This window comes from Micromys minutus (genome assembly GCF_963924665.1).
Source record: "Micromys minutus genome assembly, chromosome: 16".
NCBI classification, from domain to species: Eukaryota; Metazoa; Chordata; class Mammalia; order Rodentia; family Muridae; genus Micromys; species Micromys minutus.
Genome location: NC_137985.1, coordinates 22,592,597 through 22,736,775, shown reverse-complemented (window position 1 = coordinate 22,736,775; position 144,179 = coordinate 22,592,597).

Below are 144,179 nucleotides of genomic sequence, written 5' to 3'. Positions count from 1 at the left end.
AATTTATTTTGTTCCACCCAGCTTGTCACCACACCAGAGCTGAGCATGTAAAAAGAGATGTGTCAAAGTGTTAGCAATATTGATAGGTCCAGGAAATCATCCACCAGTGAGCACAGTCTGCAGTCGGGGATAAAGATGGAAAGGGTAGGAGATCATGGTATAGTAAGTTACAGTTCCTTATTCTTACCACCCTTTCCTTGGTGAAAGCCTTTGGGACTGTTAGAGTTTGTATGTTTTGTATCTCAATGTGTGTGTGTGTGTGTGTGTGTGTGTGTGTGTGTGTGTGTGTGTGTATTGAATGTTCAGTCATACTTTGATGGGACCAGGCAGTGGCAAATGCTGAGAAATGGGGTCTAGTGAGAGGTCCTTAGATCTCTGGTGTCACAGTCATGTCTGTCAACTTGATTTTTATCAGGAGTCAACTCATAGACATGCCTCTAGGTGGATCTTGAAGGTATCTCTACAATTAACAGAGGAGACAAAACCCGCAAGGGAGAAGTACCTCCTGGTTTTTGATATTAGGCAAAAGGACCAGAAAACATGGTCTTCCCAAGAAGTCTCATCCTGTTAGTTAAAGGCTTAAGTAGCACAAAAAGACCAAGTAAGCAGTAACTCCTTATACCTAGAGTAAGGACATTGATCTTTTCCTGCCTTTGGACTTAAATTGGAAACTTCAGTTAATCTTGGATTTCAAGTCTGCCATCCTCATCCTAGAGCTGTATCCTTTTACCTCCAAGTATCTGCTTTTCCCATTGCAAGTCTATGGCTTTCAATTTCCAAAAGTTTATATTGTCAGTCTTTTATACCACACAAATACACACATGGAGTGTGTGTGTGTGTGTTCTTGTGCACACACCCCAAGATATAGTAGAAGACCGTGACTAGTATAACCTCTAAGTGTGTCCTGGCTGTAGCTGTGTTAGAGAATATGGCTGAAAACAATTCCACCAAACCCCCAAAAATATAAAGAAAAAAATGACCTCATGCTGTGTGATTAAGTCATAAAGGTAGTTGAAAATAACTGCAGAACTGGATGATGGTTAGATAGTGTAGTCATATGCTACATAAAGAGCAGCAATACAAGGCTATTCTGTCAGAGGTTAGGAACAGACCCAGCACTTTGGGAAAATACTAACATTGTTCCCTGGAAGGAGCCAAGCCTGCTTTCAAGTGAACTAGATGAAGCTAGGTGTGGTGGCTCGTGTATATATATGTCTAGTGTTGGGGAGGCAGAGGCAGGAAGATCCCCAGTTTGAGGTCACCATGGTCTACATCAGGATATTCTGACTCAAAAACAAGAAACAAAATTAAAAAACCAGTCCAGGAAGGAGAGCATGAGGTGAGACAGGGAGGAGAGGCACACTGTACATATAATATGGAATCTGTTGGATGAATTTGTAAAAGAAAATTGGTCTAGAATTTACCTGTGGCCATAGCCCAGCAGTTTGACTATGTTTCTCCTAAAGCCTCTCTTGCCTCTTGTGCTTACTTTTACCTCCCATTTCTTTCATTTACAAAAGCATCATAATCATTTTTCTAAATCACCAACCACTTCCATGCACTGTAATTTTTAGGTAAATGATGTCATTCTATCATACAAATACACCCAAAGTTCTTTAACAAATTTCTTATCTGGAGGTTTTTATATGTCCTCTAATCTTTTCATTGTTAAAGAACACTAAGGTGAAAGGCTTGTGTTTCAAATTAACATTTCCACATTCCCGACTGTTTCCCGGAAACACACACACACACACACACACACACACACACACAGATGCAGAATTGCTAACTCAGGGCCTCCAAACCCAGAGCTGGGTATGGTGGTGCTACCCAAGAAGCAGCAGTAGAGGGTCATGAGGTTTGCATTTAGCCTGGATGAAAGCTGAGAAAAAAAAAGACATTGACCAGTCTGAGAATGTTGAAAGCTACAGCTATGCCTCTTCAGTGAGTAGCTGCTATCCCCAAACCCTCACACTAAGGAGCTAGCCAGACTCCCACAAGCTCATTCACACCACAACACATATACTTTTCTTTGTCTGTGTATGAATTCTTAGTAAGGGGAGCATCACGGATTTCTTGTGAATGAAGTAGCAAGTGAGCTAGCCCTTGAGGAAATGGTGTACTTTCAATCAGTGCAAATGTGGACAGGAAATTTAGCACAGTAGCTTAGGGTGCAGTAGTGTTTCTTGAAGAATCCAATAATCTAGATGCAGGAAAGCATCGAGTTCCTAGGTGATATACAGGAAGGGCGGGTTAAAAAGACAGGCTAGAATAGGATCGCAGAGGGCCTTGAATGGCAACTTAAGAAGCTTATATTTTAGTCTGCAGCAATTGGAAGCCATTAGCAGTTTCTGAGCAGGGGAGCGATGTGTTTTTGTACGCTATCCTGAGGTTGCCAAGAACCTGCCAGAGGGTTGTGAAATGGCAGGAGTAGCTTCATAGTTTTGACAGTAACCAGGAGACATGTCTATTTTACCTACTCTGCTATCACTGGGGTTGCAGAACTTCACCAGGGTTTCAACATGCTTCCTATTAGGAGGACAAAACCCCATTGGAACAAATCAAAAGGGAGCAAGAAGAAGAAACGGATGCAGAGCAGGCAGCACAGAAGGCAGCCAGGCCCACAAGCAGCTTTTGATAATTCATCTTACTCCTTATCTCTCTCATCAATATTTTATGTCACTAGGAAACTCCAGCCTCATTTTCTGGTAATGAATTTATCATGAGACTAAGAGTAAGTTGCTGAAGCAGATGCCTGGGGAAGCCGGGTACGAAGGCAGCTCCCAGCTTCAGTTTACTGGCTCTGCCACCCGTAGGGCAGATGCCACAAGACCCAAGCCAGCAAAAGCAGAGAGCCTGGTCCTGCACAACAAGGGGCTTCATCTATGTGGAGCACTGAGTCCTCAGATAAACCCTCTTCAAAATTGCCTTCCCTCCCTAGGGGGCTGAATAGTACGAGGAGGGGTGTTAGTCAACACCACTGATTAATCACACACTGGGCCAAGAACCTTGTAATAGAACCAGGAAAAATTATAGTACTCTAATATAGACCCTTGTTCTCCCAGAATTAGCTGTCTTTGTCCACATCCTAATGTCTAGCAGAAAGCTCTGAGAGTGGGGTCTTGAAACTCCAGCAGCTGTCCTTTAAGGACTCTGGTGTCTAATCTCAGCTCTCTCACTCTGACTTGTGTGTAACTGGCATAAATCACTCAGAACAGCCTAGCTCCAGAAATCAAGTTTTACAAATGGGAAAATAAAACTAGTCACAGCCATGTAAATGGCACTTATTTCACGTGTTTCCAAAATATCCAGTTCATTTCAACAGCAACCCTGAGCTCTATACCATTGTTACTCGTGGTTTAAGGATTAAGGGCATTTCAAGAAGTGCTTACTGGCAGAAACCAGATATGGGTGCCTCCTCTGAGGCTCTGCCAGAGTCATACAGATACTGCTGAGGATGCTTGCAGCTAACCATCGGACTGAACATGGGGACACCAAGGAAAGACTTAGAGAAAGGACTGAAGGATCTGAATGGGTTTGCAACCTCATGGGAAGAACATTATCAACCAACCAAACCCTCCAGAACTTCCAGGGACTAAAACTCCAACCACTGAGAGCACACATGGAGAGACCCAAGGCTCCAATGTAGCAGAGGATAGCATTGTCTGGCATCATTGGGAGAAGAGGCCTTTTGGTCCAGTGAAGGCATGTTTTTCCAATGTAGGGGAACACCAAGGCACTGAGGTGGAGAGAGTGATTGGGGGGGGGAGTACTTTCATGAAAGCAAGTGAAGGGGAAGGTCCGATGAGAAGGGGCAGGGGGAAGGACATAACAATTAAAATTTAAATACGGATATATCCAATAATACAATTTTTAAAGAAAAGGATAAGGACATTTATATCTAGATACATAGAGACCTTGCTCCCAGTCTTGAGCCAGCTTTGAATCCAAGGCTCTTAGTGTGCTAATCACCATGTCCTACCATCTTTTAAACTGTAATCTCATCCCAGGAATAACGGAATTTACTGGTTCACAGAAAAGCCAAGGTATATCGCTAATTTTGAGTATGATTTGATCAAGCCCAATTTCCTTGTACTTCAGGTACCTTTCCAGTGCAGTAGAGGAGATAATCTCTCAGACAAGAATCAGCGACTGAATGACAGCAGCCCCATGAAGGGGCACTGGCACCATGGTTACCTCACTGGGCCAAGTGAGGACATTAGGAACCTCTCTGACTTACAGCTAGAGTTAAGTCACTATAGAATTACCTTATTGCATGACCCATAGATTTGGAGTAAGCATATGCAAAAATAAAACTTCAATTCCTGGTTCACTGAAGAAATAAATCTGCCTTCATTGAGAAAAATTAAAATGAGATTAGAATTTATCTGCAGCATTCACTGGTACAAACTAATTAATTACCTAAGTGGAATATTTAAAGTAAGATAATTTCAGACACTCATTAACACATGACACATAACCTCGTGGAAACACAGACAAGAGTCACTACTAAATGTATGGGGGATAATACTACTTCATTTTCCCTCCTTTAAAATTAAGTTTTAGTAACTCCCCATGTCCTTTTTCCTCATAGGGTAGCCTCTGGTATCTATTGCATGTGTAAAATTGATTATTACAAAATAGCATTACTGCCAAGATAATGCATCTTTAGAAAATTATAAATAATCTGCAAACAATCCCTGATCATTCTAGGAGCAGAAATTATACTCCCCACTTCTCATTAAATTTCTGATGAACTAATAAATGATGGACAGGCATTTTGTAACAATGTTTTGCAGAACATGCACGTGGGGATGCCGACTGCTATAACCAAGTTTAAAGACTAAATGTTGAAGATTTCTCAAAAGGTGCTGGCCAGAAGGGAGAAGGATCCAAAGGACAGCAGTAGGCACATACCACAGATCTATGTCCCCTCACTTCAAAGTCAGCCTTTTCTACCCTGCAAGGTTCAAATTTCCTCACAAGCCCTGTGGCCAGCTCATCAAAAAATCTAACCTCTCCAAAAAAGAAAGAAAAGCTGCCAGAGAGAAGGCTCTCTCTCCAACCAGGCTCTTTGCAGCCCCATGCAGAATCCATCTCATTCATCTCTTCTCTGTTTTCTTTACCCAAGACACTTGCTTAGGTACCAACAATTTGTACTAAATGTGCCCAGTTGTATGCTAACTACAAATACAATTTATTTACTTTTCTCTACCCTCAGAACAACTAGTGGGAGGAAAATAAAATTACCCCCATTTTACAGGTTAAAAACTAAAAGCCTAAATAATCAGCTATTGTTTGGCTCTGGAGTGTACTCCAAAGGCCTATGTGTTAAAGACTCAGTCCTCACCTTGATGCTCTTGGGAGATGTCAAAACCTTCAAAAGGTAAGGTCACAATAAGAAAGGTTTAATTAGTTACTTTCCTTGTTGCTGTAATAAAATGGCTGACCAAAGTAGTTTAAGGAAGGAAGGAAGGAAGGAAGGAAGGAAAAAGTTTTGAAGGCGTATAGTTCCATGGGAAATCTATCATGGTAGATAAACCATAGCAACAGGAATATGAGGATGCTGGTCACATTGACTCTGCAGTAAAGAAAGAGAAGGCAATGAACTGCCCTGGTCATCTAGCTTTCTCCTTTTACACAGTCTGGCTCTCACTCAGTTTGTGGAGTGTTGCCAACAGTTAGAGTGGGTATGTTTCCTTCACTTAACCTAACTTAGAAAACCCTTCACAGGCATACACATTTTTGTCAGCACAGTGATTCTAGATTGATCCAAGCAGAAAATTGGTGTAAAGCATCATACGTCCACCTTTGTCAACTTGACACAAAACATATCACTTTTAAGCAAAACTCTCCACCCTTCTTCCCTTACTGGCTCATGGCCATCTCATTGCAAAATGTGTTCTATCCATCTTCAAAAGCCTCCATAGTCTTTACTAGTTCCAACCTTTTAAAATCTAAAATCTTATCATCTTCCAAATCTCAAAGCAGTCTCTTAATTCTGAGTTCTTATAAAATAAAACAAGCTATAGAGTTCTAATACAAAATGGCTCCAATAAACATGACCATTCCTAGAAGCATGGCAAGGAAAGATTGAGCCAAAGCAAGACACCAAATCCTGTAGCTTCTGTCCATCAGTAGGGCTACTAATGGATTCATCTGGACTTCAAATACCTTGGGTAGTCACAGTCCCCATCTCTGTAGTTTAAGCTATTGGCATCTCTGTAGGGCCAGCTCCATTCTGTGCTAGCAGCTTTCTTTCAGCTAGATCTGCCTCATTGTTCTGGCCTCTCTAACACTCTGGAGTATCCACTGCAACTTGGGTTTTACCCTCACAGCCTCATTCACTTGCTTCTCAAAGTCTCTTTTCAGGGATGCTGAACCTGGCATATATTGTCTGGTGTCTTAGTCAGGGTTCTACGGTTGCACATAGATGCCATGACCACCCTGGCAGCTTATAAAAGAAAGCATTTCATTGGGAAGGCTTATAGTTTCAGAGGTTTAGTCCATTGTCATCACAGCAGGAAGCATGACAGTGTGCAGAAAGACAGGGTGCTGGAAGAGTAGAGAGCTCTACATCTGGATCAGCCGATCAACAGGCAGAAAGAGAACAGTGAAACACTGGACCAGGCCTCAAAGACCAGCCACAATGATGCAATAAGGCCATACTTACTCCAACTGGACCACATACTTAATCACTCAAGTAGTGCTGCTCCTTGAAGACTAAGCATTCAGATTCAAATGTATGAGCCTTCAGAGATTATTGTTATTCAAATCTGAATACTGTGGCCTCCCCCAAGTTTCTGGAATCTTGGTACAAGACTCCATGACCCCCTGACCATTTAATTTTTCATCTTCTATTTCTACAAAACCAGTACCTTATGTGGCCCCCTTAGAGATGTGTGGATGAATCAATAAAATCACTTTTCCTTGGCAGTTTTGTTTTTTGTTTGTTTGTTTGTTTTGTTTTGTTTCAAATAAAAAGCCCTTCTATAGTGTTTACAGTTCAGACTTTCTCATTTCAAACAAATACATATTTCTACAAGTGGAAACAACATCGATGGGTGGGGTCTGGCCTCAGGTCACCTATGAAGATAGCAAGATTCTCTTTAACAATTATAGATGTGGAGTCATCTGAACACTCCTTGAACACAATTTCAAACTTGTTCACACTGTTTTCTTTGCTAAACTTCCCAATTGTATATCCTTTTGTTCTCTCTCAATGTAGATCTGAAGAAGAATAATGAGAAGTAGCCATACCACAACCCAAGGAGGGGCTGTATGAAAATTTCCTACACCAAATACATTAGTCTGTTAGTTTTCAATTCCACCTGAAGGACCCCAGGGGCTTTCGCCAGCCTTACCCCCACCCGTCCTGGGTCAAGGCTTGGCCAAGTTCCATTCTTCACATTCAGTACTCTGGAGGAGCAAGAACATTTTTGATAAAAACGACAGAATGTACTGATAGTCACCTGATAGCATTCGAAAGCTTGTCATAATCTGCCCATGCTTGCTAGCCAATAGATTCAAAGGCCAATATACTTAGCCAATCAGTTTAAACTGTAACCTAGCTAACGTAACCTGTACCCCTAAAAAGTATAAAAACTGCTTGTTTTATCCATTTGAGATCGCCTTCTAGTCACCTGTCTACTTGATCATGGTGAATAATCATTTTGATGTGTTCGTAGATTCCGTTTGGGAAAATTTTATTGAGTATTTTTGCATGGATGTTCATAAGAAAAATTGATCTGAAGTTCTCTTTCTTTGTAGGGTCTTTGTGTGGTTTACATGTAAGTTTAATTGTGGCATTCAAGAACAAATTGGGTAGTGTTCTTTCTTTTCTATTTTGTGGAATTATTTGAAAAGTATTGGTATTGGGTCTTCTTTGAAAGTTTGATAAAATTCTGCACTAAACCAATCTGGTTCTTGGTTTTTTTGATTGGGAGACTTTTAATGACCACTTCTATTTCTTTAGCAGTTATGGGACTGTTTGCATGGTTTTTCTGATCCTGATTTAACTTTGGTACCTGGTATCTGTCTAGAAAATGGGCCATTTCTTCCAGATGTTCCAGTTTTGTTGAGTATAGGCTTTTATAGTAGGGTCTAATACTTTTTAAATTTACCTCAGTTTCTGATGTTACGTCTTTTTTTATTTTTGATTTTGTTAACTTGAATACTATCTCTGTGCCCTTTGGTTAATCTGGCTAAGGGTTTATCTATTTTGTTGATTTTCTCAAAGAACCAGCTCCTGGTTTTTGTTAACTCTTTGTACAGTTCTTTTTGTTTCTACTTGGTTGATTTCAGCTCTGAGTTTCATTATTTCCTGCCTTCTATTCTTCTTGGGTGTATTTCCTTTTTTTTGTTCTAGAGCTTTCAGGTGTGCCTTCAAGCTGCTGGTTTATGAGTCCTTTTTGGAAGGACTCAGCACTATGAGTTAACCTCTTAGCACTGCTTTTATTGTATCCCATAGTTTGGGTATGTTGTACCTCATTTTTATTAAATTCTAGAAAGCATTTAATTTCTTTCTTTATTTCTTCCTTTACCAAGTTGTCATTAAGTAGAATGTAGAACATTGTTTAGCTTTCATGTGTGTGGGATTTCTGTTGTTTTGGTTGTTATTGAAAACCAGCCTTAGTCCATGGTGATCTGATAAGATGCATTGGATTATTTCAATTTTCTTATATCTGTTCATACCTACTTTGTGAATAATTACATGGTCAATTTTGAAGAAGGTACGGTGAGGTGCTGTGAAGAAGGTATAGTCTTTTGTTTTAGGATGAAATTTTCTCTAGGTATCTGTTAAATCCATTTGGTTCATAACTTCCGTTAGTTTCACTGTGTGTCTGTTTAGTTTCTGTTTCCATGATCTGTCCATTGATGCCATTGATGAGAGTGTGGTGTTGAAGACTCCCACTATTATTGTGTGTGGTGCAATGTATGCTTTGAGCCTTAGTAAAGTTTCTTTTATGAATGTAGGTGCCCTTGTATTTGGAGCATAGATGTTCAGGATTGAGAGTTCATCTTAACAGATTTTTCCTTTGATGAGTATCAATCGTACTTCCTTATCTTTTTTGATAAGTTTTAGTTGGAAGTCAATTTTATTTGATATTAGAATGGCTACTCCAGCTTGTTTCTTGGGATTATTTGCTTGGAAAAGTTTTTTTTCCCAGCCTTTTACTCTGAGGTAGTGTCTGTCTTTGTCATGGAGATGAGTTTTCTGTATGCACAAAATGCTGGGTCTTGTTTACATATCCAGTCTGTTAGTCTATGTCTTTTTATTGAGGAACTGAGTCTATTGATGTTAAGAGATATTAAGAAATAGTGATTGTTGTTTCCTACTATTTTTGTTGTTATAGGTAGAATATGTTTGTGTGGCTATCTTCCTTTGCGTTTGTTGCAAGATTACTTTCTTGCTTTTCCTAAGGTATAGTTTTTTTCCTTGTGTTAGAGTTTTCCTCTATTATCATTTGTAGGGCTAGATTTGTGCAAACATATTGTGTAAAATTGTTTTTCTCGTGGAGTTTCAGTGGATTTTACCTTTACCTGTGTCAAGTAAAACAATAGCAACTAGCACAAACCACAAGAGGATCTTGGGAACAAAAAGAATACCAAGCTGGCTGGATTGTGAGCTAATTACAAAGCTTAACAAGATGATACCTTCCAATGCACTTTCTCAATGGTCCTACCAGTTAACCATCTAACCCCACCCAGTCTCCTCCACACATAGAACAGAATTGCAACCAAGGTCTTTATTCAGGATCTGAGCCATGACTCCCCCTTTTTTCTTTCAAGTAACCCCTTCCTCTCTCTACATTCATCTTCTAAGGAAGAGGAGAAACAACAAGGAAGCCTTATGTGAGTCTGTGCTATTTTATCCTCACAGTAGTTTGTGGTCTCTGGTCTCTCTTATTCTTTCTGTCCTCTAGAAGCACAAACCTAAGACTGAGAAAGGTCTAGGGACTTTCCCCATGGCACATAGTGCTGGCAGTGGCTTGATCTTCAATCTACCACAGCTACTCCAAGATTCAGCACATGGAAATGTGCAAGTTCCATACCCAAATGCTCAGGATTTTTTTTTTTCATTTAAAAATAAAAATAGCCTTGATGTAAAGTTAAAATCAGGGTGCTTTGCATGAGACCCTGAGCTCTCAATTACACCAATTACTTTATAATTACAGGTAATGCCATCTTGGGTTTTTCAAAACCTACATCTAGTCTTAAGACTCTGTCAGGAAGAAGGCCCCTTTTCAGAGAGATTTCAATTAGTATGCATGTTGTATGCAGAGAGAGAGAGAGAGAGAGAGCCTGCTGGAGTTTCAAGGAAGAACAAGGAGACAGGAACTTGAGTCACCTCCTACTCACCAAATGGGGCTGTTTCTATATGAAACCTGAACCTCTGAGAAACCCCTTAACTCTCAGCTCTGAGGAAGAGGGGCACTTCCAGGCCAACTGCCTAAATCTTTGTAAAAAAAAAAAAATTAATGCCACCTGTCTGATGTTCTGACTACCAACAAACACTTCTTGGGGGTTGTAAAGAACAGTGTAACCTTTAAATTACTATGAGCCACCTTACAAACACCAGGAAGTAACAAACAGAACAGGTGCTTCTCACATCCCTCTGGTTGCAAGGATGCTCTGCTTTCTCCTGTCCAGTGATCTCTGATGAAGATGAAACTGTCAGCAGGGATGTTGACTTATGGACTCTTAGAATAGGGATGGAGGAGTGGCTACTCACAGCCAGTAAACCCAATAGCTCTTTCTCCAGTGTCCTTGCTAAGGCACCAGCCCTAAAATATTGTCACTCATAGTAGAGCTTCCTGACAGGACCCAGGTGTATCTCTGTGCTAGCAAGGGAAGCTGAGGGAGCCGGAACATCAAAGCACCTTAGCAACTCCTGAGACTACTTCCTTATACCCTGTAAAAGCATGTCACAAGTACTTGTCCAAGCAGAGTGTTGACCTCTGAAGGCACTCTGCTGCAAAGCACACATCTCTGGCCCTCTACCCCTGTGTAAAGACATGAGTAGGCATATATCAAAGATATTTTGTTTTGTTCTGACAGGTGGATGTCATCTCTGCTCCACCTGCTGGGGCTAGCAGGTAAGATGGTGCATTGTAGTCTGTCCAAACTTGCTACTCATCTCTAAACAGCACCTTGGAAGGCTCTGTCTATCTTTCTCTCCTCCTGGAAGGAACTGCCACCTTCCTATAATTAACTAACTCCTGAAGATTTCTAGCCCATGGCAGAAACCAGTTCCTCCCACTGCTGATGTCACTGTTCCACACTGCATTTCTTTAAGAGCACACCTCCAGTTACAGTTTGCAAAGCACCTTGGTTCCTGTCAGCTCAGTCACCAGGACACAACACTGCTGAGAAAGGCTGTTTCTACTCCATGCCTCTGCCTTCTGCTCTCTCCATGTCTACTCTTCAGAAAACGGCTGAAATAAATAAAGGAAAGAAAAAAGAAAAGGGAGCGGGCCTGGGTTCTGAGAGATTGGAGCTCTCAGTGGGATTAAGCCTTGAGTGGCTCCCTTTAAGCAGAAAACAAAGTCTGTGCTTTCTTGCATTAGCTTTTTGCTTTCTCCCCTCCCCCTAAATTCCAATCAGATCTCTGAATGAAAGGCCCGTTCCCTGCCTGAATCTCCAGGAATTCGTATTTCCCTTTCTTTGCTTTCCTAGCATGTGGTGTCTCTATTTAAATAGTGTTTCTTATCAAGCTAGCTTCATAAAGGCATAGTCTGTCTCACATTTCCCATTCATTTCCTATGTAGCTCACAAGGGCCAGCCACATCATCTCTAATTCTCATCTTTCACCTCTTCTTGAACACACGAGAAGGCTCCCATAATTCTCCCCAGGTCACATGACTAGTGAGGGGCCCGGGCCAGCCTTGGGAGTGAATAGAGTGCCAGGTGGCATGGACTCAGACCTACCTCTGATCCAACAGGCTGTGTGGCCTTGGGTGTTGTTTCTTGGTCTTCTTTAACTTGCTTGTGTTTCTTTGCCTTATTCTTTAAAGGGAAGACAATAATAGTATCTACCACGTAAAGCTATTGTGAGGATAAAATGAATTAGGCATGTGCAATGGATTTTTAATGTCAAGCACATTTTAACACCTTCGGTCAGACTTTTTCTGCTCATATACAGTGACTATAAGACACCCTCAGTTGTGACTCAGACTCTGATACCCATGGGGTCTGACTCTGCTCTCTTCTGTAATCTGGTATTAACTCTACCACTAATTTAGATGGAGACTTCAGACTGGGACTCAATAGATCTAAACCTTTCTCTTCTTGTAAGACCTCCTTCCGCAAGTGTTTTCCTTTATCTTTCAGGACCCCCAGAACTTTCCCCTTCTTAAAACACACAATATCTTCCCTTCCCCTCTTCCAATGTACCCTACTTATGTCTCTCATTAAAATCCATATCATCCCTGGAGACTGGTCTCTTTGACCATTCTCTGGCAAAGAGCTCCCTTAGCCTCTTGGCTCCCCCAGAACATGTCTTCCCTGATCCATGGGATTATCTCCAAGAATCCCATAATGTCCTTTGCTTAGATATTCAATTCATCTAACTAAATACTTAGCTACTTCCCATCCTTGATCCAGTTCTGTAATATTTTTTACCTTAGAGCTTAACTCCTGACTGTTGGTAAACTGAGAATAACCCATACTCCAGAACCAGGTGCTCCTGGACCTGCCTTCACTGACTCAGTGCCAGGGGTAACATTATCACCAGCTGCCAAATGTGACACATTTCCACTGTCTCTCTCTATGGGTTGCATAGTCATATTCTCCTTATCCACATGTGCTATATACCTTTTATAAAGCCCCTTTCCATCCTCACTTAGGGGCAGCCTTTTGTATGTCCTTCCTCTAATAAATCTATCTCATGAGGTCTGCTGCATGGTGTGACTTTGCAGCATTTTTTGGCCCCGGTTAGCGTGTTTTATAAAAAATATAAGGAGAGAAGGAATATGTTTGGTAGATATGTAATCAGGTACTGGAGAAGGTGATGAGGACTCGAGCCCATGCTGAGGCATCCCTTCCCTGTGAAGGACCAGCCACATGATGGTATAGTATAGAATAGAGTTTATTCATAACATAGGTAGGGAAGTTGAGGAAGTAGAGACAGAGAAAGGCAGAGAGAGAGAGAAAGAGAGTAAAGGAGTGAGGTCAGCCATTAGCATGTGGGGATAGAGGGGTAAGGGGATGGGAGAAAGGAAGTAAAAAGCTAGAGGACAGACCTAGAGCAAGAAAGAGAAGAGGGTCATGTACCCCCTTTCATTGAGAATCAGGTACACCTGGCCATTGCCAGGTAACTGTGGGGCAGAGTCTAGACAAAATGTTAGCACCACTGATCACTGCAAAAGAAGCAAAACAAAACAAAAAACAAAAATAACCACTGATTATTTTCTCTGAAACAAGAGCTTTCCTATTTGGGTACTTTTTACATAAGTGATCATACACCAAATACCCTGACCTCAAGGAGTTGGGGATAAGGAGCAGTGGAAAAGAACTTGTCTCACATATAAAAGGTCCTGGGATAGATTCCCAGCACGGTAAGAAATTGAACATGCAGTACACTAGCTAATGTTGTTGTTGTATAAGAGTCCAGGATTCACTGGAGAATGATACCTCAGACTCAAATAGTATGTAAATGCAGGGAGTGTTTTATTTTACAGAAGTCCAGCATGTTGGGGTCTCCCATTACCAAAATAGAGAGATAACAAAGTGAGCTCTCAAGCCTGATTGAAAGCACATTGAGAGATTCTGAGATAGGTGACATTTATCTTACTCTATCTTTAGGGGCATTCCATTACTGAGGCATGGGGGCTGGAAACTGTTGTTGAGGAAGTCTGGAAACTGCTGCTGGCCCATTTTCTTTGCCTCAGGCTAGGTAATGGGGTAGCTTCTAAGGTCTGGGGTTGTCTTGCCCAGTTCTTGGAAACAAAAATTTAGAGCTTGTCTCCTGAACTATGAATTTGAAGCCTGTAATGGCATCAGTCTACCCTTCTCAATTGTTGCTGCTGTTGCTATGATGTGACAAAAGTAATGTAAGGAACAACTGGTCTTGGCTCACAGTTGAAGAACATAGTCCATCATAACAGGAACACATGGCAACAGGAGTGTGAGACAGCTGATCACATGACACCAATAGTAAGAACATAAAGATGAATGCTAATGCTGTTTTGTTGTTTGGTCTAGAAATACAGCCCATGGAACAATGCTGATGAAGACAGAGATGAAACATGTTAGGTTTACCGAATAGAAATCCAATACTGCCCTTGATCCTGTCATGACCTGAGGCCAGGGATGCTAGAAGTGAAATGACTACTTATCTGCCATCCTTTAATTTCTTCCTGGAATACATAAGAGTGTGAAAGAAACTCCATTCTAGACTGATTTCTTCCCATGAATGGCTCTGGAATGGGATCTCTGAATTTTCATGGAGGAGGTAAACTATATCTATTTTCCAGTTTCAGTCAGTCTCCTGTAGGGGTCCATGATCCACCTAAGAATGATACCCCAGACTCAAATAGTATGTAAAAGCAAAGAGTGTTTTTATTCTACAGAAGTCAAGTTTGTAGGGGTCTACCATTTCACCAGGATGAAGATGCCCAGATGAGCTCAAAAGTTCAATTTAAAGCAGAGTAAGGTGTAGCTGCTTGTATTCAAATGTTAATTGGGTTTCCCAAAGAAACTGTTTACATGAAAGAGTCTGCTTGTAGCTTCTAGAAACCTGCCCCTAGTTGGCTCTGACTGGTAAATAAAGATGCCAGCATTCCATACTTGGGAGGACTGGCAGAGGTGAGATTTTAGGATTCCCAAGCTTAGGACCAATAGGAGAAGGAGACAGAAATCTGCCAGTCTTTAAAAGACTGTGGAAAGAGAAGAGACGTAGAGGCTGCCATGGGATAGAGAAACAAGGATCCCTGGGGTCTGGGTTAAGAAAGCACAGCCCAGTGGCTGCACAAATGGGTCTGGAGTGGCCAAGATGGAACATAGAAATGATGGAACATAGCAAATAGTAAGTAATAACTCAGAATTATCAACAGGAGGTAGATTCTAGCAGCATGGAGGCTAGGCAGTGCCCAGGGAGTGTGCTGCTTAAGGCATATTAAAATATAAAGGCTGTGTGTGTCATTCATTTGCCTAAACCATTGAAATGGGGTAGCAGCCCTGTGTTGGGTATAACTAGCAATTAATACAACTTTAGGTGAATTCCAAGTAGTGGTAAGTAACCTTTATCTTGATTGTTTGGCTCATTCTCTAGGGGTATGTGTACCTTTGAGATTGATTAGGACTGGACTCTTGGGATAATCTCAAATTGTTGCTGGGGTTTGGGGTGGGTTTTGGGGTGGTGGGAGGCTGGAAATGTTGTTGACTCACTGTTCTTCCCTAGGCCAGGTGCTGGGGCAGCTTCTTATAGCAGGGCAACTTCTGAGTGACTGCCTACAGGCTGTGGTTTTTCCACTAACTGACTTGCCCAGTTCTGGGAAACAGAAACTTAGGGATAGTCTCCTTAACTGCCAGTTTAAAGCCTATTGACCAGTGAGCCTGGGTTGTTAGTCTTTTTATTCCTAAATGATTTTAAGTTCTGAGCTCTTGAGGGGGAATGTTAAAATAGTCTTGGAGATCTAGATCTTGAGGATACTGAGAAGGTTATTGAAGATGGAGTACTTGTTGAGACCCATTAATGTAATGCTGTCTCTTCCTTGTCTACATATCTGGCTCTATTTAAATCTCTATATAAAGATTTAAAATTCTGATCTGCTCCAAAGTTTGAAATGTTACAGACTGTGATCTTCTCTTTTAAGGGTTAATTCAATTGAGTCTGTCAATCACCTGGCCAAGAGACTACCCTTCAAGAAGCCTGGTTGATGAAAATCCATGCTAAGGAGATGGGAGGAATAATTATCCCCTTAATGAAATAATGTAATTATCCTTCTCAGAACCCCTGCCCTTCCCAGGAAGCTTCTAGGAGAGTTTCTGATATGTTGCCTGCAGTTTTCTAAACTACTCAGAAAATAAAAGTATCATTTTTGTCTCTCTTTTCTCTATTGCTTTTCCTAAAGCCAGAGATGGTTTCCTGAATGCTCTGGGTTTTCTCCACTTTTCTCTGAAGCCCCACTCCTTCTTTCATGAGGCTTCTTGTCTGCCATATGGTTTCTTACTTACCTCCATTACTAAGGCTGCCTGCTTGCACAGGGATGACCTGATTTCTTCCTCCTTTGAACAGCTGCCAAGAATTACCTCTTGCCTACCCTGTTATTTGTCTCTCAATCTCGGACACAAATTGTCTCTGAGCTTCTTTTTGAGTCTGTTTTAAAAATCATTTTATTAATGAGATTAAAAAACCCATGCAAGGGAATGACCCAGTTCATTGTCTCTGTAGCCTGTTCTTACCTCTTCATCCTCCTCCCATAGTTCAAACTTTTAACTTCTTCTTGCCTCATTCTCTCTACTTCTCTGTGCTCTCCTTCAGATAAGCCACACTCCAGTTTGTTCTACTGGATTATATTTATACAGTGAAAGGCATTTAAGAAAAGCCCTCAGCCATGCTGGCTTATTTTAATTCACGTCAGTCCATTCAAGGAAACCATGATGCTGTCTGGCATTTATAACTAAGTGCATTTTCACACACACTCTGAGGCTTCACTACGTGGTTAAGTTACATGTTCTCATTCATATGAAATGTCCATTCACCAATCCTTACAGCTTGTTTATATTTGATTGAAAAAAAGTGAGCGACATGAAAACAGACACTCCTTCCACCATATCTGTCTGCCTTCTAACATTTGCACCTGTAACACCTGCTTTCATCTATTTCTCTGAGTGAGTACTCCTATCTAAGGCCAGCCCTTCCACTTGTCCATTAAACCCATCCTTCCTAATCTGCTCAAGGACAGCACTGTAGCAATTTTCTCTCCTTTCTCTTACAGCACCAATTTTTCTCACTCTACTCAGCCATTTCCATCAACATATAAACACACTTTGGTTTTTCAATTAAGAAACCTTTCTCCCTCATGCCTCACAGGCAGCCATCCTCCATTCCTCTCTTTCCTAAGAACAAAGTCTCCATCTATTATCTCAAATATACCATCTCACATTCTCTCTAGAAATCTTCTACTGTGATTTTCATCCTTACAACTCTCCTCTTCATGGTCACCAATACCACACATGAGTCCAAGGTTGATGGCAGTTGTCAGTCCTTTACTTTGTGATCATCAGTATTTTACAGAGTTGATGGCTTACTTCCTGTTTCAGCACTTCCCCTAGTATGGCTTCTTAGATCCACAAACCTACTTGATTATTAGCATATTTTACCATCCCATCTTGGTTTCTTCTTGAGTGTCTGTCTTATCTTACCCCCAAACCCTAGTGTATCCTGATCATAAATATGTAACAGCCCCCTATTCCCTGAGCTTCATCATTCATTTCTTGTTTTCAATATTATCTTTATACTTCTATTAGACTCAGTATTTTGGATTTCTGGCCCAGTCTTTACTACACACCTAATTCATATATCATACTGTCTGAGAAGCCCTCATGTGATGGTTTATATATGCTCCGCTCAAGGACTGGCCCTAGTAGAAGGTATAAATCTGTTAAAGTAGGTGTGGCCTTGTTGAAGTAGGTGTGCCTTTGTGAGTGTGAGCTTTAAGATCCTAGCTACCTGGATAACAGTCTTTTACTAGCAGCCTCCATATGAAGATGTAGAACTTTCAGATTCTCCTGCACCATGCCTTCCTGGATGCCAACATGTCGCTGTCATGGTGATAATGGACGGAACCTCTGAACTTGTAAAGCCAGCTTCAATTAAATATTTTCCTTGTAAGAGTTGTTGTGGTCATGGTATCTGTTCACAGCAGTAAAAACCTAAGTCACGTCCCATCAGAATGGCTAATGGATGTCTAAACCTTACTGTGCTAAAGGTACACTCCTGCCATATAAAACCTTTCCACTTTCTTTTTCTTTCATTAATGTATTTATTCACTTCATATCCTGATCACATGCAATCCCTCCTCCTGTGGTCCTGTCCCATTCAGCCCTTACTCTTATCCTCCTCACCTTCTCCTCCAGGAAGGGGGAGACCCCACCCCTCAGGTATCACTTTGCCCTGGTACATCAAGTTACTGAAGCCAAACAAGGCAAGGCAGCTAGAGGAATGAGTTCCACAGGCAAGCCACAGATTTCAGGACAGCCCCTGCTCCAGTTGTTGGGGGACCCACATGAAGACAAACCTACACATCTGCTAAATATATGCAGGTTTCCTTGTTGGTGGTTCAGTATCTGGGAGCCCCCAAGGGTCCAGGTGAGTTGACTCTGTTGGTCTCCCAGTAGAGTTCATGTCCCCTCCAGGTCTCTAATCTTTCCCCCAACTCTTCCATAAGACTCCCCGAGAGGTCCATCTAATGTTTAGCTGTGGGTCTCTGCATCTGTTTCAGTCAGCTGCTGGGTGGACCCTCTCCAAGGACAGTTATGCTAGGGTCCTGTCTACAAGCATTATGAGTATCATTAATAGTATTAGGGATTAGTTCTTGCCCATGGGATGAGTCTCAAATTGGGCCATTTATTGGTTGGCCATTTTCCTCAGCCTCTGTGCTCTATATGTCTCTGCATTTCTTGTAGGCAGGACAAATTTTAGGTTAAAGGATTTGTGGGTGGGTTGGTATTCTTATCCCTCCACTGATGGTCCTGCTGGCTACATATAGAACCACTTTAGGTTCTATATGAGTTACTGCCAAGAATCTCAGCAAGAGTCACCCCCAAAGATTCCCAGGAGCTTCCCCATCCCATGCCTCTGGCATGTCTTAGTGATACATTCCTTACCCCCACCCACCACCCCTTCCCTGTTAGCCGCCAATTTCCATTCATTCTTTTGGCCCTCTCTCCTCTCTCCCTGTACCTGATCCTGAACACCCACCTTAATTCCCTACCCAATTTCCTCTCCCACACAGTTCCTTCCCTTCATTTACCTTCAGTGACTATTTTTATTTCTCCTTCTGGGTGCAGTTCAAGCATCCTCCTTTGGGTACTCCTTGTTATTTAATTTCCGGGTCTATGGATTATAGCATGGTTATCCTGTGCTTTATGGCTAATGTTTACTTAAAAGTGAGTACATACCATGTTTGTTCTTTTGATTCTGAGTTTCCTCACTCGGTATATTGTCTAGTCCCATCTATTTACCTGAAAATTGCCTTTGCTTTTAATAGCTGAGTAGTATGCCATTGTACAAATTAACCACATTTTCTTTATCCATTCTTTGGTTGGAGAGCATCCGGTTTGTTTCCAGCTTCTGATTATTAGGAATAAAGCTGTTATGAAGACAGTGAAGCATGTGTCTTTGTGGGATGTTGGGATATAGAAGTGTTACAGCTGGATCTTAAGGTAGAACTATTCCTAGGTTTTTGAGACACCACCAGATTGATTTCTAGAGTGGTTGTACAAGTTTACCCTCCCACCAGCAGAAGGTTTTGTGGATGAGTTGGTATCCTTCTCCTCCCCTGGGAGTCCTGCTGGCTACAGGAGGAATGTTTCCCTTGTTCCACATCTTTGCCAGCAGATTTTGATCTTCTGATGGGTGTGAGATAGAATCTCGGGAGCATTTTGTTTTGCATTTTTCTGATGACTAAAGACATTGAACATTTCCTCAAGTGTTTCTCACCCATTAAACTAACTCTGCTGAAAATTCTGTGTTTAGCTCTGTGCCCCATTTTTATTGGATTATTTGGTTTGTTGGTGTCTAACTTCTTGCGTTCTTTATGTATTTTGGATATTAGCCATCTGTTGAATGTTGAGTTGTTTAAGATCTTTTCCTACTCTGTAGGCTGCAGTTTTGTCCTATTGACAATCTCCTTTACCTTACAGAAGCTTTTCAGTTTTATGACATCCCATTTATTTAGTTGTTGATCTTAGTGCCTGAGCTATTGGTGTTCTGTTCAGGAATTTGTCTTCTATATCAATGTGTTCACAGGTATTCCTCACTTTTTCTTCTACGAGATTGAGTGTATCTGGCTTTATGTTGAGGTCTTTGATCTACTTGGATTTGAGTTTTGTGCAGGGTGATGAATGTGCATCTACTTGCATTAGTCTACATGCAGACATCCAGTTAGACCAGCACTACCTGTTGAAGAAGCTTCTTTTTGACCCACTTTCTTAAAAGTATCAGCTACTGCAAGTGCATTCCTTCAACCATAAAACTAAGCACACTGGAATGACCTATGCATTTCTCCTTTCCTTGTCCTTATATATCATTCACTAGCAACCACTATCACTATGATCACTTTAACAGTATATGAAGAATCTTACTGTGGTGGTTAGTTATCATTAAACTCTGTATTTAAACACACCTAGGAAACATATACTCTTCCAGAGTGTTTTCAGAGAAACATAATTGAGGAAATAAGACCCACTGTGAATAAGGCTGGCAATTTTACATGAGCTATGGTTCTAGACTGAGTAAAGGAAGAGAGGAAGGAATAAACAAGGAACTTAGTACTGTCTATTTATCTACTCTATCTCACTATTTCTACCTGTCTATCTCACTATCCATTTCTTTACCAACTATAGACCCAATCAAAATGACCATCTGCCTCACAGTCCTGCTACCATGCCTTTCCTGACACAATGGGTGGTACTTCAAACCATAAGCCAAAATAAATGTTTTTCTTTAGGGAAGGATTGTCATAGCAACAAGACAAGTAATGAATGCATAACACTGTTCCCAAGAATGGGGCTCGTTGCGGTGACTATTTGTGGTTTGGAAGAAGCTGGAAGAATCTGGACCTGTGGCTAGGGGAGCCCAAGAGCACCATAAGGAGAGCTTAATGAACCATTTTGAGAGGGAGCATGAAAGACCAGGATAAAAGGGTAGAAAGTAAATATTGTGCTCACAATGACCCATAGAGAAAAAGGACTCTGCTGGGCAAACTAGAGGCTGTTCATGTTTCCTTCTGGCAAACACATCTGGATGCTTTCTGCCTCTTCTGGTCATCTGAATAAGGCCAAATTGAGAGGCAGTGGCTGAAACTGCTTGGTAGGGGCAATTTTAAGATAGCATAACATTCAGACTGTGGCATGGTGATGGCTCACTGTGCTTATTGAGGTTTATAATGAGAATTCAAAGCAGGAATTTTCAAATGTTCAGCTTGGCAAGGAAATGAGTGAAAGTAGTTTAAGCTGCAAGCAAGGCAGGTGGAGAGAAAGCAGGCCTAACTTTTATACTTTGATATATTTTATATAATATATAATAATATATATTATATATATATATTAGGGGGTGGCACATGTGCCATAGCTTGCATGTGGTGTTCAAACAATAACCTCTGTCATCTGTTCTTTCCTGGGATATAGAGATCCAACTCAGGTTAGTAAGGTTAAGGACAAGCCCCTTTCTTTACCTGTTTCTATCCTGTCACCCCAACAGCAGCTATAAATCTTAAAGAGATTAGTGCCATTAAATGAAAACTTTTCAAGCTCTGCACCAAAATAATTTTTTTAAAGTGACTCTTAGGAAAAGATCCACAAAAAGAAGCTTCAAATTCATTTGCCTAAAGTTCAGCTATCAGAGCACACACAGAGGACAGCTTTGGCTAAAGGATGCATGCCAAGAATACACCTTAGGCTTACTAGATCCTAATGAACTTGAAAGACTCATTCACTGGGTGTAATGTAGGACTGACTGAAAGAGTCACAGTAGCTGGTAAGGATGATCTGGAATGCTATTAAGGCCAGGCAATGTGTGATAAGGTCTGGTTTATCTGCAAGGAGCCCATGTGAGACCATTGCATGAAGTTGAGAAAGTGAAGTTCAAGTTACAGTTGAGAGACACAAGTTTGTTGGAGATGATGATAGGACCATGGAAATCTTCTGAGAACAGCTGTATGCATGGAACAGAGCTTACCCAAGAGAGAGGCCATTTCTGCTCCAGAAATAGAGCTGGGAGAATAAGGTTTTCTGAGGTGTTTGAAGCACAGATGATGACATTATGCGCTCCAGATGTTGAATATAAAGTTGCAGTATTTTGGCAGGCACGTGCAGGCAGAACAGGCACTCAGGCTATCTGCCACCAGAAACAGCTGATATCCAGGACGCAGGCCTGGTGAGACTGCGCTGCAAGTAGCTGGGGCACAGAGGTCTGGGCCAAGTGCCCGGAAAGCACGCCCTCCCCATTGGTTCAGGGGAGCAGAAACTCTGCCTTAGGGTCTCGGTTTCCACCTGGCAGACCCATGCATGCAGAACAGGCACTCAGGTCATCTGCCACCAGGAACAGATGAGATCCAGGGACACAGGTCTGGTGAGACTGCACTGCTAGTAGCCAGGGCACAGAGAAGTCTAGGCCTAGCACCCGGAAAGCACGCCCCACCACCTGATTAGTTCAGGGGAACAGGAACTCTGCCATAGGAACTTGGTTTCCAGCCAGAAAACCCGTATGTACAGAACAAATGCTCAGGCCATTAGCCACCTGGAACAGGGGAGATCCAGAAACACAGGCCAGGTACACGGGAGAGATGGGAACCAATTGCTGACAACAAGACCACTTATAATCACAGACGACAAGATGGCAAGAGGAAAGCGAAAAAACTTACCCAAGGGAAACCAAGACAACCTGGCAACACCAGAACCTAGCTCTCCCATCACAGCAAACAGCTAAATGCCAAACACTCCAGAAAAAGAAGACACAGACCCAAAATCATACCTCAAGATGATGATAGAGATCCTTAAACAAGAACGGGAAGAAAAGCATAAAGAAATAGGAGATTTTTAAAGAGGAAACAAGAGAAACACTCAAAGAAATGAAAGAGCTAGAGGAAAACAAAATCAAAGAGATGAAGGAATTGAATAACGAATTTAAAATGGAAATGTGGAAACAATAAAGAAAACACTAAAAGAGACAACCCTGGAGGTAGAAACCCTAAAAAAGAAATCAGGAGTAACAGATGCAAGCATCTCCAACAGACTACAAGAGATGGTAGAGAGAATCTTGGGGGCCGAAGACAACATTGAGAACATAGACAAAACTGTCAGAGAAGATGCAAAAGCCAAAAAGCTCCTAACCCAAAATGTCCAGGTGATCCAGGACACAATGAGAAGACCAAACCTAAGGATAATAGAAATAGAAGAGGCTGAAGAATATCAACTAAGAGGCACAGTAAATATCTTCAACAAACTTGTAGAAGAAAACTTCCCTACCCTTAAGAATGAGATGACCATGAGCATAAAAGAAGCCTACAGAAGTCTAAATAGAGTGGACCAGAAACGAAATTCCTCCCGACACATAATAGTCAAAACGCCAAGTGCTCAAAGCAAAGAAAGAATGTGAAAAGCAGTGAGGTCATGTAACATATAAAGGAAGACCAATCAGAATCACACCTGACTTCTCAACAGAGACTATGAAAGCTAGAAGATCCTGGACAGATATCATGCAGACCCTAAGAGAACACAAGTGTCAGCCCAAGCTGCTATATCAAGCAAAACTCTTAATCACCATAGATGGAGAGACGAAGATATTCCAAGACAAAACTAAATTTGCACAATATCTGACCACAAACCCAGCACTACAACAAATTATAGGTAGAAAACCCAATATGAGGAGGGAAAATACATCCTAGTAAAAACAAGAAAATACCTAAGCAAGAAAACCAAAAGAAAAAAGACACAGGAAAAATTCTACCTCTAAAAGCAACAATAGCAGGAAACAGCAACCACTATTCCTTAATATCTGTTAACATAAATTGACTCAATGCCTCAATAAAAAGGTATAGGCTATCAGACTAGATACATAAACAGAATCCAGCATTTTGTTGCATACAAGAAACTCATCTCAGAGACAAAGACAGACACTATCTCAGAGTAAAAGGATGGGCAAAAACCTTCCAAGCAAACAGCCCCAAGAAGCAAGCTGGAGTAACCATTCTAATATTGAATAAAGTAGATTTTCAACCAAAAGTTATCAAAAAATATAAGAAAGGACACTTTTTACTCATTACAGGGAAAATTTGTCAGGAGGAACTCTCAATCCTTAACATATATGCTCCAAAATACAAGAGCACCCATATTCATAAAAAAAAAAAAAACCCTACTAAAGCTCAAAAAATACACGGTACCCCCACACAATAATAGTGGGAAATCTCAACACCCCACTCTCATCAATGAACAGATCATGGAAACAGAAACTGAACAAGGACACAGAGAAACAAGCAGAGGTTATGAACCAATTGGAATTAATAGACATCTACAGAACATATCATCCTAAAACAAAAGAATATGCCTTCTTCTCAACACCTCACGGCACCTTCTCCAACACTGACCATATAATCGGTCACAAAACAAGCCTCAATAGATATAAGAAGATTGAAATACTCCCACGCTTCCTATCAGATAACCATAGTCTCAGGCTGGTCTTTAATAACAACAAAGACAACAAAAACCCCATATACACATGGAAACTAAACAATGCTCTATTAAACGATAGCAGGGTCAAAGAAGAAATAAAGAAAGGAATTAAGGATTTTCTAGAATTTAATGAAAATGAAAACACAACATACCCAAACCTATGGAATGCAATGAAAGCAGTACTAAGAGGAAAACTCATAACATTGAGTGCTTCAAAAAAGAAACTGGAGAGAGCATATACTAGCAACTTGACTGCACAGTTGGATGCTCTAGAACAAAAGGAAGCAGATACATCAAAGAAGAGTAGAGGGCAAGAAATAATCAAACTCAGAGCAGAAATTGACCAAATAGAAACAAAAAGAACCATCCAAAGAATCAACAAAACCAAGAGCTGGTTCTTTGAGAAAATTAACAAGATTGATAAACCCTTAGCCAGACTAACTAGAGGGCAAAGAGAGAGTATCCAAATTAACAAAATCAGAAAGGAAAGTGAAGATATAACAACTGAAACTGAGGAAATTCAAGAAATCATCAGTTCCTACAACAAAAGCCTATACTCAACAAAGCTCGAAAATCTGGAAGAAATGGATGAATTCCTAGACAGAAACCAGATATGAAAGTTATACCAGAACCAGGTAAACCATCTAAAGAATTCCATAATACCTAAAGAAATAGAAGCAGTCATCAAAAGCCTCCCAACCAAGAAAAGCCCAGGTCCACATGGGTTCAGTGCAGAATTTTATCAGACATTTGTTGATGACCTAATACCATTATTCTCCAAACTATTCCACAAAATAGAGTCAGATGGAACACTACCTAACTCATTTTTCAAGGTCACATTAACCCTCATTCCTAAACCACACAAAGACCCTACAAGGAAAGAGAACTTCAGACCAAACTCACTTACGAACATTGATGCAAAAATACTCAACAAAATCCTTGCAAACCGAATCCAAGAACACATCAAAACGATCATTCACAATGATCAAGTAGGCTTCATCCCTAGGATGCAGGGATGGTTTAATATATGGAAATCCATCAATGTAATCCACCATATAAACAAACTCAAAGAAAAAGAACCACTTGGTCATCTCACTAGATGCTGAGAAAGCATTTGACAAAACTCAACACCCCTTCATGTTAAAAGTCTTGGAAAGAACAGGAATCCAATGCCCATACCTAAACATAATGAAAGCAATATACAGCAAACCAATAGCCAACATCAAACTTGACGGTGAAAAACTTGAAGCAATCCCACTAAAATCAGGGACTCGACAAGGCTGCCCACTCTCCCCCTACTTATTCAACATAGTACTGGAAGTCTTGGTCGGAGCAATTGGACAGCAAAAGAAAATCAAAGGGATACAAATTGGAAAGGAACAAGTAAAAGCATCACTGTTTGCAGATGACATGATAGTGTACTTAAGTGACCCCAAAAATTTCACCAGAGAACTTCTACAGCTAATAAACAAGTTCAGAAAAGTGGCTGGATATAAAATTAACTCAAACAAATCAGTAGCCTTCCTGTACTCAAAGGACAAACATGTAGAGAAAGAAATTAGGGAAAAAATACCCTTCACAATAGTCACAAACAATATGAAATGTCTTGGTGTAACTCTAACTAAGCAAGTAAAGGACCTGTATGACAAGAACTTCAAATCTCTAAAGAAGAAATCGAGGAAGATCTCAAAAAATGTAAAGCTCCCCCATGCTCATGGATTGGAAGGATCAACATTGTAAAAATGGCCATCCTACCAAAAGCAATCTACAGATTAAATGCAATCCTCATCAAAATTACAACCCAGTTCTTCATAGAGTTTGAAAGACCAATGTACAATTTCATCTGGAATACCAAAAGACCTAGAATATCGAAATTCATCCTCAACAATAAGAAAACATCTGTGGGAATCACTATCACTGACCTCAAGCTATATTATAAGACAATTGTGCTAAAAACTGCATGGTACAGGTACAGAGATGGGCACGTGGATCAATGGAATAGAATGGAAGATCCAGAAATGAGTCCTCACGTATATGGTCACTTGAGTTTTGACAAAGGAGCTGTAAATATTCAATGAAAAAAGGACAGCCTCTTCAGCAAATGGTGTTGGTCCAACTGGCACTCAGCATGTAGAAAAATGAAAATAGACCCTTTCTTATCTCCTTGTACAAAGCTCAAGTGCAAGTGGATCAAAGAGCTCTACATTAAACCAGGTACACTGAAATTATTAGAAGAAAAAGTAGGGAAAACCTTAGAACACATAGGCACAGGAGAAAATTTCCTGAACAGAACACCAATGGCTCATGCTCTTAGGTCAAAATATGGACAAATGGGACTTAATGAGATTGCAAAGTTTCTGTAAGGCTAAGGATACTGCTAAGCAAACAAAACAGCAGCCAAGAGATTGGGAAAAGATCTTTACCAACTCCACATCTGATAGAGGCCTAATATCCAAGGTATACAAAGAACTCAAGAAGTTAGACACCAGAGAATAAAACAACCCTATTAAAAATGGGGTACAGAGCTAAACAAAAAGTTTTCAATTTAGGAATATCGAATGGCTGAGAAGCATCTAAGGAAGTGCTAGACATCATTAGCCATCAGGAAAATGCAAATCAAAACAACCCTGAGATTCCACCTCACACCAACCAGAATGGCTAAGATCAAAAATTCAGATGACAACAGATACTGGTGAGGATGCGGAGAAAGAGGAACACTTCTCCACTGTTGGTGGGGTTGTAAACTGGTACTACCATTCTGGAAATCAGCCTGGTGGTTGGACATAATATTGGACATAATACTACCTGAAGACCCAGTTATTCCACTTCTGGGCATATACCCCAGAGAAGCTCCAACATACAACAAAGACACATGCACCACAATGTTCATAGCAGCCCTATCTATAATAGCCAGAAGCTAGGAAGAACCCAGATGTCCTTCAGAAGATGAATGGATACAAAAATTGTGGTATATTTACACAATGGAGTACTACTCAGCTATCAGAAACAATGACCTTATGAAACTCTTAAGAAAATGAATGCATCTAGAGAATATCATCCTGAGTGAGATAACCCAGTCACAAAAGAACAGACATAATATGCAGTCACTGATAATTGGATACTAACCCCAGAAAGCTCTGAACACCCCAGAAACAACTCACACACTATATGAAGTTCAAGAAAAAACAAAAGCCAAAAAAAAAAAAAAAAGAAAATGAAAAACCATTATGCTTAATCTTTACATACCAAGAAAACTTTGACTATTTCCAGGTTACATCTGGTTTTACATGTACTTTATGCTCATTGTAACTAGTAAGATTTTAATGCATACTATCAAACCTTTTTAAAAAACCAAGTACTGACAAAAATGTATTTGTATACTTTTATGCATAAATGCTTAAAATGTGTACATTTATCTTTGTTTTTTAAAATAAAGTTGTGATAAAAGGAATTAAGGCATATAATGATCACATGCTGTATATATTTTTGATTTAAGCAAAATTTAATACTAAAATACCTAAATACATTAATAATTCATATTTTTTAAAGTTGCAGTATTTACAGTTGCCCTGCAGAGTACTAGTCCTCTTTAGCCCAATGTTTCCTTCCTTTGCCCCCATTTTTTTCCTTTGGAGTGAGAATGTTTCTTCTATCCCATTGTATCTTGAAATATGTAGCTCTTTTTTTTTTTTTAAATATGGACTCACAGTTAAGAAATTGTCTTGACATCAAGTACTTCAGACACAGAACCTAGAATATCCAAGTTGGATCTGACCCAAACCCTCCTCTCTGAGAACTTTCATAGTCCCAGAAGGTGATATGTCAGCTACCAAGGAGAGGCTACCAATTGTCCTACCTAGCTGAAATCCTACGAACAACATGGAAAAATATTTCTAAAGGTGTAATAGTGGCAACCATATTTTGGTAAGGCCTGATCAAGAGAAGGGAAATCATGTCTGATACTGAAAACCTAGCCACAACCAACCAGTCCTGGTAATGTCATGGTTCCTAGAAAAGAACCCACAACCAACACTTCATGCAACTATCATAATTTTTAATTATATTCTAAAACTTATACTTATGCCTACCATAGCTCTCAACTTTCACTGAAGAGGCTTGTTTATACAGTAAAAGAGATCTATCACAGAAATCCACAACTGATCACAATGCAGAGATCAACTGAAAGTGGAGTGCCCAGTCCCAACTGGTACATCTACAACACAATTCCTGCACCCAGTTCTCAGAAAGAAAAAAATTATGGAAGAGAAGATGAAAAGATTGTAAGAGTGAGAAGACCAGAAAATCTGTTGTGAGATTGTGTCTCCTAGAAATACAAGGGAGTCTTCATTTCTGATACCTCAACAATATGATTCCCTAAACAAGCCCAAAACAATAGCCATGCTAACATAGAAGGGTCACTTTTTTTTAAAACTACACAGCGCTTTGCCCTAAGATAAAGAATCTATAGGCAACTAAGAGATAATAATAGGGGTACAAGTAGTCTTTCCCTGGGAATGAGCTAATCGGTTATCAAATAAAAAGTGGTCATCCCTGAAATCATATACACACTACATACAAGCAACACTAGACCAACTCAGTATATATATATATATATATATATATATATATATATATATATATATATGTGTGTGTGTGTGTGTGTGTGTGTGTGTGTGTGTGTGTGTGTGTGTGTGTATGTGTGTGTGTATGTGTGTGTGTGTGTGTGTGGTATATATCATGTACATATGCATATACATCATATACATGTGCATATATACATACTTATATAATACATTCTTGTTTCTCCTGCCAGAAGGCATGCCTTCAAATCCCACTTACATCCTCCAAGCATTAGCCTAAATCTCGCCATATAGTGAAGTATCCCTTAAATACTCTATCTAATACTTCTAGACTCCGTTTGGGTTCCCTATTGTCAGTGATTCTGCTGTCCTCCAGGGAATTCCACACATCTATTCACCTTGGGTTGGCTATCTTTTAGACTTCATGATTTAGAACATTTTTGCCTGCTGTGGTTCTTGCTGTTCCTACAGAATTCAGATAAGTGTGATGAGTGCACATGTCATGATGTTGTAGCAGAAGCCTGAGGCCTCAAACCAGACCAATGGCTCATTGCAATGAACATTCTCAAGTAGAGATGTTTGGTCAAATACTGTACCACACACCGCATTTTCCACTGCCAGTACGGTGAATGAATATGTGATAGGGAGGTGAGAAAACAGAGGAGAAGAATAGCACATGCTCAGCAGAACTGGAGCCTGGAGAGCTGTAATGGGTGTGAGAGAAGGCTGTGGTTGGTAGGGAGAGATTGTTGCTTAGAGGTGTAACCAAGATTTTTTTTTAATATTTAGTTTTTATTTTCTTTGGGGAAGATGTTACACAGGTTGAGGGTAGATATGGAAGGGCTGGAAAATAAGTGAGTTTGGGGGTGCACGGTGTAAAATTCCCAAAGAATCATAAAAAAATTATGTTAAGAGAAGAGGACAGGGAATAAAGGAAAAAATAAGTACACATGTAGTAAGTGCATAATGAGCTAAGGATGAAACTGATAGCCATTGTCACCTGTTTGACAACAATTACATTCTCTTTAGAACTCTTAATTTATATGCTTTTCTGGCCCATCACACACACACACACACACACACACACTCACACACACACATATGCACATGCACGCACGCACACACACACGTGGCACATGTGCTAACACACTCTCCTGTTCTCCAGTTGGTTGTTTCTGGTATTTCTTCCTTTCCTTCCTTCCCGAGTTCCTTCCCCTTCTTCTTGCCCCTCCCCCCACCAACCATGAACTTTCCCACTCCACCATCAGTCCTTCCATGACTCCAGCTCCCAAATCAGTCTCCAGTCTCTTTAGCAATCCCACCTCCAAACCAGTGCATAGTGCAGTCTGGAGATTTGAACCTGGTCCTAGCTGACTCTCCTCAAGCTTCACCTAGTATTCACTCATCTCTCTTCGTTTCCCCAGATATGTCTCTGAAACCTCTGCCATAGTGGCCATGCACCCTTTCCTGGTCCCTAACCTGCTTGGCTTTTCCTCCTTCAGGTCTCCCCTCATCTCAAATGAATTGCCTTCCCCGAACACCCTACCTAAAGCAGGCACCTTGTCAGCTCTGCTTTCTCCTCCACCGTTGCTATTACTAGTTTATTTTCCTGCAAGCAACTATCAAGCTGCAATGACCTCATTTATTTATGTAAATGTTTTGTCTATGTCCCCATTGAAACTGTGACATCAGACAAAAAATTAGCATGCAGTAAGTAAACTGTTTGTAGGACTACAAATGCATCCAAGGAGGGCTGAAAGGGAACACAGAATTGCTACCATCTCTACAGCCATCAGATGTCCCCATCTGCCCTGGGAACATCTGTCCTATAGAAGCAGCAATGAAGACATAGCAACTTGCTAGAACATCTGACTGCCACAACCAAGTGTCCTTGCTTTCCATGTTTCTCTGCCCATTCCTGGTCTTTGCCTGGGGCAGTTTCTCCCTATCAGGTTCATGGAAGTGGAGACAGCCTTCTTCATTAAGCTGTACCATCTGAGACAATATGTGAAAGGGATTAAGAAGCAAGAAATAACTCATCCCAAAATAACCTCTCTTTGGCTTCCAGCTGCTCTGAACAGCTGGACGCATTTTCCAAGCTAGAGATACTTCTGACTTTATACTAATAACATGGGGGAAACCAAACACATTGAGACATGCTAAACAGGGTCATTGTTGCTAATTCCCTTAGGAGGATAAATGCCATCAGCTCTCTCCGTGAACATTTCTCAGCATAAAGTTTCAGACTCGGAGCTCAGCACTGGCTTGGGTAGCATCAAAGATTCATGAAGCATCCACCCATATGAAATTTATAAACTGGATGTGCTGAGACAAATAATAGCACAGGATAGATAACTGGAAACTATTGTAATGGAAGATAATGAAGCAGTAAGCAGTACCCTTCAGGTTGGAGAGGACCAAAGCCTGGAGCAACTGAGGAAGGCTTCTGGAAGGAGTTATACATTACACTTCAACAGAACTAGAAAGGTGAAAAAAAGGTGAGGACAGTCTGGATAAAGTTACTTGTATGTATATTTCAATAGCTGACCATTTCGTATTAGATAGCCAACTCTTGTGTATTTCCCAGGAAAAAACTATTTCTGCTGCTCTTGGCATTCCTTAATTGCCTGTAGTTCTTTGTGTAAGGCTGAAATCTCCGGGGCTTTCCCCTGTCCACGTTAGCATGTCTATTGGCATATGTGTGTGTGTGCCACACACACACATATATATGTAACAATGATTAGTGAAAAAGAGGCCTTAAATTTTAAAAAGAGCAAGAAGGTCTAGAGGGAAGGAGGAGGAGGAGGAGGAAATGATTAAATTATATTTAGAATCTCAAAATACAAAGGCAATATTTTTAAAGGTAGACAGAAAGAATGAAAGTCATGAAGTTCTAGAACCAGGAACAAACTGGAATGAGGTGATTAGCCATCCAACAGCCTAGGAGGAAGGTAAACACAGTGAAAGAATGTGGTGTGAATCTCAAACCTACCACTTACACAAAATCACTTAACTTGCCTGGGCTCTTTTCTCCACCTACCAAGTAAAAGTATAGCCTGCATTACCCCCCTAGCTCTCTGCACAGCCCACATGGGAATCTAAGGATGTGGAGAATCACTGCACACAAAACACTAGTCTTGTTCCCTTTCCTTGGGAAGCATTTGCTAATGGTGGGTAGAGTAAGCCTGCTGAGGCTTGAAGGGCAGGAAGGCTTGGAGGCTCCTGTCTTGGAGAAGCAGTGAAGACTTCACAGCTCAGAAGTGCATGCTTTGGGGAAACATGTTTCTCTTCCACACTGACAAAAGGAGGGCTGGGAAGCCATGGCCACATGCTATCAGGCAACAACAGCTTCTTGCTTAAAGAGTAGAAGATTTTTATAAAGGGCACTGCCCCAGGACTGGGAAATCTGGTGTTCCTTTAGGGAGGCTATGATATGCTATGCTTAGACTCTCTTGCCCTGCTCTGGGACTTTTTTACAGTGCTGTCTTTAGAAATAAGGCTTTGGCAACTTCCTGTGGCAGGACTTTCTTCCCTTATAAATACCACCATCTGTATTTAGTGTATGAGAAACCCACCAGTTTGTCTGGCATTTTGCTAGCCTCCAAGTAGGAATGCACAACCTTCCAGGAAGAAGGGAGCTGCAGTCTGGAGCAGGTGGGGTTAACAGAGGGGAGAGACAGCAGGCAGGGAGCCACAGAAATTACTCCAACTCTCACACAAAAGATTTTTGCCCTAGTATTGTAGAGCTGTGTGGTCTGGGGTTCCCATTAGCTCATTTCTTAGCATTTCTGTGTAGACAGAGGGTGCAGAACTGGGGCTAAGAAATTCTGAGCTCATCCATTCATTTGCCTTAAACCAGACCCTGTGTATCCACTGTATGATTTGAATCTGCAACGTCCCCACCAGTTCTTGTGTTCAGTGATCAGTTACTAGTGTGTATCAGCATTTTGAAGGCATCATTAGGAATGGGGCCTCAGTGGCAATAAATGAATGTATGAATGAATGAATGAAGCCAATTCCTGCAGGAAGGCTTTGGAATGTTGCATCTACCTCTGATTCTTGCCAATGTCTTCAGCTTCATGGGCCGTTACTCTATGAACAGTCTCTACCATAAAGAGGGCTATCCCTTCTCCCACATGGTTCACTAAAATTCCACTGAAGCCATGAGCCAACATAAGCCTTTTCTCCCCTTTAATAATTGGTCAGGTGTTTTATTACAGCGAGTGGAGTGATGTACCCTGTGGTGGTTCAGTTGTTGTTGTTTCCTCTGTAAAGGTGGAGTCAAGACTCCCTCAGTTGTGTCTCAGGTATAAATACTACCTGCACCAGCTAGAAAGCCTGTCTGTACTTCCCCATTCCCACTTTTTAGATGTTCCCATTGGGTCAGTCTTTAGTACAGGACCACCACTGGAACCTTGGCATGGACTTAGTTAAGCTGCATTGATTTGAAGGTTAAAGGTGCCTGATCTCCAGAGACCAATTCTACATTAGTCATTTCATGTTATCGTAGCTAAGTACCTGGCAAGCAGGTTAAGGGAGAACACCGCCTTAATTTTACTTCCGATAAACGTTGAAGGAAAGATGGTCCAACATGGGGGCAGGTGGCACATGATGCCAAATACCTCCATGGTGGTAGAACAATACATCTGAGCCTGGTTACATCATGTGTTGTCTGAATAGAAAATGGAGCTAGCCCAGGCTATTCCCCAATGACCTACTTTCTCAGGAAGGCTCTACCTCCTAATGGTTCCATAGCATTCCAAAGCACTACCAGCAGCAGGAAACAAGGTGTTCAAGCACATAAACCTATGAGGGTCGATTCACATTCAAACCACAGGACCTCCCAGCCCCGTATTTTCTACTGTCTGACTAGTAGGACTGAGACACCCATTCATGTAAGAAACTGGATTCCTGAAGAGACCTCTTTAGACATCCTGCCCAGTCAGACAGAACTGAAAGAACTGTGTGCTCAGATGTCCTGTGGTGTCTGTGTCCCCCAAAAGCAGTGAACAGAGGTGTCTGATTCAGGACTCTTCTGCAGCATCTGTCACAGGGTCCGGGTGTAGAGGGCACATGGCTGGACTGTGATTTGGTGACGCTCCTTGTCTTGTAGTTCTGTATTCTTCCATTTCCTTTTGTGGCTGGAGTGGCACTCATATTAGGATTGGAGTTGGCCAGGCACATTGCTGCATGTGCACACTTGGGTATCTGTCTGAGTCACCAAATACAGAACAGCCATGAGAGAGTGCGCTGCTCTCTGAATCATCTTTGGCCCTAGCCCAACAGGGACTATCAACACAGGGGAGGTTAATAGTCTTAGGTTCTGAGGTACAGCCTAGACTAGACACAAATTAGCCACTCCACACACTCCATCTATCTACTGCCCTCTACAGCCTTGCTTATCTTTCTGAGCTCAGCCTAATGCCTCCCAAGCCAATGCCCCCAGAGAGAAAACTGTGTTTAAGATGCCCTGCACAGGGCCCGAACAGGCCGCCGTCCCAAGTATCTTGCTGCAGAGTGAACTAATCCTACCTGGTAAATTCTCCCTCTCACTTCAGTCCATCTTATTAGATCTGGCAGGCACCCCCATAATACCTCATTACCTGTGCCACGTGAAGGTAAGACTTTCTTTAATGAATGGAAGGATGTGGGAAGCCCCCTGCCAAGCACCCCCAGAAAATGCATCTGCCCTGAAAGGGAGGAAACCCTAACTGCCTCGATTATCCAGAAACCATAACTACCTTGCTTATCCGCAAGCCAAACTGCTAAGAAACAAACAGGAAAGAGTAAGCAGGCCAGAATTGACAGCAGGAGTAAGAGGTCCCGCCTCCTGCTTGTTGCCACTCCGGATGTACTTGTCAAGAGTACGGAAAATGTTTAGTCTCACACAGAGGCCCCAAGATTGGAAAGATCCAGCCCTTTGTCCACTTAATGCAACGATAGCCTCAGGCATCACACCTTATTTTCTAGCAGAGAAACAAAGCTACAGAAGGTCCCATTTCCAGTGCTCTAGAATACACTCCAAGAAGCAGACAGAGGCTTGTGAAAAAAATGGAAGAGAAAAGCTACACAGGACTTTTGTGGCTGTGAAGTGCCCAGGTACCTGGAACTGGGCCTGCAAGTGGCTGAGGTATGGCACACGGGACAGGAAGAGCCAACCCTGTGGACAGTGGACATCTTTGTCCTTACACAGCTTGGCTCTCCTCACTGAGCAGGCACACTGTATGAAAAATTTTCTCCTAAATTAACCAGTCCTCCCTTCTTCCCCCTACCATTAGAGAGGGCTCCCGCCAGAGGATAAAGTGCTAGAGCAGCTAAAAGAGGACAGTCAACTTGGCGTGGCCGACTGGGACAAGGCAGAGGGCCATCGGAGGTCTTAATTACATCTCCGGCAAACCATGCCTCTTTTCCCAGAAACCTCAGCTGCCAAGCACACTCCCCCACTCCCTGGCTTTGCTCTGTTTGATCTGTGTTTTCTCCCCTTCCTCTCTCAACTCCCAGCCCCTTCCCTTACTGGGTGGCATTTAATTTGTTCCATTCCATGCGCTTTTCATGGGTTTGTGTCTGCACATGGTCGTGTCTTTCACAACGTTCCTCAATTGCTGTTGCCCAAAGGGAAGAGGAAAGAAAGAGAGACCAGGGCTAATGTCAGAGTGAACACATGTGTGAGCCCCACGGGTAGAGGCAGCTCTCAGATGAAAGGGCCTTTGCATGCCTTGCGTGGAGGAGAAACCCTGAGAGGGAGTGGAGGGGAAAAAATAGCTTGCGGAATGCACTACACAGTTTTCAGCATAAAAGGGTCTCCGACAGAATAGCCCCTGTTGTGAAGCTCCATTCTCTGGGAATCCGAAAACAACTTTCCGGAAAGAAACAAAAGTTTAAAAAAAAAAAAAAAAAAAAAACTACTAAAAGACAAATCCAAATGGGCCGTGGGTGCCTGGCGGAAAAGCAAAATGAATAATGATACCTGAGTCCCATTTGCCAAGTCTGCTCATCCCTGTGTCCCACACGACCACAGCCTCCTAAAAGAATCTCATTGCGCCCTGACTATAGCTCGAGATACCTGTCTATGGTCAGCTCTGTAGTACTGTCATGAAATAGCTGACACGTTTGTTTACGACACAGAGAGGTTTATTTAACTCACAGTGTGGAAGTTCAGGTCCTAGATAGATGGCTACACTTCTCTGGATACCTGGTAAAGGTGTTACATCATGGTAGGATTATTAATAAGAAGAAACCTCTCTCATCACCAGCCAGGAACAGAGACAGTCAAGGAGACACTCTAATGCTTTCCCACTGGGTCTCACCTTTCAAAGGTCCCTTCATCTCCCATGCTGTCACTCTGGGGAACCAAACTCTAACAAAGGGGAGATTCATCCAAACCAGTGCAGTGCTGAAGCGCTTACCCAAATCCAGTCCATTACTGAACAGCAAGTCATATGGCTTCTGAGTGCTCCAGTTTCTCCTCCAATAGTGTCCTATCTTTTTAAATTATTTTATTATGATTTTGTATATGAGCTTTTTGCCTGCACATAAGGCATACCATGTGCGTACCTGGTGCATGTGAAGGCCGGAAGGAAGGGCTTCAGTCCTCTGATACTGGAGTTACAGACAGTTATGAGCCACCATGTGGGTGCTGGGAATTAAACCCAGGTCCTCTGGATGAGCAGCCAGTGCTCTTATCTGCCGAGCCATGTCTCCAGCGCTAGGTTCTTATCTTCTACTCGGGGAGTTGGAAGGCTTGAGCAACAGTTGCCGTTCCCTCAAAGTCCCATTTCTCTGAAGAGCGTCAATAGAATGTGCTGCCTTTGGAAAAAGCGAGGGTGAGATAAACTATTCCCACTCACAGGCTTCGAGCGGGCTCTGCTTTCTCCATAGAGAGGGATGGCGGGCATCCCCCAGCAATCCATCATCTGTCCATGATTTCCTCCTCAGCCCTTCCAGCCCCTCCATTCTCCTCAGCCTGCTACCTCCTGCGCTTGTCTGCCTCTGGCCCCTGGCATGTTACAGCCGATATCAGCCCCTCCGCACCCCTCCTTTCGATTGCTCCCCTGGCCACCCTTTCCAGGCATCTGCTGTGAAAGGGGTGATTAATGAAAAGGCCACCTGGGCATTGCATTACGAGATTAAATTCTATAAAGAGCAGCACCTGTGAGGTTGAAGAATCCTAAATCAGCATCCAGGTCATACATGGGCCACTGCAGGATTTCTGCTGGCGTGAGAAATGGCCCAGGCAGAGGGCAAAGTACAGTTCCTTAAGTCATCAAATCACAGAAGGCCCGAGCTACGTAAGATAGCAGAGGCCATTTCCCTAGTTGACTCAATCCTCAGAACATTAGATTAAGTGTTCGAATAGACTGCTCCGGGAACTCCTCCAACATAGGAAACTTCCCTTCACTGCAAGGGATCTAATCCAAAGTAAAAAAGGAATCTCAAGTCTGCCTCACTTTCACTGTTCTTTCTATCAGCTGCCTTTACACACTCATTCATTCATTCATTCATTCAATCATTCATTCACAGATGTGTGCAGATCATCCCATGCAGTTCTGTTCATCACTGGAAAATAGGCCAACCTAGCCTAATGCTGCAACAGGAGAGGCCCTGGGTCCTATGGGAATTCGTTGAAGACACTTGAGCTTTTCAGGAAAAGCTTACGGGAACAGGTCAGAAAAGGCATTCTGAGAGGAACAATACTAAGAGAGAAAGCTGATCATAAAGTTAGTCAAATAGATAGCAAGCGTGGGAACCAGGCTGGATCATTAGACCTGTGGTACGGTCAGACAACCCACGAGGGAGCTTGATAGATGAACAAGGTGGTTCCAGTGCAGAGGGCTGGGTTGAGAAAGGGAGTGTGCTCAGGATAGTTCATGAGCCGTTCGTTTCACATGGCCATCCTGGGACTCGATGTGCTCAGATTGGTAGAATAGAGCACCATAGGCCGAATGGCTTATCCACAGCAGAAAATAACCACTCACAATTCTAGGAGGGTGGAGCCAGGGGCGTGGCACTGGCAGAGATGATGCCTGGTGAGGGCCCTCCTTCTGCTTCACAGATAGCTCCTTGCCACCTCCCAAATGGTGAAAATTGGAGGACTCCGGCATCCTCAACCCTTGGAAGAGTATCGGTTCCACTCATTAGGTACCACCTTCATGATTCAGTCACCTCCTAAGACTGCTCCTATGCATCCAGGGTTGGACTCCTAGGGAACACATATTCAGTCTGTTTCTTGTCCACCATGATCCTAGTGACCTCACCAACATTCCTGATCTCTCTACTCCCAGGACAGCTCCAGCCAGTCCCAGGGCCTCACACATGGTCTGACCACAGGGATGCCCTAGCTCTTCGTTATGATAGTCGCCTGATGTCACTTGTTCTGCTCAAAAGCAGCCACATTAGGGCCAATCTAAGAGGCCACATACCACCACATTTTCTCAAGTCCATCAGGAACGGGCCAGAGCTCAGCTCCTTCTGGTCCCTGGTCCACAACAAGAACTTAGGAGAGCAGAGCTCCCGGAGGGACAAAGAAGGAATCTGCTCATCCTCAATTTACAAATCCCTACTCATCTCCAGCTTCAATTCCTCCATTCCCCAGTGTGATGACAAGACCCTGCATGAGATCTTAGAACAGAAAATACCTTTCATATAAGAAGAATAGCCGCACGGCCATACAATGAGGTAACACTTAGCGAAAACAAAGAAACCAAGCATCACCTACACTGTGACATGGATGAGCCTCAGCATGATGTTCTGGAGACAAGCTATGTGGCTATGCAGAAGGATTTCCAGAAGAGCAAAATTCACAGACACAGAAAGCATACTCGAGGTTCCCAGGGACTAGAAATACAGGGAAGGGGAGTAGCTGCCAATGCCTAGAGACTTCTGTGGGTGATAAAAATCTTCCGAAACTAGTTTGTGGTGGCAGCTACACAGCAGTGTGCTGTGCAGGATGCCAGTGAGCTACGTACTTTCATATGACTACAGTGGTGACCATGCATCATATATGTTACCATGCTACACGTATGTTTCCATGCTCCGTGTATGTTACCATGCTGCATGTATGTTTCCATGCTCCATGTATGCTACCATCTACATGTGTATTACCAGAATAAGAAAAGACCTTTTACAGCATTCTGTGCCATATGCAGCATGTTCCTGAGGTTTGCACTGCAGCATTCCATTCTCATTCTTTCCCACCACACTCTTCTCATGTAACATGAAGAACTAAGGCCCACCCTGGCCAGAACAAAAGGCCCAGTGCTCAGGCTCACACCATCTTCTGGACATCTGACCCAGAGTCTCTGTTCCAGACTGATGAGTCCAGGGTTCAGACTCATAGAGACTGATCAGCCTTCAGTGCGGTCTGCTAGGGAATTTCACTTGCCCACTCATCAACAAGGAAATGAAACGTCTTAGTTGACAAACTAGGGACCAGCCAGCTAGAAGCAGGTGAGGGAACACAGGAGAGAGAACTGGAAGAGAGATGGCAAGACTGGCTGCAGAATGGAGAGGGGGGCCTACACTTGCCCTCTGACACCCCTACCACTCAGTCTCCTGGGTCTGCCAGGGAACACAGGGAAGCCAAACCCACGTGACTGTAGAAGCAGAATCTTGTGGGATTTGTCTGATTTGCTTGGGCTTTTGTTGTTGTTTGTTTGTGTTTATTTGACAGTTTCTAGCCAAGGCTGACCTTCAAGTCTCTAGAACTGAAAACGATTCTGAACTCTGATCGTCCTGCCTTCTTCACCTCTCACCTGCTAGAATTGCAGGTGTGAGCCACAATGTCCTGTTTACATTCATAGAAATGCATGCCAGAAGCTGGGACTTAAAAGTATGTAAGACACTTGAGACCACAGTAGGAAGTACAGGTTGAAATCCTGTTCTAGTCACTTCTGTTCCCTGCATTTGAATTCCTGTCTCTGGGTATAGGTCCAGGTATATAAGGCAAATTGGACTTCCTAACCTGAATGTGAGTGTGGAGCTGAAGGCACGAGGGGAAAACACATGTGCAGAGCAGGAAATGGAAGCAGAAGTTTTGCTCACTACTTGGTAGGGACAAACCAATTGGGCCTCTAAGCCCATCCAGAGCTAGCCCTCAGAGTAGCACTGGTATCAGGCCCACCATGCCCTGACTTGCTTTCCATTGCTCTAGTAAGACAACTAGGCCAAAGAGCAACTTGAGGAGAAATGTGTTTCTGTGCCCTATAGATCCACTGAGAAAAGACAGCACAGGAACTCAAAGCAGGAAGCTGGGGGCAGGGACTGAGCAGAGACCACAGAGAAAGGATGCTGCAGGCCTGCTGGGTTACTTGCTTTCCATTCTTTAGTTACCTTTCATCTACAGTCTAGGATCCCCTGCATCAGAATGGCACTGCCCACTGTGGCCTGGACCCTCCTACACTAACTAGAAACCAATGGCCCCAGAGATATGCCCGAAAGCCGATCTGATAGGAGCAATTCCTACACTGAGGTTTCTTCTCTTCCAGGTGTATCAAGTTCCATATCAAATTTAACCACCACAGCCTTGAATCTGGCAGACTGTTGACCAGCCTGAGATGATAACCCTGTCCAGTAAGGAGTATGTTCCCCATAACTTTACTCTAACCCCAATCTAAAGACATTTGGACCCCATATGGAAAGAGTTAACTAGCCAAATAATTAATTAATTATGCTAAAAATAACATGCAAGGAGATACCCAGCAAGAATCACTCATGTATTTTTCTAATTATTCCAAATTTCAAGTCTGTGACCCTTTGGGATTGAGTGACCTTTTCACAGGAATCTCATATCAGATACCCTGCATATCAGATATTTCTATTATGTTTCATAACCCTAGCAGCAGTACAGTTATGAAGCAGCAACAAAAGTAATTTTGTGTTTGGAGATCACCACAACTGTATTAAAAGGGCTCAGCACTAGGAAGCTTGAGAAGCACTGACCTAGACACATCAAGGAAGATGTTTGTTTAGCAAAGCCGAGTCACACTTGTCCTGCCTGAGACAAACCCCTTCTATGCTAGCCAATGGCCAAAGGTCCTTTCGCCCCCCAGCTAACCGAGCTGACTTTCCCACCAGCAGACTGTACACTTAACGTCCCAATTGTCCATATCCCTTATCCTTCATTTGTTATAGGACCATCATTTTGGCTTCTTCCCAGGGCTTATGGAGCTGGTCTTGGGCCTTGGGTTGGACCCACTCATACAATTCAATAATCTGGCTATTGCAGGCTGCCTCTAGGCTTGCAAGGGATTCTTCTAGTCACAGACGCTTGTTAGAAATGCTTGCCATTTACAAAAAGAATACTGTTAGTCTGTGGGTGTCTGGGGCCACCCTAGAAAATAACTTGGATAAGTGTGAAGCCAGCACAGAGGAAAACATAGCCATGGGCAGATGGGAGACAGAGAGAGGAAGGGGAAAGAGGTGGCATCCCAATGATGTTACCAGTCCCAGAGTCAGCTGTGCTGGAAGACATCCTAACTCCCTCACTTACTCTTTATGTGAAGGAGTTAACTTGAATTTTTTGACACTAAAACAGAAGTGATGTCTCTAAAATAGGCTTTCTGGGAGGCTTGGTTGAGATAATAAAGGCAGAGCACTTAGGCCAGTGCTTGGCACATAGTAATCCCTCAATAAATAATGATGGCTATTATGGGAAGCAAATGAGATGATGGATTTAAAAACACTCAGAAAGGCGTAAAACATTATAGAAAAGTGAGGTGCCTGTTATGGGCTTTCCTGATCTACACCTCATCTTGTAGCTTTACTGCCACTCTCTCCTTCACTAAATATTTCATGTACCCAATTAGACTGGGAGAACCTCACGGTAGGGACAGTGGTTTATAGGCAGTTTTAGCCATCGCAGAACATAACTTGGTGGTCAAGTACACCACAACACAGCAGGGCGATCCAGAGCTCAGGCTTCTGACACTGGCCTCACCTCTTACCAGCTTGTAACCACTGGGGTGATGCTTTTGCTCCTGTGAGGCCTAGCTTTCTACAAAAAAAGTGGGACTAAGCTGATAACTGCCACGTTTAATCAATTAGGAGGATTATGTTAGATTCATTTTGCTTTCTATGTGGTTTTATTTGTTGTTTGTTTGTTTTGTTTTTATTTTGAATTAGGGTTTCGTACTGTTGCGCCGGCTTCCTTTGAACTCACTATATAGCCTAGGCTGGCTTTGAACTGATGATAATCCCACCCTCCTGACTCAGCTATCTAAGTATTCGGTGACACGCATGTGCTACCACTTGCAGCTTAAAATTAGTTTATTTACTCATTCAGTAAATTAGTTACAAAGATGAGTGTAACTGTACAGATGTATAACCACACTTGGCGCATAGTCATTTCTGTGACAGTAGGTGGTAAGACCCACTAATTAGATTATTATTAGAAATAAAAACATCTGCTAACTATGTAAGGGACATACAACCCTCTCCCTAAAGCTGTGGTGAGCACAACAAGTCCCTGCCCGTAGGATTACGGCAGCTCTCACCTCCTAACTCTATCTTATCTTCCTTCCTGTGGAACCCTGACGCCCACCTTCAGAATCAGAAGGAAGCAAAGGAGATGTGTGGGTTTGCGGATGAGAAAAGGGAGATTTGGAAAGGCTACACAGTTTACCCAAGGTGCACAGCTTGCTATAAGCAGCATGTGGGAAAAGCCAGGGCATGTGACTCCAGACTCCTCATGGTTTCCCCACTCTGCTTCACTGCCTAAGGAGATGGTACACAAGCATATGGCCGAAATGTATAAACACAAACAACTGCAGCTGCAGATTCCTCCCTTCCTTTAACAAATATTTATTTAGCGCTGAAATATGTACAACTGCCAAGAAATTAGGGAAATGGACTAGAATGGAGTAGAACCACTCTCCGCCCTGTTGTTCTTAGGAAACAGGTGGCCAGGCTACCTCTCACAAATTCTCTTGGCAAATGCTGAGGCACTTAAGGTTGGCCAAATACACAGGACAGATATGGGGTTGAGAAAGCTTACAATTTGAATTTGAGCATATCCTAAGTCTTCAATACTGAACCAAGGAATGAATTATCAATAGTACCAATGAACCAATGGATGGATGGATGGATGGATGGATGGATGGATGGATGGATGGATGGATGGATGGATGGATGGATGGATGAATGGATGGATGGATGGATGGATGGATAGATAGATTGACCGATCAAAGAATTGATGGCTCAATGTATCAATAGATGGATGGATCAAGAGATGGGTGGATGGGTAGATCAAGCAAATAAAGAGATAGATGGATACGTTTTTCTAGAGGCAAATGTGTCTTTGAGTCATGAGAATAGACAATTGAGCAAACATCCTTTCTTGATTTTTTTTCTCCTCAAGCATTTGATACATAATATGAGAGAATGAGTTATTCATTTAAGAGACGAAAAGAACTCCAAAAATTCAGTACCCTAGCCTTACAAATAAGGAAATAGTAACTAGAATTAGGGGTCATATATGAACGGCTATGGCCTTTGCAAGCATAAGCATCTAGACCATGGGTTGCTCCTATTTCTCAAATGGGATCACATCTTATGTAAGTTAAGATGCATCTCGAGCTCTTCCTTGACCCAAAGAAGCTATGCTCACTGAAGGCTCCCCTCCCCCAAGGAAAAAATGCTTTAGGAGGACAGCTATCTGGCCTTTGTTCTATTGAGGTATTCTATCCTTTTGTTCATTGTAATCCCATTTGTCCCATCCCTCATCCAGCTCAGCCATGGCTGGGCTGGTGCACAGTGATGCAAAGAGAGGTACCTGCAATTCTGCCTGCCTTTTCTCTACAATCTTAGCCTGTCCTTCTGTCTGCTCCCTCTCAGACATCCTCTCTGTTACTTCTGGGTCTTTCAGACCCATGGTTCAGGAAGCCTTTATTCTCTTCCAAAAGCTCTGGGCCTTCTCTCCTTAACTCCTTGACTATATGAAAGTTTAATACCTTGGTTTCCCTGCCAAGATGACATACCACAAAAGCACACCATGTTTTCAAAACAGAATCAGTCTTCTTGGTATTCAATGAGGTACCATCCTGGCCTCAAAACATTGCAAGCTGAGACAAACAGGTAATGATGTTAACCACAAGAAGTTATCAGACAGTAGGTGAATGGCTATCTCTGAAATTCTATTGCCAATGCTAGCACAGAATTCCAGATGCACTTTAACTGCTGGAAGGCAGTGAGATTCCTCAAGACTCCAGAGGACTCAAAACATCAAATGACATGGGTTAAGAAATGCAAACCAAGCCACCTGCCGTGCTCTTCAAATCTTTCCAACGATTTTTTTGATGCTTTGAACTGATTCAACCTAAAGTGTATTTGGACCCTAAATAGTTATTCCTTTGATTTTTAAACTGGGTATAATTTAATTCAGAGTCCCAGCTCTCCACCGATCCTCAGTACGAGGCTGGAAGCACAAAGCCTCTGAGGCCAGTGTTGCTTTTCTCCTTAGGACAAAAGAATGACAGTTCACTTCTGTCTAAAGAGCACAACCAAGTCAGGAAGGGAAAGAACAGCACAGAAAAAGGACAGAACAGCAGAACCACTGCAAGAGGAAAGGCTAACCTGAGCCTGAAAAAGTCAGGTGTGAGCTGTGGATGGATTACCTTCCGAATAGATTTTTTTTTTTCTATTCTGGATCCTTCTTCAAGATACTCTTATTTCCCAACAGCAGAAGAAAGAGTAGGGCACAGAAAGGTAAGAAATACAGGGGACCATTAACCAAGCCATTAAGAATCAGCCCACTCTCTTGCCCATTGTCTGAACCCAAAGCTGTACATCACTACCAGATGGATGTGTCTCAAGAAGCAGCCAACCATAAGAAGCATCTCTGTTCAGGCAGGAAGGGTAACTGAGGATGAGGAGGCCACACCTGAATCTGAAGCAGCTACCTTCTGGTGTGATTCCCATTCTCCTACCTGTTGGGCTTGCTCTAAAGAACTGGTATGTTTGTCCTCTATACAGGAAGAGCCCTATTGCCACGTTCAGAACCATTTGCAAAGCCTGTGCCCTTAAACGTTCACAGTATTTTTATCAGACATTAGGAAAGCCCTTGGTAATTTGCAGCAATTTGGTATGCTTGCTTTGCTTTTAGAAAATCCACAGCAATTCAATAAACACCCAGTCACTGTGGCTGTTAACACAGACACACACAATATCTCTCCAGCTGCCTACCAGATGTCATTCCAGGAAAGAGAGCCATCAGAGCCTTTCCACGACCTCCTCATCTCTTTGACCCCCACACCTTTCTCTCTCCTACTAACATGAACATCCCCAAGAAGACCACATTCCCCACTACACACACACACACACACACACGCACACACACACACACACACACACACACACACACACACATGCACACACAGCTTCCACTCTACCCTTCTCCTGGGCACTGGGAAATGAGTATACAGCCAAGTGGGTAAGCCCTTTGTGTGTCCCAAGTTGTCCTCATCTGGCTGTAAGGTACCATCTGTTGCCTTTCCAGGGATGAGCAAGACCCAAAAAGAAGGATCCACCTCTCCATCTGCTCACTTCAGCACAAGCTGCCTTGGACTTGCTAAGCCTGGTTGCAAACACACCAGTACAAAGGCAATAGTCTTAACTCCACCCCAAAAGCTGCTGCTCTTCCTATGCCCTCAGAGCCATAACTAGTTTTAAATTCTTAGTTTCTCTCCCCACTTGTTTAGATGGACTCTCTCTTAGAAAGTGTTCTCTTAGCCACCACCTTCAGAAATATGTGCTGGCACAGAAAACCCACTAGGGTCCCTGGATAAAGTTTGAGTTCTCCTAGCTATCTACTGCTTCTAGAGTCTGAGGCCACATCTCTCCTGGTTTTCCACCAATTAAGCAGAGAGCTTGATATAGAATAAATACCTAAGAAGTATGCACTGACTTTACTGAATGAAACAACTTTTTATCGGATGCCATTTTTGTATGACTTATACAGTGGGACATAAAAGCACTACATAACCTTTTTGTCTTGTCATTTCAGTGAGTCCAAACCAACCCCTTCTTAGAAATCCATAACCTTCAGCCACACTCAGTGCTCTTTCCAAAGAGGAAAACCAAAACCAAACCCAAAACAAAAAAGAAACCAGCAACAACAACAAATAAAACCCTAGATACTCTCAAGATTAAAAAGGACCATGTCTAAATGCTGCTATATTATTGCCTGAGCCACAGAGACTAGAGGTGGATATTTGGCAAAAAATCAGTTACAGAGATGTCTCCTCAAAGCAGCTTCTACCTATTGTGAGCCAACATGTCTGACAAATAAGGCTTGTGAAAACCCAGCCACCAACTACCTTTCTCTAGTACCCAGAAGCAACTGATCCCCTTCAAAGGTAGGATTCACCCTGCACTAATTGCCCTTGAGAAACAATATCACATACTACTTTTAATTCAGCCATTACCTCCCTCATGGAAAGTGCTCACTGTAATAGGTTGGCCTGATGTTGCTTGTATTTTAATGCTAATCTGGGACCCCCCAAACTAGTAACCCTAAAGAGAAAAAGAGAGTTTGAAGGTAAGACATTGAGTGACCCTGCCCCCAGTTAATTGTGAATGGTAAATATAGAAGCCAACAGCCAGTAGTTGGATAGAAGAGACATAGGTGGCATTGAGGTTTTGAGGGCTTGAGGAGAGAGGACCACGAGTAGGGAAGGAGAAGGAAGAACGTTGCCATGGAAGAAGAAGAACATATAGAAGGGAAAAGGTGAGCCACCATGACCTAAAGGCCAAGAAAAGGTGGCCTGAAGAGCTACCCAATTGGAGTTCAGAGCAGTCTAGATAGAACACAGTAAATACTGATAACCTGGGGTTGTCGACAGGAAAGTAGATTCTAACAGCATGGAGGGTAGGCAGCTGCCCAGCTACTGTGCTGCTTAAGACATATTAAGAATATAAAGGCTTCATGTATCTTTCATCTGGGAGCATAAATAGTCAATGGCAGGGAAGAAGCCCCTACCCACGATTTCTAATGATTTTTACAACAGCTCACCACATAAGCTGCCCTAGAAGGCACTGGCCCCCAGCCTTTCTATGCTTTCTAGGCTTCCTGCTAACCACAAGGAGACAGCCCAATGCTTTCCAAACCATACAAATACACACCACAGTGGGTGTCTTTGTATGCCATTGGCCCAGGTGGCCCCCACTCTAGCACTGTCCTCCAAAGAACGCACAGCCTCCCCAATGGCTGTATGTTATTACTGACTCCAAGGAGCCTCGTGCCAAGCAGGGCCAGAACAAGAATTTTAAATGGCACTCCCTGCATCCATAGCCTGGATCAAAAATGCCTAAAAACAAAAATTCTTCCAAAAATCACAAGCAACCAAAAGTCGGATGAGAACAGCCCTTCACAGACATAGGGGTAGATTGAATATTTAAAGTTGCTCTGTAGAGCTGAAGAGCCAGGTTATTTATTTTGCAGGGTTGATCAATCATTTGTTTCCCCAAAGAATGCCAAGCCTTTAACTACTCATCTGATTATGTCTGCAGCAACCACACTTCTGCTGCCTTATACTTAATATTTCGTCCACGTGGCTCCCAGCACACCAGTGGCTGCAGGAGGTTGACTCTCCACAGTGATGCCTGTTTGCTCCAAGGAATCATTCTACCCACCCCCGTTTCATTCACCTCTCCCCCCACCCCCAGCCCCCGGATTAAAAGGTAAAGGACAGAAATGGCATAATAACTGCTTATTTCTTTTCCTTCTCACTTCAAACAGGAGATTTACTTTCAAAAACCCCATTAAGGGTTTGATATGTTTGCTGAAAAATTGCTACTGACTTAAAAAGCACCAGCAAATTGCATTGGCCTGCAGCTCCCGGTGGCTGTAAGGCCTCAAGATAAGGCAAGGTTCTTGTCTCAGCAGCAGGGCTGTGGTCTGCATTGATACCAGCCCAATTGTAGATCACCTTTCCATGTGTGAGGTAGGCTAGAGAGATCCTGTTATTTGTCAGTTTCAATGATAACGACAAATAGGTATTAAGTACCTACAGGTGAGACAGACGTGGCACCAGATACAGGGAAGAAAGGGCACTTCCCTCACGTTGCTTCAGTCTGGAACAGAGATGACATCAATCTGTCACTCTGGGGAAGGCAAGTCTCATGGTTGAATTGGCCTTCTACCTGCCACCCAAGTGATTTCCTACAACATCACTTTTGTTTCATGCTGCTGCTGATTTGGTCTAGAGAGCCAGCCTTTCCACTGAAGGAAAACGGGGGGGGGGGGGGGGAACGGGTGCTGGTCAAATGCATTGTACAAATGAGATAGTATCACTAACTGTAAGGGGGTGAGCTGCCTGGTTTTAATATTGAATAGTGGGACTGAGAAAATGGATTGTTAGGGGCACTGGCTGCCCTTCAGAGGACCAGGTTGACCACCCAGTACCCCACTGTTGTTCATAATCACCCATAACTCCAGATATAAGAATCAATGCCCTCTTCTGACCTCCACAGGTACTAGGCTCACGTGTTGTTATATACATGCAGACAAAGCACTTGTGCACATAGTACAAGAAATTTAAATCTTAAGCAGAGGGCACTTTATTATCTTGGATCATTTAGGCTTCTGTGACAAAATACTCAAGCACCCTAAAGCGGCTTATGAAGAGCTCCATTCTGGGGCTGCTGAGTCTAAATAAAATGCTAGGCACTGAAAGACACCATCATGCCTGGTGAAGACCACTTTCTCTTTTTCAGATGTCCTCACCATGATGGAAGGAACACTTTGAATCTTGTAGTCCTGGACCGTTTCTTGTGTTAAAGAACACTGGTGTTGAAACTAGGAAGGAGTCCATGAAAGGGGATAGCTCAGATCTTAAGTTAGCTAATAAACAGAGGTCAAGAGAATTTGCACGAGAAGAAATCGGGGACTCAGGAAGGAAGGGAACCACCTGGAATGGGGCAGGGGGCAAAGGGTAGTGGGGGATGTGGACAAAGGAGAACAAAGCCAAACACTATATACAGAGCCACCATGATGAAATTCCTTACTTTGTATGCTAATCTAACTTTAATTTTTTTTAACTATAGCTGAACCTTAAACAACAACAACAAAATTGTTTCTGTGTCCAATCACCCCAACTCTGTCCCGATGGCTCTGCCTTTTCTCCCTTTATACCACACAGATCTCCATCATCTCACACAGTTGGCTGTGTCCTCTCTGCTTCCCTGCATTTCTGGGAAACAAAGGCCAGCAGGGAGCTAGCACATGCATAGTTAGAGAGGCTGAGTTCAGATCTCTCAAGAAGAGGAAAAGCCATGAAGAGAGGGACGGCATTAGCAGTGTCAGGGATTGGTTCTTGCCCGTGAGATGGGTCTCAGTTTGGGCAGGTCATTGGTTGGCCTTATCTGGCCTCAATGAGAGAAGATGTGTACACCTAGTCCTGAATTGACTTGATGTGCTGTGAGGGAGAAGGGGGATGCTAGAGGTGGGGACAGGAAGAAGAGGGGAAGATGATATTGGGATGTGCAAGTGAATAAATAATTAAGTTAATGGAAAAAAGAGGGAGAGGGTGAGGACAGCAGCGTTTAGCTTACACTACAAGATGAGTGCTTCCAGTTTACTCTGTCTTACCAAGAACTTCTGATGCCTCCCAGGAGACATGATCAGCAGCAGTCCACTGCAAGGAACTGTTTACAGCATCTGACTCTCCTGACCCTTGTGACCAGGCTCAGTTAGGAAAGAACCTCTGGCCCACAGCCCAGAGGCTCAAGGCTTCCAGGCAAAATGTGCTCCTCCAGCTGCCTGGCATGTCCCTGAAGTACATTTCTCCAGCTGCAGTGAAGGCCCACAAGAGAGAAGGACCCTTGGTTAGGAATGAAGCAAGTATCCAGAGAGCTCACTAGATGAACCGGTGATGACATGTCACAAATAATTGTCCACAAAACCAGGCAGTTCAGCCCAGCTTTCCTCTTCAGTCAGGTTAATTTGGAGAGATTTGCAGTAAGTGGGTTCTCTCATCCTCTGAGTAAATCCCAGAATAATCAGAGTGATTTCCAACTCGTTGACTGCTGTGCTTTGTGCCTCCAGTTGACAAAGCTTTGCAGGGACTTTGAAATAATGGAAGTAAAAGTGAGACAGACAATAGAAAGATACAGGAAACAATAAAGCCTGAGATGATTGGTCAGTAGAAATGTGGATTAAAAGGACCCATCCAGTTGCTAAATGTCTGTATTCCTAGTTGCCAAGGCAAACCCTTTGACCTAAAGAAATCAACCTGGGGCTGGAAAGATGACTTAGAGGTTAAAGGAATTGGCTGTTCTTCCAGAGAACCTGGGTTCAATTCCCAACAACCACATGGTTGCTCACAACCATCTATAATGAGAGACGACTCACTCTTCTGGAACACATGCAGATAGAGCACTCACACATTAAATAAATGAATCTTCTTAAGAGAGGAAGGAAGACAGGAAAGAAGGAAGGAAAGAAGGAAAGAAAGAAAGTTCACTTTAAAAAAAAAACTTAACCAGGTCCCTTGTTCCCACAGCTGAAGGGGCCCTGGTCTAGTCACCTGACCTTGCCGTGTGCTCTGACCCTGACCACTGTTAGTAAAGTATCACTGCCTATACTTCTCTTCCCACCCAGGATGACATAAAATACAATCAAGGCTTCCCTATTTTCTCGTTCATCTTTCCACTCTGAATCCCTCATTTTCAAGCCCGTTGTCTTTTGGGTATTTTTGGAAGCTCCAGTGCTTTGCTGCTGACAGGCAGCTCAGCAAAAAGCACTCAATGATTTCATCTGATATGTTTGTCTCTCTTAATAGCAAGGCTGACTCTTCTTGCCAAAGATTTAGGCCTAGCCTTTTCTTCTGAACCTTGTAGACAGGATTGTTTTCGGGGGACAACTCTCTTCCCTCATCTTTCTAGCTATTCGCTTACCGTAATGCACTGTGAAACTACACCGTGTTTTCCCGCGGACTCACCCCGCCTGGGGTATCTAGGCTTTAGATGGAAACTCTCAATATGACAAAGACATCCGGGGCTGCAGAGCAGTGGAGCAAAGCCTTCTCAGGCAGCTCTCACACTGAAGCTGCTCAGAGTCCTTGTTAAGGACAGTGAGTCCCAGCTTAATTGCACATCTGTGGCCCTGCTAACTAGGCCCAAGGTCTGAGACAGGACTCGGGGCAATCTTGAAATCATGTAATTTTTCGCCTCAATGAGCATGCAAATGTATTAGGGAGAAGCAAAGGAGAAAGGGATCTTAATTCAAAGACTTCTGAAAAACGGCAGTGAATGATAAAGAGGTTTAGATCATAGACCAGAGAGGTGGGAGGTAGCGCTGTCTCCCAACTCTTCCCCACCTAAAACCTTGATGAGGGAAAGACCTATGTGGGCATCTTTCACCTGGGCTGGGCAAGACCTGAATGCCTGGGGATTCCGGGCTTAGTAGCACCATGCCAAGCACAGCCACTGATTCCCACCCACCATCACAAAGCACTGGGATAATGAAATGTTTCTGGCATGACAAAGGAGAGACAGAAGGCCATAGACAGCCTACCTGTCCTGAAAGAAACGTGACAGACAGAAAGTGAGACATACAATGAAGAAGAAGACATGCAGAACTGAGCCACAGAGAGGAACACCACCACCACGCCATCTCAAGGGCACAAACAGACAATATCTCTACTCTAGAGTTGTTCAACCATGTCCTAATTATACAGCTGGAAAAATGGGTGGTTTTCAAATCACTGGTCTAAACTGGAAAGGAGAAATGTTTAAGGAATTCCTGGAGATGTTGAGTCAAAAAAGACAACCTTCAGATGAGTTTCCTAATGTTCTGAAACATATCGGTTAGATTTGCAGATTGATAAGAGATAGTCCACAGTTCCTACCAGCATCTGCCCCAGTCATTACATCCCTGTGTAGCCAGAGATTACTTCTATAGACACAGGAAGAGCAGGCAATAGTCTCCTGATAAAGTTCAAGTCAACAGACTACTGGCTATACAGGGAGACTCCACAGTAACCCCTTTCTCACTTCCTACAAACCAGTCTATGCAGAAATGAGGAAGGCAGAGTGAGATCTCTAGGTGTCACCTTAGACACCACTGAGGTAAATCAATAGCCATAGCACCTGTGAGCCAAGTACCAAATGTCCACCCTCCCAAATCCCAGGGAAGTAGATGCCCTGGACTCCAACTTGAGAAAATACTGCCAGGAGGATTGATGGTAAATGTGATGAGAATCCCCTTAGCTATGCTTGCTGAAAATTTTGAGCTCACTGTTCTACACAAGTTAAGGGTTTGCTAGCAACATACTCATCAAGAATTTATAGACAAGAGAAAGCAGCATATCGCAAAAAAGTACATGCATCTCTTCCTTCCTATGTTCTTTAATTCCAAAGTAATCCCATTTTAATTATATTTATAAATATAAAGTGGTTAATATTGTGCCATGGAAGACACCCACACCCACCTTACAACCACACTTTAATTCCCATCTGGATTGCAAGTGTAAATTTAAAAACTGAACCCTGGGCAGATTCGAACAATTTCGCAGCCTCCCTCACATGAGCCACTTTGAAAACCACACGTTTGCTTTACTTCCTTCAATTGCATGTATAAATTTTTTAAAAGTTAATGCCAGGCTGTAGAGAAGAGCTTTAATTGAGTGTTAACGAGCTGCCAGATCAGCTTCCAGCCAGCCCTGCTTTTCAGCAGGGAGACTGGGAGGCCCCAAGATACCGAAATGAGAGAGAGAGAGAGAGAGAGAGAGAGAGAGAGAGAGAGAGAGAGAGAGAGAGAGAGCATGTAAATAAGCCATGTGCCCCAGACACCTTTTCCCAGACTCACATCCAACACACTTGGTACACTTCCTGTAATCCAAGTGGATAGGTATACACACAGAGGACCAGAGCCCAGGGGAAAACTGTGTGGGATTTCTGGGAACCAAGGTCGTTACATATAAAACTATGCACTTCAAGGTTCTAGAACAAATGGCCTAGAAACATCCTAACCTGTCTCTAAACATAGGCAGCCTTGTTTTGTAAATGAAGAAGCACAAATATTACCTTTAGAAGAGGGTGAAAGACCAGGTGATCAAGGTTGTCATGAATGAACAGTCAAAATCAGAACTCTCAAATCTCTTTTCAGTTTATTAAGTCCATCTCCACAGAGATCCTTTTAAATTTGGGATTTTAGCTTAACAGAAATAGCATGCACACGTTGCTTAAAAAGACACCAAGGGCCAGGGATACAACTTAATGATGGGATGTCTAGTATGTAGAAGACCCTGGTTTCATCCCTAGCTCAGCAGAAGAAGAAAAAAGAAGAAAAGACAATCAACCAAAACAAAATAACAACAACAAAACCCAAATCAAACAGCCTCGTTCCCACCCTCCAGGTCCGGTGGTTGTGTTGTTCTGTTTGCCCACTTTTCTTCTGGGAATTCGTTTCAGTTCTATCTTGTACTTGCCTCCCTGTATCCAATGTCAGATCTAGACCTATTCTAGCTTTTTGTGGGGAGGAGGTTGTTTGTGGCACTAGCTAGCCCTAAGTGGCTTGGAATTCTTACATAGACCAGGCTGACCATGAATTTACAAAGATCTGCTCACCTCTGTGTGCTAAGTGTTGGACACAGGTGTAGACTGCCACACCAGAGTTTGTAACTGTGTCCTCTCCCCCTTGGTCCCAAGCTGAAGACTAGTGTTGTTCCCACTGAGCCAAATCTGGTAGTTGTTCAGTTGCTATTGATGAGACCAATACCAATGTAACCTCAAATATTTATCCATCACATATGACACAATGTGGGAGAGGGGATGGCATATGTGGAGGTCTGGTTCAATCCTCAGTGAATACAACAGAAATGAGGGATAATGATGAGGCCTCATAGAGAATATGAAGGTCTGGAGGTGGGAATACCAAAAAGTAGCCAATAGCAAGGGTGTTTTCATGGTTGGAAGAGGGAGTTGCTTTTCTGATTCAAATACTAGTGAAGACAAATGACCCAGCCTACAAGAAAAAAATAAATAAACATTAAGGGATTACCATTCTAATAATAAAAATCCTGACTAAATGAAATATCAACTTTTAAAATAATCTGTGGAGATATGAAGATCAAGGGTCAGCCTGGGCTACATAGCAAGTTTGAGGCTAGCCTGGGCTATATGAGTCTATCTGGAGGACACGCACGCACACACACACACACACACACTGCCTTCAAAAGTCTTTTCAAATGGGAAAAAGGGAGGGGTATATGGTTCTCTACCATGGCCTCATCAAGTCTTCCAGTATACTTATAATTAAATTGAGAGAGAACAAAAACATGCTTAATTTTTTTCTGCAAGAGAACTGTATGTAGTTATTAGCACAAAAAAACAGACAAGAATCACATAAAGAGCATAAATAATACAGTAGCTGTAGTTTTGAAAGATTTATATGGTCAGCAGAACTATGGCTCTGCAGAACTTAGAACAAGTGCTGAGCACATCCTCAGGATGCAGAAGTTGGCATTGTGCCAAGGAAGGGAGCTTCCTCAGTACCTGCCTCTCAGGGAATATAGTTCCCTACCTGAGACCAGGACCTGGGAGAGAACCTGAACACAGCTGCCCTGTGGAGTCACCACTTGCCACCATGTGCCTTTCTTCTTCTTTGTTCCCTTCTGATATATTGGAGTCATCCTGTCTCTGTTCTATGACTATGTATTCGTGTGCTTATTTCCTAGTTCACCATATGGCTAGAAGTCATGTATGATCTGAATATACGTCTTGAGCATATCCTTTTGCCAAGAGATGCTTTATATGCTAACTCCCAGGGGTTGCATTTGATGCCTCTGCTGGATGAAACAGTACAGAGCTGTACTTGGGGAGAAATAAGCGTACCTCTTGCATGGGGAAGAGAGTATATGCAATATTTGGTGCCAGACAGGAAGTCTGTTGCATAAGTTGTTCATATTATCCTCCTTCTATTTCTAGGCTATAGTAAAATGTCACTTCCTTGCCAATTTTTTTGTGTGGCCATATGATTTGCTTTGACCAATGAAAAGTGTGCTAGAATGTGTCACTTCATTGGGAAACTTTTAAGAATAAAATGCAGACACTGTTGATGCGGATGTAAATTAGTACAGCCATTATGGAAAGCAGTAAGGAGGTTCCTCAGAAGATAAAAATAGAAGACCATATGATCTAGCAGTTCTACTTCTGGGTAGATATGCAAAGGAAATTAAATCAGTATGCTGGAGAGATGGCTGCTTCCCACTCTCACTATAGTATTGCCCATAAGAGCCACATGACTAATCTGCCTGGAAACACATAAATGGATAAAGAGGGGATAGATAAAAGATTGATGGCAGATAGGTAGGTAGGTAGGTAGGTAGGTAGGTAGGTAGGTAGGTAGGTAGGTAGGTAGATAGATAGATAGATAGATAGATAGATAGATAGATAGATAGATAGATAGATAGATAGATAGATAGATGAGTGGATGGATGGATGGGTGGATGGGTGGATGGATGAATGGATGGATGGACAAACAGACAAATAGACAAGAGTATAAGACTTTTTAGACTTTAAAAACAAGAGGATAACATGGATGAACATGAGCAAAATTATATTCAAGGAACTAATCCAAACACACTAAGACACATATCATATAATCTCACTAATATGGGGAATCTAAAGCAGTAAAGAGTTATAATCACAAGGACCCAGGACAGGAAGGAGAGGATTGGAAAGTTGTTGCTATGAGAATACAAAACTCCAATTAGAAAGAATAATTAATTCAAAAGATTTATTTCAAAATGTGTTGACTATAACTCACAGAGATCTATAGCATGCTTGAAAATTGCAGAGAGTTGATCATGGTGCTCACAAGAAAATGAGAGTACTTGGTAATGAGCTTAATTTCAGCTTTCTAGAGAGCAAGCATATGAAAACATCATATTGTTCTGATAAACATACATGTTTTATTTGCTGATGATTTAAATAATTAAAAAATCTACCATAACAATTATTTACAAAACCATTCAACATTTCAGCAAAAGATCCACCTCACACTATTTCCTCTGCCATGGTGATGCTAAATTAGCATGAGCCCCAGTGAGGATAGCCTGGAGCAGAAGCCCCAGCCAATCGAGGATAGCATGCAGTTCCTTCAAAAATGAACGTCCACTGGTACAAAACAGCAAGATTAATGCTGGTTTGTTCTTGGGTGGTAAAACTTAGTCTATGCTGCAGGCTAAGCTGATTAATGGAGAGTTTCTCTGCAGACTGGGAACATGGTGAGTGTACTGGCTGGTTCTGTGTCAACTTGACACAAGCTGCAGTTATCACAAAGGAGCCTCAGTTGGGGAAATGCCTCCATGAAATCCAGCTGTACGGAATTTTCTCAACTAGTGTTCAAGCGGGGAGGGCCTAGCCCATTGTGGGTGGTGCCATCTCTGGGCTGGTAGACCTGGGTTCTATAAGAAAGCAGGCTGAGCAAACCAGGGGAAGCAAGTCAGTAAGTGACATCCCTCCATGGCCTCTGTATCAGCTCCTGCTTTGTGAACTGCTTGAGTTCCAGTCCTAACTTCCTTTGGTGATGAACAGCAATACAGAGTGTAAGCTGAATAAGCCCTTTCCTCCCCAACTTGCATCTTGGTCATGATGTTTTGTTCAGGAATAGAAGCCCTGACTAAGACAGCGAGCTAAACTTCGTCTGGGCTCTTCTCGGGATCCGAAGCTCTTTTTTTAATATCAATTTTCTTGAGGAGGAATCATCTGCTGCTTTTGTAGAATGGTGGGTTTCCTGGATCGGGGAGTGAAATAAGAGAGGACCACAGGTCTCCCCAAACTTTCCCTTGGTCCTTCTTTACTTTCAGATCAAGTCCATGGCTCTCCACAAGTTTCCCAGTTTCTGCTAGGGAGGAGCAGAGCAAGCACACAGCTTCACACAGGGTAGAAGGGAAGCCTGGCCTCCAGTGTATTTTAGCAAGCAAAGCTTCTTAGCCTCAAGGATATCTACATCCAAGGCCTGGCACTTTTTAGTTTGTTTTTCATTTGTTTACTGTCCCTCAAACACATGCACACACACACACATATACCACACACAATACACATATAACCTCAACACATACACACACACGTAATCCCACACATACACACATATATATGCACACACATACACAACGTATACCATGCACAATATACATATAACCCCATACACGCATACATATATACATACACACGCACCGCAGATAAATATACTATAAAGTTCTACCAGTCTTTCATCTTCTTTGTGCTCACTAGCTATTAATCCTGATGTTCACCTCTTACATGCTGTCTCTCTTTCCTTGATATATTTGATTATTACTAATACTCCTTCCTTTAAAAAATTCCATAGCATCATTACAGTAACAAAAACATATGTTCGTGACTCCGAGTTTTACCAAAATTCTTCTACTAGATACTAATTCCACTTGAAATTCATAACCACGCTCATTGCCATGAGGGAACTGGGCTTATTTATCAGTCAATTCATAAGTATTTACTGCAAAATTCACATGCCATATGGAAGACGGTGTCACAAGAACAAGAAAAAGTGTTTCTTTCTCACTCCTCTCCAACCCCCAAGTTCCTCGAGTACAGAAGTCATAACCTCCGTTATTCATCTCAGGCCAGAATCAGCTGAGTAACGATTATCTCATCATCGGTGAGTGTTTGAAATGCATAGCATATCCAGCCCTCAAGAACCATGGCGGATCCTTCTGAAGGATGGCTAATGTTTTAGACAAGTAAACAATGCAGGTTATATCCAAGGGGTATATAGTAATGAACTCAAGCTGATTTCATTTGAACAGTAGAAGTTTTTTTAAAACAAAGCACCAAGGCTCAGGGAGATTAAACAAAAAGTCAAATACCGTGAAGCCTGCGGTATTACTTCAGCACAAAATGGATTGACGCAGCCCTTGATATGTTACTATGTCCTTGCTTAGTAACACCCACACTTGATCTAAGAAGGGTTTCAGTAGTCGAGACCCCTGATTAGCTACTGGCACAAACAGGGCACATAACATGCATGCCTATCCCTTTATCCATATACAGCAGCTCATGAACCTTGTGGTCGGCACTGGCTTTCAGCCATGGAGTTCTGTGGAAGAGGTGGGATGTCCGTATGATGTGCTGCCTCCATCATTTACGAGGTAGTGCTCTCAGTCTCAGGAACCCCAGGACAGAGGCCTCACTGCTCCATGGGAGTCATTTGAGCCACCAAGCCTGCCATGCCTGGTGTGAGTTCTAAAAGAAAATCGGAGACTGAGCCATTTACAAGGAAGAGAAACTCATGTCCTCAGAACATTAGAAGCTATGGATTCAAGTACAAGCTACTAGATACTTCACCTGTATCACAACACAGACTTGCTCTCCAATGCAGTAGCCATCAGGGACTGGGGATCTGACTCAGAGGCAGAAAGCCTGCCAAGGGTGCACAAGGCCCTGAGTTTCATTCCTAGCACTTGAGAAAGCCGGTTATAAGAATCAGCCATGAGAGCTCTGTCCTCAAGGAAGGCCCTGTACCCTGTCATAGGTCTGTTGAGGAGATTAAATCAGCACCCCTCTCTCTCCCACACTCTTTTCCAACACACCAAGATGTCCTTATCAGATAGGACCCCTTGATCTGGGACTCAGCCACCAGGTGTAGGTACCAAATACATTTCTGTTCAATATAAAACACCTAGCCTATGGTATCAAGTTACTCTGGCCCACGATGGATGAGTTCAACATCTTTCCTTCCGGATCTCTCCTTCTACATTCCCAAATACAGGGTGAGGAGCAGGAAGCCCAAATGATTAAGTCTGAGATACAAGTGACATCTATTTGGGTGTCCCCTCCCACACTCTAAGTCACACTGTCCAAACCTGATAGAGCTCTTCCCAACAAATGACAGCTTGGGACTAGCTCAGATTTAAGTGCCACAAGGCCAGCCCTGAGATCTGATCCCTGTCACCACCTCACTATATATGTACAGCTCCCATAGACAGCATTTTAAATTATACTACACACTCCCTGTAGTGTCTGTTTCTCCTTTCATCACTTCTGTCCTTCTTACTAGCAAGTCTCTAGAAGCAATAACATAGCCCAAATAAAAGCAGGCAGTGGGTTGGGGGAGGCAGAAGATGTACAGTCACCAACCCGATGAGATGTGAACATCAGCCTAAAAGAGCTAGAAAACTCCAGTCAACCAATATGGCATCCCCAGGAATGATGATTCTGGAAACAGCAGAAGATGGTGTATTAACCAGGCAACCTTGAATATGAAGGAAAGAACTTGAAGGTCACAACAGAACACTATGCAGATGCAGGCAGATGAGAGAGTAGGAGGCACTCGAGGTGACAGACGTTGAAAGGGGTTGTGTGGCACTCCTGTGCTTTGCAGGGGAATGTGGCTATGCTGGGTTTGCTCACATGGTTCCCTCCGGTACTTCCGAAGGTTTGCACTGAGGCAAATGGTCCCCCCATCTTCCATATGGTTCCAGCTTAGAGGACAGGAAGCAGCCTTCCAACCTGCCTGAACTTGCAGATGGGAGTGGGAGGGTGAGTCAGAAGCAGGCACGGAGCTGGAGTGCAGAGAAATGATGGAGTCTTCAAATCAGATTTTAAACCTCCACTCCAGAGGTCTGATTACCAGGTCTGTGATGGTTCATCTACTAACTTACAAAGTCTGATGAGTTTCAGGTTTCCACTTCTAATCCTGGTTGGAATTAACTATCAGAAGCAGATGTTTCCTTCCACCAGGAAGGGAAATCACAGTAAATGTGCATTTTAAAGTGGGTGAAGGGATACCGTTGCCTCTGCCTCTCCAATTAGGTTCAGAATGTTTTGGAAAGTCCCCAAGCCAATGACTACTTATAAAAATGGTAAATCTCAGGTGTCAGGTTGTAAGATGAATACCGAGGAAAGCTATGAAGATAATTTTAGTGCCTCACTGGGGAAGGCAGGTGTGTGTGAGCTGAGTGGAGAGATTTGGACTCTCTATGGAAGAGTACCATCTAATCAGTAGGAATAAAGCAAATATAGAATGCAAACTGATCTGTAAGAGCTGGGTAGATCTTTCTCTGCTGCCTTGGGCAGCAGGACTTCAGGCAGCTTGGTTCTCTTAACTATATCAGTGGCTTCCCATCCCAAGCCGTTGCTCTTCATTTTTGACAACAAGCATTATACTGGCTAGTTTTTGTGACCTTGACACAAACTAAAGTCATCTGGGGAAAGGGAACCAAATTAGACAATTGCCTCAACCAATTGGCCTATAGCATATCCAGGGGGAGCATTGTCTTAATTGCTAATTAACACAGAAGGTTCCAAGCCACTGCAGGCAGTGATATTCCTAGGGAGGTGTACCTGGGCTTTGTACAAATCAGAGCTGACCCCATGGAAAGCAAGCCAGTAAGTAAGAGCAATCCATGGTCTCTGCTTCAGCTCCTGCCTCCCTTGGTGATGACCTGTAACCTGTAAGACAATAAAGCCCTTGATTTCCCCAATTTGGTTTTGCTCAGTGTATTATTCTTACGCCTTTGGTTTTCTGAGCTAGGCTTCCAGCATCCTAAGGTCTCTAGCTTGCAGAAATCCTGTCATGGGACTCAGCCACCATAATCATGTGAGCCACATCCCTTAATAAATCACCTCTCATATATCTATAAACATATATCATCAACCTGTCCCTCTGCGGAGTCCTAATTGATAAACTGGTGGTCATCGTTAAAGTCATGAATACTCTGGTTCCTTTCAATCAATGGAAAGGTCAGACAGGTTCAACCAACGTGAGAGAGGACTGAAGGTAGAGGCGGGGAGACCAACAGGGAAGAAGCAAAGGTTCTTCTGAGACAGGAGTTCTCTAACTGAAGACTTTATTCCAGGCAGCAGTTCAACCACTTCATAGAAGTTGACCTACTTAGTTCCCATGGGGACAGCTGGGAAGGGATTCACAGACAAGAAATGCTGAGTGGGGGCTCAGAGTGCTGGAGTGGTTAACAAAGCAACCAAGCCATTGCAGTGAACTGACCTGAGCTCAAGTCTCTGTGAAACTCCAAGTTTGGAAACCCCAAACCATTTTTATGGCAAACAGATGGCCTCACTGTCCCTCTTGGTTAGAGTACAACCTATTAGAAAATGCCCTAAAATATAGATTTACAGAGCCACTAAGATGCCACTCTAAGTCAACTCTTCCTGCCATTATCGAAAAGTTAAAATAGAATGGGCAAAAGTTTGGAGTGGATTCTCTCTCCTCCCTCCCTCCCTCCCTCCTTCTCTCTCTCTCTCTCTCTCTCTCTCTCTCTCTCTCTCTCTCTCTCTCTCTCTCTCTCTCCCCTCCCCCTCCCATCCTCTCTTTCTCTCCCCCATCTCTGTTCTTCCCTCCTTTAGTGAGTAAAGTCACTCCTTTTTTGCCAACTCATTTCCCCACCCCACCCCCATCTCTCCACTCCCTTGCCTTCTGATCTTCAGCAATGTATTCATGTATTCATTTAAAAGTTCTGTCTGTGCTAAAGCCAGTGCTGCTTGTAATTGTTGGCGGCCAAAAGCTGTTCTGTTTTTTCTGGCTGAGAGTACTAGGCAATCATCGGCTGTAATTATTTCGAGTCTTGTTACAGATGGAACTTCGAGGTTTTCAGTCTTAAACAGAATTCATTATTCAAATGTCTCCAAAATTGACAGGAAGGGGTTCAGGGCAAGGCTTTGGTGAACTGAGGAACTATAGAAGACCCAGAAGAGAAGGGCAGTCTACTTTGTCACACATCCTGGTGGCCACATGGAACCTCACATCTCTTGTCATCATCTCATCCTTGGACTCCAGGTCTTTTCTTTGAAGTCAGCTGTTTCTATACTACGAATGGTTCAGAAACACCAATGACCCCAGTTCCAAACCCACAATACCTTATGTATCTGTAACTCCAACAGGTTCGTTGATTCTCTTCATTAGAACCCTTGTACCTTAGCTGCAAACTTCCGGGAAACAGAACTCTGTTGAGAAACTGCATGACCCGAAACCTCCGAGAGAGAAGCAAATCTCTATATTATCAGCATCTTAGCACCTGGTTCTAATCCATCTTGAGACACTTGTAGGAGTGGTTACCTAGTTCCTCAGGAATGTCATAAGGGCTGTGTGAGATATTGTTTTCACTGATCAGTCAGCTCTACAGACTTAGGAGAACACAGCCTTGAGAGTGGATAATGAGGACAGAAAATTTTCTTCTTAGGTTGACATGTAGCTCAGTAGTGCAGTGCTTGCCCTTTATGCATGAGGCTTACAGTGATCACCAGCGATGTAAAAGTGTTTAAGGAGTCTCTCTTAGACTAGGGAGATAGCTTGTTCAGTAGAGTATATGCTGAGTGAACATGAGGACCAGAGTTTGGATCCCCTGTGTTCACAAAGGAGGGGGAGGGGGGAAGGGAGGGGGGAGGAGGAGAACATAGACAAGAAAGGAAAGAAAAAGCTAGGCACAGAAGTTTATCGGTAACCCCAGGCCAATAGTATAGGTAGGAAAAAAGTAGATCCCCTAGAACCTGGTGGTCCCCTAGCCCTAGAAAATTAATATGCCCTTGCAAGTAAGGTAGACAGATCAGCAGTTCAGAATGCATACAGTTCTCATAGAGGACCAAACTTGTTTCCCACAACCAAGTAGCTCACAACCACATGTAACTTCAGTCCCAGGGGAGCCAATGCTTTTGCTGGGCATTTGCACTCACATACACATACTCACACTTGGACAGATGTATAACTCCTCCACAACATATTATAGTTAAAATACTGAATATGTTGAACAAAGAGAGCATACTTCAAACTGTAAGAGGAAAAACCACAAATCACTTATGAATAAAACCCATCAAAATAATGTCAGATTTTTCAATTGGAACTTAAAAAGCTAGAAGAGTCTGGGCAATGTACTTTGGCTTCTAGAAGACAATGGATGCCAACACAGACTAGTGTAGCAATCAAAATGAATGACCAAAGTTGAAGGAGAAAGAAAAGCTTTTCATAATGTCAACAGGCTAAAGGAATTCATCCCCACCAGAGCAGCTCTACAGAGAATATGGGAGGTATTGCTTAGCACTAGAGAGAGGAACAAAAATATCAAGAGACTATAGAAAAAGAATGAAGCTATAATGACTAAGACACAAAATCAGTATAAGAACATAAACAGCAAACAAACAATAAAATAAACGTAACAAGATGAAACTTTTAATAAAAACGTTAAATACTAATGGCCTCAACTCCATCATCCTCACCACCATGATCATCATCATCATCATCAATGTCATCATCACAGGTTGACTAGGTGGTGAAACAAGATCTATCTGCCTACTGACTACAATAAATTTATCTTCAAAAAGTGAAAGGATGGAAAACTACATCCAACAAAACAGGCTTACTAAAGTTAATCACAGGAGATAATAAAGGGCGCTTCATTATAATTCAGGGCACAATTATCCAAGAAGACATTACAATCCTAAATCTACATGCACCTAACCCTGGCACACACCCTTTCATAAAAAGCATCATATTGGAATTAAAGACAATGGTTGACTCCAATGTAGTAATCACAGTTGGTTTCAAATACCTCACACTATCCAATTAGCCCTGGCATCTTGGCAAAAATAAACAGAAAAGTATCAGAATGAAGTGGCATATCTCACATGGACCTAACAGATATGTACAAAATGTTTCATCCCAAAACTAAAGAATATACAATATACTCAACAGCCATAAAATGACTCTCTAAAATAGACCACATCCAGCAACACAAGACAAATCTTAACAAATTCAGAAAAGTTGAAATAGCTCCATGTATCCCATCTGAGCACAGTTTGACAAAGCTTGAGATCAGCAGTAAATGAATCTCTAGCAATGACACAAAGGTGTAGAGATGAAACAACACATTGCTGAATGATGAATGGACCAAAAATGAAACCAAGTGTTTTTAAATCAAAAATTAAATGAAAATAAAAACACAACAAAACAAAACCTCTGGGACATATTTTTTTAAAACAGTCATAAGAGGAAAATTTGTAGGCCTAAGCATTTGTACGAAAACGTCAGAAAGAGCACAAACAAATAACTTAACAATGCCATGCAAGGAATTGGAAAAATAAGAACAAACCAAGCCCAAATTGAGTCAATCACAAGAAATAATAGAAACTGAAACATAAATTAATAAAATATAAATAAGAATCAGCAAATCTAAGAGCTGGTTGTTAGAGAAGATAAATAAGATGGACAGATTCTTAGTCCAACTAATCAAAAGAAAGAAGGAGAGAACCTAATTTAATAGAATCAGAGATAAATCAGGAAACGCTAGACACCAAAAAGATTCAGAATGTCATAAGGGAGTGCTTTAAAAACCTGTGCTTCACTAAGTTAGAAAAATCTAAAAGAATTGGAAGAATTTCCCGAATTATCCAAGCCATCAGAGTTAAACCAAGAAGAGATCAACAGCTTAAACAGACCAATGCAAATAAAATTCAAACAGTTATAAAAAGCCTTCCAACTCCTAAAATGTCCAGGGAGTGGAAAGATGGCTCAGGGGCTAAGAGCACTTACTACTCTTGCCGGGGATCTGGGTTCAATTCCCAACACTCACGTGACAGTTTACAACTGTCCGAAAGTCCAGTTCCAGCAGATTTACCACCTTCTCATAGACATACATGCAGGTAAAACACCAATGCACATAAGACGAAAATAAAACATTTACAAAAGAAAGAAAGAAAAGCAGTCCAGGTTCAGATGAGTTCACAGCAGACACCAGACTTTCAGGGGAGAACTATAACTACTACCCTTTAAGTTATTCAAATAATAGTGAACCTCTGGCCTCCACATGCATGTGCACACATGTATACACATGAGCACATGTATACCCACACACCAAAACAATCAGTAAGTCTCTCCATCTTCCCTAATTTTTTTCTATCACTCCTATTTTTCTCATTCACCCCCTTCCCCCATCTCTATTCCAGTCTTCCTTTGCCCTTCTCTCTCTCTCTCTCTCTCTCTCTCTCTCTCTCTCTCTCTCTCTCTCTCTCTCTCTCTCTCCACCCCCTTTCACTTATTTTCTGTGGCCTTCAGAACTCCTTGCTACCTTCCCTACACAGATTTCCCTTCACTCCTTACTCACTACTTCCTTAAAATCACACAGAAATCTAAGAATCTAAGAGGGGTCCTTGGCCCTGCAGAGGCCTGTAGAAAGAGTCTCTTGTGTACTGTATTGTGTATCACCTGTCAATAAAAAGCTCATTGGCCAATGAGCTGAGGCAGGAAATAGGAGGTGGCAGTTTTGGTAGGGAGAGAAAACTCTGGAATGAAGTCCTGCGTGGGAGGAGATTCAATCCACATGGTATCCAGCCATGTGGCATTCATAGAATAGAATAAATGGGTTAATTAAGTTATGAGCTAGTCAGGGAAGAATCCCAAGCTTATGGCCTAGGCAATTATTCATATGTCATTAAGTCTCAAAGTCAATATTTAGGAAACCAGGGTGTCAGTAAAAAAAAAGCCCACAGATATAGAGCCTTTCCTCAAGGATGAAACTAGAACAGTGGTAAGGATCCAGGAGGGCAGGAGACAGAAGCAAGCAACAGGGAAGGAACAGCAGACACAGATGGCTATGTAGACTCAACAGCACAGGAACCCCTCAGTGATATCTGCACAGCCTTTCATAATCTCTTCCCCAGTGTTTGCAGCCTGCCACAGCCAGCTTGCCTTGCCTCAGCTGGGCATGTTCATGTTGACCCTACTGTTTGCTAGGTGATTTCTGGGTGAAGGGGTGGGCAAGAAAGTACTGAGGAGGCCAGAAATACAACAGCACACCCATCTATAGTATGACTAGGGAATACACTGAGGCAGAGTCTGCCTCCAGCAATACTTCACATGTGTGTTCCAACCAAGGAGTAAGGTCCACAGACACCCATGCAGCTCTAAGTGAAGCTGGAAGTCTGGAACTTGGGGGTTCTGCGTGCACCTCTCCTCCTTGACAGATGATATGGTGAAGGTAGTAAACAGGGAATGGTTGGTGGGAGACGCCACCTGTGAAAACAGCTGTTCTCCTCAGAAAAAAAGGGGACCGAGATCCATTGATAAACTTCAATGTATAAGGCATGTTCAAAGAGCATAACTCATAAGACATATTCCGTTGCAACAATCTTGTTATGTAAATATTCTCATTTTACTCACAAATAAATTGAGTTTAAAAGGTGAGCTTGCTGCTAAACCTGACTGAGGTTAAAATGTAGAGGCTGGATTATTGGCATCTTTGTTACTCAAGAGTCTCTGCGCCTGGCACCTAATAAACTATCACCCATGGGTGCTCCATAACGAGAAGCAAACATGCAGGAATTGACACCACAGTGCCAAAAGTGGACCTCACAGTACTGTGCGGCAGTTGATATCTGTGTGGCTAATGTGACCTCTTCTCACATAAGTACACAGGCGTATAGAATGACAAGGTCTGCGTGTGTGACAATAAATGTGTCCCAGCATAATACATGCCATAAGTTCAGAGAGTTCTGTAGCCTGGGTGTTTGACCAAGCATTTTAGTCATTTGAGGGGCTCTAATGGGATGTCACAAACTAGTGTTCTCTATCAGAATTCTGAAAGCCTGGAAGGTCAGGATCAAGTCGCTATGACATTTGACTCATGGAAAAGGGTTTCTTCTTGCCACCTCCTGAGGTGGAGTGAGTGAGGCATAACCTGGGGCTTTTATCAGGAAAGTATTTATGTAATAATCCAGTCTGATCAGATCTCAATATAAGAATGTGAGGTGACACCAACATTCAGATAAGATTATAGCACTGGCTTTGTTCTATAGTCCCAGGGCCAAAGACTAATTCGTGACAGGCAAGAACCTACCACTGAGAAACTCCCACTTCTTGATGCAAGAGGATCGTTATTTGCTCCCTCTGCACGGGCTGGACAGAGAGGAGAGGCAACCTTCTCCAAGATCCAGCTCTGAAGCAGTCAGTAGTGTGTACAGTGGTAAGTGTGAGTCAATACCCCCTGGAAGGAGGTGGGCTACACACTAGAAAGGGGATGAAACCATCCTACAGCCTTGGAACAGTATGGAGATTGAAGGTATCTGCTTCTAAGCAGAGGACTTCCCTGAGACAGTACATTCCCATCGGACTAAATAGGTAGCAGGCACAGAGAACAGCAGAAGACAGAATTCAGAGGCAACAATCAATTATAACAGTTGATTGTAACAAATAATCGTAATCCATACTCAAGGCAGAGAAGTCAGAATGAAAATGGCAGAAGCAGAAATAGTAAGGATGTGATTCAAAAAATTAAACAACTTGGAGACTTAAGTCCGTGGGGAAGAAGGAAAAGAAATATGAGGACAAAAAGATTTGGGACATTAAGATGAGCAAGAAGCTTTGAGGAAAGGTGTGTGGGAGGGTCATAAAGAACAAGGCTGGGACAGGGTACAGCTACAAATTCAGACATTTACTTGTTCAGACATGTCACTCCACCCAGAACTAACTGCACTGGCATCATGTTTGAAAGATAAAATATATACACACAGTGACAACCAGAGCACAGCCACATATGGAACGAATAGGAAATGCTGTGGTGTAAACTCCGCTCCAAAATGCTAAGACTGCATTTGTACAGGCTGCGAAGTGAGACTCGGCAACTTCAACATTCAAGAATAATTTGAGAGAATTCTCTTCTTTCATCTGTCCTTGTAATCCCTCCTCCTTTCTTCTTCTCTTCCCTCCTCTGAATCTCCACTTAGCCATGCTTTCCTCCCTTTCTCTGCATCTGTCTCATGAATTTTCATGCTCACACTACCTAGAAATCAGATGGAAGGTCTCCAAGACCTCAGGCAAACTTACCTTTCTCTCTCTCTCTCTCTCTCTCTCTCTCTCTCTCTCTCTCTCTCTCTCTATATATATATATATATATATATATATATATATATATATATATATATATATGTATATGTATATGTATATGTATATATATATGTATGTATGTATGTATGTATGTATATGTATATGTGTGTGTGTATATATATATATATATATATGTATGTATACATATTCTTGCCATACCCAGTTCTCCCAGCCTTTTTGTATTTAGCTGTGGACAGGTTAATGTTTCTCTTTTTGAGGCTAGACACAGGAGCAGATATGGTTAGTAGTGAACACTAGAATGAGTTCCGTTTCTGATGTCTTCCTCCGGAACTGTGGTATGTGGGAGCAGACAACATAGGCTGAGGTGTGGGAAGGCCTTGGTTTGCTCAGCTGGAGGTTCGGAGGGCCCATAGGTTCTGTGACCCCAATCCAGGTCTCTATTACCCTAGGAGAGGAGTTTTCAAACAAGAGGCACAGATGGAAAGAAAGGCCTTACTTAAGTATAAAGAAAACAGACCCCTATCTACCCAGGTTCCATGCCCAGAGGCTGGTATTATAAATGTAGGTCTCACCACTTCTCTCCCTGGACTAGAACAGGACATGGGACCCTGTATGTGCAGGATAATGATCTGGCTGTGGGTAGAGGAAGGACCCTTGCAGCTAGGACACAGGTTGGCTTGGCTAAGTCTTTGGAGCCACTTCAATGCCTTAGAATTGCAGACTAGCTCTAGATGGGGTTGCAAGGTATAACTTTTCTCTTCCATCTCCTACTTAGTGTGTGTGTGTGTGTGTGTGTGTGTGTAGCATTGTGCAACATATACACATGTATGTGTGAGGGTGAATGTACATACACTACTCATAAATACATGTGGAGGTCAGAAGGAAGATATCAAATGCCCTGCTCTATGAATCTTGAACTTTTCCCCTTGAGACAGAGTCTCTCTAAATCTGGGGTTATGCTGGCAACCAACACAAGGGTCCTCCTGTCTCTGCCCCTTCTTGCCCCACCCAGCATTTGGATTATAGGCATGGCTGTGCCTCACCTTTCTACATGGGTGATCAAATTCAGGTCTTTATACAAGCAAAGGATCTATCTCACTGAGTGATGCTTGAGGAAAGCTCAGCAGCCAGCCATTGCTTAGTGAGCCTGGAGATGCTCTTCCCAGTCTGATAGCTCCCCCTGAGTCTGTAGACCTGAGATGAAATGGGACCCCACCCGTAGAGGATACAGAAAATTTTAGAGTATCTTTACTTCCCAATCAGATGCCATCAATGAATTCTCTGGGCCCCTTTTATCCTCAGTATCTCATGCCTCACAGCATGTCTAAGGAACTACTGCCAAAGAAATTGGCAAGTTCTCTTGTTCAAAGTATTTATTAAGCTCTCAGCTGAGAGGCCTGCACTGTGCTAGTGAATGAGAGAGTAGGCTGCGGGTGACAGAATTAAGCGGGTTCAGAACCAGAAAACTGGAACTATCTCCTCTAAGATCCCACATCCCAAACCTGGATCCTTAGCTAGCCTGTCACTCAAGGAGGTAATCAAGCCACATCTATACTCTTCTTCCTCAAGTAACTAGGGAAAAATAATTGGTTCTGCCAGGATCCTTGCCACCTCAGAACGCCGGTGTTGCCTGTCTGTTATGGGTTTACTTTACAGAACCAAAACCCTGAAGAGGAGTCATTAAAATATTCTAATTATTTGTTCTGGGTATTCATTTTTCTCAATCCCTATTAAAAGTATGTATGCAAATGAGATGTGTTTCTGGCCTTCTCCTGGGCCTGCTGCCTCCTACCAAGGCTCACATGTTTGTCTTATGAAAATGTGTTAGTTGGGTTCCTTTAAAAAATGTTATTTGGTTTTTAAAGCATTGGTCCTCCTTTTCCATCTCAAACAGGCATAATAGTTAATTAGCTGCCCAGGGTTTTGAGCCTTTTTATGTTGTACTTCCTTTCTGGACCAGACTGGCCAATCAATAGGGGAGGGTACATTGAATGCAATTGTAAGAGAAGGTCACTCTAATAGGAATAACTCACAGATAGATTCAGATCTCCAATGTTTCTTCAGAGAGTGAGGATTTCACACTATCCTGGATTAATTTTTAATCTTTTCCCCAGATCATCAAAGTCTTTGTAATATATTATATACCCCAGAATTATCCCTAGAAGACAGAGAGCCAGGTGCAAATGGAAGGAATGGTTAGATCAGCCCACAAAGAAGCCCAGTGGATGGGTGGTGGTCAGACGGAGGTGTCCCTCACAGATGAGCGTATCTCAGTGTCCTACTTAAATAGCCACTGCAAATGCTGAGCCACTGCAGGTTCCCAGTCAGGTAGGGAGCAATCATCTAGCTTCTCACTGGGCTTCACGTCAGAAAGGAAAGAGGCCACACAAGAAGGAAAGCAGATGGCTCCCAGGTGCTCCCAGGTTTTACTGCCTTCCCTGCATCACCACATCTTTGTCGGTGGTCAGTCCCTAACTGTCCACAAGGCTTGTTTCCTTGCTGAACACCCTTAGCCATAAGTACCCAAAATGCCAAATAGCAGAGAGTCAGCATTAATTGTATCCTGTCTTTTATTGGTGGGTCACTTTTTTGCTCTTAAATCTCATCCCTTTAATAGAATTTCAACTATGAAAACCCTGCTGGAGCCTCCTGGGGAGCTATTTTTCCCCCAGACCTGTGACAGGAGGCCTTTCTTCTGTTCTGATATCTGTCTTTCCCTTCCACTTGCAGGAGGAAGCACATCTTTGCAGCTCCAGTGTCCTGCACATTTCCAGGAAGAAAATGACCTTCCCGTGGCCCTTTATTCCTGAATTTCTTCTCCATCAAAGAGCGCATCCTTTCCCACACTGCAAGGAAAAACACTCCCCTGAGAGATCTCAGCTTTTCCCCCATGGTCCTGCTGTCTTCTGTGCTCAACAGTTCCCCAAATTCCCAATGAAGCAACAATTGACCAACAAGCCACCACTTGTTTCAAGGGAATTGAGATCCAGAGGTCACCTGGAGACACTGAGACCTTCTAGAGATACCAGGGTTCAGGCCTCTGCTGTGCTCAACAATTTTAACTTGGTGCCTGCACCAAAGGTTGGCAAACATAGTGACTGACTTTGTAAATGGCTCACATTGAGACATAGAGGGAAAACAATAAATGAAAATGCAGGCAACTGCCTGAAATCTCCTGCAAAGCTAAATTTTATAAAATATAGTAGGTAAAAATATAAAATGCTCTCCATCTTAGTTAGGGTTTTGCTACTGTGGACAGATACTATGACCAAGGCAAGTCTTATAAATGACAACATCTAATTGGAGGTGGTTTATAGTTTCAGAGGTCCAGTTCATCATCATCAAGATAGGAGCAGGGCAGCATCTAGGCAGCCATGGTGCAAGAGGAGCTGAGAGTTCTACTTTTTCATGAAGGCTGCTAGTGGAAGACTGACTTCCAGGCAGCTGGGGTGAGGGTTTTAAGCCCACACCCACAGTGACACACCTAATCCAACAAGGTCAAACCTCCTTAATAGTGCCACTCTCTGGGCCAAGCATATACAAATCATCACACTCTCCATAAACCAAAAATAAATAAGTAAATAAGTAAGTAAATAAATAAATATGAAGGAGGGACGGACAGAGGAAAGAGAGATAAAGAAAAGGAAGAACCCTCCATGGAAGGTAAGAAATGTTGCAGTCCCTGGAGGGGACATGAGGCCTGGATAAATGCCAATAAGTGAATGCTATTGTCCCTGCTAACTATTGCCAATTCAACACCATTTAGTTCCCAGAAACTGACGAACAGATTGTACACTTTGTACAAAAATTCAAACTTCTAAACAGTATATTTAAATGACAAATTTGGAGTACTCACACTTCCGGGTGTTGCAACGTACTGTAAAGCTATAGTTATCAAGCAGCATGGAGATAAAAATATAAATCAACGGAATGGCAGTGGGAGTCCAAAAATAACTCCTTATGTTCGTAGCCACTCAGCTTTGGCACAGGTGCCAGTTCACTGGGGAGAAGGTACCCTATAGCAAATAGCACTGGGATACGGGGACATCCAAACAGGAACTCAGACTACCCCATCAGCCTCCACTAGACCATTCCACTGGCGTGCACAAAACAGTCTTTCTGTGTGGTTCAGTGGGAGAATAAGTTTCTGTCTGTAAGTGGAAGCTCTAAAATAAATGAAGGATTGAGGTACGTCCCGGGGATGAACTTTCTAGTCAGATAAGGAAGTGATGGTGAAAGCCCCCGAGAAAATTTAAACCAAAGTAAAATGAGCATTAGAAAATGAAATGGGAGCACACAGGGGTGTGTTGCTTCGAAACTCAGTGCCGCTAAAATGTCTTATGAACCTGTTGCTTTGGACACATCAGACCTATGAATTATGAATTACTATTTGTAGACATTTCCCAAAATGAAGATGGGTTTTCCAAACTCTTGCTGAGGTTTTACCAATTTTTACTTCAAAGACATTACAGGCTCTATGTTACATACGTGTTTCTAGCTAGGCTTTTACTAAGGGGAGCACTACTCTGCAGAGATTTCCTTTACCCTGCAAATATGTTAAAGCCTTCTTAAACCCTCCCACTTTCTGGGACCTCTGTGTTATCTCATACAAAGGCATCTCGCACTTGAGATCTGCTCCTAGTTCATTATTTTAAATGTTTATCGTGTGTGTGTGTGTGTGTGTGTGTGTGTGTGTGTGTGTGTGTGTGTTAGCACATGTGCGCAGGTACTTTTGGAGCCCAGAAGTGGGTGCTGGATTCCCTGGAGCTGTAGTTACATGCAGTTGTAAATCATCAGATGTGGGTGCTGGGAGCCGACTTCAAGTCCTCTGCAACAGCAGCAAGTGCCCTTAACCACTGAGCAATCTCCCAAGCATATTTATATTGGCTCTTGACAATTATGACATTCTGTGTACAGCCAGAAATCAGGAACCTAATCTGCATTCATTTTTTCCCGGTTAAAGCGCCACATACCAATCACAACCCTCTAATCTAGTTCCTAAAACATAAATATGCACAGTAAAATGCCTGTTTTCTAGTCACAAACTAGTTAGTTTGCAAAACACTTAAAACATCTCCTCTGAATCACCAGTAATCAGCATGGCTGTTAACAAAACATTTCCTCATTTGCAGTAGCATCTCTACCATTCAATCCATCTTCTTATTCTTTTTGCTTCTTCCCATAATTTCTTTAAACACTTGTCAACTTTCTGGAGAACATGTCTTCCAACAGTAAGCTAAGAATGAACAACCCTGCAGAAGCATGCTCAGTAAAATGTGCACAGTGACATGGGACTGCTCAGACGAGAACAGTTCTGAGATGCCTTTCAGCAGTATCCAAAGTGAACATCATCCTTGCTAACACTTGTCAAGCCTTCAAAAGCCACTACACACGATTTCAACAATTGTGTTTAGAAAATAACTTATTTTCTCTGAAATCTCTTTGCTAAAAATTGAGTTTGGTTTGATGGGTATAAATATAAATTTTCCCCATATAACTTTGGATGAAAAGTGTGATGCTAAGAAGCTTATGTATTCTATAAAGTTTGGCTAGTAAGAAAACTTCCCACCAGAAAAAAAAAAAAAAAAAAAAAAAAAAGAACTAAAAGAAAAAAAATTCTACAGCTACGCAGGGACATTTCTTAGTTGCATTTATATTGGTCTTGTAAATGGTGAATTGGTCTGTTTCTATCTATTGTGATATTGATATAATCAAACTTGCTTCTTCTTCAAAATATACATTGTGTTGATCTCGTGCTTTCCATATTTCAAATCTATTCCTACCTCCTAAATAATAGTATTTACTCTTAATTCAATAAAACTTTTACCTCATTCTTGTAGATTTTGGAATCCTTCCCAACATATAAAATATTTATATTAGTCTACATGTTTTACTCTAAGTTATGCATTACCCTTAAAAAATAAAAGGGAAAAAGAACACACAAGGGCATTTATTTTGATTTTACATACATTTATACACTCTGAATTAGTTCTCTGTTGGCATTAAATTTTCCAGACAAAATGGATTTCAGTTGAAATCTCCATGAGACAAAGCCTTGTGTCTCGAAGAAACTTATTCTGTCTCATATTTGGGCAGTGGTTTGGCTAAATATAGTTTGAAAATAAGTTATTCTTAGAAACTTTAAAAAATAGTGTTCCAGATTTTTGGTTTCCTATCAGAAAGGTAGATTGGAAAGCTCACTTCGCCCCTGCAATGGCCAAATGAGAGAATGCAGCTGAAGTGCTGAGAGTGCCCAGAGGAACTAACTGGGCTGAGGGCTGGGAGCTGAGGTGAGTATATGCCAACAGGAAAGGTGAGATCCAGAAAGCGGCTGACCTGGAGCAGAGGCCATAAAATAGAATGCAAGGGACATGAGAGTTGTGTTAGCTAGCCAAGTCTCTAGGTCCAGAAACTAAAGTGTCTTACACTCTTCTAGCATCTTTCTTTACCCTCTATAGAGCACACACCTAGAAGACTGGAAGCCACAATGCCACCACTCCTCCCCCCCCCCCCCCCCGTGCTACATGCACACTGAACTACTGATATCATTACCCTCAGGCCCAAGTCAAAAAAACTAACATTAATTAGCAGGGTTCAAACATAGTCATCCTTGGGGAACCTAGGCTAGGAGTATATAATAGGGAGAAAAAGGCCACACCCCTTACAATAATTGCCAAAGTGGAGCTTGACAAGATCAAAAAAAATGCTCTCTAACCCATGGATAGGTTCTCAAGTGTGGACACATATTGCAAGAAGCAACTCTCCCAAGTTCAAGGCACAGGAAGAGCTTGGTTATAAAGTGCCATACTTTGGAAAGTATCCTCTGACAAAGCAGCCCACACCCAAAACACAAATTATCGCCCGCCATGGACACTGGAAGCCCTTAATTTATTGTTTGTTCTTTTCATTTATGTCCTTTATTGAGATTTTATTGTAGAGAACTTTTTTAAATTTAGAGAAAGGAAGCACCAAGGGCCTATTCATGATGGAATATCCTAACATATCTGCAAAACAATATGATGTGATCATTAAAGAGGTCCCCATGAACTCTGTGAGCCATTAAGTATAACCATGGCAACCACAAAACCCAAATCTAAGCCAATCTAAAGCCAGATTAACCCCAAATGCCACTTTAAAATCTTAGCAGAAGGAGTCATCTTGTTTTTAGGCATGCAAAACATTTACCTCAGTCCCCAATGTCCTTCACAAGATGTCTGCCTTTCAACAAAAAGTTACAAAGCATACAAAGAGGCAAGAAAAAGCAGCACCCCCAAGAGATCAGGAGCAGATCCAGAGATGTGTGTGTTGCAGGGTTGAACAGACATTTGAACCAGCACAGGTAGCATATTAGGGGCTCCTGAGGCAAAAATAAACCAGACGCAAGACGTGCTGAGGGATATCAGAAGGAGCTGGAGCTGTCAGAATCTAATAGAAATTCTGAAACTGAAAAAAAAGCCGGGGGGGGGGGCTTGGCAATAAAGTCAACAAGAAAAGAAAAAGATGGAGAAGGTTAAGGAGGAGGAGAAAAGGAGGAGGAAGAGGAAGAGGAGGAGGAGGAGGGAGAGGGGGAAGGGAGGGGAAGGAGGAGGAGTAAGGAGGAGGGAAATATACAGTTTTTTGTTGATCAGTTTGCTTTTTGAGACAGGATCTCACTATATGACTTTGGATAGTCTGGGGCTCTCTATGTAAACCAGACTAGCCTTAAACTCAGAAATCTATCTTCCTCTTCCTCTCTGCCTCTCTGACTCTCTGCCTCTCTGACTCTCTGCCTCTCTGACACTCTTGACTCTCTGCCTCTGCCTCCCAAGTTCTAGGATTAAAAATGTGTTGTAAGGGTTTGTTTTTTGTTTTGTTTCTACAAAGATTTTTCTTTTATTGCTTTCAAAAATCAATAAAATGTATCAAGTGAGCTACAAAACAAGCATTCTGTGAATTACAGATCCTTGGGTTTGTAATTTTCAGCAATGAGGATTTTTCTTTTACTTATTTATTTATTTATATTCCAAATGCTGTTCCCAGACCCCTCTCCCTGAGTTCCTCCTCCATCTACCCTCCCCTTTGCCTCTAAGAGGGCAGCCCCTCCCATGTACCTCCTACCCAGGGACATCAGGTCTCTACAGAATTAGACGCATCTTCTCCCACTGAGGCCTGAGATGGCAGCCTTCTGCTACATATATGCTGGGAGCCTCAGACTAACCCATGAATGGTCTTTGGTTAGTGGCTCAGTCTCTGGGAGCTCCCAGGGGTTCAGGTTTGTTGACACTGCTTGGCCTTCCTGTGGGGTTGCCATCTCTTTGAGGGCCTTCAATCCTAACTCTTCTATAAGGGTCCTTGACCTGTGTCCAAAGTTTGTGGGTTTCTGCATCTGCCTCAGTCAGCTGCTGGATAGAGTCTCTCAGAGGGCTGGTATGCTGCTAGGCTCCTGTCTGCATAACATAGCATCATTAATTGTGTGAGAGATTGGTGACTGCCCAGGGAATGAGTCTCTCAAAAGGGACTGGTCACTGGTTGGCCATTCCTTCAATCTCTGCTCCATCTTTGTCCTTACATTTCTTTTAGATAGGACCAATTTGGTTGGTGTCACCATCCCCCCACTGGGGTTCCTGTCAGGCTACTAAAGGTGGTCTCTTCAGTTTTTGTATCCCCACTGTTGGGCATTTCAACTACGGTCTTATTTAGCTTCTTTAGGTCGATGAAGTGTAGCATGGATATCCTGTAATTTATGGCTAAGATCTAGTTATAAGTGAGTACACACCATGCATGTCCTTTGGAGCCTGGGTTACTTCACTCAGGATGATATTCATCCATTTGTCTTCAAAATTCAAGTTTTGTTTTTAATAGTTGAATAAGCATTTCATTATGAAATATACCACAGTTTCTGTTCCTATTCTTCAGTTGAGGGACATTTGGGTTGTTTCTAGTTTCTAGCTATTACAAATAAAGCTGCTATGAATATAATGGAGCACATGTCCTTCAGGTATGGTGTAATAGCATTTGGGAATATATCCAGAAGCATCAGTATATCTGGGTCTTCAGAAAGAATGACTTCTAATTTTCTGAAAAAAATGCCAGATTGATTTCCAGAGTGGTTGTACCAGCTTGCCATCCCACCAGCAATGAAGGAGTGTTTTCATGATGTTTTTATTACACTATAGTACAGCTTTAGGTCAGGGATGGTGATACTTCAAGAAGTTCTACTGTTCAGGATTGTTTTATCTATCCTGGGTATTTTTTTATATATATGAAGTTGAAAATTGTCCTTTCAAGATCTGTAAGGAATTATGTTGGAATCTTGATGGGACTGTGGTGAATCTGTAGATTGCTTTTGGTATGATGGCTCTTTTCACTATATGTATGATGTCTTTGATCTGTTCTTGGATTTGTTTTGTGAGTATTTTAGTGAGTATTTTGCATCAATGTTAATTAGGGAAACTGGCCTAAAATTCTCTTTCTTTGTTGAGCATTTGTGTGACATAAGTAACAGGGTGACTGTGGCCTCATAGAATGAATTTGGCAGAATGCCTTCATTTTTAGTCTGTGAAATACTTTGAGGAATATTGTCGTTAGCTGTTCTTTAAAATGCTGGTAGAATTCTGCACTAAAACCATCTGGCCCTGGGCTGGTTTTGATTGGGAGATTTTTAATGGCTGCTTCTATTTCCTTAGGGGTTATAAGACTATTCACACCTTTTCAATCTGAACTTGTACCCAGAGCAGACCTAAGACACTGGCTTCGCACCCATTCCTACAACACCCAGAGGAAGTTCATAACCCAGGTGCTCTAATACACCCAGAATCACAGGTGAGAAGGACAAAACACCTGTCCCAACACCCAGAGTAACCTGGTCCCCCAGGATCCAGGGACATAGGAACCCCCACCCAATCAGTGGCACAGGTCCCTTCTGGTCTGAACTTGTACCCTGAGAAGTCCTTACATGTTGGCTCGTACCCATTCCCACAACACTCAGAGGAAGCCCATCACCCAGATGCTCTAACATGCCCAGGACCACAGGAGCACAGAGGAGGCTCAACTCTCAGGAGATCAGACACATCCAAAAGCACTATAGCTCTGACATACTCAAGGACACAGTTGAGGACAAAACATCTTCCCCAACACCCAGCTTAACTGGAACCCACACAAGAACCAGGGAAACACAAACCACGGCCCACACAGAGGCATGGGTTTCTTCCAGCTTGTTTCTATGCCTAGAGCAAACTCAGGACTCTGGCCTCCCCAACCCACTCCTGCAACACCCAGAGAAAGCTTGACTCCCAGGAGCTCTGACTCAACAGGACATCAAGAACTTGATCACACCAGGATTTCAGTATCTCAGAGGCAGCTTGACTCACAGAAGCTCTGACACATGCAGAATCTTAGGATCACAAGATTCTAGAATCACAGTATCTCAAAGACACCTGGACTCTGAGGAGTTCTGACAAAACCAGGATCAGGAGAAGGATAGGATGCAGTCAAAGACACCTAGGGCAGGTAGCACTAGAGATAACCAGATGGCGAGAGACAAGTGCAAGAACATATGCAACAGAAACCAAGGCTACTTGACATTATTAGTACCCAGTTCTCTCACTACAGCAAGTCTTAGATACCCTATCACACCTTAAAAGCAAGATTTGGATTTAAATTCCTATCTCATGATGATGATAGAGGTCTTTAAAAAGGACATGAAATACAGGAGAATACAACCAAACAGGTGAATAAATTGAACAAAATCATCCAAGATCTAAAGATGGAAATAGAAATAATAAAGAAATCACAAAAAGATAACCCTTGAGATAGAATATAGAGTAAAGAGATCAAGAATCATATATGCTAGCATCACCAACAAATTACAAGAGATTGAAGAATCTCAGATGCAGAAGATACCATAAAAAACATTGACACGACAGTCAAAGAAAAATGCAAAATGCAAAAACATCCTAACCCAAAATATCCAGAAAATCCAGAACACTATGAGAAGACCAAACATAATAATAGGTATAGAAGAGAGCAAAGATTCCCAACTTAAAGGGCCAATGAATATCTTAAATAAAATTATAGAAGAAATCTTCCCTAACCAAAAGGAAAAGATTCTCATGAACACATAAGAAGTCTATAGAACTTCAAATAGTTTGGATCAGAAAAGAAATTCCTCCATTCATGTAAGAGTCAAAACACCAAAAGCACAAAACAAATAAAGAATATTGAAAACAGTAAAGAAAAAGGGTCAAGTAGCATATAAAGGCAGAACTATTAGAATTGCACCAGGCTTTTCAACACAGACCATGAAACCTAGAAGATCCTGGAGAGATGTCATACAGACCCTAAGAAAACACAAATACTAATCCAGGCTATTATAGCCAGCAAAACTCTCAATTATCATACAAACCAAGATATTCCTTGACAAAACCAAATTTACACAGTATCTTTCCACAAATCCAGCCATACAAAGGTTAATAAATGAAAAACTCAAACACCAGGAGGGAAGCTACATTCTAGAAAAAGCAAGAAAGTAATCTTCTTTCAACTAACCAAAAAGAAGACAGCTACACAAACATAATTCCACCAATAACAAGAAAAACAACAGGAAGCAACCATCATGATCCTTAAAATCTCTCAACATCAATGGGCTCAATTCCCCAATAAAAAGACAGACTGGGTACGTAAACAGGACCCAGAATTTTGCTGCACACAAGAAACACACCTCAGTGACAAACACAGAGTAAAAGGCTGGAAATTTTTTGAAGCAAATGATTCCAAGAAACAAGTTGAAGTAGCCATTCTAATACTGAATAAAATGGATTTCCAATCAAAAGTTATCAAAAAATATAAGGAAGGGCACTATCAAGATGAACTCTCAATTCTGAATATCTATGCTCCAAATGCAAGAGCAACCACATTCATAAAAGAAACTTTACTAAAGCTCAAAGCATACATTACACCACACACAGTAATAGTGGGAGTCTTTCACATCACACTCTCATCAATAGACAGATCATGGAAACAGAAACAAAACAGAGACACAATGAAGCTAACAGAAGTTACAAACCAAACAGATTTAACAAATATCTAGACAACATTTCATCCTAAAACAAAATAATGTACCTTCTTCTCAGTGCCTCACTGTATCTTCTCCAAAATTGACTATATATTCGATCACAAAACAGACCTCAACAGATCTAAGGAAACTGAAATAATCCCATGCATCTTATCAGATCACCATAGACTAAGGCTGGTCTTCAATAACAACAAAAACAACAGAAAGGTCACATACACATGGAAGCTGTACAATGCTCTACTCAACGATAACTTGGTCAAGAAAAAAATAAAGAAATTAAAGACTTTCTAGAATTTAATGTAAATGAAGGTAAAACTTACCCAAACTTACAGGACACATCGAAAGCAGTGCTAAGAGGATAACTCATAGTGCTGAGTCCCTCCAAAAAGAAACTGGAGAGAGCATACAGCAGCAGCTTGAAGGCATACCAGAAGCTCTAGAACAAAAAGAAGGAAATACACCCAAGAGGAGTAGAATGCAGGAAATAATCAAATTCAGGACTAAAATCTACCAAGTAGAAACAAGAAAAACTGTACAATGAATCAACAAAACAAGAATCTGGTTCTTTGAAAAAATCAACAAGGTAGATAAACCCTTAGCTAGACTAACCAGAGGGCACAGGAACAGTATCCAAATTAACAAAATCAAAAATGAAAAGGAGACATAAAAACAGAAACTGAGGAAATACAAAAAAAAATCATCAGAACCTACCACAAAAGCCTATACTCAACAAAACTGAAAATCTAGACGAAATGGACGATTTTCTAGACAGATATCAGGTACCAAAGTTGAGTCAGGATCAGATAAACCATCTAAACCATCTCATAACACCTAAAGAATAGAAGCAGTCATCAAAAATGTCCCAATCAAAAAAAGCCAGGACCAGATGGATTTAGTACAAAAATCTATCAGACCTTCAAATAATTCTTAACACCAATACTCTCTAAATTATTCCACAAAATAAAAACAGAAGTTACACTAACCAATTCCTTCTAAGAAGCAACAATTATGCTTATACTTAAACCACACAGTGACCCAAAAAAAGAAAGAAAACATCAGATCACTTTCCCTTATGAATATCATGTAAAAATACTCAATAAAAATTTTGCAAACCAAATCCAAGAACAAATCAAAATGATCATCCATCATGATCATGTAGGCTTCATTTCAGGAATGCAGGGATGGTTTAATATACAGGACTCCATCAGTGTAGTCCACTAAATAAATAAACTCAAAGGGGAAAAAAAACAAAACACAAGATCATCTCAGTAGATGCTGAGAAAGCATTTGACAAAATTCAAAACCCCTTCATGTTAAAGGTCTTGGAAATATCAGGAATTCAAAGCACATACTTAATCACAGTAAAAGTAATATACAAACCAGTAGCCAACATCAAACTAAGTGGAAATAAACTTGAAGCAACCCCACTAACATTAGCAAGTAGGCAAGACTACCCACTCTCTCCCTACCTATTCAATAAAGCACTTGAAGTCCTAGCCAGAGCAATTAGACAACAAAAAGAGTTCAAAGGGATACAAATTGGAAAGGAAGAAGTCAAAATATCACTATTTGCAGATGATATGATAGTATACTTAAGTGACCCCAAAAATTCCACCAGAGAACTTCTAAACCAGATAAACAACTTCAGCAAAATGGCTGGATATAAAATTACCTCAAAAAAAATCAGTAGCCTTCTTCTACTCAAAGGATAAATATTCTGAGGAAGAAATTAGGGAAAATGTGAAGCAGAGACTGAAGGAAAGGTCATCCAGAGATGGCCCCACTCAAGGATCCTTCCTATATACAGTCACCAAATGCAGACAGTATTGTAGATGTCATGAAATACATGTTGATAGGAGCCTGCTTTAGCTGTTTCCTGAGAGGCTTTGCCAGAGCCTGAGAAATACAGAGTCAGATGCTCTCAACCAACCATTGGACTGAAAATGGGACCCCCAATGAAGGAATTAGAAAAAAGACTGAAGGAGCTGAAGGGATTTTCAACCCCATCATAAAAACAATATCAACTAATCCAACTCCCAGAGCTTCCAGATACTAAACCACCAACCAAAGAGTACACATGGAGGGACCCATGGCTCCAGCCACATATGTAGCAGAGAATGGTCTTATCGGCATCAAGAAGAGAGGCCCTTGGCCCCTGTGAAAGCTCAATGCCCTAGTGTAGGAGAATGATGAGGGGGTAGGATGGGAGGTAGTAGATGGGTGGGTGGGGGAACACTGTTATAGAGACAGGTGGGGAGGAAGTGGTAAGGGGACTCCAGAGGAGAAACTGGAAAAGGAGATAACATTTGAAATATAAATAAAAAAAAATGTTCATTTAAAGAAAAAGACTATGTAGATGGTTTACATGATCTTGATTTGGTTTGCTTGATTTTAGTTACTGGTATCTGTCTAGAAAATTATCCATTTAATTTAGACTTTTCAGTTTTGTGGGGTATAGGCTTTTTATTTTTTTTAAACGACTTTATTTTACAAAACAAAGATAAATGTACAGATTTTAAACATTTTTTGCTTAAGATTATACATTTTTGTCACTACTGTTTTTTCAGACATTAAAATAATTTTTACATAAAACCATGTGAATATATTTTTTAGTCAGTACTTGATTTTTTTCAAGGGCTTGACAGTATGCATTGAAAACCTAATAGTTACAATAAGCGTAAAGTACATGCAAAACAAAACTCAACATGGAAATAGTCAAAGTCTTCTTGTTTTGTAAATATATGTATATTTTTTTGTTTTCTTTATTTCTTGGACTTCATACAGTCTGTGAGTTGTTTCTGGGAGAGTACAAGCCTCTGGGGTTAGCATCCCACTATCAGTGACTGCATATTATGTCTGTTCTTTTGTGACTGGGTTATCTCATTCAGGATGATATTCTCTAGATGCAGCCATTTTCTTAAGAATTTGGTTAAGTCATTGTTTCTGGTGGCTGAGTAGTATTCCATTGTGTAAATGTACCACAATTTTTGTATCCATTCATCTTCTGAAGGACATCTGGGTTCCTTCCAGCTTCTGGCTATTATAAATAGAGCTGCTATGAACATTGTGGTGCATATATCTTTGTTGTGTATTAAAGTGTCTCTGGGGTATATGCCCAGAAGTGGAATAGCTGGGTCTTCAGGTAGTACTATATCCAATTTCTGAGGTATCACCAGACAGATTTCCAGAGTGGTTGTATTAGCTTGCACCCCCACCAACAGTGGAGAACTGTTCCTCTTTCTCCGCAGCCTCGCCAGCATCTGCTGTCATCTGAATTTTGGATCTTGGCCAATCTGACTGGTGTGAGGTGGAATCTCAGGGTTGTTTTGATTTGCATTTCCCTGATGGCTAAGGATGTTGAGCACTTCCTCAGATGTTTCTCGGCCATTCGGTGTTCCTCAACTGAAAACATTTTGTTTAGCTCTGTACCCCATTTTTTAATAGGGTTATTTGATTCTCTGGTGTCTAGCTTTTTGAGTTCCTTGTACACCTTGGATATTAGGCCTCTATCTGATGTGGTGTTGGTAAAGATCTTTTCCCATTCTGTTGGTTGCCGTTTTGTTTTCTTGACGATATCTTTAGCCTTACAGAAACTTTGCAATCTCATTAAGTCCCATTTGTTAATCTTTGACCTTAGAGCTTGAGCCATTGGTGTTTTGTTCAGGAAATTTTCTCCTGTACCTATGTGTTCTAAGATTTTCCCTACTTTCTCATCTAATAGTTTCAGTGTATCTGGTTTAATGTGGAGATCTTTGATCCACTTACACTTGAGCTTTGTACAAGGAGATAAGAACGGGTCTATTTTCATTCTTTTGCACGCTGAGTGCCAGTTGGACCAGCACCATTTGTTGAATAGGCTGTCCTTTTTCCATTGAATGTTTACTGATCCTTTGTCAAAAATCAGGTGACCATATACATGAGGGCTCATTTCTGGATCTTCTATTCTATTCCATTGATCCACATGCCTATTTCTGTACCAGTACCATGCAGTTTTCAGCACAATTGCCTTGTAATATAGCTTGAGGTCAGGGATAGTGATTCCCGCAGATTTATTTTTTTTGTTGTTGTTGAGGATGGATTTCGCTATTCTAGGTCTTTTGTTATTCCATATGAAATTGCACATTGATCTTTCCAATTCCATGAAGAACTGGGTTGGAATTTTGATGGGGATTGCATTGAATCTGTAGATTGCTTTTGGTAGGATGGCCATTTTTAAGATGTTGATTTTTCCAATCCATGAGCATGGGATATCTTTCCATTTTCTGAGATCCTCCTCAATTTCTTTCTTTAGAGGTTTGAAGTTCTTGTCATACAGGTCATTCACTTGCTTAGTTAGAGTCACACCAAGGTATTTCATAGTTTTTGTAACGATTGTGAAGGGTACCTTTTCCCTAATTTCTTTCTCCACATGTTTGTCCTTTGAGTATAGGAAGGCTACTGATTTGTTTGAGTTAACTTTGTATCCAGCCACTTTGCTGAACTTGTTTATCAGCTGTAGGAGTTCTCTGGTGGAATTTTTGGGGTCACTCAAGTACACTATCATGTCATCTGCAAAGAGTGATGTTTTTATCTTTTCCTTTCCGATTTGTATCCTCTTGATCTCCTTTTGCTGTCTAATTGCTCCAGCCAGGACTTCCAGTACTATGTTGAATAGGTAGGGGGAGAGTGGGCAGCCTTGTCGAGTCCCTAATTTTAGTGGGATTGCTTCAAGTTTCTTGCCATTAAGTTTGATGTTGGCTGTTGGTTTGCTGTATATTGCTTTTATTATGTTTAAGTATGGGCCTTGGATTCCTGTTCTTTCCAGGACTTTTAACATGAGGGGGTGTTGGATTTTGTCGAATGCTTTCTCAGCGTCTAGTGAGATGACCATGTGATTTTGGTCTTTGAATTTGTTTATATGGTGGATTACGTTGATGGATTTCCTTATGTTAAACCATCCCTGCATCCCAGGGATGAAGCCTACTTGGTCATGATGAATGATCGTTTTGATGTGTTCTTGGATTCGGTTTGCAAGAATTTTGTTGAGTATTTTTGCATCAATGTTCATAAGTGAGATTGGTCTGAAGTTCTCTTTCCTTGTAGGGTCTTTGTGTGGTTTAGGTAAGAGGGTTATTGTAGCCTCAAAAAATGAGTTGGGTAATATTCTATCTGATTCTATCTTTTGGAATAGTTTGGCGAGTATTGGTGTTATATCCTCAATAAAAGTCTGATAAAATTCTCTACTGAACCCGTCTGGACCTGGGCTTTTTTTGGTTGGGAGGCTTTTGATGACTTCTTCTATTTCTTTAGGTGTTATAGGGTTATTTAGATGGTTTACTTGGTCCTGGTTTAACTTTGGGACCTTGTATCTGTCTAGGAATTCATCCATTTCCTCCAGATTTTCCAATTTTGTGGAGTATAAGTCTTTGTAGTAGGATCTGATGATTTCTTGAATTTCCTCAGTTTCAGTTGTTATGTCGCCACTTTCCTTTCTGATTTTGTTAATTTGGATACTCTCTCTTTGCCCTCTAGTTAGTCTGGCTAGGGGTTTATCAATCTTGTTGATTTTCTCAAAGAACCAACTCTTGGTTTTGTTGATTTTTTCAATGGTTCTTTTTGTTTCTATTTGGTCTATTTCTGCCCTAATTTTGATTATTTCTTGCTGTCTACTCTTTTTGGGTATATCTGCTTCCTTTTGTTCTAGGGCTTTTAGCTGTGCTGTCAGGTTGCTGATGTGAGCTCTCTCCAGTTTCTTTTTGGAAGCACTTAGGGCTATGAGTTTTCCTCTCAATACTGCTTTCATTGCATCCTATAGGTTTGGATATGTTGTGTTTTCGTTTTCCTTGAATTCTAGAAGATCCTTAATTTCTTTCTTTATTTCTTCTTTGACCCTGCTATCCTTTAACAGAGCATTGTTTAGTTTCCATGTGTATGTGGGCTTTTTGTTGTCTTTGTTGTTGTTAAAGACCAGCCGTAGACCATGGTGATCTGAGAGGATGCATGGGAGTATTTCAATCTTCTTATATCAATTGAGGCTCGTTCTGTGTCCAATTATGTGGTCAATTTTTGAGAAGGTGCCATGGGGTGGTGAGAAGAAGGTGTATTCTTTTACTTTGGGATAGTATGTTCTGTATATATCTATTAATTCTAGTTGGTTCAAAGTCTCTGCTAGTTTTGCAGTGTCCTTGTTCAGTTTCTGTTTCCCTGATCTGTCCATTGGTGAGAGTGGGGTATTAAAGTCTCCCACTATTACTGTGTGGGGTGAAATGTATTTTTTGAGCTTTAGTAGGGTTTCTTTTATGAATGTGGGTGATTTTTTATTTGGAGCATATATGTTAAGGATTCAGAGTTCCTCCTGACAGATTTTCCCGGTAATGAGTAAAAAGTGTCTTTCCTTATCTTTTTTGATAACTTTTGGTTGGAAATTTACTTTATTCGATATTAGAATAGCCACTCCAGCTTGCTTCTTGGAGCTGTTTGCTTGGAAGTTTTTTTCCCACCCTTTTACTCTGAGATAGTGTCTGTCTTTGTCTCTGAGATGAGTTTCCTGTATGCAGCAAAAGGCTGGATTTTGTTTATGTATCCAGTCTGATAGTCTATGTCTCTTTATTGGGGAGTTGAGACCATTTGTGTTAATAGATATCAAGGAATAGTTGTTTCTGTTTCCTGCCATTATTGCTTTTTTGGGTTGAGTTGTGTCTGTGTTTTTTTTTCTTCTTTTAGTTTTCTTGTTTAGGAGTTTTCTTGTTTTTACTAGGCTGTATTTTCCCTCATTGTATTGGGTTTTCCACCTATAATTTGTTGTAGTGCTGGGTTTGTGGTCAGATATTGTGTGAATTTTGATTTGTCTTGAAATCTCTTCGTCTCTCCATCGATGGTGATTGATAGTTTTGCTGGGTATAGCAGCTTGGGCTGGCACTTGTGCTCTCTTAAGGAGTGCATGATTGTCTGTCCAGGCTCTTCTAGCTTTCATAGTCTCTGTTGAGAAATCGGGTGTGAGTCTGATTTGTCTGCCTTTATATGTTACCTGACCTTTTTCCCTTACTGCTTTTAGTATTCTTTCCTTACTTTGGGCACTTGATGTTTTTACTATTATGTGTCGGGAGTTATTTCTTTTCTGGTCCAACCTATTTGGAGTTCTGAAGGCTTCTTTTATGCTCGTGGTCATCTCATTCTTGAAGGTAGGGAAGTTTTCTTCTATGATTTTGTTGAAGATATTTACTGTGCCTCTTAGTTGATACTCTTCTCCCTCTTCTATTCCTATTATCCTTAGGTTAGGTCTTCTCATTGTGTCTTGGATTTCCTGGACATTTTGGGTTAGGAGCTTTTTGTTTTTTGCATCTTCTCTGGCTGTTTTGTCTGTGTTTGCAATGTTGTCTTCTGCCCCCGAGATTCTCTCTTCGATCTCTTGTAATCTATTGGAAATGCTTGCTTCTGTGACTCCTGCTTTCTTTTTTTGGTGTTCTGACTCTAGGGTTATCTCTTTTAGTGTTTTCTTTATTGTGTCAATCTGTTTTAATTTCCCTCTTCCATTCCTTTATTTCTTTGGTTCTGTTTTCCTCTAGTTCTTTGAGTTCTTTGAGTGTTTTTCTTGTTTCTTCTTTAAAAGCTTCTGAATCTTTTTGCTTTTCCTCCCTTTCTTGTTTAAGTATCTTTATCAGCATCTTGAGGTATGATTTCAGGTCTGTGTCTTCTTTTTCTGGAGTGTTTGGAATTCTGATGTTTGCTGTTATGGGAGAGCTGGGCTCTGGTGTTGCTAGATTGTCTTGGTTCCCTTGGGATATACTCTTTCTCTTTCCTCTTGCCATTTTGTTGTCAGTGATATGTTCTTGCCTTTCCCTTGTATCTGGTCTGTGTCCCTGGTTCTCCACTGGTTCAGGTGTCAGATGGGTCAAGCCCTGTTTTATGCCTCAGAGTTGTCGGGTGTGATCAGAAGTTCCAAAGTTCTATTTCTGTTTGCTGGATCAGGCACGGCAGGGCAGGGCAAGGCAGGGGGTGCACTTTCCCTGTGTACTCCACAGAGATCTCTCTGCTCCCCTGCAGCCCAGGTCTCCCACCCACCAGTTGCTCAGCCTCTACAAACCTCTGTTCCGGGTGGCAGATGGGCCAGGCTCTGCTCTGCATCCTGAAGTCGCCTCCGGGCGGAAACAGAAGTTCTAATTTTCTGTTCCCAATCGCTGGATCGGGCAAGGCGGGGCAGGGCAAGTTAGGGTGTGCACTTTCCGTGTGCACTCCGCAGAGATCTCTCTGCTCCCCTGCAGTCTAGGTCTCCCACTCACCTGTTGCTCAGCCTCTATGAGCCGCTGTTCCATGTGACTGGTAGGCCAGGCTCCACTCTGCGTCCGGAAGTCGCCTCCGGGTGGAAACAGAAGTTCTAATTTTCTGTTCCCAATCGCAGTTGCTCAGCCTCTATGAGCCGCCGTTCCATGTGGCAGGTAGGCCAGGCTCTGCTCTGCCGGGTATAGGCTTTTTAAGTAGGACCTCATGATTCTTTGAATTTCCTCAGTTTCTATTGTTAGGTCTCCCTTTTCATTTTTGACCCCAGTTTGATTAAGGCTTTGGCTACTTGTTGATTTTATCAAAGAACCAGATCTTAGTTTCTTTGATTCTTTGAATTGTTCTCTTCATTTCTCATTAGTTAATTTTAGCCCAGAGTTTAATTATTTCTTACTGTCTACTCCTCCTGGATGTGTTTACTTCTCTCTCTCTTTTTTGTTCCTTTTTTATGAACTTTCAGATATATTTTTCTGAAAAAAGGGGCACCTAGTGTTATCAACTTCCTTCTTGGCTCTGCTTTCATAGTGTCCTATAAGTTTGGATATGTAGTACTCTCGTTTTCACTGAATTCTAGACAGTCTTTAATTTCTTTATTTCTTTCTTGACCCAGTATTCATTGAGTAGAGAGTTGTTCAGTTTCCATGAATATGAAGGCTTTTTGTTGTTTCTGTTGTTGTTGAACTCCAGCTATAATCTATAGTGATCTGATAAGATGCATGGGTTGTTTCAATCTTCTTGTATCTGTTGAGACTTGCTTTGTGCCTGATTATGGGCAATTTTAGAGAAGGTTCCATGAAACGCAGAGAAGAAGGTATATTCTTTTATGGTTAGGTGAAATGTTCTATAGATATCTGATAAGTCCATTTGAATCATAACCTCTGTCAGTTTTGTTATTTTTCTGTTTACTTTCTGTCTTGATGATCTGTCTATTGGCAAGAATTGGAACATTGAAGTCTCCCACTATTGATGTATGGGGTTTGATGTGTGATTTAAGCTTTAGTAATGTTTCTTTTATGAATGTGGGTACCTTTGCATTTAGGGCATAGATGTTCAGAATTAAGATGCCCTCCTGGTGGATTTTTCCTTTGATGAGTATGAAATGTCCTTCCCTGTTTCTTTTGATTACTTTCAGTTAGAAGTCAATTTTATTAGATATTAGAATGGTTATTCCAGTTTGTTTCTTGGGTCCATTTGCTTGGAAAACCCTTCTCCAGCCCTTAATACTGAGATAATGACTATCTTTGCTGCTGAAATGTGTTTCTTCTATACAGCACAAAGATGGATTCTGTTTATATATCCTGTGTCTTTTTACCTGGGAACTGAATCGTTGATGTTGTGAGATATTAATGATGAATAATTGTTAATTTCTGTTATTTTGATGTTATTGTTGGTGGTGATGGTGGTGTGTGTATGTGTTTCCTAATCATGTTTTCACTGATGTAGGATTATTTATGTGTAGCTTACATCCTTTGGTTGGAGTTTCCATTTTAGAATTTTCTGTAGGGCTGCATTTATGGATAGATACTGTTTAAATTTTGTTCTGTTTTAGAATTTCTTGTTTTGTCCATCTGTGGTGTTTTAGAGTATTGTTTGGTATTATAGTATAGATAGGCATCTGTGGTTTCTTAAAGACAGTAATATATTAGTCCAGGCTCATCAGCTTTTAGAGTCTCTTTTGAGAAGTTGGATGTAATTCTGATAGGTCTGCCTTTGTATTCCACTTAACCTTTTTCCTTTTAGCTTTTAACATTCTTTTTTCTGTAGATTTTGTGTTTTGATTATTATGTGGTGGGAAGATTTTCTTTTCTGGTCCAATCTATTTGGTATTCTTTGAGCTTCTTGTATGTTTATCAGCATCTCTTTCTTTAGATTGGGGAAATTTTCTATGATTTTGTTGTTCTTATTTTATACAGATGGTGGTAAAATTTTGTCTGAAAGTACACTGTGATTAATTGAAGATACTATTGTACTCTAGGGAAATCACTTTTTTGGTTTTAAGAGAAATTAATAACTCAATAATGTTCCTAAATGACATAAAAATTCACAATTACCCCCATGAGGATGCAAGAAAAAATGCTGGAGAAAAGCAAATTTAAAACCACTAGCTAAGCTGCAAAAACTAAATTCAAATATAGCAGTAGCCACATTAAAGATGAAATAATAATGACACAGCATTTAAAGCACAGAGATTACCAGCATTAATCTTGAGATGACAAAAGAGAGCACAAACCCTTGTGTTTACCTGCCTGAATTTTACATTAAATATGAAATCAAAGTTGGTTTGCAATGACAGTAATAGAACAGAGAACATCCACATTGATCTTCACCAGGATTGACAAGGTACCTTAGCATCCTCAAGAAAAAGCCTCACATTGGGAATGGTGGCACACGTCTATAATCCTGAAAGTTAAAACAGGAAGACTGTGAGTTCAAAGCCAGTCTGAGTTATATAGCACCATACTGTCAAAAAATATATCTTATTATATCATCTGAAATGCTTCCATTGGGGGAAAAAATCACTAGTCATACCAAGAATGAGAAAAGTCTCAACTAAGTTCTTAAAAAGAAATATTAGCAATTGATGCTAACACAAGGGTGACAGGCTGGGAAACTGATGGACTTTCAAGCAGAGAAAGGGAAAATAGAAAACCATTTCAACACGCCATAACGAAAATGCTTGAAACAAGTAAAAACATTGATCGTTCTATGAAAGAAACAGAAAGTGAGGAGAAGTCACAGAAAGATTTAGAGCCTCAAAGCACAGCCAACAGGAGCATGTTTAGTCGGCAGAGTCTGTGGCAGACACAAACACAGCAAAGAAGGAGGGACTGAACGATAAGGCAACAAGCATTTACCCAGTGTCAACAGAAAAGAGAAAACAGACAAGTTCAAAAGCAAAGAGAACCTCCATAACCACTGAGACTTATTACAACAGGAATGACAACATCTAACACTGTGCTGTTGGAGGGCAGAAACATAAAAAAGAAGACAGCACTGAAACAGTACTCAAGGAAATCATGGATGAAATATAGCAACAAGCATAAATCTACACATCTAAGAACTGGAAAATTCCAAAACAGTAAGACTTGAAAGACCCAAACTAAAGTACATCATGGGCCAGTGAGAAGGAAGGCTCAGTGGGCAAACAGAGCTATCGGCCAAGCCTGATGACCTGAGTTGGATCCTAGGGAAGGAGAGACTGATTCCCACAAGTGATTCTATACACACACACACACACACACACACACACACACACATGCACACACATGCACACACACACACACACACACACACACACACAAAATAAGATATTTAAAACACATCACAATCAAACTGAAAAAAAAAACTAAGACAAAGATAAATTGTAGCTCAAAAAGAAATATGTCACAAGGACTTTAGGAAAGTAGATTAAATGATAATAGATTTATAGTAGAAACCATGGGAACCTAACTAAAGGGGTACAGTGTGCTCTGAGTGTGAGACAAGAACTGAGACATAAGGAAAGCTATGTCAAGACACAGGAGATGACAGTAGTCTGCAAATCAAGAAGGCTCAGGAACTACCCAGCCGACCGACACCTTGATCATGGCCTTCTAGCCTCCACGATTTAGAGGTGGGTTTTTGTTGCTTACACTGCTTTGACGACACCCGCAAACTAATGCATCCTAGAGGAACAGAACTCAAACGGGGCATATCCTGTTCAACTGCTCCTGCCACTTCCGGAGCTCTTAGAGAAGCACTGAAGTCTACGGCCCACAGAGAGATCATTTGGTGTTGGTTCTTTTATGAGGATGGGTATGTTTAAGGCTCCTAGTGGGAATTATGTATGAAGACATCCAGCCAAAGCATGCATAAGGCAGACCCCGTGCTTCTTGCTGACAAGATGATTGCTAGAAATACTCTGATTCTGATTTAATCTCCGAAAGACCACTCAACACTCAACACCCACTGCTGAAACTTGCAGATCCCGAAAGGGGCGGCAGCTAAAGATTTTCCTTGAGACTCGGAGGACACTTTTGAGCTGGGAATAAATAAGACTTTGAACCTATCAGAGCCACGTGTGGACCCCAGGATCCAGAAGAGGAATGACTTCGCCTTAAAGGTTGGTATGTTAGTAGCTTCACCCTTGCTGCAATGCTAGAGAGGGGTGCTGTGTGCTAAGGAGTTCCTGGCTCCTACCCTTGCTCTGGATTCCTGTCTGGAGATGTGATTTCTTCCTACAGCTTCAGTTCTCACCACTGCCATGACTCACCTCCGTGGTCTTCACTAGAACCATCCTGCTGTTTTAGGCATGAATTTATGGATCTGTGAACTAAATAAACCTTAAAAAGAAAAAGAGAAGGGGAGAGGGAATGAGAGAAAAGACTTCACCCTAGAATTCTAAAACTTTTGAAAATACCCTTTAGAGGTGAAAAGAAAAATCTCAGATGGAAAAAAAAAAAAAAACTAAAAGAAAGAGTTTGAAGTAAAAACCCTAGAGTGGCTAAAGGCTCTTACTTAAACAGAAAAGAAATAGTAATGGAAGAAAAGAAAGTTGAAATGTCATAAGGAAAAAAAAACATGGTTATAAAACATATTAATAAATTAATAGATTCCATCTTCTTAACTCGTCTATGTTTAGTAATTAAAAAGAAGAAGAAGAAGAAGGAGAAGAAGAAGAAAGAAAGAAAGAAACAAACAAACAAACAAACAAACAAACAAACAACTCTGACTCATGTGATTCCAAACATAAAAACATGGAGTATTGTGACATTGCATTTCAGATGCCAGGGACAAGTGATATAAATGGAAGGGAATTTCCAGACCTAATGAAAGATCAGCCGTCCTAGTAGAGGTGACAAATTTCTGTTTACCATTCAAGTACCAGTTTTCACTGTGGAGCAAGTATCTCAAAGTTGACAAGTGGTACTCAGGGCCAGGTAATTCCTTACTGAGGCAGGCTCCTGGGCCTTGGGGAAATCCTGCAGTTTCCCTGGCCTATGTCCATGGTGCAGGGAACATCCACTCCTAACTGAGAGAGTAAAGGTGTCTGTATACTGCTGAATATCCCCTGCTGAGGGATCCTGCTTGGTAACGACCATTGTTTTTCCATCCCTCTCTGTCTGTTTGGAGCTGTAGGATGTCCTCATGCCAACTGGATGCCCTCCCAGCAAACTGTCACCTCAGCCAATAAGGCAGGAGAAGGATGGCTGTTCTCCTCCTCTGGCCCCTCCCCATCCAAGGGGACCAATTTTTAAAAGCCGGGTCTTAAACTACACCCCTCCCCCAAGGAGTGTGAGGGGAGATGAAGGGAAACTATACAAAGGAGGTCATTGGCCATCAGCCTGTTGAGACTTTGCTCCCAACCAGGGTCCTGAATAGAGTGAAGAGTCCCCGTGGTTCATCAGTCACTAGTCATTGTCAATCAAACTTCCCATCTCCCAGGGCTGGGCGCAGTCAGCAGAGCCAGGAACCCTGTGCTGGCCAGCTCCAGGCATCAGCTGATGGCTGTCTCATCTGGGCAATGCACAGGCTTCAGCTCCCTACATTTAATTGGTATTAAAGATTAAAAAGCAAATTACCAAAGCAATCACGCAGAATTCACTTGTCTATATCTCACTACGGCTCCCAAGCAGTTTGATATTTACTGTCAGCTGGCATTTAATTACTCAACCAGATTTGGAGGCCGTAATTGACAGAATGCTGAAGACTAATTCTTTAAAAGGACGTTTTCCCCATACAAGAAACACTTGGGCTCAGAGGTGACGCCGTTTCCCGTTCCAAGGATCAGGAGACAGCACCAGAACAGATTGGCTCCCTCTGGCTCGCCCCTCTAGACTGCGCTCCAGTTGATGTTGGTCTTTGTGCCTGCTGGAGTCGGTGGGGGAAAAAGCCAGAGGCATTGCAAAGGAAGGCTACCCCATTCTCAGAAGCCAAATCCAGCTCTGCCACAAACCGACCAAAAGCCCACAGGCTAGAGAGGGCCCCCCCCCCCCAGGCAGAATCTCTCAGCCCACAGACCCACGCTGCTGCTGAGAGCGAAGGAAGCCTCTCTGGTTAGAAACGCGTTTGAAGGGGTAACAGCCACTGCTGTCTGTCTAGTGACTTGTAGCTGCACATTGCAAAAACACCTAGTTCAACCTCACTGCCGGGTCTTATGTCACCATTTACATTGCTCTGACTCTAATCCGGCGTCCGTGATGTCACGTGTATTTAATAATTTAAACATTTAAATCGCATCGGACTCGGCTGCATAAAATACAACAAAAGCCAGTGTGGTCCTAAGGAAGCCTTCTGCTGGGAACTGACACACTCAAGGCCATGCTGAGGGCAGAGTGGGGGACAGCATACCTCTAGTTTAGCCACAGTTTTGAACTTCAGCAGCAGGCGCTGTGAAACAAACTATACTGCTGATCTAAATAAAGCCAGTTTTCAAAAAAAGAAAAACAATTTCCAAAAGTCTCACTTAGTGACTGGTCAAGGTCAGAATGTGTAAACTCGATTTTGTTTGCTTGGTGTTTTGGTTCTCACATTTAAACATTTAAGCTCGAAATGGGGCAAAAGCAGGGCTCTTCCAAAGGAAGATGGTAGGGGGATAGAAACCCTGATTTCGGAGGGTTTTTTTAATTCTTTTGAAACTCTGGGGTGTGGCCCTGCAAACAGAAGCTAGGCCCATGCCTGTGCCCTCTCTGCTTCCACGTTTCACACCAGGAACCCGGGCTCTGAGATTTGGTTGCAGATACATCGGAGCGTGTACAAGGCCAAACCATCTATGCCTGGATGAAAGTTTTTGTAAGCCAGATTTGCATTCATACCCACCTGGCTCTGTGTGGCGAGGGAGACAGACCAGGGCTATTTTTAAAGTCCCGAGTAAAGCCAGGAGCTGCCGGACGCAGATAGCGTGCGCTGTAGCTCAGGGTTTGCGATGCAGATGTCCGTAGCCCAGGCAGAGCTACGCGGCGCAGATGCTCGCCATGCAGCCCAACTTGGGTAGATTCCGAATCTGGATTCCCTCCAAGCGTTCTGCTGCTGCACAGGCAGCCAGTATCTTCCCCCTGTTCTGCTTTCCATCACACAGCTCTTCCCAGAGCACTCTTCTTCCAAATTCTTTCATGGACCACACCCCTCCTTTCCAGTACCAGGACAGCTTCTGCGCCTTTGTACATAGATGGCTATTGGGTTCTAAGGGATCAATAAAAGATCCTAGATCAGCTGCACTGTACAAGTCCCTACCGTTGCTTCATGCGTGGCGCATGCTGTTTGTTCATGAGAAGGTTAAGGCAGGGACCATTTTCCATGGGCCCGTTGCTGCCCCAGGTTCTTTGAATGTCAGACAGGATAGTTGCACTCTGCTTCTGCCCCGACAGTACCCCAGTTAGTTTGCATTCTTAACTTCAGTGCTACCAGGCTGGCACCCTAAAAACCACCGTGGCCTTCATATCTCAACAAAGGATATTCGCCGTAGAAATAAGAGTTCAGGTTCATATTCATTCGTTGATATTACAATCCCAATAATCATTGTCCTTCTCATAAATTTCCTTCCAATAGTTGGCGTTGATTTTTTCTTATCTTTACACATTATGATTATACGATATATTTGGTTTTGAACTTTGCTTCCTTCGCTCGCTGTTGGACAGGCGTCTTCTCATTGCAAAGCATCCAAGAGTTTTTTTTGAGTGGAAACACAGTACTCCCGCAGCCAGATGCCCTTGCTTAATTTAATCATTCTCCTATTGTTGGGCAGTCAGGTGGTTCCGTCTTTTTTCATTATGATGAATAACCTGGAATGAGCATCCCTGGTTATCCATCTCTGCCCCCGTCATTGATTGCATTTGTAGGTTTCTAAGAGTGGAGTTATTGAGTCAAAAAATATGAACATGTTAAAGTTCTTTAAATAAATTGCCAAATTTATATCCAGAGGTTGTTCCAATTTGTTCGCACACCAACATGTATTATCTTCATTTTTCTAAAAAAAAAAAAATCTTTAATAATTGGATAGCCCTAAGATTGTGTGTAGTCAAAGTTATTGATTGGCTCCTTTGTGATTCTTCACACAGTTCCAATGCTAAGAAAGGCCATTCTCATTCTGAAGGCTGGAAAATAATCATCTAAATAACATTTGTTCACAGATTTATTTTCTTATGCTTAACTCTGAAATCTATATGATATTAACAGATTGGTGGATCTCTTTTGGAGGAAAGGCTCTCCTTACCTCATAGCTTCAAGTTCCATGTGTGCCTTCTTCGTGTATGATCTCTGACCTTTTTCGGGTTTACTCCATTTGATTTCCTTACCTAAGGCAGGTAAGCTTAAAGGCTCAGCATGAATGGGAGACAGAGACTCAGCCTTCTGTTCTCTATAGAGATGCACCAACCCCCAAAAGGGACTCAGTCTGCTCTTCGAATTTTCTCTGTAGCTTCACAGCCAATTTAATGTTCAGTGGCGCCCAAAGGTTAAACCTAAGCACGCCTACCTCACCGAGGGCAGAGTGTTAACAAGCCTGGCTCCCTAACAGATGGAAGTTCACATTCTCCGACCCATGTCAGTCAGTCTGTGAGTGTAGTTAACGTACAGTCTGCCTTTCATATCCATATCCTGTAGCTCAAAATAAAAGGTGTTTGTACCAAAATACAGACTGTCTTCTTGTCATTATTCTCTGAATAACACAGTAGAACAGCTATTTATGTAATGTTTACACTGAAGTATCTTAAGTGATCTGGAGATAATTTGAATTATCCAGGAGATGTGTGCAGATCCTGGAAATCAGACCCAGATTATCAGTTGTGGCAGCAACTGCCTCAAAAGCAAGGCCACATTGCTGGCCCCTGATACTTGTTTTAAAGTCTGTGATGACATCATTGTTCACCTGTATTGTCAGAGGAGCCTGAAGGCAGAGGTTCCCAGATCTTGCTGTATATTAGAATCATCTGGGGAGCTTGTGAAATGCCAATCTGAGGACACATGATATGCCACCAGTTAAATCAGGCAGTGTGGGGTGAATGTCAGCCATATATTCCAGGATCTCGGGTGATTTTAACGTACTGCAAAGTTTAAAAACAATTGTGGGAGAAAGCATACGTGCCAAGTCAGGAGGCCAGGAAGAGGGGGCACAGTGACGATGTCTTTCCTGACCCTCACTCTTCATATGAAGGACAGAAGACATTAGTACCTTTTTGCTGCTTCCCATATTAGGTTTATTCTAATAAAACAAGGTCCATTTCATAGTCACATAACACAAAAGAAATGCATGGAGTTTCTTTCTGTTGTAAGTCTTACCAGACAGTAAGAGTGTGCTGATACAGACCCGAGGCTTGTTTCCATGGGATAAAATGATGGGGCAGACAGGGCAGGTGCAAACGAACCACAAGCACAGATCCTAAGCCCTCATAAGAAGCCACCACTGAACAGCGTAATAGGCACTCATTTTCATCAATTCAAATTATAATTTTAAAAAATGGGATTTTTTTTCCTTTTTCATTTATAACATTTGCAGAGTTTTGAACTGGGGCCAGACTACAAAAAAAGCCTAGAATTTATATAGCATGTTTCATCTCCACCCTGGTCCCAAATGTGCATCGGCTGTCTTAGCTTTCTGTGCCTCTCTGTTAGAGCATTCATGGGAGCCAAGACTATTGTGACTTCCACGGACCCTGATGTCCTTGTTATAACCTAGCTGGAACGTGTCTGCTGCGGGGAGGAACTTGGACACAATGCTCTAATGCCCTCTCAGAGCTGCAAAACCTGCCTTCACCCTCCATGGTTTTGGTGCCCACAGAGAGATTCTTTTTTCTGAACCCCACATAGCTTTAACAGCAGCTAGGCTACAGGTTAGTTATCTTCTAGAGTGCAAAGGCATCCCCTTGTCCTTCTGCCCTTTGAATGACTCCAGAACAGCAACACCCTAGACAGTGTCCTGCTTTGGACTTTACCCATCTGCTTCTATCTCTATACATCTCTGCTTCAACACCCCCCCATCCTCCTCTACTTCTTGAATGACTGTGGGTAGTCAGTAACAGCTGAACCAGCTCCTGTCTGATGACAGATAAATTGACTTTGCCTAGTAACCAGCCCCTCTTCGGAAATTATGTCATTCTCTGTCACTCCCTGTGCTGTCTGCCAGATGGCACACTAGTCATGGGGCTTCTAGATTCCCCACTTTCTTTCCAGCCACTCCCTACCTAGGACACAGGTACAGTTCAAAGTCTTCTTCAAGTCTTTCTCTCCTCATTCTCAGCCTGCCCCCAAATGAATGATTATGTCTCAATTTTCACAAGTTGTCCCTGATAAAGCCATCATTCCCTCAGTTTTTTCCAAAGCTTTGATGGCTGCCAGAGGTCCTCCAGTGTCCATTTCAGGGGAATTTGTTGCAAAGACTCTAAAACCAAACACTCTCACTTTCCCTGGTATTCTTGTGACACTCTTGTGATTATGTAGATCACTCCCTCAATGGTCACCAGAAGCAAAGTAGTAGCAAGGCAGTAACCAATGACAACAGATTTTGTGTCCTTTGTCAGGCACACACTTGAGGCCAGGTACAAAGCTAAAACTCAAACCGGCATCTTATTCATCAACTTGTCTTCCAAGAAAGCAGAAGTATCATCATTTTACGGCTGAAGCTTGAAAGATCTTTGCACTTTTCTCTGGGCAAGGCAGTTAACATGTAGACTCTGTGATCGAGAACCTTTTCTGCTACATACTGGCTTACCTGGTCCTCTCCCAGTGTCCTCTGAATACCATTGACTCAGAACTCCCCAGCAATGTCCTTAGGTGACTTAAGCCAATCAGAGCTCAAACCAAAGATAGGCTGTGGTTGTAGTTGGATCTGAGTTCTCTCCACATCCAGGCAAAGAGAGAGTGAGAGAGGGGCAAGGCGTGGAAGAAGAAACAAAATGAGCCTCTACACTGGAACCCTAATCCCCCAGGAACTCAGAATGAGAGCTTACTTGGGAAAGAGTCCTTTTAGAAGTATTCAAGTTAAGATTAGGTTACTATGATACAATCTAATATCCAAAACACTATGATTAGTTGTCCCATTAAAAAGAGAGAGTCTGGACATAGAGCCTCATAAGCAAATGTCATGTGAAGATGAGAGTTCACCTTCAAAAATACTCCCTCTACCAGCATCTAGTAGAGAACCTGAGAACAGAAAGCATGCAGTAGGACCATGGACCAGCAGTGTCTTGATTTCAGACTTCGCGCTCCATCGCTGTGAGTCAATAATTTTTTCTGGTTCTAATCCATTCAGGTTATAGTACTGTAGCAATAATGCAGCTGACCTCATTCATCTTAGGTGACCACACTTGAGAGAGGAGCTTCCCAGAACATCTAAATGCCACTCCCTTCTCCCACTAGTTGTGAGAAAAGTAGCACATTGCCACCAACTGATGACTATGAGCGTCTCGAATACATAAGGAAGGGCAGATCCCAAAAGGTGGCTCCTGACTTCTAGACCTCTGAGCCTGCTCACACCCGGAAGCTCCCTCTCCTTTGAGGAAAAGGGAGTCTCTGCTTGTCAGTTTGAAACTTGGTTATAGCAGAAACTGCAATACTAGGGGTTTTGGAGGTGAAATATCTGCCTATTGTGGTTTTAATGAAAATAGCCCCCATATGGAACACCCCTCCTTTGCTGGTGGGAGTAAAAACTTGTAAAACTACTTTGAAAATCAGTTTGGTGATTCCTCAGAAAATTGAGAATAGTTCTACCTCAAGTCCTAAATATATGACTCCTGGGCATATGCCAAAAAGATGTTCCACCATACCACAAAGACACTTGCTCAACTATGAATATGACAGCTTTATTCATAATAGCCAGAAACTGAAAGAACCTAGATGTCCCTCACCTGAAGAATGGAGAAACAAAATGTGGTACATTTACACAGTGGAATACTACTCAGCTATTAAAAACAATGGCATCATTACACTTGCAAGCAAAAGGATGGAACTAGAAAAGATCATCTTGAGTCAGGTAACCCAGACCCAGAAAGACAAACATGGTATGTACTCACTTATGAGTAGATATTAATCATAAAATACAGGATAACCATGCTACATTTCATAGATCCCAAAAATCTAAGTAACAAGAAGTGTCCAGGGGAGGTTGCTTGAATCTCACTGAGATGGAGAAATAGAATAGGTATCAGAGGTGGACAGAAGATAGGGACTGGGTTGGGGAGGAAGAAAAACAGGAAGGATCAAGTGTGGGAAGAGAAAACTGGGAGAGACAACTGGAATTGGTGGAAAGGCATCTCTGGGAAGAGCTAGAAACCTAGGACGATGGAAACTCTAAGAAATCTGAGGGCAACCCTAGCAATTGGGTATATGGAACTGAAACAGCTATCTCCTGTAAGCAAGTAAGACTGCCAGTGGAACAATTGGGACACTAACTCAGCCATAAAACTTTTGACCTACAATTTTTCTTGCCTATAAGATATGCAGGTTAAAGATGGAGTAGAAATTGGGGGATTGGCCAATCAATGACTGGCCCATCTTGAGAGCCAAGCCATGAGAGGGGGTCTACCGATGACACTGTTCATGGTATCCTGTTATACTTGCAGACAAGAGCCTAGTGTGACTGTCATCTGAAAGGCTTCACCCAGCAACTGATGGATACCCACAGCTAAACATTAAGCAGAGCTTGGGCAATCCTGTGGAAGAGGGGGAGGAAGAATTGAAGGAGCCAAAGGAATAAAGGATACCACAAAAAACAAGAAAAAAAAAAAACCTACAAAAGCAACTAACCTAGGCCCATAGAAGTTCACAGAGACTGATCCTCCGACCAGAGAGCATGCATAGGATGGACCTAGGCCCTATGCACATTGGTCTTCATGTGGGACTCCCAACAGAAAGAGAAGAGACTGTCTCTGACTCTGTTTCCTGTCTTTGGATCCCTTTATCCTAACTGGGCTGCCTTGTCTAGCCTCAAAGGATAAAGAGGTGATATGCCTCATCCTACTGCAACTTGAAATACCAAGGTGGCTTGGTATTCAAGGGAGGCCTCTCCTTTTCTGTGGAAAGAAAGAAAAAAGAGGAGAGGAAGATAGGGGAGGGGAGGGGAGAGTGAGGGACTAGAAAGAGGAGAGGAGGGAATCTGAAATTGGGATGTAAAATAATTTAGTTAACTAACTAAAAATGGCCACTATAGGTACATAGGGAGGGGCACTATTTGGCCTTGTTGGAGGAAGTGTGTCACCAGGGCTTGGGCTTGCTTTGAGGGCTCAGTTGTTCAAGACCCACCCAGGGTAGCATTCTCATCCTGCTGCCTGTAGATCCAGATGTAGAACTCTCCGTTCCTTCTCCAGTACCATGTCTGCCTGTATGATGCCATGTTTCCTGCCATTATAAAAATGGACTAAACCTCTGAACTGTAAGTCAGACCCAGCTAAATGTTTTCCTTCATAAGAGTTTCCTTTATAAGAGTCTTTTCATAGCAATGGAATCCCAACTAAGACACTGCCCAGAAATAGCAGTGAACATGAAGCTAGAATAGGATTTGAAGAGAGTCTATCCAACCTTGAATCTGCTGTTCCAACACTCTCTGTGATGTATTTTAGACTTATATACTTGAGCATCCATGCCCGCCACAGCAAGAACAATCCTTCATCTCTGGTTATACCTTGCTCTTTAGTCCCATCCACTCATAGCTCCATCCCAAAATCTTGACTTTGTTACAGGCATGAAGTTCTCCTTTTTAACTCTGAGATATGCTCTACAGATCTTCTGGACCCATCTTCTCTGGTCACTCTAGGCCACATACCCACATGGATAAGCCCTTCTATCCTGCTACACAACACACACTACACTTGTAGGATGCTCTCAAGTTCTAACCAAACTTGGCCAAACTCCCACACTAGAATCAATCTCTCCCAATCTTTTTGATGGAGAAACCCTTATGTAAACCTCTGCTCTAAGACACCACAGGGACAGGTGACTGCAGCCCAGTGACTTAAAGCTTTTATGAGCACTACACGTTTATTACACCAAGATGGCTTGTACTAGACCACATGTGGTTAATGCACCCAATTCACAACTGTATCTCCAAAGCAGGTCTCTTTTCATCCTGACTTGGATTCCCAAGTCATTTAAAAGTCAAGGCAACAACTCTTTGCTTTGACACACTGGGCAAATACTACTGGAAAGTATTTTAATCCTTAGAATGCATTCAATGATATTTGAAAATATTTTAATGCCTACACTATGAAGCACTGGGATAGAGAAACTAGAATTTCTGTCCACACTGAGCTGTGTCCACGTAGCAGGGAAGAGGGGGAGGAGAAAAAAGAAGAGGAGGATAGAGGACTAAAAACTGGACTGATTTAAGCAAGAACTGTTTCTGTTTCCTGCTAGATAAAAGCAGTCATTGTACGTGTGAGTAAAATGACCTTAGATACCTTACAAGTCATCTTAATAGCCCCAGGATGATTTATTAGCATGCAATAATTATTAAATCATTTCAAGTATTGTATCACTCACTCACACTAAAAAATGTATGTGCAGAGTTCCGTTTCATCAGAAAGAGAATTAGCACCTCCAAGATACTGGATGGGAGTCTAGTCAGTGCGCAGGTGCTGACTTACAAATCAGGGTTCTGCCTCCTTCGCCAGCCCAATCCCTTTTCGGCAAGTCTGCTGGTACAGCTGTTCTGATGGGAAAGGGAAAAAAAGCTGTTTCCTATCAGCTGTGCTGGGTTTGGCCCAACCCTGCTGAGCTGGGCTGTAAGAGTCACGTTGGAAGTGACTCCTTTGATGTTTTCAAAGGTCGGAGCATATCGTTCCCCTTTTGGAGTGTCACTTGGCTGTAGGCAGAGGATGTTTCAGCTGCTGGGAGAGCCAATTAGAGCCAATTATAACCCAACTAACCTCCCATGACACTGAAACTCCTTGTAGAACTTGCCAGTTTCTTGGTGGAAAAAAAAAGTTTGCTTCTGCACCTAGCTCTAGTGTGGTTGGAGCATGCCCAAACCCCAGGTATCTGCAGTGATTCCAGTCACTGTCCACTGTTACTAAACGTTGCAATCACTTGGGCAGGTCTTTAATTACTGATACCTAGACTCTGTGCCAGCAATCTAGTTGAGATGATCTGAGTAGCAGATCTAGGCATCTGTCTTTTTAAAATCCTCAAGTTGGAAAAAAAAAAAAGGTAAAATCTAATTCACCTAAGGACACAGCAGGGCTTCTGAGAAACCCAGCTTTTGTCTCCTTCTCCAGGATGACACATTTTTTTCCTGGATTTTTTTTGAAGTCTGCTTTATTAACCTTGGGTTATTACTTCATGTTTTTAATTGTTTAATGTATCAGGATTTGGGGGGCTTTGGGAGAGGCTTAAGCCCATATCCTCATACAAGTTAAGGATACTTTTTATCACTAAACTATACCCTCAGTTCTATCATTACACATGTTCAGAATAAATCTGTATTTTACAAGATTTTATTCTTTTTAACTAAAAGTATTTCTAGAACCCGAACTAAGCAAGTATACAAAGTAAAATGTTTTATAAACTTATTTTCAAATAGTATTGAAAACTGCTTTTATCCAACAGGAAACTGAATCCATATCATTTAAAAAGAACTTGAAGCCTTTGATGGATCCAGTTACTTCTTTCTGTGTGTGTGTGTGTGTTTGTGTGTGTGTGTGTGTGTTTCCTGTGTTTATCTATAAACTATACTAAAAAGCACTGTGCAAAGAAGATGCCCAAAGGGAAGTAATGAGTCCATCAGCATATGAATGGCACAGAGAATAAAACTATAAGATAAATAATTTTTATTTGCACATATAGATATTTGAATATGTAGCTTATATGTAAATATAACCTTATTTCCAGTTGGCATCTGATAACAGGACATCTGTTATAAATTTCATATTTTAATTCAATCAGATGTAAATAACTGAGCTATATATGTATGTATATACATATCTCAGGATATGACATAGTTTCTTAAATGTTAGGTTATTACACTGATGTCTTCACTAATGATTAAAACAAGGGTTCACAAGTGGGTATTTCTGCGATGAATCTTGAATTGTGAAAGGAGGGTTCATTCAACTCCATGAGGTCAAATGCCAGCTAACTTTCAAAATAAATGAAAATACTTCCAAACAGCATTAGATAACGTGTTTAATCATTGTCAAAGGTTACATTTGGTCTTCATCAGTTCTTTCTTGTCACAAAACCTTGAGCAGAAAACATATTTATGGACATATATTTACATCTGTTTATACATCTATCTGTACTGTGCATCGTAACAGAAAGATGACCCATCATGATTGGCAGGTTAGGAACTTTAGTAAGAGGTGCGAGAGAGTGTTTTCATTGAGTGTTTTATGCAGACGGTCTCATTGATCTATCCAAGAGCCCACCAAACTTGATAACTACTCAGATGAGGAAACCTAAGCTCTTGGTTCTTAAAGGGTCTTAGTAATTTGTCCAAGCTCTCAGAGATTTAATTGGCTTAGCTTTGAATTAGCTTAGAATTGAATCTGAGTTTACCAAGTGCCTGCATTTTTAACCACAGCAATAGAAACCAGAAAGCAAGCCTATTCATTGTCCTTGATTTAAAAGCCCTCAACAGAGGACAAGGTTCTGAGAGGACCTGCTGATCCCTCTTTCCTGAAATTCAGTGTATCCTGCATCCAAAATGCCCATCCTTTGGCTAGGAAAAAAAAAAAAAAAAAAAAAAAAAACTTCCAATCCTGGTATAAAAAAAAAGAAAGAAAGAAAAGCATCACTCCAAATGAACCGCATTAGCACTCTTTGTTTTCAGTATTTATTTCTTTATTATTTGCTCTAATTATCTAGAAATCTATATTTTAACCCTAATTGTCTCCCTGTGGTCATGATTAAGGCATGGCTGAAATTTGCATTGCAAACACCAGGAGGCCCTCAACAACAGGAGCAGATGATGAATTCTGAACTTGGCGACTAACATCCTTTACTGCTTCACTTTCATGTCTTCCTGGCTTCATTCTGGGCCAAGGTTGTTATTATTATTTTTTATCAGGTTCCAAAAGTTGGGAGGGAGTAGCGTGAGGGTGACAATTTCAAGCCTGCGCCGACTCTATCAGGCAGATCAAATTTGAACGTGTTGCTGAAACCACATCTTTGAATACAAAGCTCAAGGATCAGGGCCGCTTGTACATTTTACTAATGAATATTTATAGGGCCACCCACAGAGTGCACAGTCTTATACAAGCTACTCTATTTATATGATGGCTATTTGGGAAAACCAATGTGGTCTTAGAAAGAGGCACGCTGTAGGTAGGATGCCTTTTTATCTCTCTTTAGGGGAGGGTGAAAGCCTTCATGGGTATTTGCTCTTCTTCAGTTCTGTTATTTTAAAGTTTTATTTATTTTAGAAATAGTTACAGCCTAGCCAGGTAAATATATTGCTATAAATCCCATTTAACTTTTTCCCCCTCACTGGTATGGGCTCATAAAAGACAACAAAAACCTGCAGAAAATTCAATGAGGGAATAAGATTGTCAATACAGTGTGTGTATTTGGAAATAAAATGGCACAATCAGGAATAAAAAAGAGCCCACATTGGAGTTAATAAAAATCAGTCTCGAAGAAAGCTGCATCTAAGTAATCTTATCTTTTAATAGTGGTAAAACTTGCTAGGGCTCTTCCTTTGGTGCCCATTAAGAGTTTGCCAGCCATGTGCTGAAACAGAAACGTTGGAGAGTGGATCTTTCCTCTGAGCTCCATCCATGGGGCACCTCACTCAGCTGCACACACCCCAGCATTATCATACCTCAGCTTACCACTCTGGAATGCTAACAAGCCAGTGTCACAGCTTATCAAGCACTGTTGTGTGCAAATCATGAAACACACTTAATGGGTGGTGGCTATACCGGGTTAACAGATGCCTTTAAATATTCAAATGCAAAATAGTAAAACTGATCTCCAGAGCCTCGTAAAACTATTTTATTTATATTGAACTATTATATTTTCATGTCTCCAAGAAGCTACTGACTGTAAGATGCACAATTCATCTAATAGCTTTCCTGGGGAGAATGGAAAACATGATCACATTGAGTATTATATATAATTTATACATAGTAATATTTTGCCTCAATTGTCAGCTAGTCACAATCTAGAGTCACCAAGGAAAGAGAGTCTCAACTAAGGACTGGCTATATTAACTTGGCCCCTGGGCAGGCTTTTGATAGATTTTCTTTGCTGTGTCAGTTAAAGTTAGAAGGCCCATCTTGAATGTGGGTAGAACCATTTCTGGGCCCAGACCTCGGACTGCAATGAAACAGAGAGGCCTAAGCACTAGCATGCAGGCATTGATTTATTACTCCCTGCTCTTGACTACAGACATAATGTGATGAGCTGCCTCAAGTTCCTGCCATCTTAACTTCCTGCCAAGGATGGACTATAACCTGATACTGTGAGTCAAAGAATCCCTTCATCCTAGCAACAGGAATGAGACAAAGACACAGATAGCAAGACACACATTTGTTTTAGAAACACGGAAATGTAAGAAAGCATATCTTAAAGATGAAAACTACTACAAAAGAAATGCTTCTTTGGAGAGTATTCACACACACACACACACACACACACACACACACACACATATATTCTGTAATTTAATTTTCACCAAACTTTTATAAGTTTGCATTAATCAGTATTTCCATTTTGTGGATGAAAAGAACCAAGCCTCTGAGGTGGTATATCAATTTATGGAGATAGCACACCTAATAAGGTAATACTTGTTGCTCTTTGCTGGTAAGTGCATTATTCTTTCTCCTACCCTATGCTGTCTTTCTGTCATAAAATAGTAGATGTTTTTGGCTTAAATGTGTTTCTTAAATGAGCACGAGTGAAGGACACAAACATTCAGATCCTGATCTAGTAGAGTCTTCTTCCCTGTTTTAGAAAGTTCTTCATTCTCAATGATGATTATCTTCGTCCCAAGCTACAAATCATTCCCTCTCCTTGCAGAAGGCAGGCGGGATAATAAAGATACAGCCGACTCCCGGTGAACAAACGGTGGGTCCTGAAGGTTCAGCTTGAACCTGGGTGGCTGGCTCATTACTATTTGCTTCTCACTTATCTCGGAACAAAGAACACCTGCTTTAGAGATCACCATGGTGACTTGGCTACTTAACTGCCTGTGGTCTGCTGAGAATCTTCTTTCTGAATCCTTGGTACAATGAATGTGCAACATCCCTAGAGCTTTGCTTTACTAGACTGCAGTTGCCTGTCCCTATAATGGCTTAGGTGGGGGGGAAGGGGGGTTGCAGGATGCTTTCTCCATCAAGTAGATGGGGGAAATTGATCTGTTGTCAGAGTTTAGATGAAACTTGTTATGACTTAGAAGGCTCCGGGAAGCTCAGCAAAGCTAAACTGGGATATGTTTGACTAGCAGACGTGGGCCTTGCTGATAGCATCTGGGTACGGAAAGTGGGGTGCTAGGGGATATCTGACATCTGCCAGTGCCACCAGCCAGCATAGTGGCTACAAATGTGTAAACAGAACACTCTCCCTCAAGCGCAGCTACAACCCAGCCCACATCAAGAGAAGAAAGAGTTCCTTCTATCCAGTATATGTCACACATTAAACTAAAGGCAGGTGAGATCGGCGATGCCTCCCAGTCACTGAAAGGATTCTGTGTGGGGCCGGGGTGGGGGGGAGGGAGGGTTGAATTCCATTTTTGCCTCAATTGGTGCTAAAAATAAGTGCTGTTATTTATTTATGCATTATGTTATTCATCAGCAAGCTACAAGTTTTGAAGCTACTTTGCACTTAGGACTAGCGCTGTTCCTGATTATACTTAAAAAGGGGGAATCCCTGGTTGTAGATGTTGTGAGGAGCCCAGAGGCTTAGTGGCGACCCTGAATCAATGCAGGTTCCAAAGCTGTCCCAATGTGGTCTCTGTAAAACCTAGGACACCCCCCCATCACCAGTGGGTACTCTGTAGGACCTCAAGAGGAGAGAGAGGCAGGTCTTTAAATCTCACTTTACTGTGTCTCTTCACATGCTTTCTGAGTAGAGTGATGCTTAGAAAATACAAAAGCCAAGTTTGGTCTTTTGAAACCACAGTGAGACCCCACACCTATCAGAAGGGCTGTTATCATAAAGGACTGGTAAAAGAACTACTGGAGATGCCAAGGAGAGGATGCTTGGCAGGCTGTTGGTAAGAATGTGCATTAGCACAGTTGCTACTGACGAAGCAGGAGCTCCTCCAAACAGTCAAACCAAAACTAGCTCATAAAAGGCATTACGTCCAGGGAGCTACAGCCAGCCCAGAAGGACAAGCACTATGAGACTTCGCTTAGGTCTGGAATTTAAGGCAGTGCACATCAAAGAAGCCCAGAGTAGCATGGTAGCAGCCAAAGACAAGAGCAGAGGAGAAAGGAGGAGACGTTGGTCAACTTTGTCCTAAGATGACAACTTAAAGTGTAACCCAAAGCATAAAGAATACAGTGAGTGATTTGATTGCAGTAACCCTGTCATGGGTATACACATATCAAATCACATGCTGTATAGCTTAAATATACACAGTTTTATTCATCAACTAAGCTTTTTAGTTAATGTTAAGGGCATTGACTATAAAGAATACCTAAGCTATGAGGCTGAAGAAATGAATCAGTAACCAACAGGGCATACTGCTGCTATGAAGAACCATAGTTTAGTCCTTAGCACCCATGTTGAAAGGCTCACAACTGCCAGTCATTGCTTCTCCAGGTGACCCATGTTCTTTTCTGGCCTCACCAGTGCAAACCCACACAGAGAAAATAAACAGAATTAAAATAAAATCTAACAGGCATTATGGTGAACATCTATAATCCCAGCACCGGTGAGGCAGAGGCAGGAGAATTGCCACAAGTTCAAGGCCAGCCTAGGTGACAATATAAATAAATAATATTTCTAGCGGCGGGGAGGGGTGCAGGTGGAGGGAGGAGTGCCTTTTCTTGACGCCTTATAGAACAGAGTAGTTAGCTCCTAATGTGGCCCTTAGCTCTGTCCAGGAGAGAGAGAGAAGCATAGCTAATGAACTCCACAGCCCCACCCCCACACCATCACACACCCATTATCAGGACACTTGGATTTTACTCTTCCATGGGCTCCTCTCTCTTCTGTAAAAAGAAAACAGATGTCCTCCAGGCAATTTTTCTCAGAGGGACCTCAGAAAGTAGCATCTGCTGCAGGCTTCACCCGCCCCTCCAGACGCTTCTGAAGATGAGGGAATTTCCTTCCTTCCTGGGCCGCCCCTCCCTGAGTCTCCACCCACAGAGCCAAGCTCGCCTGGTCTGCTCTACCACATAGCATGAGGACAGATCTGATATACATAAATCAACATATTACTCATTTTCTAGCACTGCCTTTGACAGCTGTTACATGAGCACATTGTTAGAAACTGTCAAGCAATGATACACAGTGCCTTTTACAACATATGTTGACTTTTATCTAATGTAGTTCCATAATTAGCCCCGGGGAAAACGAAGCCAAGCATCCACCTGGCTGTGTGATCGCAGTTAACCTTTGCCGGGCTCCAAGGAAAGTTACCAGGGACAGGGTGGAGGCAGGATAGCTGCAGCCCAGGACTCAGGGGAAGCCAGAGTTGGAGGCTGCCAGGACAAGATGAGATTCCTTTTCTTCCCTACCCTCTGGTTCAGGGAAAGTAAGTCAGCAGTCGGAGCCTTTGGAGACTGGAGAGCTGGCCAGACCTGGGTGAGCTCTGGAGCCACATTATGAAAAACATCTCCCTGGAACTGGGTCACACAACATATAAGAACTTCGAGGAGAAAGCTGAGTGTCACTTCAAGCGTTGTTCTTGGTGTTGTACTGTTTCTCTTTCAGAAAAAGATGAAAGTTACATACTACACATGCAAAAGAAAGAAAGGGGGGGATAAAAAGCTTATGCCACTGCAGGGTCCAGCAACAGGTGACTTACGTCACAACACGGCAGGTGAGCTTGGGGCAAGGGTCTAGATTCTAGTTCTGGGTCCCTCGTGCACTCGCTAAGTCACCATGAAATGTCCTCTGTTTTCACAAATGTGCTGTGCCATTAAGGCCGAGTGGCATGGGTGTTGTTCTTCATGGCCTCTCCAGCACGCTGGATAGTGTCTGGATCACTACATACCTGTGGGAATCCTATGCACACGTATGTGTTCACCTGTATGTGCATGCAAGGAGCCGCACATGTGTCTGCCCATGTGTGGAGAGGCCGTAGGTGTATTCCTCCATCATCTCTCTTATTCTTTGAAAACAGGTCTCTCACTGAGCCTGCAGTCACTTTCAGATAGATTGGATGGCCAGGTGACCTTCAGGGATCCTCTGTCCCTCTGAGAGCTAAGATTACATCTCCCACCATTCCTGACATTTTACACAGATCCTGAAGATAAGGACCCGAGTCCTCATGTTTGTATAGCCAGCATTTTGCAGCCATTTTATCAGCAAGACATGTTTTAATACGCGAGTTCGTGTATGGAGCATTCTAGTGAAGAATAAATGAAGAGACACTAATACATTCTGCGGAAAGAAAATCAGTGCCCAGACACGGGATATCTCATTTAACGTTCCATGTCTGCTCTGGGAGCCAGTCAGAAACAGCTCTGACGACCGTGGAGGCGACACACCAAAATAAATCTGAGGGAATCTGAAAGCATAATGGAACCCGAACCATGAGAGTTTTCTAAATACTCATTTAAGATAGCTGAAGACACATGGCATTTCCTACATAGACACGCCAAATCAAGACAGGGAAAGACAGATGGACTCTCTGAAGAATCACCCCTGTTTGCATGCTGTGCTTGTGAATCCTGCTGAGCCAGCCCCAAGTATCACTTCTGCCTCTGCCTCTGTGCATCCAGAACCCCTGGGGGAGCAAGATGCCTGCTGTCTAGGGATGCATCCTACACATCTCTGGATTTGATCCCCAGCTAATCTGAAGATAGGACACTGAGTGTGGCCTGTCCAATGGTAAAGCAGGTCCAAGAAAGTAACAATAAGGTAAGAATTACTACATGTAGAAGGAGAGAGTAAAGAATAAGGCTAAAGACACCATAGAAAGTGTGTGGGGGTAGGGGGGAATGGATGAAGAGATGTTCCAAAGAAGGAAGAAAGGTGAGAGGGAAGAGAAGAAAATCTCACCAGCAAACATGATATGGAACATTCAAGAAAGATGTGAATGAGAACCAGTTCAGTGGGTGTACCAGCTGATAAAGGACGGGTAACTTTACGGAAACATGAAAAAAAAAAAAAAAAAGGAGCAATATAATGAAAAGTCTATAGCTGGGTAACAAATGGTTAAAAAAGATTTCTTACATGCTTCAGAAACTCAGAGGGGAGAAAAGAGACCTGACCTGTGATACGGGAAAGGGGGGGGTAGTCGGTGATTGATTTGGGATTTAGTGATGTGTTGAATGGAATGGGAGGACACTAGGGCTGGGGCATGGTCTATAGACGGAAGCAAAGAGCCACTAAGCCAGCTCAGACCCACGGCAGAGAAGAGTGGGTGAGACTCAGGGCTAAGGAGGAGTTCCATCACACCGGGAACATACTTAGATGCCAGAGTCCAGGCTATCCCATGAAATATGATCAGGGGCTAACATGATGACCCAGGAGGCAAGACAACAGCACACTGGACAGGTGGGACAGCAGAAGTTTGGGAATGGGGAGAAGGGCTCACTCATCCACTAAGACTGTAACAGGGGTGGGTGGGGGTGGGGAATCGTCTGTCCACCTGTGTGATGTTATATGGCTATGCTGTTACATCAGTGTGCTGGGATTCTTGGAATTTGAGAACATGAGGGCTGAGCCACATAAAACTGGTTCAAAGATGAAACCAATGACATCTCCAGTTTATAACCTGGCTAGTTTGTTCAGCGTCAGTCTCCTCGTCTGTGAAATGGGGAAATCGATAGCACCTACACCGCCTTTCAAGTATATTTAAAAAAAAGTGACACGTGCCAATGGCCAGTGAGGCATTAACACCCAATGAGAGCTGCCCATGACACGGTTTTATTATTAAAGCATGCTGCTGCATCAGGTCAGAGAAACATCCTCAAACAGCGAGACTGAAATAAAGGCCCCGAGAAGCACAAGTCACCAGTGAATGGATAAAACCTGCTTAGCTTCAGACACTCAACAATTAAACAACCCAGGAACTGGAAAGTGAATCACCTGACTGTAGCAAGCTGAGCCTCGAGTTTCCTAGTACTGATGAACATATCCCAGTGAGCCTCTTCCCCCACTTGCTGTAGAGCCTTTGAATAAGACTTCAGTTTTGTGATTAGATGAGCAATCCATCAGCTCCCAGTTAATCAAAAGGAAGCTATAATGGGCAGGCCTGACCAAATGAAAGGCACCTTTAGAATAAGGCCAAGTATGAGAGAGGCAATTTCTTTGTGGTCTTGAAAACGTAGGCTCCACAATCCCCAAGGCTGCTAGAAAATGCATTCTGCCCAATGCCCCAGAGTGCAAGAGAGAGTCTCAAGTCTTAGAGAGAACCATAGCCTAAAGCAACACCTTGTGACATTGAGCAAAGGACCCTTTGAAACTACTTAAGACCTTGGTCATGCAAACAATAACAGTGCTTTATTAAAACACCAGAATGTTGTGGCAACTTTTTATCAAGACAGAAAACTGAAATACTCAGTGTTAACAAAAATGCAAAAATACAATGAACTGGGGGGGGGGGTTTCCCACTAATTTTGGGTTTGTTTGGAAAGCATCTTGACATTATCTATTAACATTCAGGATGGCCATGTGTTAGTTGGATGGGGCATACCCCATAGACTCTTACAAGGATGATCGGAATAAGAATGCTCCTGCCAAGAGATTTCAATAGTCAAACAGTAAAGGAAACCACAATCCTATGTCCACCACAAGGATACATCATGAAGTGATTCAACAAAGAAATTGAGCAAACTGCAGTTATGAAGAATATGAATGAATCTTTTTTTATAAAGTAGGCAGAGAAGCAAGTTTTGAGGGCGTTCAAGCTTGCTGTCGGCAAACAGGCAAACAACACTGTCTCGTGCCTGAGGAGCACGCAGAAACATTAAAGACGGGGGACTAAAGGCGAAGCAATAATTTTCATAAACTTTGGCATAGGGACTATCTCTTTCTGGGAGTGGGGAATTGTGCTCAGGAGTGAGAAACAGGACCTTGTCGGGCTGTCGAGGTTCACTTTAGAATTACCTTTAACACAGGTTCTCACTGTGTGATTATTTCCAATTGCCCAGTCACGTTATGGGCATGGGACTCCGAACAATAAACGGGAAAGGGCAGGAAGACCTCTGAATGTTAAGTCTCAGTTTACCTAAGAATCCTGCCGGGACAAAGTCCTGTGACACGGACTGGAAGCTCCCCTGTGTCACTCCACAGACTGCAGCCTAAGATGACAGTTGGGCAGCAGGGGCCTGGGCTGGTGGCTCAGAGTGGTCCTCCACTGCTCGCCATGCCTGCTGAGCCATCACCTTCATGACACCTGTGCCTGCTGGCAGCTGCAGGGAGGGGGCTCTGTCAGGAGCAGTCACCGGCAGCAGGTTAACAATAAGATTCATTTCTTTGAGACTCACAAGACTCGATCTAGGTTGAGGGGAGAATGCTAAGGCTGCCTGCCAGGGCTCTGGTGGCAGGTTATTTATTTTTGTTTTTTAAGGTCAATTGTTTCAGGTCGGTACACTTATTAGGAGGGGATCAGTGGGGGAAAGATCATGTGCTGCTCTTCAAAGCCTGAAGGTGGGGGGAAGGGAAGGCCTTTATTCATCAATCATGCCTGGATTCTCCCTTCTAGCTGATGCCCAAACAGGTAGAGACCTAATCAAGACCTGCAGTCATTACTGAACCTGGAACACTAAGAGAATCCCGACTCCAATGCAAAAGGGGGATTCCTGAGGCTCATTCTTTAATTTGGACCTTAGTAGAGGTGTCTTCCTCTCTTCCTTCTCTATCACTGAGCTTGTTTTCTATTGTCATGTGATAAATTGTCACACTGGACGACTGCATACAGTATATGCACGAAGTCTCTGTATGTCAGAAGTCTGGGCAGGGCTGGGGTCAAGACCCTGCTGAAGCCCAAAGCATTGTCGAGGCCTGGGGTTCTCATCTGAGGCTCAATAGAATCTGCTCCTATCACATATGGGTGCAACTAAATTCAGTTGTAGAGCCCAGGTTCTGGATTCTTGGTAGGTGACATGTGGGAGCCATCCACAGTTCTATTTCTTTTTCACATAGCTTCCCTCTACTTCCAAGTCAGTAGGAGAAGAGTCCTGTGTGTGTCTGATATCTTCATGCTGTGACTCTCAAATGCACATGTGAGTGTGTGTATGTGTGTGTGTGTGTGTGTGTGTGTGTGTGTGTGTGTGTGTGATTTCTGCTGTCACAGAACTCAACTATTTAGCTCTGACCTACCTGAACTATAACCTTAAGATAGGGTCAACTCAATGTCTAATGTACAACTGGCCAATATCTACACAGCAGTCCCTGTATTAACATTTTGACTAACTGGAAAAATATGGACATGCCAGAGACTGGGAATCTTAGAACTCTGTTTCCATCCATCATCAAACAGCAGTATTATTCTTCTGAAGACGGAATTCAGAGGGGATGCAAACAGATCAATGGGCACAAAGAGATGAGGGATGCTCAGGACTGTTTCAGCAGTGGGGGTATTATTAATTATCTGAGGTGAATACAATGGTAGTCTTCACTCACTCAACAAACACGTTAGGGGCTGTGGAAGTTACACAGACAAATAAATACAGATCCTTCAGTGTCATTTACAGTTTCAAAGAAAAAATCGAGTTTACAGTCATCATCCATTTAACAGATAGCTAGTGGGGGTCTCTAATGAGCGGGTGTTAGATGCTATAGGTCTTAATGAGTAATGTGTGATATACAGTCCTGTGTGTATCTTAAAGAAGTATGAGTCTCATAGGAATTCAGAGGGAAATGACAGCTTCCCAAGGCAGGAAAAATTGGCAAAGGTGTCTTTCAACAGAAGAGACCCTCGGGTATGGCCTTATTAAGAACTGGGGATAAGAGAGGGATAGCATGCTGGTTAGAGAAACCAGCATGAACAGAATCACAGAGGTGAGAAGGAACAGAGAGAATGTGGGTAGAAATATGAAGCCCACTTGGAGAGGTGACAGGGGACAAGAAAGTGCATTGCCCAGGGTAAGAATATAAAGGAAGGATAGCACACATGTCAAAAGGTCTCAAGGAGCCCTGATATGACTGATATACAGGATATGACTGATATACAGGATATGACTGATATACAGGATATGACATGCCCAAAGGGTCACTCTCAGGAGGCCAATTTAATAACATCATTCATTTACTTCTTCAATATTTATTGAAAATCCAGTAAGTAAGCTCAGGCACTATTTACAAAACACAAGCTAAAAATCCCTGACTTCGTGGTATCTTCGTTATAAGACAGGAGACAATAAACAAGAAGATGACTAAATAAATGCATTAAGTAAGACAGTTTCAGACCTTGACAAGTGACATAAATGACAAAATAAAGCAAGCTAGAACAATCGGGATTGGAGAGAAGCATTTTAAGTTGGGTGGTGAAAGGAGGCTTCTCTGAGCAAGTGCTATGCGAGCACCTGCGTCCTGGAGGCAGCCGGCCATGAACACTGCCAGGGGAGCCTTCTGGGCCAGAGAATGGGAAGATCCTGCTGTAAAACTGCATGTGAGCAAAGCAAGCAGCCAGCATTGTATACTTGTGTATGTGAAGGGGCTTGGAAGGGTTATAGGAGAAGCCATCAGCACCCAGTAGTTCAAGACCTTGAAGCTCTTTAAAGGTAGTTTGAATTGTGTTGTATTCTCGATTAATGAGGCACTCCTAGAGGTGTCTGCATCAGATGGAGAGTCAAAATAACCCAGTCATTTAATTTGATATGTAGACTCTTATGGAAACAAGGGAAAGAACAGTTCTCTGGGAAATGAAAGGCAGAATCTAAGGGTTTGGTGGGGGTTGAGGTGATGGGTGGTAATAATGGAGATGCTAATAGTATGGTAGCAGTGGTGGAGGAGGAGTGGGTGATGAGTGATGGTTTTAATAGTGGTGACAGTGATGGTGGCAGCAGTAGTGACAGTGGGAGCAGTGGTAATGATGGTTGTTAAGAGTAGTAATAGCAATGGTAATTGTGGTAGTAGTTATAGGGATGGTGGTGGTGATGGTGGTAGTGGTTATGAGAATGGTGGTGATGCTGGTAGTGGTGGTTATATGGATGATGGTGGTGATAGTGGTAGTATTGGTGATGTGGTGATGGTTATGGGGATGGTGGTGGTGGTGGTAGTGGTGGTTATGGTGACAGTGGTAGTGATGATGATGGTGGTAGTGGTTATGGGGATGGTGGTGGTGATGGTGGTAGTGATGGTAATGGTGGTAGTGGTGGTGATTGTGGTGGTGATGGTGATAGTAGTGGTGATGGTGGTAGTGGTGTTGATGGTGGTGCTGGTAGGTAGCAGTGATGTTTAGATAGATTAGTACTGGTAGTAGCAATGGCAATGTTGGTGATGCCAATGATATTGATGACGATGGGGTGTGATGATGGTATGGTGGGTGATGCTGGTACAGAATGAATGTTGATGATGATGATAGCATTTATGGGTAGTGAGGGATGGGGGTAGTGATGGCCAACTTAGGAAATGTCTCAAAAGTCCAAAAATATTAGATTGAATGAGGGTTCAAGGAATGGGAAAATCAAAATCAGAGGGAAAAGAGCTTGTAGCAGAGAAAAGAGACAAACTCACTAGGTATAGGTCAGGAAAGTAACCATTAGGAGAAACCTGTGGAGGAAGTGTGAGTGCAGAATGAACATGACTGAACAGGTTCCATGAGATGTCAAAGAACCAATGTCAATAGACTATATCCTCTAGCTATGATTGACTGATCCAGTCATGAACTTATAACTGCAATAGAAACACACAAAACTCCCAAGACATCAGACTTCAAAGTAAGAGAGGGGGGACTTGGATAAAAGAGGGAAGTTTGTGGGAGTATAAAAGAGTAACAGTGAGTGTGTTTTTATTCATTGGATATATGTATGAACTTGTCAAGGATTAAATTTAAAATAATAATAGTAAACCAAGGTAGCTAAAAAGAGCCATATGAAAGGGACCTTGTGTGTATGAAAAAAAGAAAGAGGAGGGAGTCATGATACTTCATAAGAAGCATGCAGCTTAACCAGGGGAAAGCCCCACAGTGCTTTCCAAAGTCTAGCGCCATATAGCCATCAGCAAAAATTACATAACATTAATACTACTCCATGTCACTGCATTGAATTCCAAACTATATGTTTTAAAATTTGCAGATCCAGCCAAATAATGATTATTTTAAACTTTTAATCATAGAGGGCAAGAGCCAATGATTGTTTAGAGCATGATTACCCAAGACCGTCAACACTAACAGTAAAATGTGTAGTGAGCGCCATTTTGGAGCACTGGTGTTGAAGGTGGGGGATTTTTGTTTGGTTTTCTGTTTTTAATTCAGTCCAATTTATCAACTATTCTTTTTCTGAGTCATTTCTTTGAAAGCCATCACCAAGCCCAAGATTATCTAGTTTTTCTGGGTTGCCTTCCAGAGACTTTATGGTTTTTCATCCTGTATTTAGGTCTATGTTTCCTTAGAGTTAATGTTTGCAAATGTTGTCAAGTCTTTGTCTTGGCTTCCTTTTGTGCATGAGAGGTAACAGTTCCCATACATTTTTTTTTTTTTTTGTATTTATATAAGACAGTATCTGGGCTCTCTGTCCTATTCCAGCATTGTGTGTTCTTTCTCCAGTAACTCACTGTCCTGGTCACTGTGGCTTTACAAGTCTTGAGGTTGGGAAATATTGGCCTTCTTATACTCTGCTTTTGCCTCAGTCCTCTGTTGGCAATTCTGGGTTTTTCCCTTTCCATAAGTATGTTAGAACTAACTTATCAATAACAAAACAACTACCTTGGATTTTTATTGAAATTACATTAAGTCTACAGATTATGTTGGGAAGACCCAACACCTTAAAAATGTTGAGTCCTCTTGTTCATGAACATAGAAAAACACTCTATGTTGGATCTTTTATAAAATCTTTTATCAGAGATTTTTAGTTTTCTTTATGAATATTTCACACATTTTTTCCTAAATTTATACCTAAGTAGTTCATTTGGGGAAGTGTTGATGTGAATTATAGCATATTTTAATTTAAAATTATTTTTCCAGCTTTGGGTTCATTTTTCTTTTTTTGCTAAAATTTGTTCTTAAATACATTTGTAAGGGTTTATGGGTAAATAAACCTCTATTGTCTAGAAACTATTATATTTTCTCACACCCTTCAATAATGTTTTAACTGGGGCTAAATTATTGTTCTTTTTCTTTTTCAATGCTATGGAAATATTATCTCTCTGTCTTTCTGCTTCCATTGTGTTGCAAATATGAGTGTTATTCCAATAACATTCTGGCACTTATTCCTAAATCACTGTGTGCCATACCTTTCACTGGAAATTTCTCATTGCCCCAGCCAATGACAAACTGTTACAGGAATAGAGAAGCTTATCCTATTGCTCTTGAATTCATCATGGACACCCAAGACTGAGGTTAGTTAGTAGACTCAACTCAGCCTTTATTTAGACTCTCAGTTCTTCCTTTACCCACCATGCTTCCTTCATTCTCTTGCAGGTTCTACACATCCATCAGGTAGACTGTAAAAGTCTTTCTAAGTATCTTCTAAACATCTGGATCTAAAACATTTTTAGTTTAATTTTGTTTAAGAATGTCCTATGCCAATACTGTATTTACAATGTTTCTACTCTTCCTATTCCCCTTCTAGTTTCCCTTGTGTCCTTAATCCCTTTCAAAGTGATGACTTATTCTTTAATAATTACACACACATGTGCACACACACGTAACATGCATGCACATACATATGTATACATTAATACAACTTGCTGAGCTCATTTAGTGTTGCTTATATGTATACATGTTTAGGACAGACTACTTCAGATTTCATAACTTATCAGAGGGATAATACTAATTTTAAAGTATTTAGAATAATTGCTATCAATTACTGAGCAGTTGGTATAATCCAGGCATTGATAAATGAATCCTTATTTATATTACCTCATTTAGTTCTCACAAGAGCTTTATGAGAGAAAGTACTGCATAGCAGTTCTGGATTCCAGGCATCCTAAACCAAGTCACTGGTCAGTTATACCTCTAGGCCAGTGGTTCTCAACCTTCTTAATACCATGACCCTTTAATACAGTTCCTCATGTTGTGGTGACCCCTAACAATAAACTTATTCTCATTGCTACTTCATAACTATAATTTTACTACTGTATTTTGAATGTCTGATATTCAGAATGAACTGAGGTGATCCCTGTGAAAAGGTCATTTGACCAACAAAAGGGTCAGAACCCATAGATTGAGAACTACCAATCTAGAGGCTCTCATACAGAACCTTTTTCTTCTTTTAGTTCTGTGGGCTGTCACCTTAATTTATGTTTAGGTCATTCCAATATCTGCCTCCAAAGTTACTTCCCTGCATTGTTTCTGTATGCCTGTGCTAGAAAGGTATGTGTGACTAATGTAGAATCCATGCAGAGAGCACTTAGAATGATCATCTTCTCAGGATCCTCACTATAGTCACTTGTTTTGCTATGTGCAGTAATATTCACTATCTTGGCATATGAGCAAATACAAGTTCTGGGAAGTCTAAAGTAGACAGAGCCATTTAAAGGTTACCATTTACCCCATTGTTCCAGGTTATAGAAAGAAGAGAGAGAGAGGCAAAGGCCAAATGTCTGGTAAGTAAAGATCATACCAGAAGGTAGAAGAAACAGTGTGCTGGGCATCTGAGAATAATTTTAAAAATACAGATTAAATTCACCTCTGTGTAGTTTATAGAAATTTAAAACTCCAAAAGATAAATAGATTGAAAAGAATGTAGAAGGAAAACACAATTTCATATAAAATTGGAGCTATTATAGTAATAGACAAAAATGACCCTGTGGAAAGATAGCCGGGGGAAGTTTTGAACATCGGTTAGGATAGGTTAAGTTGGGCTTTAGTAACAAACAACTCAAAAACTTACAAGACTTAACAATGGTGAATTTCTTTCTCTTACAACATTTCCCTCCAGATTCTGAGATGCCCTGTTTCTATTATGTTACTTGCTGAGGAAAGGGTTTGGAGAAACAAATCATTCTTTATTTAAAATACCGCTGGTCTTATGCTAGAAGAAAAGAAAAACTCATTATGAGCCATGTGCTGTCTTTGAATTGTCTTTAAAGTTATGTGTCTCATTTTCACCCAGACTTCATTGTCCAAACCAAATCATGCAATGAAAACTGATATTCTGGGCTAAAGAAACATAATAGTCCTTTTTGTAAAGAATTAATATGATACAATCTACCATAATGGGTCACTACATAATTAGCAAACGTATTCACCACAAAGTTATAGTAGTTCTGTTATTTCGTGTGAATAATAATTGAGCTTCTAATAATTTTTGTAGGCAATGTTGCAATTAGAAAATGAACTTTATGATAGTTGGAGATTTTGCAATATTTCTACCCAAAATGTTAAATAAATGGAATTAATAAAGACAGAAAATATATCTGAAAAATGGACTATTATGCATTCTTGAAAACATAAAACTAGGCTTAGTGGTTCACACTTTTAAATTCCAGCACTCAGGGGCTAAGTAAGTAAGGTAGGGTAATAATCCTGGGCTCTAGGGCAACCTCAGTCAAACAGGAAGTCCCAACCTCAGAGGGAAAATAAGAATGAAATTATAGCATTTGTAACATGAACAAACCTGGAGAACACTGTATTGGTGAATTAAAGACAATCATGGATGCAAACATACTATGTAGCCTCACTCCTATGTGGAATCTAAAATTATTGAACTCTTAGAGTCAAAGAGTAAAGTAATGGTTTCCAGAGGCTGAAGGAGGAGAAAAAATAGGCAATACTCAATGAAAATAAAGTTTCAGTTATATAAGATGAATGTCAAATATGAGAGACAAGTTCTAGGGAGAATTATAAAGCATAGAATGGCTAATTACACAAAGAAAGAGGGGAGAGGAGGAGGAGGAGGAGGAGGAGAGAGAGAGAGAGAGAGGGAGGGAGGAAGGGAGGGAGGGAGGGAGAGAGAGAGAGAGAGAGAGAGAGAGAGAGAGAGAGAGAGAGAGAGACTAGGAAACCTCCGGCTGCTATACCATTGCCTTAACAGAAAGACAGAAAGCATGGTATTATGTACAGATGTGTTGGGCATGGTACTGATGCTTTGATAAGGAATCTGCATGTGAAGCTGAAGGTCCTGTTCCCTAATTGGTTCTTGATCAATCAATAAGGATGCCAGCGGCTACTGGCTGGGTGAAAGAGGCAGAACTTCTAGGTTCCCACAGGCTGGCTTTGAGACTCTGGAGGAGGAAAGCGAATTTGCCATGCTTTGGAGGTAGAGAGACTTTACAGGCATTTGAGATCTCAGGGGAAGTGACCACTGGCTACTTCCCCAGGTGAGAGACTAGAAATGCAACTAAGTGGAGGGCAGACGTAGGGTGTCGAGCAAGGAGTAAAGGAAAAGGGACACTACCCATGGAAGGCTTAGAAGAGCCCAGCCACTGAGCCATAAGGCAAGTTAAAAATGAGCTTGTTCCATCTCTCTCCCCCTCCTTCTCCCCCCCTCTATCCTCTCTCTCTCTCTCTCTCTCTCTCTCTCTCTCTCTCTCTCTCTGTGTGTGTGTGTGTGTGTGTGTGTGTGTGTGTTTCATCTGCGGCTTCAAGGGCACCAGGGAGTGGCTGGTAGCAGAGTTCACCTGAAGCTTAAAGCAGAGTAGTAGGAACTACATACTATACAGATGTATATATATTTTAAAAGATTTAATTGTATATGTTAAACATACACAGAAGCCTTGTGTACATCACTTATACCTGAATGAAACATTTTAACAAAATACAAAATAAGGATACTAAAGTCCCAAAAAACAAAATAAGCAAGTTTAATCAAACAGACACTGCTATAAAATGAATAATATACCAATGAACAACTCACATACACAGAACACATGAAACTTAATCTTGAGCTGGCACAGAGGACAGCACAGATATTTGAAAGTATCAACATACAGAACAAATAACCCAGAAAATCACAAGTATATGAAAGCTAGAACTTTTTTTAAAAAAAGATAATTTAAGAAATATATGTGTTAGAAAATTCAGTGAATTCTTACATGGCCCTTTATGAATAGTAAATTAGTAATTATAAAATAGAGTAGAATAAAAATATAAAGTATTAAAATGTATATGATATAGTCAAATCTATAGAGGCAAATGTATAAGACAATATTCTGGAAATAGAAATCAAGGAATACCTATTTATCAAGATCAGAAACTCAGCAAGCTACTACTAGGGTTTCGCCAAAGAAAATAATAAAAACAGAACAAAACTAATAAAGAAAAAGTGGAGAATTAGAACCAGTAACAAATGCAGCAGGTTTACTACAGAGATAATCAATCCATTTATAAAAATCAATTGTGTTAGCACCTGCCAACAAAGATAGTTTAAAATATTTTAAAGACAAGAAAAGATAGAGAATTCTAAGACTTATGAAAAATAACAAATGATACATATTATATTTCTGAAGGAAATAATAAAAATGTATTGAAAGATATTAAAGAATACATAAATAAAGAGATATGTTGGTTCCAAAGGTGGAAAGACAATATCATAAAACTGTCAGTTCACCTCAAATTAATCTATATATTGGGTATAATTCTAATTAAAATCAGGAATGGATCTCCAAGAACCATGACAAGCTGATTCTAAAATATATAGAGAAAAGCAAAATACCAAAGACAGACCAAAATTTTTGAAGCATGACAGTGGAAGTAATTTTTGTATCAAGTATGATGATATTATAAAGCTAGGCTGATGTAAGGCAGCACTGCTGTGGAGCAGACAAGACACAAGAAAGTTGAGGGATGAAGACTTCAATATGTAAGAACCCTAGCATGTTGCAGGGAGATGGCACAGTGGCTAATGCTGTAGCTGAGATATCACATTCCTTGGGATGCATGGTGTCATATGATCACAAAATTCATGCAAAGCCAGTCTAAGTACCTCCACAAGAAGACTTGGGATTATATCACTCAGGGTAGAAAAGTGTTTTTAAGATTGGCTTGGTTTGGTTGGTGGTTTTTGGTTGTTTGTTTGTTTGCTTATTTTGAGTTTGTTGGTTGGTTTGCTTTGTTTTTGTTTTTTGTTTACTGTTTTAGCTGCGACTAGTTGTCAAATCCAGGATCTTGTACATACATGCTACTCATAAGCTTTACCACTGAGCTACACCCCTTAGCCCAAGGATCAATTTCTAAAAATACAACAAACTTGAGCCTGAAAGAGGTTTCTGGACTTCACTAGCTTAAAATTAAAAACCTATGAACTTCAAAATGATCATGCAAGACCTATACTCAGCAATGGGTTTATATCCAGGATAAACAAAAAGTATAAATCTGGGGCTGGAGAGACAACCTAACACTATGAAGCATATACTGCTTGTCCAGAGGATCTGCATTTGGTTCCTATCACACATGTAAGACAGCTCACAACCTCCTATATCTATAGCTCTACAGGATCTGATACCTTCTGGTCTCCAAGGACATATGCCCTCATATACACACACAGTTATACAGACACATAAATTTTAAAAATTTATAAATTAAAAATAGTAAACAGAAAAGTATAACTCCATAAGCATGAAGGGAGAACTTACTGAAAATGGTCCAACTGCAATCAATATGCAGTTCATAGCTAGGGGAGGCTGAAAGATTCAGTGCACATATGAAATTATAGACACCATCACCACAGTTATTAGCAGCATGCCTTTTCATCTGGAATCTGTCATTTCACATTTATATCCTGGCAAATATCTGCAAATATGATGATATCAAACATTGATGAGCATAAGGAACAATTAGAACTCATAGCCAAACAAAAAAAAAGGGGTCACTTTGGAAACAATTCAACTGGATCTGGTTATGTTGAAGAGACCCTCAGTTTTGGTTGGCTGGCTGGCTGGCTGGCTGGCTGGCTGGCTGGCTGGCTGGCTGGCTGACTGGCTGGCTGGCTGGCTGGTTGGTTGGTTGGTTGGTTGGTTGGGTGAGTGGTTGGTTGGTTAACTGGTTAATTGGTTGGTTGGTTGGCTAGTTGGCTAGTTGGCTGGTTGGTTGGTTGGTTGTTGAGACAGGATCACTCTATATGAGAACTACCTGTCCCATAACTCACTATATAGACCACATTGGCCTCGAACACATAGAGATTTGCCTGCTTCTGCTTCCCAAGTGCTGGGACCAAAGGTGTGTGTCACCATGCCTGGCAACATGTACATTCTTAAGACCCAACCACAGCATATTTCTAAGCACATTCCCTAGAGAAGTCCTCTGCATGTACTAGGAGGCATGTAAGAAGATATTTGCAGAAGCATTTTGTGTCACTAGGGAAAAATGGGTAAACAATCTGAAAGACCATCAACAGAAGAATGGGTGAATTGTGATATATTCATGCAAAGCTACTCTCCAGCAATAGAAATGAAAAGTTAGACATCTAGTCGATAACCTGGGCAAATCTAAAATACACAATAGTGAATGGGGGGGGGGGGAAGGCTGTGGAAGCTTTCACATAGTGAAACCAATTACATAAAGCTTAATGCAAGCAAAACAACATTTTATGGTGTCAATAGACATGTTTTAAAAACACTAAAATTCTCAACCCCTCCTCCTGAGGCTCAGGACTTACCTCAGAAGACATTTGGGTAGATAAGAGCCAGAGTAGCAGACGATTACAATGAAGCAGTGTTTCTGAAAAACAGCAAGGCAGCTGCACATACAAACTCACAACAGTTGTCACAGAATGTGCAAGACCTGCACAAGCTCAACACAGACAAAATCCAAGCACGGAGACAGAAGGAAGATGGGCGTAAATCCTGCCTCTAGTTGAGAAGAGATGCTGACAATTGGTAGCTGCTGGGGAGGAAGAATTGGTTTCCTGTACGGGGAGGAGCTGATACTAAAATCTTGTTCCCTAATTGGTTCTTGATTGTGTCAATAAAAAGGGTAGAAGTCAGTTGCTGGGTGAAGGGAAAGGTGGGACTTCTGGGTTCCAGGAGGAAGAGTAGGGACCTAGGGATAGAGGAAGTTTTGTCAGCCAGGTTTTGGAATGAGAGGCATGTACATCCATGTAAGATCTTGAGTGGCTGGTAATGGTGGCCTTCGCCACTGGTGGGTGGCTGGAATAGGCTAGCTGATAAGGTTAGGGCAGGAAATTCTTCACCCAGCATTTGTGTTATCTGGCTAGTTTTAAAATAATAAAACCGTCTAATGCTTTTCATCCGCAGAGCTAAGATGGGCAAGAGGAGAAAGAGAACAGCGGGGACAGTTGATGGTGGCTTGGTGAAGCTAGCCTAAAGAGGCTCCAGACTCCCAGCATTGGGGGATGATTGTGATCTAGTTGGAGCTTGGGAACCGGGAGAGATCAAAGCATGGACCACAGCACTCAGCAAGGTGGTACCATGTTTTTAAAATTACACACAACAGTTTTCTTTAAGGGTGTTACCTCTGGTAAGCCAATCAAACGCCAAGGAATAGCCCTGCACCTAATATTATTTAGGCAGCATAAACTGGACTTGATGTGTCTCCGGTCACTGAGGACACCTCAGTGCTCCCTGAAGATGTCATTGAGAAAGGTCTTTGGTCATTTTCTTCAGCCAATCACTAATCAGGTATCGTTTAAAGGTCGAAATCCAAGAAGGTGCTCCTCTACAGCCTCAGGAAAGTTTGGGAAAGACTGCTGCATGTGATGTAGGATCCAGTAGGAGGAACCAAAGCATCGAGTTTCCACTATGCTCGGTCAGTGATTTCGTTCATTCATTCATTCATTCATTCATTCACTCATTCATTCCTTTGGTAGTTTAACAGCTATTTCTTTAATAAGAAATATGCCTTTAATAAGCCATGAACTGGGATGCACTGAGAAAGAGGGCAGGAAATTCTCTTGACTGTGGTCCTCAGCAGCTGCTCCATAGAAGTCACCTTCATCATCTGCCCTTACATTCACTCAGGAGAAACATCAAATCCACTTTGCGCCGCCCGTAGAGTCTTTGGTTTATGGTCATCCTCCTTATGATGGATCTGCCAAGGCCACACCCTGATCATCTTTTTCCTGATCACTTTGAAGAGGGTGCTTTGCCAGATACTGGTGTCATGTGCAATGTTTTGTCCTTATAGAAGATTTTTCTTATGACCATTTCTTCAAAATACATAAGAACTCTGTTTCTTCCACAGCCAGTTGGTATAACATCATACTCAAAAGTAGAAATTTTGGCAAATAAAAATCATATATTTCTTATAATTCTGGAGGCTGGGGAGTCAATGTCAAAGGTCACATTTTGTGGCTTTGGTGTTATATCATGGCCTGACAGAAGGCAGAAGGGAACAGGAGCTGGAGTGGGAGATCTAACTCATGTCTTTAAGTCTCTTTTATAAGCAACACTAATGCACTCACGAGGGTGGGGCCCTGGACCTGCACCGTTCTCATTAGGTTGTACCATTGATGCGTTAGATTAAGAGCAGGAGACCATTGAAATTACTGCAAACTACAAGTTGCAACATTTGCAGAGAATTTCCTGCCCTCATTCTCAGTGCATCCCAGTACACGGCTTATTAAAGGCACATAAGCAATAGCTGTGAAACTACCAAAGGGATGAATGAATGAATGAATGAATGAACGAATGAATGAAATCACTGACCGAGCATAGTGGAAACTCGATGCAGCAGTCTTTCCCAAACTTCCATTTCTCTTTCCCACTCAGCTCAGCTTACCCCAGCTGTGGATCCTTCTCCAGGGGAATCACTCATCAGACAACTAGAAGAAATTACTATCCCCATCCACAACCAGGTCTCATAGAGTCAGTAAGTCACCTCTCAGTGAGGATCCAGAACCCCCCCACTGCAAATACATCCCCCTGCCTCCTCTGGATTCATCTCCAGTAGCTTTACTGAGGGTCACTAACTATAAACACGTGGCCCTCCTGCCCTGCAAGTCATTCCATTGCGCCCAGGATCTCCATTCCAATGATCCATTTGCTTCTAAAAATTCCCTTCCCAGGCGTCACACTGCCTCTGCTGAGCTGGCCAAATGCCCAGTGAAGTCCTAGGCTTCCTTAGCACTGTGAGCTCTATTATAGAGCATTAACAAGGAGCTAAAATCCACCACCATGCAAACACATGTGCACACACGCTCGAATACACACACACACACACACACCAGAAATGGATCCTGCCTCACTTCCCTATCTTTAGGGTAGTTTCTAGCTCCAAGTCCTCCAGTCTTGGCAGCAGCCTTTGCCTTTGGGAGAAAGACAAGCAACTTCAGAGTGCTATGGAAATCTCTCCCTAAACATTTGCAAGCCTTGTAGGACTTGGAGGGGTCCCAAACCCAATTCAATCAGCCCTTTCTCCCCCACACTCGCTGCGTCCAGCTGAGACCATCTCATGCAGTGGAGCCCAGTGAATGAGAGGCACCTGATGACTCCCAAGGGGCCCCACCCACAAAAGTCACCTCCAGAAAGTGGAGGAGGGTAGGGAGAGACTGAACATAGCCAGGCCTGGGACAGCTGCCACGCCAGGCTTGCTTTTAAAAGAAGCCTCTGCCTGCACTGAGAAGGAATTTCCGGCGAAAATGCAACTTCACACAGCAAGGAAGTGATGGTACTGGCCTATGGAGCCCCATTCCTGAGCCTTTAAAGACTAAAAGCATTCAGCCTCTCAATGTTTGATTAGAGAAGCTCTAAATCCCCCTAGCTTCTTGGTTTAATAAATGATATTTGCAACTGGATGTCAGGATGGGAGTTCTTTCCCTGTCTTCTACCCATAGAAACCTAATTGAGCAGCATTCATTGATCTGGTCCTCTGATGAGACAATGAAATTTCAAAGGATCCTTAAAGAGAAGAAGGCCTTCAGCATATGGGCCTGTGTGCACTGAAAATGCTATAGCCCAGTGCAGAATCCGCGTCTCTCCCAGTAAGAAGAGGATCAGAAGCAAGCAGAACAGAGGAGACAGAAGAACAACTGAATGAATATAAAGATGAATGAATGGTGATGATGCAGTCTGTGGAGCAGCTACTTGTTGAGTTCTGGTGTGTGTGTGTGTGTGTGTGTGTGTGTGTGTGTGTGTGTGTGTGTGCCCATAGTGGTTATTTTTAACTTCTTATTAATTCTAACTGCTAGCCTGATCTTCCCAATCCTGATGGTTAAACATTCACCCCACCTGACACACATGATAAATGGTCCCATTGCCACTGTAACACACAAACCCAGAATTTCCTAGAAAAGCCCCCACCAACTCCTGATGTATCGAATACCACATTGGGAAATGCCCATGTGGTTGTGTGGTGCCTCTCTTCCGCTGCCCACTGCCACAGTCTGAACTTCCTTCAGGGCATGAGGCAGCAGGGTAAAAAAGCCAGCTCTCTCCTGCAAGCCACAGATTTGGTAGTGTAGACTTTTGGTTTGTTTTTGTTTTGTTCCCCTTCACTTTTATTTGTAAAGAAATAAAACATGAACTTTGGAGCCAGAGGCTTGTTCATTGTACTCTAGGCAGCACAAATGTGTGTGTGACTGAAGACTTAACACCCAACTTTGTTCCTGTCTTCCCTGGGGCAGGAGTAAGATGGGGGATGGGAGCAGTGTGAACTCCCTAAACTCCTGTGAAGCCAGAAATTGTTGATTATGAACTGTATGTGCGTAGCCTGTGCGACCTGCTGTGTTTATCAGGGTCCCTGTAGGGGGAGGGGGGGCTGGGGGCGGGGTAAGCAAGCAGGTGAGGAACTGTAACACTGGGAACTACAGAGTTACAAGAATGTGGAAACCATGTTTGCCGATCCCTGCTGGTAAATGATACAAAATCCTCATGAATTATACAAACTGTCTCGTGTGTAAACAGAGATATCATTTAAAGCAACGAAGTCATTTCTGAACTATGCTTTAGTCCCAGTGAACTGCAGATTCACACGTGCCTGTAACTTCTGATTTCCTAATGAAATGCTTCCTGACCCCCCCCCCCAGCCCCAAAGACTGAAAGGATACCTTTCCCTCTTTATCAAGACAGCTCAAGATAGATGTGAAGGCTTGTGGGCAGGGTCAGGTACTCACAAGGTACCCTGCTCATTCTGGCTTGCATTCTAGTCACTGAGACCTATCCCTTGATTGGGGTTCATGAGACCCAACACTGCCTCAGTAGCCTGGGCCCCTCTCCACCCCAGACTGTCACTGCAGCATGAGGGACCATTAAGAGAAAACTTGTCCCTTCTGGTCAACAGGATAAAATCTCTGGCCTGGGTAGAGACCTAGCATTCCCCTTGGGCAGATTAATGATAAGGCTAAGGGACCAGCCCTCAGGAAAGAAGGAGCACCCCAAGGAAAGCAAGTTTGCCTTCAGCTATACTAATAAGGTAGGAGGAAGGATTGGCCCTTTACTGAGATAATGTACTGTTCCTTCCCCGAATCCCATCTCTTGTACTGTAGCTTTACAGGGGTACAAGCGTGCAGCGTTGTAAGCCAGCCCTCTTTCCTGAATTATTAAAATAAAAAAGGAAGAGAGAATAAATTAATCCCCTCCCCCAATCTCTTCTATAACCCTTGGTGCTTCATTTGTTCTCAAAAGCTCCACCCCACCCCCATGCCCATCCACCCCCACCACGTGGCTGACCTCCATGTTGGCTTAGCTAGAGCAATGTGACTTTTTCTCTTTCTTTGCTTCATCTTCCTCCTTCAGGCAGCTGCCAAGATCTACAGCTTGCCTGCCCTGGAGGTTTGCTTTTACAGTCTAATCAGTGTGTTCCTAGGCTTTCCTTCAATGAGAGTAAGGTCCCCAGGAGAGGACCCTCATTTCTCCAGTAACACGGGAGTGACTGTTGAGAGTCTCTCCAAGTTTCTAGTAAACTCCAGTGGCTTGGCTGGTGGTCCTTCCTGGAGGAGAGACCACAGCACTACAGAGCAGAGAGATGGTAGCAGCTGAAACTCATGGAGCCTTTTGCCAGCACTTTCAAAATAGAAGTTTGAAACCCACAGCACCCTGCCCAGAGCTGGGACAATTCCATCTTGGCCTGCATCTAAATCTACTAATGTAGTGGGACCACTCATAGGACCACGCATGACCTGGGTCACCCAGGGCCAGGGGAACAGGTTCTGTTCCTGGGGACTCTTCCCTTGCTACTGCTGTTCTGGTTCGGAAGCTTTGCTGCTGCTGCTGCTGCTGCTGCAGGGTGATCCTGAGAGCTCAAAGGGCCATGCTCCTAAGAAGGACATTCAGCAGACTGAAAGGAGCCCAGACCAGTTTGAACCAACAGTGAAGAAGACATGGCCAGGCTAGACAGGACAGAATCTGAATGAAAATTAAGACCTCAAAATTACCACAGGCTCAGAGCCAGCCTTAAAAGTCCTCTGAAGGGCCATTTCGACCGGGGTGTGGATTCCAGAATCTATCTATACTCAATGGCCTGTAAGAGAGGAATGTGGGAGGGGTGGAAGTGCTTGCCTTTAATTCCAGCACTCAGGAGGGAAAGGTAGAGAAGAAGGGTTTGAGGCCAGCCTACATCGTGAGTTTCAGGACAGCCAGGGGTTTTTCATCTTCGGTCTCAAAGAATAGCAGGTGGTAAGTGAGAAAGAGCCTAGGAGCAGGACAGTTGAGAGAAGATTCAAGCAAAGCACCAAAGGATCAACTGGGTCTTCCAAGGTGATGGATGGTCACAGTAAGTTGCAGGAAATCAGGTCGATAGAATCTAAGGGAGATCCTGTCCTAAGGCCCAGGTCTTTCCTCCAAAGAGCCTGAGGATACGCCTGGAAGAACTGTACCAGAACACAGAGGATAAGTCATACACCATGAGGACTTTGTCTAAGGCAAAATACAAAACATCTAGAGACTTCCAAATGACCAAGGATACCTCAGAGAAACCCAGCCAACTAAAATCCTGCCATGTGTACTCTTAAGTAATTTTTCTAATTTGTTTTATACTTCTCAGTTTTATGTTCAGGTACATTACATACTTAAAACCTTCTTCTTGTTCCTTATTGCAGAGGCAGTATACACTCTCAGGAGAGAAAAATATATGTAGTAAAAGCACAAGAAAACTTAAACTTTATGCTTTCCTGCCACACTCCCTGTGATCTTCATTATTTGTATGTTGATTCTTATGCCCTATCCTGTATATGTATACAGAATAATTATTGTCACAGGTTTAAGATGGTACTATACAATCCACATTGAAACCTACTGTTTCCACCCAAAATGCATGAACACTTTTCCACACTGCTTCTGTCTTGATCGACTGCTGTTTATGATAAATGAAATCCCTCGGAGCTAGGCATGGTCCTGGGGATTCACTGCTTCAATCGGGGAAAGGCAGCTTGGATCTGAGGGGCTACCACCTGGGAACCTTCCTAACTGTGGCACGCTCTCGGCTCAGTGTACGATGCTTCCGTGGATGGCAGCCTGCCAGCTACCCACCTCACCCAGTCCACCTGCCTCCTCTCATTCCGAATGCATGATGCCCAAATGCCCACCGTAGGCAATCAGACCACTCTGTGTGTGTCATCTCTGCACCACTGAAGCAATCTGCACAGCTGACAGGAGAGAGGGAGGTGGTGATTGGTGGGCCAGTCTATTAGGGAAATAGACTGACTTATAGATATTATTTCCTGTTTCTTCAAAGGCTATGCCAGGAAAGCAGCCTGTGTTTGTCAGGGGGAAATAAAGGCTGTTTATGAAAAACCCAAAAGCTTATTTCCTACTCACAGTCTGCCCTCCCATACATCGTGGAGATGGGATCGGAGCCAGGGGGATCATTCAAGCCTCTGGTTCTTTCCACCAAGGCGGCTGCCCTGTCCTGTAGAGCTTTAGTGCTCTCTTCAGGACCCTCTGACCTCAAAAAAGTAGTTACTTCTGGTCCATTTGCTTCCAGGCAGTTACAGGTGAGAAATAAACACAGCCCTGGTTCTTTCCTCAACATAAAACTAAAATGGATACAGAGAAAGAGAAAGGCAGGCAGGCCGACAAACAATGATAGATAGATAGATAGATAGATAGATAGATAGATAGATAGATAGATAGATAGATAGATGATAGATAGATTATAGATAGATAGATAGATAGATAGATAGATAGATAGATAGGTAGATAGATAGATAGATAGATAGACAGACAGACAGCAAACAGGTAGATAGATAGATAGATAGATAGATAGATAGATAGATAGATAGATAGATAGATAGATAGATAGATAGATTAGGTGGGTGGGTGGGTGGTTGGATGGATGGACGGACGGACAGACAGACAGACAGATAGATAGATATAGGAATATATACATATAGAGAGGGGGAAGCTGTCACTTTCCTCAGCTGTCTAAGGCTATTGGGAACAAAAAAGGCATCAGAGGAACCACAACCAATCTAACCTTCCTCTGTCATTTCTTACTGTTGAGAAAGCAGCCATCTTTCCCAGCCAGTCTGGGGAAGGATGTATATTCTTTAAACTGAGAGTGACGGTAGTAATCTCACCAGTCTCATATGCCTCTCTGGAACCTCGATGCTCTGCTCATCATGAAGTGAAGTTCAATTGCACCCCCTCTACTCGTGGGCTACTCTTAGCAGCCCCGTGCAATGCATGACATGAAATTGAAGTAACATGTATGACTGCTGAGGCTAAGCCACACAAGTGATTGCTGTAACTTCTGTGACCATACAGTTGCATTGATGGAGCGAACCTTGGGCAAAGCCATGTGGGGAGATCAGAGACATCTATTCGGAAGGGCCCTGGAGTTCCCATTGACCAACTTGAGTCAGATAGCAGAATGGATGAAGCTCTGAGCTTCCAGCCCCAGCCTCAACCTTATAATATCAAAGAGAGGAACCAGATGTTTCTGCTATGCCCTATTTGAATTCTTGATGCACAAAACCTAGGGCCATAAGAATGGTGTTGATACTAGCTATTGGGTCTTGTTACGGTCAGAACAGCTAGAACGTTTGAGTCCCAGTATTTCCTTATACTTTCTATTGACTGTTCTTTTTCTTCTCACCAGCCCACTCTCCCCTAACTCCCCTTTGATGAAGATGCCTCATCAATAGACACAAACCCATCATCCCAGGGATGCCTGCCTGCAGATTCTGTTTCTAACACTCCTTGGCGCTAACAGATCTCTTCCTAACCAATTACCACTTGAAAAATCCACCAGAAATGTTGCTACCATTGCTCAGGACTCTCCAGCCTGGGGATCTCCAGAGTGAGTGTCTTTTCCACCCACCACCTGGTTATGGGGTCAAGGTTTCACGTTCTAGATTAGAGGTTTTCAACATGGAGGTCAGAACCCCTTTGGGAGTCAAACAATACTTTCATAGGGGTTTCATGTTAGATATCCTACATACCAGATATTTACACTATTATTCATAACAGTAGCAAAATTATAGTTATGAAGCAGCAACAAAACAATTTTATGCATGGAAGTCACCACAAGATGAGGAATTGTATTAAAGGGTCACAGCATTAGGATGGTTGAGAACAATCTTCTAGATGATCTTGTTAAGGTGACACCCTTTTGAGGACACTTTCTAGACTTCTCAAACTAGCCTAGCATTTACAGCAATCTTACTCTTCAACTGTTTGATCTACAGTTTTATTTTCCATTCATTTACCTTGTAACCCCTGCCAAAGGGTCCCTCTGTCTCTTTGGCCATTATCAGGACCCCTATGCCTCCCCCAGATTCTAGAAATCTTGACATTATAGAGAATCTCGGAGCTAATTAGGGATCTGGCCTGAAAGTTGCTGCCTGGTCTCAACCTACGTTCCAGTGTCCTCGCCTAAGTCATCTGACCTTGCACAGCTACAGTGACTTTACTCTCAGAAGTTACCTGTGGACAACAGTGACCAGAAATCTCACACTGCAAATTCCAGGAACAATTCTTGGGTTGTAAACTGTGCTTGGTTTTAAATTCCACACAGTATTGCTGCATTCTAGATAAGACAAAGGAACCTTCCACCGGATGGCAGACACATACAAATAAATAAATAATAAATAAATAAATAAATAAATAAATAAATAAATGGGGGTAGAAAGGAAGAAAAGGATGGAAGAGGCGAGAGAAAGGAGGAAAGACCACCGATTTATCCAGTGTATGCAAGCTTCATAGACTACCAGCCTTTTGTTTTGTTGTTTTCATGGGCATCATCATGGCACCGTAAGGCTAGTTAGTGCTCAAGCCCTCACATAAGAAGACTAAGGCTACTTTGAATCACCCAAACCATTCTCCCATCTCATCTGAAGGCATTGTGTCATCTCCTAAGATGAAGTATTAGGTACAGTATAGTAAGATATTTTTAAAAAGAGAAACCACATTCTCACAGATTCAGCCATTGTACTATTATTAGTCTTAACATTTCTAACTTTATAATAGGTGTGTGGGGGTAAAATAAGTATAGTGTATATAAGACCCACAGTTTAGGGGCATACACTGAAGGTCTTTAAACACATTCTTAATAGATAAAGAAAAACTACTGTATAAAAGGAGCTTGTGTGGTTAGCTGGGTCCCCAGGAAGAAGAAATGGGAATAGTATGACCAGCCTCCTTCACAATGAGGGAGGGCACACAGCAGAGCATTCCCAGGCTATGCCTGGGAAGTGCTCTCACCAGATCCTCTCTAGAGTTCCCCTCTCTGAGGAGACAGTCCCTCCAACAGCTCACTCATAGTTCTGCCAGGGCTGTGGCAGGATGCAATGTCTTTCATGTTCCCAACTCGGTATCCTGAAGATAGGTCATTTACTTGGTAAAAGAAACTCTACAAACACAGGTATTGTTAAGAACTAAAGATTAACCAGGATGGTCCAGGAAAGTCCCACCCAAGAATATGTAAGCCAAAGCAGAGAAAACTTTTCTGGAGATACGGAAAAGAAGATGTAAGCTAAAAAAAGAGGTAGGTGGTGCTGGCTCTGAAGGTGTGAAAGGGTACTGAGGTAGAAACTGAGGCAAAGGTTAAAGGGAAACCAGAGGGAATACAGCCTTGCAGACTCCTCAATTGTGGCTCTCCTGGGCTGTTAACCTACACAATAACACAATGATAGATATAAGAGTGTTTGGAGTGTGTGTGTGTGTGTGTGTGTGTGTGTGTGTGTGTGTGTGTGTGTGTGTCCATATCTGTGGGTGCTTGTCTGTCTGTGTCTCTGCTGTCTCTGTGTGTCCTTGACCCTCTCTGCCTGTATCTTTATGTGTCTGTGTATATCTGTGTTTCTCTGTGTTCCTCTGTGTGTGTGTATAAGTGTGTGTGTGTGTGTGTGTGTGTGTGTGTGTGTGTGTCCGTACCTGTATCCATGTCTGTGTCTGTGCTGGTATACTGGTTCCCACAAAAGTTAGAAAAGGTTGTCAGATCCCCCAGAGCTGGAATCACAGGCTGTTGTTGAGTCCCAATATGGGTGCTAGAAACTGATCTGGAGAAACAGCATGCTCTGAACCACTCAGTCATTTCTCTGGCCCAGTAACAACTGTGTTTTAAGCCAATAAGTCTGTGAGTATTTGATACAGCAGCAGTAGAAAATGAGGTACCCAGTTACTGCTCTCATCCCCTTTGGCAATGTTTACTATCTCCATAGCTCATAGTACCCTGTACCCTGGTAGAAATAATTTCCATGTTCTCCAAATCAGAGTCTAGAAACTCCAAAGAATGTGGTGACTCCCCTCTGACCACACCCACTGCCCCACTACCAGTCTCTTTTTTCCCTGGGCCCACACAAGCCACCTGCCCCAAGGATCTGCCCAGCCTACCAGGCAGCAAATAGCAGAATAGCAGGATATGAGTTCCTGTACTCTGTTCCATACGGGGCAAACACAGGCCTCCCAAAGGTTAGCATCGGGTGCAGCAGAAACAATGTTGGCCTCGGGTACAGCAGAGGTAAACCTAGATGAAGACGGTCAGACTTAACACCCATAGTTCTGGATTCACAGGGCTCTACTTGGCAATCCAGCTGTAGTTCCCCCCAACCATCTGGGCCACTCAGAAGCTTCTGCTATTGCCTATTCCATATTCCCAGAAAGATACCTGCTTTTCCTACCCAGCTCCTGCCAGGCCTGCTTTCTTTGCCCCCCTCCCCCAATTCTCAGGTCCCTGCTTGCTCAGACATGACATTAAGTGGGGCAGGTGGAAGCCTAGAGACTTCTCCCAGATCTGGAAGCTCTAAGAATGCTCTCTTTTCAGTTTCTTGGGTCCTGGAATAACCCTTCTAGATGTTCTCGGGAATTCCTGACATGGCCCACCCAGAAGTCCCTCTGATGAGCCATAGAAATTGATTAGCATAATTAGATTAGACACACCATGATATCATTACAGTCTCCTCTGCTGTCTTCTCCCCTCATTAATAAAACCCACACTCAGAGTGTAATTGTCTGGCCCCATTTTTGCTGGCCCTGACTAAGCTCTTGCATGAGGAAGGGACAAGAGAAAACAAAATGAGTAACTGGGTTCCACACATCTGGATTTCTTCACTGCCTTGTCTGAACCAGAGCGCCCATGTCCCACTGAATCTGATTCCCACCTGGACGAGAGAAAATTTCACTGTTTATTAAAGTGAAATTCGAGTGGTGAGTGTGTGTGTGTGTGTGTGTGTGTGTGTGTGTGCAAGCACTTAGGGAGTCTGAAAGAGGTCATTCCTTCCCCTGGATCAGAAGTTGCAGGTAACCTGATATGGGTGCTGGGGACCTACCTTGGCTCCTCTGAAAGAGCAGAAACTGTTTTAACCACTGGACATCTCTCCAGCCCCACACACATTGAAGTCAGGAAGCCAAAGCTAAGTGTCCTGGCCAGAAGTGTGTCATAGAAAGACTTTCCAGGGTCAAAGGAGAATTCAGCCTGGACAGTGTAGGTACAGACAGAGGTAGCAGAGCTTAGGGGCACCTACAGCTGGACAGTCTTAAGAAGAACAGTGTCAGGAAAAGTTGGAGCAGAACATACAGCATTTACACCTCTCAGTCTCTCTGTCCAACTGAAAATCAAAAATGGTTATCTGCTCCTCAAAGCACTCTTCAGTTTCACCTGCATTCCAATTCTTCAGCGACTTCAAGTGTAGTGTGCTCACAGCTGAGCTTCCTGTATGCATAAGACGCCGAGAAGTTAAAGTGGAATATGCCTTCAGAGTTATAGCTCATGACTTCTAGTATGGTTTAAGTGCAGCCCCATAAAGGTTATCATGGTGCTAGAAGCTTGGTCCTCAGAGCAGTGGAATCAGGCGGTCTTGGGGCTCTAAAAGGGTAGGACCAAGCAGAAGGTGGTTAAGGCATTATGGGCTGTAACCCCACAAGGTTTTGACGTTGATCTTACAAAGTGAACTGGGTCTGGCTGAGAGCAGGTGGTGGACTATCTCAGCCTCCAAGGCTTTGTGTGTCTTCCACATGCTCACCCCAAGTGTGACGGCATCAATATACGGTCCCCACTAAAACCAAGTAGATGTTGATGCCATGAATCTTCAGAACTGTTAGCTCTGTTCCTTCTGAAGTACATAGCCGCACCTCAAAAACAATCAAATTGAGGGTCAAATCCAAAACATATCAACAGTGAAAGAACATAAAAATGCTCAGTGAGTGTCTCTCCTGTGCTAGTTCACATGTTAATTGGTGTTATTAACAACCCCTGATAACAGCAGTGTCCACTGGATCCGTCAGCATGCAGGCCCTCCGCTAAGCCCTTCATTACATACTCTGCTGGTTAATCCCAACCACAGGAGAAGAAAGCTCTGCTAAGGTCCCTGTTTTCCAATAAGAAAGCTGAAAAACTGAAAAATGTCTTCCTTCATGTCACTCACTTGGAAAAGTTGGGGTGCTGGCCAGAGCCTGGCATGGGGGCTTCTCAGTCAATCTGCTTCATATGGATTCTGATCCAGTCTCCAAGCACCTTTCTTCAGAGGCTTCCAAGTCATCCCTGTAGCAGGCATTCCCTGGGCATGTCTCCATATCCCTAACATTGTCCTTGGTGCCTGAAGTCCCTTAGCACTAACGAAAACTTTAAGACAATAAACAAGGTGATCCCTAAGGTGGCATGATAAATGTGAAGGGCCGGGGGTAAATGGAAGGAGAAAGCAGAAAGGCTGGAGCAGTCTGGTTTTAAATAGAGTGTTCAGCGGGGCTCACCCAGAAGCTGACATGGAACAAAAGTTTGAAAAGGTTAGCAAGCTAGCGCATGCCACAGAAGCTGGTGGAGGGAATCTCTCCCCTTCTGGGCATGCTGGGTCCTATTTCACGAATCTCAACACTTTTCACTAAAAGAGAATCAGGATCTGTGATACTGGCTGGCACAGAATGGGCACTCAGCATAGGCTAATTTTCTCTCCTCCTCACTCCATCCTTTGCCTTTCTAAGGAGAAAATTTGAAAAGAATTCAGATATTTGGGTCATGAGAGGTCGGGAGTAGAGATAAAAGTGAAAGGGGCTTTGAGGAACAAAGGCCCCCCCGAAACCGTCCTCAGCTTAGCAGAGGGACCCAGACCTGTCACAAAGATCCAAGGAAAGACAGGGTCTCCCCTTCAGTGTCTCAGAATGGGATTTCACAAGTATGATTAGGTAAGATGATGTCATTCTGAGAATAGAGTTCATCCCATCCTATGTGCCTAGTGTCTTTGTAAAGGGGGGTGGTATTTTGGACATAGAAACAGGTCCATGGAGAATGCAACACATGCAAACACTACACAGAATGCTGGCATCAGGGAAGATCAAATGTTGGTGGCAATCTAGGCTCCAGGAGAGAAGCAACAATCAGCTCTTCCCCTACCCAACCCCAACTCAGCAAGAACCACCTGTGGACACTTAAAACGGAGGCCTTCAGCCTCCAGGTACCTGTTATGGAAGCACCCCAATTCTTAGTACTTTGATACGACAACTTCATCAAAGCAATGTTTTCCGTACCATTGTCTGGCTCATGGTAGCCACTGTTAACCAGACAGAAAGGCATGGGGAAAAAGAAGGCAAGCACACTAAATCTTGGGAAGGAATTCAGGTGTTGAGGCTAGCTCACATCTGGAACAGATGTGACATCTACCGAGTACAGAGGGAACAGAAAACCAAAGAGACTACTGTCTGGCCCGTGAGTTCCTGCCAGTGAAAAACTCTAACCAACAGAAAGCAGACAGGATCCTCAGGTCTTCCTGTGATGTCACCATTAAGGATGGCAGAGAAGGAGCATCCCTAAAGGTAGGGCAAGTACTCTGCAAAACAGTGGGCAGGACACTTGTACGAAGGCCTGGTCTAAACAAGAGAGAATCTCCCAAGAGGAAATAGAGCATCCTCCCATGGCTGGTTCTTCATGGTGCCATCTGTTCCAGGGCTACAGTGTGTCTATCTGCCTGCTGAGACCACCCAAGCTGTTGTTCCTAATGGTAGTTAATCTTGTTGCTTCTAGTCTCTTATTTTAGTTCTTAAGACTCAAGAAGACAGACTCCCTGGAGAGCAGGGTGCGTATGTCTACATGAAAAGGAGGATCCAGTGTATGGAGGGTGGCTGACCAAGAGCTTGTCAGCTGCCCTCCAGCACCCTGGTGTTTGTCTGCTTTCCTCTGCTTCCTGGATACATAGTGAGGTTATACAATTGTCCCCCTACCTGGAATTTTGCATTCTATCCCTTTAGTTACCTATTATCAACTGACATCTAAAAATAATGGGAAATTCCAGGGGGGGGGGGAGAAATAACGTTTAACTTTTCAATGGACTTTATTATAAAACATTGATGTGGTTATTGTATTTTATTGTTGTTGTTAATCTCTTACAGGGTCTGATTTTTCAACTGAACCATCGTTGGAGTATCTTCATAAGATCAACATAATAAACCCAGTGTTTGTTACTAGCATGGCTTCCGATACTGTAAACTGTCTTAGACATGGGCCTTGTGAACTAGGGAAAGAGTGTATCTTCCGCCTTTCTGTCCTTGCAGCGTATGGCCATACACATGAGCTGTAACCATGGAACGTGGCTATAAGGGTTAGAACCCTCTTCCAGGCTTCAAAGAAGCTTCTGTGTACCTCCTAGCTCTCCATCTGTCACCCACAGGAAAAAGTAGAGACAGAGACACAGAACCACCCAATGAAAGATCCCAAGTTCCTGAATCACTGTAGGGTGGAACACCATCTGCTAATCAGAATATTGAGCTGTTACATAAGCAAGAAATAAGCTTCAACCTCATACCCTGACATACAAAGGTTACTTTGCCCAATTGGGGGGGGGGGGGGAGTGAGAAGCTCAGTTAACCCTTTATCATGAGGTCCTCTGTGAAGTGCTATTGAATCATCCTGAGAAAGACCTAGATTAGATGTCTCTCTGAGAGCCAGCAACACCATGTGTCAGGTGCTTTAGACAGAACAAGTAAAGAAAAATCTGTTTCCGCCTTGGAACCAGAGCAGAGTGGTCTCAAAGGCTCTAAGCAGAGGTGAGTCCCAGCCACACCTCCACCACAGCCGAGATGCCCAGGGAAGTAAAAAGCTTCTGTCCCAGGCATCCTGAAAGGCCTAAGTGTTTACCTGGAAAGAAAAAAATACCTTCGTGCCTTTCCAACCTACCTCCTCCCCACATGACGATGCTTCCGAGTAAACAACATGAGCCCAACTCCCTGAAAATCAGACCCAAACTGGCACTTCAACCTGCCCTCACAATCTCTGGGAGGTGCCGAGTCTTCAGTCAAGCAAGCGCTCCAGGGTCCAGTGTGGGCCAGACACCTAACGTCACTATGACACAACTCCATTGAGTCCTATCTATGACCCCACACTGCAGGTTCTCTTTCCCCTCTCATGAAGATCTAGGGCTCAGAGAGAGAGATTTCATACCAGGGGTCATATTGCTAGCCCGGCCTGCAGCACACATCTGTCTGACTCCACAGCCCCTCGCCCATCCCAGAGCCACATCCCTGTATACCTCATTCTGTCAGTCAGCCCTCAGCCTTCTGCGAGTCCTTTGCTTAATCTCACAATCTCAAAGCCACATGCTAGGAGCTGCCTAGGAGGCAGGTCTGGGGCAAGAACGGGATAGCTCTTTATGTCTGGAGAAGGGAATTTTTCAGACTCCGTCACAGCAGTAGGGGTGGCATGTGGACCCTTCTGCCTTCCAGGATGCTCTGAGGTGCTTTGCATTTGATACCCTAAGCACCTGCTATGGTAACTGTACACATTTCCACATACTGCTATGCAGAGACCTCAAACATTAACCAGAAACTGTAGGTAAACCACCCTGTCGGATGCTTCGTTCCCTCTTTTGCTTTCCATCTTTCCCTCCCTGCTTTGTTACTGTTCCATTTTTTTCATTGTATCACCCTGAGTTTCTAAGTTCCTTCTGCTTCCTGTCTACCTAAGAGCTCGGGCAAGAGAAGCTCCTTACAACAAACTCCTTGGATAAAGAAAATAAAAACCATCTCATCATCAGTGAGACTTCTTTCATCATCTTCTACCGCATGTCGCTTAGGAGTAATAAATCAAGATTTCCCTGCAGGTGGATGTGCCTGATCTAAGGAGCATCTCATATTGAGGAACATGGCGACATGCCTGGTTTCACTCAAAGGTCACAAGGATAGAACACACGCAGAGCAGCTGTCATTATCCCGACTTGACAGACGGGGAAACTGAGTCTTGGCTATAGACTGTGAGGTTTTTTGGAGAGGTTTTTTTTTTTCCTAAGAGTCCCTTCCAGGAGCAAACAAAAAAGATAACCCAGCCTTCCTTATATGCATCAAGTAGTTTGTGCAGTACCATCCTATGGAGCCACCCTGCAAATGTCATGATGCTTTCCTCTCAGGTTACAAATCTGTTCCGTCTCCATGGGCATAAAATCACAGGGTCATGCCATCTCCGAACTGGAGAAAGTTCCCATCTCTTCAACCTCCTCCACTTCCCCAACCCCTACTCCAGCCCCAAGACCACTACCCTACCCCTGCCCTAACACCTGCAAGAAGATCAAAAAGGTCCCCAGTGCTGGAAGCTCTGGACAACTGCTCTTCTGGACAGCACTGGATGATGAAGGGAAGAATTTCAGAGTTTGGAGGCAAGAGTGAACTCAGGAGTGTGCCTGTGCTGTGATCTCTGTGTCATAGGTGGGGACGAAGCGGAAGAGGGAGAGCATGCCAGAGAAGGAAAGAGAGCTGTCTGCTTCTGTCAGCCGTGAGCTCCAGAGCAATAGAGATATACGGGGAGTTCAATTTCTGTTTGCCTGAACCAGGGAGAAAATCTAATTAAATATGGTGTCTGAGTTTGGAGAAGACAGGATGGGGCTGGAATATAAAGTGTGGCAGCTACCCATAGATCAGAGGGCAATATTAATAAACCCACAGAAAGGGACAGCAGGATCTGCCAGTGGTATTGATAACATGCAAAGCAAAGACAAAGCAGGCTGGGAATATTGCATGATAATGCTGATAAAAGCCACCAGCGACCATGGCCCTTGGCCTGCCGTAGGAGATTGGGGGCTCAGCTTCTCCTGTCTGCCTCCTCATCGCCTTCCCCTCTACTCTGGCCTCAATTCCGTTTCTATCAACATGCAAACTCAGCATCTATGAACCTCTTTTTCTAGGAGCAACTAAAGCTGAGACAGATGTCCAAGAGTGAACCAGGGGAAAATGAGCCTCTGTTTCCTCTGGGAAACAGAACAAAGGGAAAAATACAGGCTAGAGAACATCCTTCCACACACACTTGCAGAGGCGTGGCTGCATCACTGACTTACATGAAGAAGGCTGAGGACCGCCCTTAAATGACTCCTACAGAAATGCTTTCTTTGTTAAGTTGCCAACAACATACTGAGTGTGTGCAAGGTTTCCCAGCCCTCTGACACTTTCAAAGCCAAAATAGAACATTTGTTGTTTTAGGAGGAAGAAAAGAGTAGGAAATCCTTAGAAGTATGAGAATATAGGTCAGTGGGGTTTGATGGAGAACATGGCCGACGCCCACTCTGTCCAGACTCCTTGGGCTTACTAAGGACTGTCTTGGGAATGGCAGTTCCTCTCTGGTGGGAGCCCCACACTTACCTGCTCTCCACTCTACCCATCACAGATGCAGCCAGGCTCTGCAAGCTTAGCTCACCTTCACTACTCTTCCCCCTGTGGTTGCCACTGTCACTGCTACGTCATAACTTTTGCCTCAGTTTCCTAAGCCTCTCTGCTATGGCTAGCATCTGACCAGAGCATTTGATGCAAATTTCACAGTGCATTAATCTGAAGTCTTTAGTGGTGTGTTTTATTCCAAGGGACTGCTTGTGTAACCCTAGCAGTCTCTGCTTACAGACCCTTGACCTTTCAAATCTACCCCCTGACCTCACCGTATCCCACCTCCACCAGCACACCACACTCCTTTTTGAAAACAGAATCTGAATTTGACAATTGTGCTGAAGGCATCTCTGTAGAGCTTCCTGTGGGCAGTCATTCCCCTACAGTTCTGCAACTTCCCGTTTGCATTTTGATTAATTGAGATTAACACTCATTTGACCACTCCTGGTGGGAGGTGAGGATTCCAGGAGATCAAGTTCTTGGACAGCTATTGGCTACTGGCTAGAGAAATCAAATTCACTCTCCAGCTATGAGAGGCTTATCACCTCTCAGGAGATGCTTAGGGTTAGATGGGGTTAGGGTCCTGGTTAGTGGTAGTGTTAAGGTTGAGAGGGCTGGCTAAAAAGAAAAATGAAAAACAAAGGATTAGGCTTAGTGTTGGGGTTGGAGTTGGAGGTGATGTTATTATCCGGGCTGGGTTGAGGTTAGGGTTGGTGGTAGTATTAAGGCTAGAATTAGAGTTAGGATTACTATTGTTTTTGGAAGTTGGGGATTGGGTTGGGTTAGAGTTGGGGTTGGGTTATTTATGGGATTAGTGTTAGGAATAGAGCAGTGGTTAGTGGTGGGGTTGGTGTTAACTTCTGCCCTTCTGCTTCAAGCTGCATTTACAAAGATCATGCCAGGTCTTGACAGTACCTTTGAGTGTTGGCAACACTGTTATTTAATAGATAAGGAAACTTGATCTTGGAAGACTCCAAGCAGGTCATAGGATTCTTTGTTGCCTTTTCTGAATATTTCAGAAACATAGCCTGCTGTCCACCCTGCC